The sequence below is a fragment of the Ictalurus punctatus genome, chromosome 25 (assembly GCF_001660625.3).
Source record: "Ictalurus punctatus breed USDA103 chromosome 25, Coco_2.0, whole genome shotgun sequence".
In the NCBI taxonomy this organism is placed as follows: domain Eukaryota; kingdom Metazoa; phylum Chordata; class Actinopteri; order Siluriformes; family Ictaluridae; genus Ictalurus; species Ictalurus punctatus.
The window spans coordinates 8413289-8525788 of record NC_030440.2 but is presented as its reverse complement, the minus strand read 5'-3'; the positions used below and the strand labels follow the sequence as shown (position 1 = coordinate 8525788).

At 39.2% G+C, this 112500-nt stretch overlaps 8 protein-coding genes across 14 annotated transcripts in view; 4 read left to right on the top strand and 4 right to left on the bottom strand.

Moving 5' to 3' along the window:
- The first annotated feature begins 5351 nt into the window (after window positions 1-5351).
- aqp4 (aquaporin 4) lies at window positions 5352-13908 on the top strand. 2 transcript variants are annotated; one of them, XM_017455409.3, is made up of 5 exons: window positions 5352-5518; window positions 7326-7752; window positions 9983-10147; window positions 11333-11413; window positions 12363-13908. In XM_017455409.3, exons 1-5 carry the CDS (start codon window positions 5472-5474, stop codon window positions 12633-12635), a joined length of 993 nt encoding a protein of 330 aa, XP_017310898.1. In that variant the 5' UTR covers window positions 5352-5471; the 3' UTR covers window positions 12636-13908. The 2 variants fall into 2 exon arrangements, with proteins under 2 accessions (XP_017310898.1, XP_017310899.1); XM_017455410.3 differs by lacking the exon at window positions 9983-10147.
- Window positions 13909-18197: 4289 nt separating this feature from the next.
- kctd1 (potassium channel tetramerization domain containing 1) lies at window positions 18198-37997 on the top strand. Of its 2 annotated transcripts, none has more exons than XM_053675897.1 (5): window positions 18198-18459; window positions 29563-29750; window positions 34848-34992; window positions 35737-36042; window positions 36837-37997. In XM_053675897.1, exons 1-5 carry the CDS (start codon window positions 18271-18273, stop codon window positions 36999-37001), a joined length of 993 nt encoding a protein of 330 aa, XP_053531872.1. In that variant the 5' UTR covers window positions 18198-18270; the 3' UTR covers window positions 37002-37997. The 2 variants fall into 2 exon arrangements, with proteins under 2 accessions (XP_053531872.1, XP_017310900.1); XM_017455411.3 differs by lacking the exon at window positions 18198-18459 and adding an exon at window positions 25893-27446.
- Window positions 37998-40088: 2091 nt separating this feature from the next.
- taf4b (TAF4B RNA polymerase II, TATA box binding protein (TBP)-associated factor) lies at window positions 40089-56438 on the top strand. Of its 2 annotated transcripts, XM_017456578.3 has the most exons (15): window positions 40089-40849; window positions 40951-41084; window positions 41199-41525; window positions 41612-41749; window positions 43637-43759; window positions 43843-43932; window positions 44010-44192; window positions 46499-46628; window positions 47190-47295; window positions 47960-48129; window positions 51845-51975; window positions 53360-53485; window positions 53596-53652; window positions 55109-55225; window positions 55897-56438. In XM_017456578.3, the coding sequence occupies exons 1-15, from the start codon at window positions 40225-40227 to the stop codon at window positions 56029-56031; spliced, it is 2592 nt and encodes an 863-aa protein (XP_017312067.1). In that variant the 5' UTR covers window positions 40089-40224; the 3' UTR covers window positions 56032-56438. The 2 variants fall into 2 exon arrangements, with proteins under 2 accessions (XP_017312067.1, XP_017312069.1); XM_017456580.3 differs by lacking the exons at window positions 53360-53485; window positions 53596-53652; window positions 55109-55225; window positions 55897-56438 and adding an exon at window positions 52295-53353.
- Window positions 56439-58254: 1816 nt separating this feature from the next.
- Window positions 58255-66474, bottom strand: psma8 (proteasome 20S subunit alpha 8). Its single transcript, XM_017456581.3, has 7 exons — window positions 66269-66474; window positions 62922-63048; window positions 62559-62683; window positions 61825-61947; window positions 60565-60684; window positions 60405-60467; window positions 58255-58768 (listed from the first exon to the last, which is right to left on the bottom strand). The coding sequence occupies exons 1-7, from the start codon at window positions 66368-66370 to the stop codon at window positions 58673-58675; spliced, it is 756 nt and encodes a 251-aa protein (XP_017312070.1). The 5' UTR covers window positions 66371-66474; the 3' UTR covers window positions 58255-58672.
- Window positions 66475-69200: 2726 nt separating this feature from the next.
- LOC108257524 (BEN domain-containing protein 5) lies at window positions 69201-77742 on the top strand. 2 transcript variants are annotated; one of them, XM_047151047.2, is made up of 7 exons: window positions 69201-69569; window positions 74045-74154; window positions 74371-74518; window positions 74847-74983; window positions 75706-75919; window positions 76211-76341; window positions 76678-77742. In XM_047151047.2, the coding sequence occupies exons 1-7, from the start codon at window positions 69530-69532 to the stop codon at window positions 76717-76719; spliced, it is 822 nt and encodes a 273-aa protein (XP_047007003.1). In that variant the 5' UTR covers window positions 69201-69529; the 3' UTR covers window positions 76720-77742. The 2 variants fall into 2 exon arrangements, with proteins under 2 accessions (XP_047007003.1, XP_017310872.1); XM_017455383.3 differs by having other exon boundaries at window positions 69202-69569; window positions 74371-74686.
- A 1779-nt stretch (window positions 77743-79521) lies between these two features.
- On the bottom strand, window positions 79522-85723 carry gpr132b (G protein-coupled receptor 132b). Its single transcript, XM_017455516.3, has 2 exons — window positions 85474-85723; window positions 79522-83385 (listed from the first exon to the last, which is right to left on the bottom strand). Exons 1-2 carry the CDS (start codon window positions 85502-85504, stop codon window positions 82334-82336), a joined length of 1083 nt encoding a protein of 360 aa, XP_017311005.1. The 5' UTR covers window positions 85505-85723; the 3' UTR covers window positions 79522-82333.
- Window positions 85724-89785: 4062 nt separating this feature from the next.
- Window positions 89786-101548, bottom strand: vipas39 (VPS33B interacting protein, apical-basolateral polarity regulator, spe-39 homolog). Of its 2 annotated transcripts, none has more exons than XM_017456131.3 (18): window positions 101419-101548; window positions 101072-101164; window positions 98778-98874; window positions 98549-98680; window positions 98408-98434; window positions 98198-98316; window positions 97298-97390; window positions 97150-97183; window positions 96948-97050; window positions 96755-96782; window positions 96525-96598; window positions 96356-96431; window positions 94985-95107; window positions 94833-94874; window positions 93591-93767; window positions 93102-93191; window positions 90660-90764; window positions 89786-90240 (listed from the first exon to the last, which is right to left on the bottom strand). In XM_017456131.3, the coding sequence occupies exons 2-18, from the start codon at window positions 101162-101164 to the stop codon at window positions 90220-90222; spliced, it is 1434 nt and encodes a 477-aa protein (XP_017311620.1). In that variant the 5' UTR covers window positions 101419-101548; the 3' UTR covers window positions 89786-90219. The 2 variants fall into 2 exon arrangements, with proteins under 2 accessions (XP_017311620.1, XP_017311621.1); XM_017456132.3 differs by having other exon boundaries at window positions 101072-101178; window positions 101419-101461.
- A 3926-nt stretch (window positions 101549-105474) lies between these two features.
- The window catches only part of cdc42bpb (CDC42 binding protein kinase beta (DMPK-like)), a 68449-nt gene continuing 61423 nt past the window's right edge, over window positions 105475-112500 (bottom strand). Inside the window, exons 30-38 of one of the 2 annotated variants that reach the window (XM_053675536.1) lie at window positions 112212-112500; window positions 112022-112119; window positions 111284-111368; window positions 110607-110727; window positions 110393-110510; window positions 109684-109875; window positions 108401-108509; window positions 108212-108282; window positions 105475-107293 (exon numbers count right to left, since the gene is read on the bottom strand). The exon at window positions 112212-112500 is cut by the window's right edge and continues 308 nt beyond it. In XM_053675536.1, coding sequence (XP_053531511.1) covers window positions 107165-107293; window positions 108212-108282; window positions 108401-108509; window positions 109684-109875; window positions 110393-110510; window positions 110607-110727; window positions 111284-111368; window positions 112022-112119; window positions 112212-112500 — 1212 coding nt within the window. In that variant the 3' untranslated portion in view covers window positions 105475-107164. The remainder of the gene's footprint in view (window positions 107294-108211; window positions 108283-108400; window positions 108510-109683; window positions 109876-110392; window positions 110511-110606; window positions 110728-111283; window positions 111369-112021; window positions 112120-112211) is intronic. The other variant, XM_017456133.3, reaches the window with a different exon arrangement.

Here is a 112500-nt window from a genome sequence, read left to right as displayed (position 1 = left end):
ACTGACTGATTGTTGGGAACGCATTCAAAAACTAGTTCAGTTCAAGATATATTCCACTTATTGACAAGAATGTAAACTCTACACCCAGTTACAGTTTGTCTTAATTCCTTATGAATGTACTATAAATGTGTTTCACCTTCCTGTGTCTTGTATACTGCTGTTATTATATTGTTTATCAAATGAAGCTGCATCTATGCAGGATTCAAGCTTCATAACCCGAACAACAATGGACTAATGATAATTTGTACAGGTGCATGAGTGTTTTAGGTGATAAGTACTGTAAGTATATAAACCTAAGCACATGAACAATATAAGACAATAAAAAATGAACATACAAATTCTAAGTGTATAAATAATATAACAACAAATGATGTAAAAATATTAACAATATAATAATATAATAAATTAACATATAACAATAAAAATAGTTTTTAAAAAATCTTTTTAAAAGATTTTTAAAAAGGTCTTTAGATCTTTGTGGAAGAAATAGAGGTACATGGCTACTCTGAATGGAGATGGGAGTGTGTTGGACCACTGAGGAGCCATGGCGCTGAAGCAGAGAGATCTTGCATTACGAGCATGTTTAGAACTCAGAAAAGGCCATGCCAAATGCCCTGAAGTTGAAGACCTTAGTGCAAGCGTGCAGATCTGTAGTTCTGAACCAGAGTGCATAGATAATGTGCTGCAGCATCCTTTGATGCCTGGAATACAAAGACATGTTATTTGAATTTGATTCATGTGCCAATGGAATGACCTCAGCAGAAAACTTTGGGAGGTTATGAGCCAGGTGAGCAGAAGCTTTCTGTAGAGGAGATATGGCATGAAAATATAGACTTGCAGAGAGAGAGAGAGAGAGAGAGAGAGAGAGAGAGAGAGAGAGAGAGAGAGAGAGAGAGAGGAAATTGTATGTGTAGAATCTTCAGAAAAAGTTATATGCTTCTCATGCCATGAAGACAAATCTGCAGTATATGGTTGTTGATATGATGGGAGACCATCGTCCATAATCAAACCAGGATTCTTAGACAGATGGACCGACAAATGACCGAAATTTCCAGCAGAAGGGAGTTCTTCACTGGCATATCAGTTCAGTTTTGTCAGTGTTGACTTTTACACAATGGCCAATGCAGTCTGTGAATGTCGGAACATACAGTAATAGTGAGGCAAATATACACCCACATTTCAGTATTTTATTCAGCTGCAAGTTTACTGCAAATTTCAAATGTCCATTTTACCAATGTGTTCAGCGTGTGGTTGAAACATCAGATTCCATCAGATGGAAGCGTGAGCTTCCATGTGCATAAAAGGTTTATTGCAGCTTATTGGAGATCAGGCCAAAAACAGTAAAACCGCAGTCTAATATCAAAACAGCGTAGCAAGAAAAAGGTTAAAACACAACCAGGCAGAACCAAAAAAGGCCAAATGGATACTCCAATGAATAAACCAATAAACACTGCAAGTGTTCAAACACATTCACAGGCAGTAGGGAAAAAGGCTCAGAATTTACTCAATGTGGGGATTGACAAGACTTCATAAAGACTTGTTAAACCAGGCAAGCTTCTGTTCACTAAAGTCAGGAAGTAACCTGGTAGTTGAGTCAGAGGTCATGCTTAAATTCTGCCAATTGCAACCTCTACTGTGAGGAGGGGTTATGTCCTGGGCTGGTGTGTGTGTGTGTGTGTGTGTGTGAATAAAAACATGCAAAAACATTGTTCTGTCCAGGCACTGGAGCAATTCATGTAGGAGTCTGGTGCAGAACTTGAGACTTGCAACGGTTTACTAAAAAATGTACATAGAAACATTGTGGACCAGCACAGTGTGTGTGCATACAGGAATACTTGTCAGATTCCTAACAGACTAAGCAGATATCTTTTTGCCCCAGGTCACTGAGGCAGTGCTTCTACAGCGCCGAGACATGAGGTCTGAGCTCAGTGTTGGATGCCAAGTTCAATTCCCAGAGGTGCCATACACTATCCATGGCCAGAGTCCATTATGTAGTGGCCAGAGTTTATGACTGTACTTTCACTAACTTGGAAAGACAGCATATGCCAGCCGGGCCAGGAGACTTCTCTATCACACAGATTGGGAAGTTAGTATTTTACTCCAAGCTGTGCTGGCAAGCTTCATGTGCTCTGGGATGGTGGTGCTGTCACATAGCAAAAGACTTCTTCTAACTAACATTCATTCAGAATTTTAAAAAGACAATTTGAGGCATAGACTTTTTATTATAACTGTAGGCAATGATTTGTGTTCTTTAGAGTGTCATTTTGTCTGCTACTGAGCATGTCAAACTATAGAAATATGATGCTTTCCAAATAATATCATCATTAGTATAGTGAATGTTTTAATCCATTTGAATTTATGTGGGCCAAACTGTTGTTCTTTCATCTTAAGGCTGCTCATTTTAAAGAAATACTGTTTCATTCATTCATTCATCTTCAATATTGGCTTTATCCAAGTCAGAGTGGATCTAGAGCAGAACTTATCTCAGGAACACAAAGGTAGGAATACATCGTGTATGGGAAGTCAGAGCATTTCAGGGCATCACACACAGATATGCATTCACATCAAGAATGGAATTAGAGAAAGAACGTGTGAAACACCACAAAGGCGAAAGGCAGTAACCAGAGCTTGAAAATTGTCATTCAAAATAATAGTTCAGTAATTTAATCTCTGTGGCATATCAGTGGGTTTTATTATTTTGTTCTGTTTTGGAAATTCTTTTACTCTTTGACCCACATATCAGAACACTGAAGACATTTCAGCCATGTTAACTGTGACCCAAGAGGACAAGACCTTTCATATAATGGTTACATAATGCTGTCATTATGCTGTTATCCAACTCATTATCCATACATAATGGATAATGAGTTGGAAGGGTGTTTCAAATCTTTTGTTTTGATAAAACAGAGACGTTAGGGGATAATGTGTGTCTCTTTTGCAAAGAGAAGGAAAAATGTGAGAACACTGTGAGGGAAGAAGTTCATTAGAACAAATATTCAGATTGCCTAAGCCTGCGTGAAGATACTGATTTGCTTGCATACACAAAGCGAGACTTGTTTGCAAGCCTCCTGGTAATGAGAACATAATACCATCAGGCCACAAACACATGCTGCTTAGTTAAACTTTTGGAGTGTCTGTGATTTATGGAACAAGTGCAAAAATTATTCAGCAAGCACTGAATGGGGCTGGCATGGAAATGTGTAGCCACCTGGAGTTATATACAAGATTTATCCTGGTTCACACATAAATGCAAAGATTTCACAGCTACATTATGTTATGAGCTACTGATTAGTTCTCAAGAGTATTTAAAAAACGTACCCTTCAGTGTCAAACCCTTGTCTAGCCAGACAGGAACTCTCAAATCTAGTTTATAAACTTTTATGTCTGTCTGTTATTTCCTTTTTTCCTTGTCTGCCTGAACATGTGTGTACATTTGAATATAAAACTTTTAGGAATCTGCTGAGGTGAATGTCAGGGTGGTTCACAGCTTGTTTCAAGAACCATTTCTAATTTCCTAAATGTGATGCTCCAGTTATTCATGGTAAGTTACCCTCTATCATTTCCTAACACTCATAAATCCTTGTCTTTTGTCTGGACAAATAGATCCTCCTTTCCTTCATTACTACGTTGTACATATTCTCGATTAGGTTGTGCTATGTAGCTAGTTTATACACCCCAGCACACTATGTATTTGAGGAATCTTTCATGTCTCATCTGTTCACTATGTAAACCCCAATGGACCAAACTGAGAAAAGAGTGATGCCAATATCTCAAAGTTGGTATGAGTATTACATAGAATTATTGGGGCTCATTTATCATTTATCTTTTATTAAAGTTGTGTAAATGTTTGTGTAAGCCAAACCAAATGTTGATCACCTGTAAAGTGTAAAGCACACTCCCGACACAGCTCATTTGCATGTAGTGACGCCCACAAAACTCCATAAAAGGTCAAGTTCACAGACAGGTGGGAGCACGAAATGAACAATCAGGGTAATGGTTGAAATACAGAAGTGGATGTTATTTTGACTCACTTCTACGCCAATTGTCACGTTACAAAGGTGGATTCGGAAGCAAGCGCAGATCTTCAAACATTTAATAAACAAACAAACAAACAAAATACAAAGACACAATAACACGAGGCAAAATACTGTGGCAAAAACTAAACATGGAAGCGAAGACAAAGCATAGATAGATGATACGTAAGACGAGGAAGCAGTGCAAACAGTGGCTATATATATATATATATATATATGAGTGCTCCTTAAACAAAAAACGTGATACAGGTGCAGATGGTCATGTGACAATGATGTAATATGGTGCAGTGGCTGCTGGGAAGTGAAATTCAGAGTTCCCTCCTTGATATATGACACCAATAAAAAGTTTTAATAATACATCATATTAATAAGTGAGTGCTAAATCTGTCAGATGAGGCATGTGTTTACAGCTAACAGTGAAGCCCATCCTCCATTTGTAGGTGCTTTTTCTTCTGTCATAATTGAATAATTAATTTTATTTGTTTTAATTTATGGGTTTGTGGTGGCTTGTGTTCTTTATTTTCTTTATTTCTTTCTTTATATTTCTTCATATTTTTCAATTAATGCTAATAATATAAAATGTTTTGCATTTATATTTATTGATTTTCACAAAATCTTCTCAATGGTATTCTTAGTCTATGACCGAGTGAGCTAGCATGAGGCTGTATAAGTCTATGTCACACTAAATGCTGTAAACATAATCAAATTAAGCAATTTAAAACCAACATTATATTACATATATGTTACATATTCTGATTTGGAGTCAGTCAAGTTTAGGTTTACATTAGTTAGTCTTCCAATGCATAAATTTACACACACTCAGGAGCATGAGAAGGATACAAATATTTTTTTCCCCCAATTTTTATGGGATTTTCATGAATACCACATTACTGAACACTAGTAGAAATTATAGTCAGGGTCTTGCTATGACAAAAATGCATGGAAAAACCATAATCAACTTATCACCCGCACCACCACTCCCCACGCCCCACCCCCCACTCCCCGCCTTTACCAGCCCCCTGGAGGTGTATTTCACTGGAAAGTTATAGAGAGGCTTTGGCACAATAATTAAGAATGACAGTAATTAAACATACCCTTTTATCTCCACGATTGTGTTCATAATACCAGTTCTATACGTTCAATAATACACATGAAGAAGCTGTAAAGTGGGCTCTGAGGCAAACCAAGCAGTGAGTCTATTGACGGTGAAAGTTTTCGTCGGTTCCTACATTCATGCTGAGGGAGATGTTGCTCTCCTGCGCGCGCACACACGCACACACACACACACACACACACAGAGAGACAGAGAGAGAGAGAGAGAGAGAGAGCGTGCACATCGGAAGCGCGCGTCATTGTAAGAGAGCGCATCAGTTGCACTCAGATTTTTATTATTTATATTTTTTATGTTCTCATGAACAGAATGCTGCTCACTAAGGGATGACAGAGGAATTTTCTGACCGAAACAAAATTTGCGGTCGTTTTCGGTAAGTCTGGTGTTTGCACTTTCCATCAACAGTAGCCTGTTTTTGTGTGTTTGCCATCCAGTACAGTGTGCACATGTTCTTTATAACTCCCCAGAAAACGTACTGTCCCTCAGTACCATGTCAGGGGTTACAATGATTGGTCAATCTTTTTTTTTATATAATAATAATAATAATAATAATAATAATAATAATAATAATAATACAAGGATATGAATTGCCTTTTTAATGCCATAACTAATAATGACATCAACTGTTGTCAAAGTTATTATTGTTAGTCATTACACTTGACTAATAACAATTACAATAAGTCACTACAATAAGACTAACTGACTATTTTAAAAACATTAAAAAACGATTATAATGTATGAGTAGCTGATAATTAGCACACAAAAACCCCCACAGTGTACCTTGCTTTGGTTGTGATGTATTTGCTTAATATGACTTTTAATATAATATTCTTGGGTTGTGATCATAACAGGGGCAGGGGCATTTCTTTTTACATTGGAAGGGGACCAAAAGTTTAAGGACAGCTGCATTATAATGATTTTGGAATTTCTCTGGACAGACAACAAGCATGCGCACTAGAGTTTCTTATCTTTAAACAGGTGTGGATAACAAAAAAAAAAGAGTTGAATTTATGACTCGGTTTTTGTGCGACGCCTAGCTACAGCTGACACCTAGATGAACACTTTACAGTTGGTTTTATGGCCAAGTCATTCCCTTCAAATGCTATTGAAAGAGAAACATGTATACCAATATGTAACTTTATAGACTGTCCCTTAATTTGCGCCTATCTGTGAATACCGAACGTCCAACGTCAAGCCAACTTTATGCCAGTCCTGTGGTTCATCTTCTTGTTTGCTTGTTTGCATAATCCCACCACTAGGGGGCCGACCGAGAGTAACATGTTATAAAAGTATCGGCAACCCATTGCTCTTCCTGTGAGACCCGGATTTGAAGACTTGAATTTTAAGACCCGAATTTTTAAGACCTGAATTTTTGCAGCCTATATTTGTGAGGTTGAAAAATAATGTGTTGAAATATTACCTGACGAATAATGAAGATGGTATTTTAACAACTGAATATTTTGGAACCATAATTTAGGAAGGTGAATATGTGTGCATTGAATTTTGAATGCTGGTATTTTGTTTTCAGTCAAAATATACAAACCCAATGAATTGCAGAGGAAACTAATTCAAGCATTGATATTGCTGTGCTGTTGTTTTTTTCAATTTGTGTCAAATTGCTGGGCAGAAAAAATCAAGTATTGTTACTGCGATATGTTTTTATTCAAATTATGTAATTCAATATGCCATTTTGCCTTGAGGACATTTGGCACTATTATACTTCCATAGGGTGCTGTAGCATGCTGTGGCATCAGGTGGTCAAATAAGATATTCCTGTGCCACCCATGGAGGTTCCAGCACTCTTCTGCCCCCTAGTGGATATAGCTTTTAATCCTTCGTGTACACGTACTACTACATGAACAATGATGCTCTTGTAGCAGCTGTGTGTGCACACATACGCAAGAATAGTTGCACCTTTTACACACTACTCAGATAGTTGTATGGGGCAACGTTGTTAGGAAATAGATCCATGTGTCAATTATGCATGATTGGCTTTATTTTATTAACTAATTCAACTACTATACATGTATTCTTTTTTATGCATTTTAAAACCATTTGCATAATAAATATACACAGACCCAACACAAAACCATTGGTTAATTGTGTATTATGTCCAATATCTAATGCTCATTTATATAAATAATCTTTTTATCCTTCTCTCCATGTCTCTCTCCTCTCAGGAGGCGTGTGCCCTCATGCCCCTGCAAGTGTGATCGAGTTATGGCTGCCTTTAAGGGTGTATGGACAAAGAGTTTTTGGCGAGCAGTGTCTGGAGAGTTTTTGGCCATGTTGATCTTTGTGCTGCTCAGTCTGGGGTCCACTATCAACTGGGCAGCAACCACAAAGGACAGGACTCACCCTCCTGACCTTGTTCTCATCTCTCTCTGTTTCGGTTTGTCCATAGCCACACTCGTCCAGTGCTTCAGCCAAATCAGCGGCGCCCACATCAACCCGGCAGTCACAGTGGCCATGGTGGTCACCCGAAAGCTGAGCCTGGCAAAGGGCATTTTCTATTTGGGAGCACAGTGTCTCGGGGCAATAGTGGGAGCAGCTATCCTGTATGGTGTGACTCCTCCTGCTGTGAGAGGGAACCTGGGGGTCACCTCGGTCAGTTAGATTACATGATTGTATATAGGAGAAGTGTGATATGAGGTGCTGAACTGGCAGATTTTACATTCCCACTTCTCTCAGTTTTATCTATTGGTTTGTATATCATCTTCTTTTGCAGATTGTGTTGAATTTAATGGTAAAAAATAACTAAACATGGAATGAAGGTCTAAGAACAGTTATTGGGGCAGTCAGTAAATCTTTATCTGAAGCATGTTTTTGTAAAATATATGGATTTAATTTTTCGTTAAAGGTATTCAGTAAATTAGGGTCTCTTTGTGGCTTCAGAAAACTAATTTCTTCACATTGTAATCAACATATCTCATTATAAACATTGTTTTTTAGTTGATTTTGCATGGACACCAGAAAACGCCTGGGGAAAACATAGGTACACAGTACACAGTACTGATTGTCTTATTTATAGACTTTTATAGTTAGAGAGAAAAGGTAGTAGGGATGTCATGAGAACCGATACTTCGGTACCAAGTCGGTACCAACATTCTTAAAACGTGACGGTACTTGTTTTTCTGCATGTCCGTTGGTACCGATTGTAACGAAAGTACCGGGTTGCGATTCTTCCGGACCTGATGGGGACAGCAAATACACGCAAGTGTTTTAGTCGGCCCACAAGTGGTGAAGAAGAATAAGAAGAAGGAGAACGCCTACAAGCACACGGGAAAAACTACAAAAGATTAGCTTAGCTTTAAGTTTAGCTCCACCCCGACTCGTAGAGAGGAAAAGAGAGGAAAGCTAGTATCGGTTTCCGGTGTCCAACCGATGCTATCGTTCATTTCAAACAAAGCGAGGAAACACCTGGAATTTGGCAAAGCACCTGAAAGACGGTCCTATATTATATTTGTTTGACGCAGCTGGCATTGTGGCCGTGAAACCAGCTAACATTATGCTCCATGTAATGTTAGCGATAGCCAGTTATTTGTTAACAACGCGAACGCATTGCGATGTTATAAACTACCTTCGAATGGGCCACCATGCATCACCATTCAGCCCGTGTCCTGTCAGCTAAATGTAGCCTCATGTCACTAATAATTATTCAAATGTTCATGCTTTTAATAAATCTGTTTGGTCTGCCATCATATCTGACTGCAACCCAGGTCTCATCACCCAACAGCAGCACCTGACCTCTTTAATGCTTTGTGGCTGAATGAGTACAAATCCCCACAGCCACACTCCAAAATCTAGTGGAAAGCCTTCCCAGAAGAGTGGATGCTGTTTTAGCAGTAAAGGGGGTCCAAATCTATATTAATGCGATTTAGAATAGGATGTTCAACAAGCATATATTTGTGTCATAGTCAGGTGTCCACATACAGTACTTTTGGACATGTAGTGTATAAATGGGAAGATGACAAGCATTTAGTATATTGCCAATATATTGATGCAAAAATAGTCATCCTAGTTGTAATTAATCCCATATCATTGGAAATTGCTGAATTTAAAAATATGGCTTCCATTCCATGTGTATTGTTATAAAATATATCTACTGTTGAATGTGAAGCAAGTGAATGGACAGGCCATGAAAAGCCATACTAATACTAATAACCACTAATGGGTACAGTGATTTAGTGGTTAGTACGTTTGCCTCACACCTACAGGGTTGGGGATTCGAATCCTGCGTCTGCTCTGTGTGCGTGTTCTCCAGTTTGCATGTTCTCCTCGTGCTTCGGGGGTTTCTTCCGGGTACTCCAGTTTCCTCCCCCAGTCTAAAGACATGTTATAGGCTGATTGGCATTTCTAAATTGTCCTTAGTGTGTGAATGTGTGTGTGATTGTGCTTTGCGATGAGTAGCACCCCATTGATGGTGTCCCCCGCCTTGTGCCCCGAGTTCCCTGAGATAGGCTCCAGGCTCCCAGTGACCCTGTGTAGGATAAGCAGTATGGAGAATGGATGGATGATGTAGACTTCTTTATCCTACTTTTAATTTGCTATTTTGAATTGTCTAATTAACAATATAATGAAAGTCTCAAACTGATGAGTTCCCGAACTCTACTTATGATCCCATTGTAAAATTACTTACAGTACATTAAACCTGAACGTATGAATTCAACAAAACATAACAGACAGAAACACTAACATCTCATGCAGGTCTGAGTCTAGTCTGTATAGACAAAGTGGAATACTTTATATTCAGTAGGGCTGAAAATCAAATGTGTTGTTCATTAAATATCTTTCTCAGCCCCTTCTTAGTTCCTAATTCCTGTACTGCCCCCTTTAGGTCAGCGCTCATATCTCTGCTGGTCATGCCCTGGTGGTTGAACTCTTCATCACCTTTGAGCTTGTTTTCACCATCTTTGCCACCTGCGACCCAAAGCGCACTGACCTGAAGGGCTCAGCAGCGCTGGCTATCGGCCTGTCAGTGTGCATCGGTCACCTTTTTGCTGTGAGTCGGTTTCTAACATAATTAACAGAGCAAAAGATCCAGAAAGAATTACAGTGAATTGTGTAATGAGTTATGCAATAAAGTACTTATAGACAGTACTGTAAAGAAGAGAACTTGATACATGTGTCTAATCACGTTGTTACGCATAGAGTCACATAAACTTTTATGTGAGTAAATGGTCGGAGTAAAGCATGCAAAGTTGCTTAGCTCATCAGCCTATTGGGCATTTTCAGTGTCTAAGTGTGGCAGGTGTTTTTCAGGTCTCAAAGCAGCCCTTTTCCATGGAGAATTGTAACCTAGCTCTGCTGCCAAGTGTTGATATCAGGTTTATGACAAAACATCCCAGAGGTATATGATGTGTGCTTACCACACCTAAGGGTGTTGCTAAGCATGAAGGGTGTCCTTGGTTTGCTCTTTATGTACAGGAATAGCAGTATTACATGGCCTATATTGTAGAAATTGACTTTTTCTTGTACTTTGTTGGTTATTAGACATTAAATCAATCACGTGGAATCTGTACCTGGAGCAGTTTCATTAGTTCAACATTTTAACTCACACACTGTTCAAAATCACAGACTTTATTTACACACACAACAGATACATTTGAGTACTCACTGTGATGGGCCCCATAGTTGCAATCAATACTACAAGCAAGTGTGATTCAAATTAATTTTGATGCAGCTTTAATGTGAATGAATGCTTGCAAGGGAACCCACAATTAAATTGGAATTATAAGAGCTTCAATAAAACATGCCACACATGGCTGTAATGTGGTAAATCCCTTTTTCACCAAAAACAAAACTCCTTAACCATCCTTCAACTGCTCTCCCACGTCCGGATATTTGGTTGTACATAGGAACAACATACAAAACACAGATTTTAAAAAGTATTATTTGTAACATTATTTTGTATTGTTTTCCCTATAGTCGAATTTGGGTACACTTCTTGCATCCATTACGGTTTAATATTTTGCACAAACATATTAATGACTAGTAGAGGCTGTAATTTAGAGTGACAGAAAAATTTATTAAAAGCACCTACACGGTCAGTGCACAGACATTCACACCTTTTAGTAACTCTTTTAAGTGCTTGAGTGTTATGTTCTGTTCTCGTCTCCTAACTCTGTCATGTGTGTCCGTGTGTGTGTGTGCTTGTGTGTGCGCGTGCATGTGTGTGTTCCAGCAGATCCCGTACACTGGTGCCAGTATGAATCCTGCTCGCTCATTCGGTCCTGCAGTCATCACGGGACACTGGGAAAACCACTGGGTGTGTCAAATATTTGCATATTAGTTGATATTAGCAGGTGACAAACATTTTAGGAGGTGATAAATGCAATGCTTACCAGTGTTAAGCATACATGTAAACATAAACAGTGCACACTCTGTGTGTGCCAGGAGGTTTTCCTGTATGATTATAGTAGGACTATAAGGTTGGACTGAGGTAGATTTATCATATAGACATTTTGAGGACACCCACTGTTACTTAAGGATCTGAGCCATATGTGTTTTTGTGTGTGTGTGTGTGTGTGTGTGTGTGTGTGTGTGTGTGTGTGTGTGTATGTGCTGAACTTCTGTCTGAGAGTGTTACACTAAGGAGAGGGGTAAAGCTGAACAGAAAGCTTCTATTTTGAGGCCAGCCATTTGACAGTGAAGGTCAGTGATAATGACCTTCCCCAGAAAAGAATGTGAAGAAATACAAAGCAATGCTTTAGAAGCTACTCTACCTTTTTTAGTCCAATATATTGAGTCCAATATTTTTTGGTTGGTACAATATTTTGGGTCCAGTATATATGGACAAATATTGAGTCCAGTATTTATGCTTTCCCTTTCCCTATGCTTTTATCACAGTAACCAAGATCTTTGTCTTTACATACATATACCACTGTAGGTTGTATATTTGCCTTTCAAGACAAAATGTTTGAGCATTATATTGCTCTACAGGGATCAGAGGCCATCTGTTTTTCAGGTTCACTGTGTACAGATAAACTAATGGCAGAGAGATGCCTGCCAGTTGAACCAAAAATTATTGTTTGTTCCAGTTAAGTTTTTAGATATTATAGCATTGTATATTTCAGTGTAAGGCAATGGCATGGAATGACGTTACTGACAATGTGTAATATATCCTAGAGTCAACCCTCACAAATGTCGTCATTATGTTCTTGAAAATCAAGCTATAAGTAAAAGAGAATCTCTCTCTCGCAATCTCCCTCTCACAGGTGTACTGGTTGGGTCCATTAATGGGAGGTGTCCTGGCAGCAGCCCTATACGAGTACCTGTTCTGTCCTGACCCTGACCTGAAGAGACGCTATGCCAGCATCATCTCTAGGACCTCCTTTCCCACTGCTCAGTACAAAGGCTTGGAGCCAGGCACTTTCTCCAGTGACCAAACTCAGTTGATGATCAAGCAGCCAGCATTCACAGTGTTCGATGTGGAGCGTGCTGAGAGGAAGGAGAGAGAGACAGCTGGCGAGGTGCTGTCCTCTGTATGACGATTAAGGTGCACTGAGGAAGAAGAGCTGAGCTCTAGACACTACACCACCAGCCAGATCAAAGAGACCGAACTGATATAGAGGTGTGTGTGTGTGTGTGTGTGTTTGTGCGTGTGTGTAGTGTGTGTAGTGTGTGTGTGTGTGTGTGTGTGTGTGTGTGTGTGCAAGGGCCCTGACACACCAAGCTGATGATGACTACCTCACATGTTCTGTAAAAGTCCCACTGACATACTGTAGTGTACAGCACATGTTCTGTTTCTGTACAAAAGCACAAAATTATCCACACCAGGACATAGTAATAATGTGTTTCTTTATCAAAAAAAATCAAAAACCTGAATCAGCCAGTAGCACAAGTCTATGTTCCTAGCACTGGCATGAGTGCCTATAGTGGCGAACTTTTATACAGTGCTCTGCTTTACTATATAGCCAAAAGTTCATGGACACGTGACCATCACACCCATGTGTGCTTGTTGAACATCCTGTTCCAGATTTAGTCTCCTTTTGCTGTTATAATAACCTCCTCTCTTCTGTGAAGACTTTCCACTAGATTGTGGATGTGGCTGTGGGGATTTGTGCTTATTCAGCCACAAGAGCTTTACTGATGTTAGGTGAGGAGGCCTGGTGTGCAGCTGCCATACACCCAACACAATAAACAGCCACTGATGTGCTCCTACTGAAGTGGCCTTGACAAAGTGCTTTAGATATTTAACTACATGTGAAAGTTTCATTTGTTTTTTGAGCGTGTTCAGTATGGTTTGGCTATAAGGTCATGGTTACAGTTATACTACTGTTAGTGAATTGACACGTACACCAAATTTTACTTCCTCAGTGCACAAAATAAGAAGAACCCCCAATGCCTTACTTTCTCTCTCTTGCACTTTCCTACACATTCATAGACTATCATTCATAGACTATCACACACTTTCTCTCTTTGGTACAGATTCGAAAGTTTAAATATGTTAGATGCACATGTTGTATATAGCTGTAGGTATAAACTATGTTCATTTGGTGTGGTAATGATTGATGACTGGTAACTAATTTAGTATTTATTAGTTACTAAATTAGTATCCACAATGAACTGTCAACTTAGTATATACAGTATACAGTTGGGGACAAATGTTTGTATCTCTATTTTGCAGCAAAAGAAAAGTTAAATATTTGGCATGACTCTAAGTCTACAGACCCAGTTTTTGCTTTTTTTAAGTAGCTAATTATTTCTTAATATACACTATTTGAAAAAAAATTGTTACTTGTGGAAATAAAGCGACATCTGTGAAACGTATCACACAAGATTTTCTCAATTTAATTTCTCCTTTTATATTTGTCTCATTCTATTTAATTTTTCCTCAAAGGGATATATTACAATTCTTTTTCGTGTCTTTTGTTATTACAACTGGGCCACTGTACAATTTACCATCATAATGCCATGTCCTTTGTTTAACATACTTTTTACATTTTTCTTTCTTTCGTTTTCTCCATAGGCTGTTGATTATAATTACAGGGTCCCTCACAAAACAATAAATTTGTTGGTCAATTAAATCTTGACTAAATAAACCTAGGCCTTCCAATTAGTTATAACTTCATCATATTGACATGAATTAGGAATATATTAGTGCAACCACAATGTGCCAGCAGTATGCTGCGATATTACTGGTTCGGTCCAGTAGAGGGCAGACATCACAAATTTATGTGCCAGTGTTGGGTCTGCGTTTACCAAACAGACAGTGAAAGCGGAATGAAAGTGAAATGCATCACTTGCACGTCTGTTTTTCCAGCATGCTGTTCATGCTGCACTATAACACTATAGCTTTACTTCATCCAGCAAGGTAAAGGGACCACAGTAAGTCCACCACGGACCGGAGTTTTGTATATCAGAATATTCTGATCTATGTAGTAACATATATAATCTATTGTATGGGAATGTGTCAATCATAATGACCACAGACATAAAAGAAACGTTACATGACTTCACTTGGTTCAGTGATTTACTGCAGAACAAGTTTTTAATCAAATACTAGCGTTGTTTGATGGTGATTGATGATGAAGATATCAGTAAACAAACTGTTGATTTTGATGATTATGAACATGATAATAGCCTCGAATGATCCAGATCCTTAATATGAGCTAGATGCTGAATTTACCAGGGAAGCCAAGAATGTACCACATTTGCCTCATAATATTACTTGATAATATTGTTTTCAGACAAGGGCACTCAGGTGTTCAGGGCTATAGCCCCGAAGATCTTTTCTTTAGCCCCGAATAATTCTCCACTTGGAGCGGTTTGTCACTACGTAACTGAACATCAGTGAAAGAAGACGGTGGTGTTGTAATTTTATATCTTCATTGAACCGAGGCATTGAATCAGACAGGCTTTACAGGACAATACATGGAAACACTCGTGTCTTATTCACTGACAGCTGTCAATTCTGCCAAACACTAGCTCACAGTCAGTGTGAGGAAAAATGGACATATGCAAGTTTTTTTGTCTTTTTTAAACATCAGTCCACTGGCTGCATGGTTCCTTTAGAACTAACTATGAAATGTTAATACTACTTTGGTAAAGCACCTACATACATCTCTGAATGCCTAATAAACTGTGTTCTGAAGATCATATAGTGCTAGTCTTCTCCACAGTCCACATATGAAACTTAAACAAAGTAGTGAAGCAGCTTTTTGTTTTTATTCATCAAAAATCTGAACACGTTACCATTAAATATTCGTCATGTTCCATCTAATACTCTTTTTTTTTTTTTTTTTTTAAGTAGGTACGATTTGTTCAAATATGGCAAGATTTTAAAGTCTTTAAAGGTTAAATGGATGGAGTTGAATAAGATTTGCATGATTTGTTTTACTCCTCAAGCCTGCCATAGATTCGCATGTACACCCATGTACACAAAGCTCGGCCGCAGAACTTAGAGTGAGTGGTTCAACTAGAGTTAGCACCTGGCTGCTCTTGGTGCTTGCTGATTGGTGACTGAGATGGGGCAGAGTGATGGGATGTTGGGGGGTGTCTATAAAATGACTGACAAGAGTAAACACATGTAAACACAATCTGGATTGGATGGTTTTTTCAGCCATATAATACACTTGTACTATTTCTTATCATTTTCTAAGTATTTATATATGGTAGGTTTACCTCATAAAAGGGCCAGTGAATATACACTCCTATATGGACAAAATATTAAGCTTTTAATGGTCAACAACAAATCAAGAGATTAGCAGGAATTAAGCAATAGATAAAGAATCTTAGTATGGTATAACTTTTCCCTTTGATTTCCCTTTAATTGTTTAAACCTAGTGGGTAAACTTGCAGACAGCTTTTTAATTTTAATTTTATTTTATTTCATTATTTTATTTTTTATCTTTATTTTGTATGCCCAGAAATGTGTTAGTTTGAATTCTACATCAACCATTTTTATCATTATAATGATTTTACCTTTGTGTACATGAAGACTATATAAGTGAATTTCCCTGCTTGTAGCTTTCCCACAAACAGTTGCAGCGAAAGTAAATGAGCAAAGGGTGAGACAGGAGGTCTCAGGAGTGCATTTGATTAATTCTTGCTAATTTTCTGACCAAAGATTTGTTATTAAGTCCAAGAAAAGCTTAATAGCTTGCCATTTTTTCTTTCCCAGGAATATGTTAGTTGTACCTAAAAGTGGCCACTGAGTGTAGTGTAAAAGTTATAACACATGCACACGTGCACAGACCTTTCTTATGGAAGCATCCATTACTTCTCCCTTTCTTGTAGTTCATGGTAGATACTACCTATATTATTGTCATTTAAACAAACCACATCTTTTATTATTATTATTATTGCTGCACTTTGTTTCTCTTTCTCATTTTAAATTCTCATTCTATTTATCTCGCTGTCTGACAGAAGCGGGAATGATTGAGGACATTAATCTCAGTCAGGTCCAATGCTACTTGCTGAATTTCTAAAAGTATCTTCAGTAACGATGCATGTCATTCTATGTGTGATGTATTAAGTGGTGTTTAAACAAGAGACTTATACCTTATGTTTACTTTGGCCTGTGTCACTTAAGATTCTTTGAAAAGTAGAAGAGTTAATTTGCACGAGTATATATGCACACAAAGAGTGTGTGTGTTTGTGTTTGACACCTTCTCAACTCACTCAAGGCATGCAGAGAATCAAACAATTTCATGCAGAGAGTGTGGGGACAAAATTAACTGAGCCGTGAGCCATAATAAAATTATCCAAATGTTATTACAGAGTTGCATCTCTCCTACTTTAATACACATTTCAGAACCCGAGGCCTTCCTAATGGCCCTCGCCCTTCTAAATAAATCATTAGCTAACATCTAAATTATTTAGGATGTGACTTTGACTCGTATTTATGGCAAGAATTATTGGAGAGGTGAAAGTGCTAAATGTTTGAGTTGGTAAACAACGGCGTTCTTTGTCCCTTCGTTGTTGAAAATACAAGCAACTGGGTATTACTGCAGCATCCACTCATTGGTTTTTGGTCTTTGTTTACACTCATATAATCTACATAATATATAATCTACTGTATCTAACTCATAAACAAAATAAATCTGCTTAATGTAAAGTTTTTAGTCATTGGCCTCAGTGGACTCTACCCTAGAACGTATGATGATTATTTGGATCAGGTTAAGTGAGCATTTAAATATAATTGGAGAAGTTTATAATGAATACACATACTAATACAGCCTTCTCCAAATTTTCCTCTTTTTGATTTATCTCTGTGAATATTTATTGGGCTGCTTGGTATTAAATACAAGCACAGTATGAGTTTGCATCAATATTCACATTTCCTGAGATTCATTTATTGTACCGAGAAGGTTTGGCTTCAGGCTCGGATTCCATCTGCTTTCGTATCAAACGAAAAATGTATTTATTTATTTATTTATTTATTTATTTATTTAGCGTTTGCTATTTATTTCGAATTGTAGTGATATGGTCTCTTGAAATACATACACAGTCACAGTCTTCTGCAGGCTGTCAGAAGTCTAGACAGCTTCCTTTGTGCATTAATAAGGAGAGCATTCTCAATAATTATATGTGAAAATTTATATTTCAAGCAGACTAACTGCAGAATTTTTTTTTCTCACAAATAAATTTAAAGTGGAGCAATTAAGGATTAAATTTTAATAAATCGCTGAGGGAAAGATTAAAAGGGGAAGGTTACCCCAGTGGCAGAGAGTAAGCTTAAACACACAAAGCCTGCAAGATCAGAATTAATTCATGTCAAATTGTAAAGCAATATGGGCTACATGCAGTAATTGTTCAGTGTGCACTTACGTGGTAAATGTATATGATAAGTATTTTTTTAAAAGTCTACAACTTTAAAGAGTTCCTTCGATTGTCCCTACCTATCAGAGAGGTTTCCATCACTTTAGGAAGTCAAGAACCTTTATCCAAAAAGCCCTTCAGGAACATTTTTATGCATTTCTGAGTGTATATGTACACAATTTGCATTTTGAAAACTATTGATTTCACACATGCGTGTGTGCGTGCGTGCGTGCATATGTGTGTGTGTGTGTGTGTACGTGCGTGTGTGTGTGTAATAGCTGATGCGATCTGCTTGGCTCCCTCTGCGCGCAGGAACAGCCTCGGGCAGCGCTCCATCACAACTCATCACAGCAAGCCGAGATGGAGGAAGGCGGCTGTTTCATAAAGGAAAAACACAATCAGAGCAATTACTTTACGTCTCTCTTTCAGGAAAAAGATCGTGCTCAGATAGTGTTTAGGATCCCGAGCGCAGAGATTTGCGAGGTCGTCAGTGGCTCCAAGAAAAGTGACGACAGGAAAACGCAAAACGCTGGACGTCTCATGTTTCAGGTGAAAGGCTGTGTGTGTGTGTGTGTGTGTGTGTGTGAGCGCTCGCGTTTCAGTATGCTACTTTTACGCATGTGCAAAAGAGCTGGCGCAAACTGGAGTTACACTTTATCCTGTCCCTCTTCGTGCACCGTAGTTTTACCTGTGTGGAATGACAGCGACGAAAACAAACCTGTATTAGTATAATAAGTACTACAAGTATATAAAGGGTGTCTTGGTGGTACAGTGGGTAGTTGCTGTCTCTATGGTCTTCGTTTCCACCCTGAGTTCGTGTTACTGCTTGTGTGGGGTTTCTCTGCACGTTCTCCCTGTGTCCAGTGTTTCCTCTGGGTTCTCCAGTTTCCTCCCACTTCCCAAAAACATGCCGGTAGTTAGACTTAGACTGGCTACACTAAATTGCCCCTTCGTGTGAATGTGGGTGTGTGCATGGTGCCGTTGTGTCTTATTCAGGGTGTATTCTGGGCATTGGCCCAATGTTCCCAGTACACTCTGTACAGGATTTCGCTGAGGTATTTTTTATTGTTTTGGCCAAAATGCTTGATTTTGCTGTGACTTTTTGAAAAATTAGTGATATGAGTTTTTTGTGGGTTTTTTTTTTTTTTACTACTTATCTTTCACAGTGATGTTTGTTGGTGAATGTTTGTCTATTCCACACTGCAATTTACATTTTATTATGCCATGATTTAACTTCTCAAACCCTTAATTTGGCAGAAGCTCTTATCCAGAGCGACTTACAGAAATGCTTTGAAATCTCTATCAAAAAATACATCCCGATACTGGTTCACTAGGTCACAGGCTAAGAATAACATCAATCTAAAAACTCTGTTAGGAGGTAATATAGTAAGAAAAGCTCTCAGACAAGACTTTTTTGAATTGCTAATTTAAGTACTTTAGGAAGAGGTAGGGGGCGCACGGTGGCTTAGTGTTTAGCACATTCGCCTCACACCGCCAGGGTCGGGGGTTCGATTCCCGTGGCCCTGTGTGTTCGGAGTTTGCATGTTCTCCCCGTGCTGCTGGGGTTTCCTTCGGGTACTCCGGTTTCCTCCCCCAGTCCAAAGACATGCATGGTAGGCTGATTGGCATGTCTAAAGTGTCTGTAGAGTATGAATGGATGTGTGAGTGTGTGTGTGATTGTGTTCTCTGCGATGGATTGACACCCTGTCCAGGGTGTAGCCCGCCTTGTGTGCCCGATGCTCCCTGGGATTGGCTCCAGGTTCCCTGTGACCCTGAAAAGGATAAGCGGTATAGAAGATGGATGGATGGATGGATGGATGGAAGAGGTAGGTCTCTAGACGTCGTTTGAAGACCGCCACTGACTCAGCTGTTCGGACATCTAGGGAAAGTTCATTCCACAGCTTAGGTGCCAGAACAGAGGAGAGTATTGAAGCATGCTTTCCTTGTACCCAGAGAGATGGTAGGACCAGTTGAGCAGTGCTAGAGGTTTGGAGGGAGCGTGGTGCATTGCAGGATGTGATATGTGTTTTGAGGTAAGTGGGTGCTGGTCCGTTCTTGGCTTTGTAAGCAAGCATCAGAATTTTAAATCTGATGTGGGCAGCTACAGGAAGCCAATGAAGGGAGCATAGCAATGGGGTGGTGTGGGAGAACTTAGGAAGGTTGAAAACCAGGCGTGCAGCTGCACTCTGGATCAGTTGCAGAAGTCGAATGGCGCTCAGAGGCAGACCTGCCTGGAGTGAGGTGCAGTAATCCAGTCTCGAAATGACAAGGGACTGAGTAATGCATATTCTTGTATGTGTGTGCTGATCCAAGGGTTAGGTATTGTATGCCATGTCTTTATGGAGCATCCAACCTGCCTGTCATCCCAGCTAGCCATAGTGTGCATCACAGCCCTGCTTTCCATCACTCATGCTATAACATGCTGTTTTCTGGCCTTCAAAGAGGATGTAGGCAGCTTTTTAAAATAGTCAAATTTTTGGTGTAATTTAAGTTTGACCATATTGTAAGAAACAGACATTTTTATCTAAAAAATCTTTTCAGTGTTCATAAATCACTTACTGTTTATTTTCATTACCACCTAACACCCATCCTATAATTACCAAAGGTTTTCAAAAATCTGTTTAGTGTATAATGTGGCATTGGTGATGGGAATGTGTTTGCTCATGTGATGTGTGGGTGTTTGAGACTGTAGCCTGTTGGTGATTCATTTATTTGATGTGCAATGAATAATTCTGCATGCTCATTACAGAAAATGGTGGCAGGTTGTACATTACCCAAGGAAACAAACGTCTGTAAAGATAAGTGTTTTGTTAGATAAGGTTTTGGTATAAGTGTTTTGGCTCAAATATGAGATGTGCTTTTTTTTGCATGTTGATGTTAATTTTACAGAAAACTAAAAATATGCACAAATATTACAACCTATTTAACTCTTTTAGTTCTCTGTCATCTCATAAAGGTGTTTTAAGGGGTAGGTATAAAGGTATAAAGTGCAAAATCATTCAGAATAACAGTCCACATTTCAATCGCAACAAAAGATGTTTAAAAAAGCACTCAGTTGCCAGTTTATTATATGCACCAACCTTGTAGTTAAATCCATGTGCCATGTCACAAGTGCAAGTTGTTGCTATTTAATAACTGACTGTAATTCATCTGTTGCTGATGAATTACAGACCCCCATCTACCCATTAATCAATGCAAAGGGTCCACCATAGGTACACCACTGACCAGGTGTTATTTGTGTTGTGTTGCACTGGTAAGGGGGTGTATCAAGTTCAGCCATGTTGCTGGAGGTTTTAAACACTTTGATGACACTGCTGGGCTGAGAGTAGTCCACCAATCAACAATATGCAGCCAACAGTGCTGTGCTCAGGAACTCAGAAACCGATGTTTGATGAAGGCTTAAGTGTTCATTAACACACACCATGTATAGAGAAAATGACTCTCTAACCGTTTGCCAACCAGGTAAGTGTGCTTAGTAAATTGGCCAGTGAGTCTGCTTAGTATACACAGTATCATGATTGATACACTCATACTATCATGTCATTGTGGTGTAGCGAGCTGGGAAAGAAACCCCTAACATTGTTTTGTCTCTTCTTTCTCTTCTGTGGTTAACATCATTACCTCAAGCCACTGTCATAGGTGTGTGGCATGGTTCTTAGTGGTATTGCCAATGAATTTCCTGGCAGTGTTGCAAGTTTTGTATTTAGCAGTGCTTTTGTTGAGTTTATCTACTTTGTTGAATTTGAAGTATTTCCAAATTTTATGCCTCCACTACTCTAATACTGATTAGATTTTGGAATTGATCCAAACAGGATCAAGATCACAGCAAGGTCAAATGTCAGAAATAGTGTTTCTTTAATAGCCTCCTTACTGTTTGTATAATATTTTAATGGCATTTCTGGCACAAACACTAGTAACAGGAAGGACTAGACTTGTTTGTGGTTGAAGCATTCCCGTCAACACCATCGGCATCGAGTTCTACTTGTTGATTTAAGATACTCACTCACTCACTCTCTCACTCTCTCTCTCTCTCTGGACCAATTCTCCAGTCTGAATCAGTTTTTTTTTTCATTACATCTGCTGTGCCGAGTACAGTACACCACTCAAAATAATAGCTCATCTGTGATGTTTTTATGTTGGCTTTTTTCCACTGATGGATGGAATAAAGAGGGGCTGGCAAAATGTGCATTTCCATCCAAAACATGGAACTCAGCCTATGTAGAAATTAGTAATTAGCTGATGAGCTGAATCAGGTGTTTGATATGCGAATTAAATACTAGACTTTGCAGTAATGTGGCCAAAACTGGAGCTTGACAACCTTAATAATATGTGCATACACACTCTCTGACTCTGTTCGTCAAATCCGGGTTTTTCCACCTACGCAACGTATTTCATGTCGATAGTCAGTAGTAGCATTCATACTACTGCCCTCAAGTATTGAAGATGTTAATGTGAGCTTGGAAACATTTCAAACACAAGTTACTAATCTCTTCTCTTCACACCACCACTCATGCATATAAATATGGATAAATAAGATGAAGTTTTCGAAAGTGGAAGAGTCTCATTGTGTATATCTACCTTCCTGATACCTAGTATATGATATAATACAAAAACTGTACTTAAAAAGCTATAATTAAACAAGTAATGATCCACTTTAATACACTTTAATTCATTACTGAACAATTCAGTTCAGCACTAGAACGTTTGATTCAGGCCAGATCCTATAAGATTAAGTTTTTAACCTTTTTCCATTTTTCAATTTAAACACGATCTAGGCTATGCAGCCATATCGGAGAATGTTGGATCAATTTTTCGATTTGAATAGTTGTTTTCTTTACACCTCTAATAACAGCTCACTCACATGGACATGTATAACAGACATGCTACACAATCTAAGCCTAATAGGAACCAGATTTTAAAAACATATTGTAATTTAGCAAAAAATTTATAATATGGTGAAGTTTTCTGTAAGGAGATTATTTAAAATTTAAGAAATCTTTGTAACTATCACTAAGTTTTCCTCCATTTGAGAGCCTTCAGGACAGAGACGTTTGTGCTTTTCAGATACTCAATGTAAATACGTATCAAACTGCATTTTTTTTTATCTCTGATTAACTACAAGAGGCTGGTGAGGTAACAACTGTTTATATATAACATATTTTTTGCTATAATGTAAGTGATAACAGAACCTAACTTGTCCCATGTATATTCCACAACATTAAATGTTATTAGAAACATTTCAGTATGATGTTTCATTCTTTAATAAATTTAACATTGTGCTTATTGGCACATTGCTGTGGAGCAAGAGACATAAACACATCAGGATGTACTGTTATTGGAAAGTAATCAACTTTGCCATGGTAATGCATCACACCTCCCCCTTGTTGTAATTTTTCCCCTCATGTTTGATTTGGATTTCGCAGATTTTTTATGTGATTGTTGTGGCCAACAATGTAGTTTTTTTTTTTTTTTTTTTGCAGAAAACGAGTTGAATTGCACTAAATTGTTTTGCATGGTCTTCCGCAGTGATGTGTGTTGGTAAATGAGACCTTTTTAGCTGTACTCATGTTCGACACATGAATCAAAGAGGGCTTTGGCTGAATGCATGTAGTAATAACATCACATGATGCGTCTTGGCCCAAATCTGTGGAAAATCTGTGGTAATTCTGAAAAAAAAATTAAGCTCCTTGGAATATTGTGGAGTTTGCTTTATTTTGTGTTCATTTCTGCGATCGCAAAATTGTAAAATCCTGGAGGGACTGATTCTTCACTAAACAGGTTGAATCATCTACAACGGATTGACCTAATAGGGTAAAGCTGGACATCCTGTTGTTTCCATATCAACTACATTACCTTTCTCACTTTCTCATGTAGATTCTGCACATTTAAGTTTTACTTTTTTATGTATTCCCCAGTCTCTTTGTACACTGAAGTGTTATCACTTTGCGACAGCCCAGGGCTTTGGCAGTGGTTTCAGTTCTATCGCACCATGGAGTTCCTTTCCGCAGAGCTCCATGCCGAGCCTCAGAGGGAAAAGTCATTTATGGCACTGCATATGCTCTGATTTTTTTCTTAAATTCCTTCTTCTGAACTTCTCTATCATCAAAGATTACTCTGGGACACATTACCTACCTGCACACACACACAAAAAAAAATCCTCCAATCCAGCACATAGCCATGAAATGAGTCTGATGTGCCTTTTGAAGAGCAGGCATGTTATTTCCCTCATGCCCACAGGCCAGCCTGCCATGCAAATGATTATGAAATTAAAATTAAAACTATAAATATATTCTGCCTCTCTCTCTCTCTTATCACCATCTGCACAAAGTGCATACAAATCAAGCCCAGATCAGGGCCCCAGCTCAGGACTCTACTTTAAAGCTGGGATAATTGCTAATTGGGTATCTAGGTGTGAAATGGGTTCTTCTAAGGGGAATTTAAAATGTGAAGGAGACGAGAAACATTTTTACCCTCTCACTTTTTTCTTTTACCTTTAAGAGATGTCATTGCTGGTTCTGGTGACATGCCTGCAAGTTGTAACAGCAGAACGAGACAAAAGAATAGAGACTTCTCATTTTAACTCGAAAGCTCACAAGATGTCTCGGCAACAAAGAGCCAAAAGAGGATGGTCTTCTGCTACATGAAAATGCATTTCACTAAATGCATACAGCTGAAGTTTAGGAGTCGTACTCAAGAGCCTGCCAAGTGCTCTTTGGTGGTCATAGGATTTAAAACTCACAACCTTCTAGTCACTTTCACTTTAACTGCAATCACTGCACTTATTTCCACCACCCTGAGAATGAGCACAGTGCCACACTACCTTCCACTGATCTTTAGACTTTCATAAAGGTATCATTTTATATGTACATAATATTTAAAAAGTTGAATGTGTTGTTCATGTTTTATATATTTGGTAAAGCAGATGGACAATGGATCTTTATTTCTACTGCCTCTGATGAAACTTTCCAACAATAAAAAAATCATTCAAACAAAGTGATATTCAAATCAGAATCGTGACATGCTCTTTGAACTGATTTAAAACATTTCACACATTTCTTTAAGATAAGTTGTCAACAGATTTAGTGCATCATAATACAAACTTAATCATATCTTTAAGATTTAAGGAAAGGACTTTTGATTTATACATGAATAGCAGGGTTGTACATTTACAAACCAGCGAAGCAGAAAATTCTTGCACTCAGTGAATATCTATCCAACCATTTTCATTACCATTTATCCTAAACGGGGTCACAGGGAGCCGGGAGTCTATCCCAGGGGACTCAGAGCATGAGGTAGGGGACACCCTAGATGGGGTGCCAACCTATTGCAGGGCACAACTGCACACTCATTCACACACTACAGACAATTTGGAAATGGCACTGAACCTAAAATGCATGTCTTTGGACTGGGGGAGGAAACTGGAGTACCCGGAGGAAACCCACAAAGCACAGGAAGAACATGGAAACTCCGTGCACAGAAGGTGGGGGGTGGGAATTGATCTCCCAACCCTGGAGGTGCGAGGCAAATGTGCTAACCACTAAGCTACCATGCCCAAGGGGGCAGTGAATATGTTGATTGGTAAAATATCTTATTTTGTATACTCACCTTGTAATGTTATTAAAAGTAAACACAGAAATGTATTAGACTATATAATTATATGAAAATTACGCAGACCCCAGTCACACACTTGGAGAAGCATGAGATAAATGCACAGTGCTTCAGTAATTTACAAGTGTATGTGTGTGAGATTTAAGACATAGTCACATTCTTTCATGTCTTTTAAAGTAGTCCTATATACTGTAGCATTTAGTTTCCCCTCCACCTAATTCTAGCATTGTGTATCCAAGTGTGTGAGACGGAGTAGGGGTAAGTTTTAATTTTGGTGATGCGCCCTCCCTTTTCTCTGCACCTTTAAGAGCGCCTGCGTGCCTGAGCTCATAGCTGAAGGTCATTAAAAAGCAGGGGGGCGGGGCGGGGGGAGCTCTCAGCTCTCAGCTCTGCGGTCCAATATAGCGCATGCGCACTGCCCCAGGACTCATACACTCTCAGACCGCAATATGGCGAGAATGCCTGGCAGCGGGCACAACTGCCGTGGTGACGAACGAGACTTCGAGGACGGAGAAGGAGAGATTCAGGAGATCCAGATCACGGTGAACGAGGGTGAGGAGTGTGAGGATGAAGAAGCCGAGTTGGAGCCCAAGAACTGCGAGAGCGAGGAAGCGGTCCTTATGCGGAATATAGACCAGCAGCGCGGGGGACACGAGCTGCACATGCTTCTGGACCCCGATGCTGATGAGGGAGAGACGACTCATCTGTCCGTGTCGGAGCGCTCGCGTCTGAGCGAGAACACGCGCTTGGCCACGCGTTACGCGGTGCGGATCTTCCGCGAGTATTTGAGCGAGACGGCACAGAGTACGAACTTCGAAAGCATGGACAAACACGGACTCTGCAGAGTCCTGCGCGCGTTTTACTCGGAGGCGCGCTCCAAGAGCGGCCAGTTGTACAGCAAGTCGTCGCTGATCAGCATACGCAGTTCGCTCAACCGTTATCTAAACGAGCCGCCCTTCTGCCGCACGCTCGACCTGACCAAGGACCCGGAGCTGCGCAGTGCCAACCTGGCGCTTGCTGCTGTCATCCGCCGCCTGGAGGAACAGGGCGCCGGACCCGTGGTTCAGAAGCAGGCGATCACGCGCGCCGACCTGCGCAGGCTATACGCGTCTGCCGCGTTCAGCGCGCGCACCCCATTCGGACTACTCAACAAAGTGTGGTTCGAGACGTGTATGTACTTCTGTACGAGGGGCCGAGAGAACCAGCGCGAGCTCGAAGAGGACTCTTTCGGGCTCGCCACGGACGAGGACGGGAGGAGGTTCGTCTACTTCAAAGCGCTCGGGCCGTACCACAAGTCCCGCTCTTCATCCTGGAGCAGGAAAAGATCAGACACGGATGAGGAAAACCTCCCGCGCATGTACGAAACCGGCACGGAGTTTTGCCCTTATGCAAGCTTTGTGAAGTACCTGTCAAAGCGCAACCCCGCGTGCAGGGCTTTTTTCCAGCGCCCGCGCGATCACTGCAGCGAAAACGACACGACGTGGTACGAGAATAAAGCCGTGGGTAAAAACCTGCTGGGCACGAGGATGCAGATGCTCTCTCGCGCAGCTAAGCTCTCCAAAACCTACACCAACCACTGCATCGGCGCCGTCTCCATAGCAACGCTCAACAGCGTCGCCGGCATCGGCTCGAAATTGGCGCCGCTACATGTTGCACCGGAAATGGTCAACGGAAGCCAGCGGCTGCGTCGCGACACCGAGGACTCACCGGACCTCGAGACGCGTAAAATGTGCAAACGTCAACGAACGGACATTTATTCCGCGTACGCGACGTTACCGGAGTCTTCCCCGAAAAGGCTTTGCGTTCGTCCTGGTGTAGAAGGCGCAAACCCTCCGGTACCGATCAAAGTTAGCGCGGATTCCGCGGTCCCCGTCGCCCCGCCTGCGCTTGAGCACAAAGGGGAACCTGCACTCGTGCTGTCTGCGCAGGTAATAACAACTTCAGGTGTAATTCAGAACAAATATTCACAACGAGATGAAATCGTTGTAAACTGGTGCACCCTACGGCGTTCACACGTCGCGACTCGGTTGCTGTCACAATGCAGACTTGTGTTTTAGGCCAGTTCCCGTGTTCTATTATCAGGAAACAGTTAGAGTACCTGCTGGTCACGTGGTCACTTAGGGACGCCCGATTCCAGTCCTAAAGGACACATGTGAGCCCATTTACCTGCTCTGATTCAACTCAGCAGCTAAGAGCAGGTTTAGTAAGTATGTCTGATCTGGAAAATCACCAGACTGTGGACAATGAATCACGAGTTGGGAAACCCTAATAGTCAGTTTAGTCTGTTTTTGCCATTACTGTTCCATTATGACAGAAGCACTGCTCCTGTAACTAGCTGAAAAAAAGGTGGCATCTCTCGTTCATTCTCATGTTCATAAGTATCTCTATGCAACATTTTCATGCTCCATCATTGTGTAAATATGCAATTAATGTATTCCTTTCAAAAATCTACTAAACACTTAAATAAATAAATGAAATGTTTTGCTGTCTCATCTTTGACTCATCTGTGTTCATATGAAATATTTGTCTGCTGGAGTATGACAAATATTTCTAGTCTTCATGTAGGGCTTCATTTAGGCATTTGTAGCTCAAACTGTGTTGCTCACACTTCAGTCCTAAACTATGCTTGTTACAATCCTGACTGTGATGTCAATGGGGTCGTGTCTTACCTACACATCATACAGTTACCGTAGCTAAAGGCTGGATATGATTGGTTAAGATGTAAGGTCTAATAACTCCTACATTCAGCATAACAAAACAATAGGAAATTCTGAAAAGTGGTTCTCAACGTTTTTAGGAAAAGTGTGATGTATGAATTGTTCCAGCCCCTGTACTGATACAGTGGTTTCAGGAATGAAAGAGCTCCTTCTCTCCAACTGTTATGCATCATACACACACAAAACGACATTATTAACCAGACCAGCATGTACCTTACAGTTATTGGGTTGTTGTTTTTTTTACACAAAATGTATCAAACCCAAGTCCATACATTTCTATTTGCTTTAATCATAATCATTACCATAGACAGTTTTTTGAGGTTCCTCCTAGTAAAACATTCACCCTTTTACTGAGGCACAGGTTCAAGCCCTAGCTGTACCATGTCATAGCTTTGACCAGACCAGAGTTCCCTAAAGAGTGTTCATCAGCGCTGTGTAATGTGGGGGGATTATGGTGCGATATGGTGACACAGTAGAGGACGTGGGAGAGAGACGTCACTTCCCCAGCCGAGTGGAAGAGATTAAATGTATTAGAAACCAGAAAAGAGAGATCATACCTGTGTACATCCATAAATAAATAGCAGAACATGAGATTAAATGGGAGCACATATTCGGACTAGGTGCTGCTTTAGCACAAAATCTGCATCATTATAGAACGTGAATGCTTGTTTTCAGCTCAGATAGAGAGAGAGAGAGAACTGTTTTCTAGATGGTTTATCCTCCAAGATTTCCACTGAGACAGTTTCTAAATAACATTGCTGTTTTTGGTTTTTATTCCCATTTTGAAGAGTCCTGCTGATGGCTTTTGCATTGTGCATAGATAAATGCTGACAACTGAGTTCAATACCGTTTGTACAGCACAAACAGAAATTGTCTCAGACAAAGCTGGAGCATATGCTAATGACAGTAGTTGTAGCAGTGTCACAATAATTAAATTACCTCTTTTATTAGCTAAAATGTATTAACCCTTGCTAAACTAGTAGTGGTATCACCAATCAGTATAATATGTGGTTTGTGTACATGTTTTAAAAAAAACATTTTTCAGTCCAGTTGTTTATCAGTAGTGTGACCTACATTCAGCACTGTCCTCATGTCGCATGATTGCATGAGCTATTAGTTGTACTAGACATCCAGTGCATTCCCACAGGAACACATTGGCTGCCCCTGGGGCCTGTCTGTCCAACCGTTTCACCCTCGGATTGTCTTTTCTCTCTCACACATACAAATTTCCATCCAACTACATACCCATACTAACACATTTCAAATATATTATATTTATACACGCTTTCTCACTCATACCTTGCTCTTGTATATGTCTGTGCCTCAGGAACATCGCAGCAGCGTGGCCATGTTGACTCGGCCTCGTTTGGCACAGTCGCCATCCTCCCCAGTGGGTACAGCTGGCATCCCCACACCGGCCCAGCTAACCAAGGCCAACGCACCAGTGCACATCGATGTGGGAGGACAGATGTACACCAGTAGTCTCGCTACGCTCACTAAATACCCAGAATCTCGGTAAAACACACACACTCCTTTAAAACCAGGGCCCTTATTTATCAACATTGTGTTGAAAAGGTTCTAAATCATTTCTGAGGCATATAATTGTACTAAAAACAAAGTATTGTATGCACAATAAAATTGGGATTCATCAGTGTGCATACACATATCATACGCACATGTGTACATAATAAAGTTGAAGAGATAGCAACACATGTCTCCATTCATGGCCTAATTCATGGAGTAAAAACTGGGATTTCGTGCTTGGGCCATACCACTAGTTGTGATTTACACAACTGAATTGATTTTCTGGTGGAAATTTAACTTCAACAAGAACACAGTCAAGCCTTTGTCACTGGGAAAGCCAGTGACTGCTTTCCTGTTTCACATGTGCCTGTTATGCATCAGTATAGAGGGAGCAGCAGCTCATGAGCAAAGGTTTTGGTCCAGCAAGACAACATTAATAATGACATAGCCTCAACCAAATTTAATACAAGAGGTTATCAGAATTGACTTATGCAGTAGGCTACTGTCTAGTGAATTATTGATTAACCCTGTAATAAGCAGCTGAGAGTTGACAACATACAGTCATCCAGCATACAGTCTCACGGCTCATTTAGAGTGTTTCAGACATATCTCTGTTCAGTTGTATTTGATACAGCAAGTGTGTTTGCCATCGTCATTGTCACAGTCTATGAGGTGCTCACAGAAGAGCTAATATCATTAATCAGGCTTGCCAGGTTTCAGCAAAATGGATATGTACTTTGGAGACAAAAACACTTACACTTTGACTTTATTTGCAAAAAAAAAAAAAGATTTAATTTGAATTATTTTCTATAACACAGCTATATACACAGTTTTTTGTGCTTTTTTGCAGAAAACTACTTGAATTGGTGAAATTGCAATTGAACGAAATTGTTTTGCACGTTGTTTGTTGGTAAATGAGACCTTATAGCTGTACTCATGTTTGACACACATGAACCGAAGAGGGTTTTGGCTGAATGCGTTTTTGGCTGAGGGTTTTAGACGTAATTCTGAGTAAAATCTGCAGTAATTTAGAAAAATTGCAAGATCCTCTGAATATTGCGGAGTTTGTTTGTTTGCGTTAATTTCTGCAATCACAGAATCCTGGAGGGACTGATATATACACTATATGGCTAGGAATGTGAGCAAATAAACGAAACAAATCAATGAAACCTGTTGGTAACTCAAAATAGGTCATACGTATTTCAACGGAATTTAAAATGAATGGGGTGATTGAGAACTTTATCTGTATTAACATTTGTTGAATGGTTGTTATTGGTATACTGTTCCTATGGATGAGAAACCACTGCCTATTAGAAAAAAGAGAGATTATGGTTTGCAGCAATGCATTGTTCAATTGTTGGTATGAGTGTTTACACAAAAAATTTGGTATTCATGAAAATCCTGTAAATTAAAAAAAACGTTTATATCCTAGTCCTGCTCTTGACTGTGTGTAAACTTATGCATAAGAGTCCTAACTAATGTAAAACTCAACTGTAAAACCCGATCAGTAAAACTCGACTGGCTTTGAATCTTATAACTTGTGATGAGTTACTCCTTTTTTAGATACACTGTCAAGTTCAAATCATTTATTCGTTTAAATATGAGTATTAAATATTTTTAGGCCCGTCGTTTCATATACACCTCTCCTTCAAAGTCTGTCTGTTCTGTTTATATGATATAAAACCTGGGTTCAAGATGAAGCAGCATATCCAAGTCCAGTGATGGGTACAATAACACACAACCTGTCATTTTCAACACAAAATCTCACACACCCCCCCTAATAAACAAACATTTTCTGTCTTTATTTTCACATGTTAACAATACAAACTTGTCAATATCTGTATTTAAACAAGACAACAGAGAACAAAAGTACAGACCATGAAACAGAACAGAACAGAAAGTGTGTGGAGAGAGGGAGTGATTGTTAGTCTTCGGCCATTATCTTCCGCTAAAAAAGTGTATGGTTATTGAGAGACACATTCAGACCACTGCAGTGTATTGTGAAACTTGCGACCTTATTATACATGATATAAACTAATTATTAAAACTACATATTAATTAACATTCAACAGTAACGGAGGAACGCCATCGAATGTAGCAAAGTAAACGTACATTTCTGTGATTCAAAATAACTTGAGTAAAAGTACAAGTTTGTCCAGTTAAACCTACACTTAAAAGTTAAAAAATCCACGTTACTACCCACCCCCGGCTGAGGCGGTGCAAATGGCAGAATTGGTATTACTGAAAGAGTTAGCAGATGATGCCCCTAGGAGGCAATGGATATTTAGAGACGGTTCTGCTTTTTTTTTTCAGAGGATGAAATCTGCCTTATAAGTCTTTTAAGTTTGCTTATAAGTCTATAATTTTGCCATGGCATCTGGTCAATTTTAAAAAGCTGTTTCATGTTTTAGCATCTGCTGGTACCAGAAAAACTTTGTCAATTAGCAGTAATACTTTTTTGGGGGGGTTCCATTTTCTTCTGACCTCACTTATATTGCGCATGGACAACACTGAATTTACCTCCATAATTTCTCTACATATTTTGGTCTCTTCAGGTGCTGTGACTCCACTGGATACGCTACTAAATAATGTTTTTTTAATTTATTGTAGACATGAGTCAAAAGTACTCTACCTTCTGCCTCAGAAGTACTCAAGTTCTGCCTTCTGCCTATTTTGGCCATTTTGAGCTTTCCACTTTGTGAACTTGAACTTTTTATGGAGCTTTGTGAGTGTCACCAAATGTAAATCAGCTGTGGTGTGCATGCAGCCCGGTAATTTACGGGTGATTGCCATTTATCAACATACACACATGAATAGGAAGAAAATCAGCTTTTGATTTGAGATATAGGAGGAGCCTTAATCAGCATCAGCCCTGTACTTTTTAACCAATGCACATGAGAACAACTGATTGCAACAAAGTAAAGTAGAGAAACAGGAAAAATTAGGCACTCTATGACATGAGATGCCATTTCCTGTTTCTTCAATAGTCATACTGAATCTGTTTTTTTTTTTCCTCATGTCTTTCCTTATGTGTGCCTTTTGTGTTGCGTTTCTATGATGTATGTCATACTGTCTAGGTTTGTCATCTGCATTTCTTGTACTTCTAAATATATCTGCCTTTGCGTGTGCGCGTGTGTATGTCTGTGTGTGTGTGTTTGTTTGTGTGTCTTGTCTATGCTTATTATCTTGCTGACCAGTACATTTCTGCAATGCCAGGGAGTGTTAAAGTCTCCTGGCTGCTGACTGAGTCAAGCATCAAAGAAAAGAGCCTGCAGCACTGGGTATCCAGCCAGCTTGACATCTTCTCTCTCACAGACCCTCAAACAAGCTCATACATACTGACACAAACTTATACAGCCTTCCAGTGTCTCTCACATTCACACAGTCTCATACAGCATCACACAGTCTTACATAGTCTTATAAACACAGTCTCTTAACACCATCTCACATATTCATACAGTCTCACACAGACTCTATGTCACACAGATTCACACAGTACATAGTACAGTTCATAGTAGGACATAGTGCTACACAGTCTCACACAGCATGACATCATCTTACCCAGTATCATACAGACTCACATAATCTTACACACAGTCTCTTAATACATACAGACTCCCAGTCTCTTATAGTCTCATAGAGTATTATACAGACTCACACCATTTCATTCAGTCTCTCACAGTCTCATACAGTCTGACACAGTATTATACAGTCTCACACAGTCTCATACAGTCTCACACAGTCTCAAATAGTCTCACACAGTATTATACAGTCTCATACAGTAGTACACAGTCTCACACAGTCTCAGATAGTCTCACACAGTATTATACAGTCTCACACAGTATTATACAGTGTCATACAGTATTATACGGTCTCACACACTCTGAAATAGTTTCACACAGTATTACACAGTCTCAAATAGTCTCCCACAGTATTATACAAACTCACACATTGTCAAAGAGTCTCATTGTCTCATACAGACACACAGTCTCTCACACTTTCTCATACAGAGTTTGATACAGTTACATAAACTCATGAAGTGTTATACAGTGTCATACAGACTTTACATATTCTCACATACACTCATGATACATTCTTAGAGAGGAACACACAACAGACTTACACAGTCTCACACAGTGTCAAACATATAGGCAGTTTTGCATTGTTATACAGCAATGTCCTGGCATCACAATTTCACTAGAATTCCTGTGCCCTAGGGAATTTATTGGTATATATGATATATAGTATAGGAATAAATATTGGACGTGTCAACATTTTTTTCAGTAAATATATTTCCAATGAGGCTATTCACATGCAATTTTCACCAGACATCAGTATTAACTCAAGAAATCCAGAAATATAAAGAATTCACAACACTAAATTCCATAAATTAAGTTATGTGTAATAAAGTGGAATGACACAGGAAACAATTATTGGACATGCTAAAAAAAAAAGCAGTTCTCCAAGGCAAGGTAAGGCAAGGAACCAGCTGAAATCCTCATGTGAATAGCCTCATTGGAAATATAATTACTGAAAACAATGGTGACGCGTCCAATACTTATTTCCCCTACTGTACCTTCCTATTTTTCACGTATCTTGGCCCTGGCTGTAAACATATGCTCCATGTCCATATGGGACAGTAGGTGTTTTCTAAAACATGTATTCTATGGTGATAAGTGACACGTGCAGTTGTGGTTTATTTCGCTCATGGCTACAACATATACAGCTTTGTCAACAGCATCCAGGTATACAGAGGAACTGTGACATCTGCCTAAGCAGCCTAGCCCCCAGCCATTCTGCTCTGCTACTCATGACTGATAATCATGTTGATGTGTTTGTGTGCGCATACGCTCGGGTGCTTGCAGGGGAAGGTGCACTATCAGGCGCCTCTGTTGCATCTATGGAGCATGAGGCGCATTGTAAGGCTGGCCTGCTGGGCACATATGGATATGCACAGGGGAACCAGTGCACACACATATGCTGGTGTCCACTATAAAATGTGGTTTTTAATATGTTCACATGTACAAAGCCACAGATTCCATCTACCCTACTCCCTCCTCTTTATTTCTCTCTCTTTCTTATTTATAGGATTGGCCGTTTGTTTGATGGCACAGAGCCCATAGTGCTAGACAGTCTAAAGCAGCATTATTTCATCGACCGTGATGGTCATATGTTCCGCTACATCCTCAACTTTCTCAGGACTTCCAAGCTACTCATCCCAGATGACTTTAAGGTGTGTTTGATTCTGCCTCTATTCCTGTATTTGGGTTAATTTCTAATAAGGACAATCATTCTTAGGTCCATAGTTAAATGTATCTGCTGTTTATTTTAGGACAGATATTGTTTATATTGTTATACAGTTTATCCAACCAATTCATTGATATTCTGATTTAATATTTAATGGATTGTAATTCAGCATACTTAAATGTTAGTGGTGTAACCAAACACGAATACATTATTCAGAATGAACACATAATGTTTGAAATAGATATAAATACAGATACAAATAGGAGGTATATTTGTTTTATTTAGAAGGCTTGAAAGAATATAGTGCATAGGGTATCTAGCTGAACTAGAGGTGTGCACTTTGACTGGGATCCTGTGACAAAACAGTTGGAGGTTTTTACTTGAATGTGGGTGAGCAGTCAGATATGAATCTTGTGGGTCAAGTTCATTAGAAAATGTCAGGCAGTTACAAATAAAAAAATAATGTTATTGAAATAACAGTCCCACACACCTCCCTAGTTCACAAAAAAAATAAAAGGAAAAGGGTCATTTAGGCCACGTCTACTTCAGGTTTAAATCCAAATAGAGATACAAATATTTGGAGCACTAAACATTACACCTCTATGTACTGTATGGACATAAACATTCCCAATACACAGTAAACAGGTGAGTCTGCTGTATAGTTAAACTTTTACCCGTAGTAATTAAAAGTATCAATCTGAATTATTTTTCGATGTGTGTGTTTGAGCAGGACTACTGTCTGCTGTATGAGGAAGCACAATATTTCCAGCTGCAGCCACTACAGGCAGAGCTTGAACGCTGGCGTTCGGAGCGAGACTCAGGGTGTGTGTCACGGGCATGCGAATGTGTGGTGGTGCGTGTGGCTCCCGAGCTGGGCGAAAGGATCACATTGAGTGGAGATAAGGCTCTCATCGAGGACATTTTCCCTGAGATCGGAGATGTCATGTGTAATACAGTCAACGCAGGATGGAACCATGACTCCACTCATATCATCCGGTTCCCACTAAATGGATACTGCCATCTCAATTCTGTACAAGTAGGTTGCACAACATATTTTACATGTAATATGCACTCATTACAGGGTGCTTTATGATATTGTATAGGCAGTAACATTGACTAAGCCTGCAATGACAATTAAGGTGTTCAAAATTTCACCACCCATATAACGTCATGGGGTGCAATAACACATCCAATTTTTCAGTAAAAGACAATAAAATTATATTAACCAACAAAAGACATGTGCTTTACAAACATACAGTGTATACAGTTACACTTCCTACCTAACTGCACAGTTTACATGTAATTTATTTGTTTAAATACATGTTTCCCCTGGTTTCACCATTTGACTCATTGTTTGTGCCACCTGACTTTTCAGACTCTTAGTGCCACTTGACTTTTCATTTAAATCTTTTGCTTGAAACCGTGCTTACACTTAAATGTTTCAAATAAACATGTTATTATAATAATAACAACACATTTGAATGTTTTTGGGGTCTTACCACAATACATTGTAAACTGAACCTGACCATTTTTTCAGTACCTATGAAAGGGCTACAACCTTGTCACTGCATCATTAAGGTCACTTGACATCTTCTTGATGATGTAATCATGCAAAAAAAAAAAAAAAAAAAAAAAGACTTTTGTTGTCAGAAATGACATGCGTTTTACAATAAGTTGAATAATTTAAAAGTTACTGAGAAATTTAAAAAATGTACTGATAGATTTTCTGTCTGCTTAATAAACTGTTAACCAGAAGAGTAATATGGTGTGTGTGTGTGTGTGTGTGTGTGTGTGTGTGTGTGTGTGTGTGTGTGTGTGTGTGTGTCTGAGGTTCTTGAGCGGCTCCAGCAGAAGGGATTTGAGATTGTTGCTTCATGTGGAGGTGGTGTGGACTCATCTCAGTTCAGCGAGTATGTTCTACGGAGAGAGATCAAGCACGTTCGAAGCGGGGTCCTGACTACAGTCATTCAAATTAAACAGGAACCACTGGACTAGTGGAAAATTATCTTTTTTTTTTAAAGGACAGGTTACAGCCTTTCAAGTATATATGGTCATATGAAAAAATAAATACACCCCGTGGAAATTGTTGGCTTTTTTGACATATCTGGACAAGCAAACATTTGAGCCTCTTTGAAACAGTATCTATTATTGAAGTTGATATACTTGAACAAAACCACAATGAAAAGTAGCTTTTTCAATAATTTATTCAACAGAAATGTCAATAGATGTGATAATCTTCTGTGGAAAAAGTAACTACACCCGTGGCCTCAGAAGCTAGTATTGCCCCCTTTAGCATTTTGCATAATTGTCCACCAGGCTTGCTCGAATTTTTGACCACTCTTCCATCCAATATTCTTTCAGTTGCAAGATGTTTGAGGGTTTTCACAATATTTCAATGGGATTCAAATCTGGGCTTTGACGAGGCCATTCCATAACCCTCCATTTCTTCTTTTTTAGCCATTCCTTGGTGGATTTGCTCATGTGCTTAGGAACATTATCCTGTTGAAAGGTCCACTTTCAGTTCAACTTCAACTTTCAGACAGATGGCCTCACATTATCTTCAAGCACTCTTTGGTATGATTCAGAGTGTATCAACTTTATAAATATGCACTGTTTCAAAGAGGATAAAATGTTTGCTAGTCCAAATATGTCAATAAAAGCCAACAACGTCCATGGGGTGTACTTATTTTTTCACATGACTGTACAACGGGTATATACAATAATCAACTTTTCAGTGTTAAAACGCAAAAAAAATCAAATAGATCTGCCACATAAGATTATACCAAGGCAAAGGTTTGTTTTAAAACTTTTTTACTTGGTTTACCGGATTCATGTCCACCAGTATCATCAAAAGAAGTCAAATCAAAAGCAACTCTTATCCAGGTCTCTGTACTGTTACTATTCCCAGACAGTTATCTTAACAGTTTTATCAGATTATGTTATTACCAGACATCATTGCACACATACAAAAGCACAAAATAAAGGAATATGCAAATATTTTTTTATGGTTGTAAAGAGTGTTTATTATGGCTTAGTGGTTAGTACATTTGCTTGCACCTCCGGGGATGGGGGTTCGAATCCGGCATCTGCCCTGTGTGTGGAGCTTACATGTTCTCCTTGTGCTTCGGGGGTTTCCTCTGGGCATTCTGGTTTCCTCCCCCTGTCCAGAGACATGTGCTGTAGGCTGATTGGCATTCCCAAATTGTCTAGAATATGTGTGTGATTGTGCCCTGCAATGAGTTGGCAATCCATCCAGGGTGTCCCCCACCTTGTGCCCTGAGTTCCCTGGGATAGGTTCCAGGCTCCCCTGTGACCCTGTGTAGGAAAAGCGGTATGGAAAAATGGACAGATGGATGGATGGATGGATATCCTTCCTTTTTCCTTTGACCTCTCTTATCAACAAGACGTTTGCACCCATAGAACTATCACTCACTCAGTGTTTTTGTTTGTCGCACCATTCTGTTCAAACTCTAAAGACAGTTGTGTGTGAAAATCCCCAATTTATGATCACTAATTTATGAAGAACTCAAACTAGCCCATCTGGCACCAACAACCATGCCACGGTTAAAATAACAGAGATCAGACTTTTTCCTCATTCTAATGTTTGATGTGAACATTAACTGAAGTGCTTGACCTGCATCTGCATGATTCTATGCAGTGTGCTGCTGCTAAATGATTGGCTGATTGGATAACTACTTAAGTGAGCAGGTGCACATGTGTTCCGATTAAAGTGGCCTGTGAGTGTATATTATGACCATTGTATTTAGTGCACATAGAACCTATGGTCAAGATATTGTAACGTATTGTTTTATTATGACTCTCTAACTTACACGCTGCTAACAGCCCTAAGCAGCCGTGTAATAATAATATTTATTTTCCGTTTTCTTGTGCTCTCGACTTAATTTTCTTGTGATCTCGACATAACAAATAGTCGTTTTCTTGTGATCTTGAAATAACCAAAAGCTGTTTTCTGAAGATGTAATTTTACCCCAAGAAAATCTGCCTCTTTGTGAATGGGCCTGGTGTTACATGCACGTTGGCATCTTCACCATCATAAATGTAATAATTCCCCACTGTAGAGATGGACTTTATCTTGCATTAAGAGAGAGGGATGTCCCCCTTCTCAAGTGTGGGACTCTAATGTGGATGTCGTCAGTCCTGCAGGGATGATATATTTTTGTAGGCCACCCCGGAAGTTAGCATTACCCTGGTTCCCTCCACAAAAAACCAATAGGATTTATCCATGGGCTTTTGTATTATTGCAGAAAATAAACAATGTGACGTACAAAAGTTTATGATTCTTACATGTTCCGTTCATTGAGAGAGGATTCATACGATTTTGAAGCCTATACACTCGCCAGAAGTAAAAAGTTAATGTTAGGCTATAAACAAACTACACCACGGTCGCATGACTTCAACGTCACCACCATTGCGCTTCCGACAACTCTTTCAATCTTTATTTTAAAAAACAATATAATTGGAAAATATTATAAATTGATAAATCTACAAGTTGGAAAGTTTGATATGTAAGCGTGCGAGTATAAACACAGCGAGGCTGTAGTAAAAGAGTTTTCCTGTTCGGCGTGATGACGTTTAATTTCCTCCAACAACCTCTCTAGTAACATTTAGCCAGCAACAATCTTTTTTAAGACACGTAAAAGCCTTAAAAAAAAAAAAAAAGTGTGACCTTACTGATGTAATTTATGTCGTAGTATAAAACGCGAACATATCTTGAGCTTGTGTTAACCACAGACCATATTTCAGGCATTTAACCAAAAAACCCTTTCAAAAACCCCATTGACTTCGGGACGATGTCCAGTGCACAGCAAAACTAAGTCGAGCTCACGAGAAAACAACAACAACAACAAAAAAACTTAATAAAGAAAATTAAATTGTGACCACGAGAAAATAACTTTTGTTAAGTCGAAATCACGAGAAAGCATCAGGGGTAAAAATAATAATAATAATAATAATAATAATAATAATAATAATAATAATATGTGGCCGCTTAGGACTTCCGTATGTAGTTATAGTTTTGATGCTAAATATCAGCTGATTGTTGAAAAGGGTTCAGGATTCAGAGCTCAGCTAATTGAAGAGGCGGGATTTGTTTAAATTCCGCACTGAGGACGACAATGGCCGGGAATCAGTTCACACTGATATGAACGAGGCGTTATATTGACACGGCACGACGCTGCTTGTGTTCTACATTTCTGTCATGTCTGAAAGCGAAAGCGCAAACGACTTTAGTAAAATAGATGATTCGGCAGAAAAAGCGCGCGAATCTCCAGAAACAGGAGCCACTCCACCAGCACCGTGCACTCAGGTATCAGATATACACAATGCACCTGAAGCCACCAGCGCGTCCCACACTTCAGCCAAAGAGTCAGTACCTCCAGAGGAAAGTAATATTCAGGCATCACAGCCATCTGAGGCACTCAAAAAGGATCCTACTAAAGCTGAAGCTCTTTCCTCCAACATGCTCCCCAACCCTGCTACACCTGTGACCTCCACTGTAACATCTGCCTCCATGGCTCCACCATCAAAAGTCATAGTGAGCTCTGCTGCGTCTGTCAGATCTTCCACGCCACTGGTGGTGGGGGCGAGAGTGGTGTCAGCGGCTATTACAGCAGCTGCGGCTAGTGGACAGATCTCAGCTTCACATCCTGGAGGACTCACTGTGATATCTAACCAGGTCAGACCTCCAGCAGTGACCCAAGCTCCACTCCGAGCAGCGATCATGACTTTGCCGCGGTCATCGACTTTGCCGCAGAATGCAACTGTGCCACGGAGCCCTCAGACTACATCTCTCCATCTACCTGCCAACTTCCAGATCCCACAAGGTTTGTGATGAGGTTGCAGGTAGTGTTGCCTTAAGGGTGTCTCTAATGTGTCTTTTGGCAAGTGCTTCATCTTGCCTTTGTTTGTTTGCTTGTTTGTCTAGGTATGGTTTTAATACGCAGTGACAGTGGGCAGTTAATGTTGGTTTCCCAGCAGGCTTTGGCTCAAGCACAGGCTCAGGGCTTAGTGCAAAAATCATCCAATGTCACTACAACTGTAAGACCACAAGCCTCCCAGGTATCTTTTGTCTCTTATATTTTTATTTTTGTTAATTATGTATTAGAGTAGCATGAGGTGTACAAAACAGTGTGTATTATGTCATACAATAAAACAAAGTAATCTTATTCACAGCCAACAGCCACGTCTATCATCAGAGTCTCTCTCCCATCTTCATCTGCAACGGTCGCCACCTTAGTAAAACCTGCCTCCTCGTCAGGAAAGGCTGTTCTGATGCCCAGCTCCACCATGAGCACTGCCATAATCAACGCCACCACTACAGGAAGCACTATTATTAAACCCCCCTCAGTGTTGGGGACAGGCCTAAAGCCAAGCTCCATTACAGGGCCCACTGTCATTAAAGCTACCTCTGCTCAGAAACCTCCGATAAGCACCGCAGCAGGGACCATAAGCCAAAGGACCATCGCTGGCACCAATGTTGCTTCTACATCTGTAGTGAAGGTAGGTGTCGGTCTGCAGTTAGTATGCAGACTCTGAAATGTTGGGTATTTAAATACTAACCAATGTTTTTTTTTTTATTTATTCAGTCTGTTGGCAAGACATCACTTTCTTCAACAGTTACTCAAAACATCCACCCAGTTGGCAGTGGCCCCCGAAATATCTCCCCGAATATTCCCTTCAAAGCCAGCAGCAGCAAAGTGTCCACCCCGGTCACGGTCACAGCCGTGAGTCATTTCTCCATCGTTATTATTAGAGATGCACCGATACTAAATTTCTCAGCCGATACCGATAACCGATTATTCAGAGTGATCTCGGCCGATACTGATAGTTCTGCTTTTTATACCTTCTTTTAGATTAATAATGATTAATTCCACAATTCTGAAAGAAATGCAAAAAACTCTATTCTCTCCATTTTAACAAGTTGTTTCACAGTAACTGGTCTCATAAACAGAAAACACAATGCTCTAATTAACATTAACACATTAACTAAATTCTGAAGATTAACGTAAGATTTCTTAACTTATTGAATGTTATTAATTCATATTAACAGAATTAATTGATTGAATTATAAAAACCTGTTAGGCTCACATTCACTCATCACAAACAAAAGCATTTCTACTTCATCTCTGAACTGGTAATATAATATAAACAACTTTATATATTAACATTAACTGGATATGAAAAATACTACTCTACAAATATATTTTTCTGTGCAATATACACTTTTATCAACTCATCTTCACATCTTCATTTAAATCTTTCAACAGTGTACTGGCCCTTTTAATAAAAAATGTTTTAGACTTGAAGCTGAAACTCCTTCACTGCTGCAGCGTCCGGTATAAAAATCTTATCAGTACAGAGATTAAAGTTTACAGACTGCTGTTTTGTCATCATTCCACACAAGAGACCTCTTCTTTACACACAGCATGAAATTGATGTGTTTTCCTGCCCTCGTTTGATTGACAGGATATAATTAGCCCTGATCATCGGATGTTTTTAAACTATCGGCCGATGGCCGAGAGCGTGAAAATAGCCTTTATTGGCCGATACATCTCTAGTTATGTTATGTTAGCTTTCACATCTAATAATGTGAATAAATTTTTTTAATGTATGCTGTTAGGAACTAGGTTTCTCACAAATCGAAGTTAAAAATAGACATATAACATAACACATATGATGGGTTCAGCTATATTATTGGTAAAAAAATAAAATAAAAATTGTTTTATATGATAATGTACGGAGCCCCTAAGGGGACATGGTGGTGGGAAAAAAATTCGGATGGGAGGAAATATATTTTTTTAAGCTTTTGCCTTCCCTCGCAAAATCTGTTATGAGTTCGGTCAAACACTTCCTGTTTATTTTCTCGCTGGTAGTGGTTCAGACAGCTCCGTAGGTTCACAATGGAGCAGTTCATAGAGGTTTTTTTGAACTTGGACTCAAATATAAAGAAATGCGGTCTGTGTTTAGTTCTTGGTACAGTTATGACATAAGTGAAAGACACCTGAAAAGGATATTATGCGAAAGAGCATTGTTTTGATGAAAAAATTACTCAAGTGATGCTGTGAAGATACAAGCATGAACCACCGCGTGGAAGTCTCTCGTGAGAACACAGGTTTCGCGAGAAAGCACAACAGGTAGGCTATCTTTGCGAGAGAAGGCAAAACTTTCTCTGGGGAATACAAAAGTTTTGCTAGAGAGCGCAAAAGCTTTGAATTTTTTTTTTTCCTCCCATCCCAAATTTTTTCCACCACCATGTCCCTTTAGGGGCTCCATAATGTAATATAATTGTTTGGAAAAACCCTACTTTTTAAGGACAAAAATATGTCATACTTACTTTAAGACTTAAAGATGTGATAAGTAAAGCACTTATTTAGCATTCGAAATATAGTGCTTGAAATGTTTTTGAAAATCCAGGAATTTAATGCATGACCGCTGAAAATTTTTTAAATAAAAATAATGATCTTTCATATAAGTGTATGTTTGTAATGTTGATTAATTGCATTAATTATAGTATACTTGGTAAACAAAAAAGGGATTTCATTGTAATCTGTCTTAATTTGTTCAAAAGTTTCATTCCTTTGTGAAATCAATGTGGTTCGTGTTCTTAACAGGAGAAGTTGGAGAATGTAAAGAAATGTAAAAACTTTCTGATCACGCTAATGAAGCTGGCATCGAGTGGGACCCGCTCACCTGACATGGCACAGAATGTTCGAGCTCTGGTCAAAGACCTGCTGGTGTGAAGACACATTCTTTTGTAGTTCTACTCCTTCTGTATTAGTATGCACCAGGTCTAAGGTGTTCTGGTTTTTCTTGTCAGGATGGACGACTGGAAGCTGAGGAGTTCACTGAAAAACTTTACATGGAGCTGAAATCATCCCCACAACCGTACCTGGTGCCCTTTCTTAAAGTAAGATCTTTGTGAGTTTGATCTCTAAGAATAGGGAGAATAGAGAATTTAGTCTGAGGGTTTCTTGTCTTTTTCAGAGAAGCCTTCCTGCTGTGCGTCAGCTCACCCCAAACTCACAACTGTTCATCCAACAGTGTGAGCAGCCCAAAGCCTCCTCTTCATCCATAATCAGCAGCAGCACCCAGAAACATAGCCTTTCTTCTTCCACTACCATTTCTCAGCCTGTCCGAGGCAGTGTACCAGCCAGACCCCCTCAAATGGTAAACTCATTTTGGCAGAGAATGTTCAGATATATAACAGAGTTTCAATCTTTACTCTCAATGTTTCTCACCCTTACTTCAGTGGATAACCTCTCCTGAATACTATAGATTTGTAACTTCTAAGAACTTCTGCTTAAATCAGAAAGACACTCTTATTCCAAGACCCCTTTTTTAATAGCATAATCATACTGAGCATCTTCTCACACAGTACTGTTTGCCTTTAGTCTTCTACAACTGCATACTGTAATGATTTACACTCACTGAGCACTTTTATTAGGAACACCTAAACATTCATACAATTATCTAATCGGCCATCTGGTAGTAGTGTAATGCATAAAATCATGCACATATGGGACAGCAGCTTCGAGTAATGTTCACATCAACCATCCGAATGGGGGGAAAATGTGATCTCAGTGACCTTGACCGTGGCATAATTGTTGGTGTCAGACGGGCTAGTTTGAGTATTTCTATAACTGCTGATCTCCTGGGTTTTTCACACAACAGTCTCTAGAGTTTACTCAGAATTGTGAAATAAAGAAAAAACAGTGAGCGGCAGTTCTACAAATGGAAACGCCTTGTTGACACTGACATTTATGGTATTTGGTAGACACCCTTATCCAGAGCAACATCTGAACAGTTGAGGTTTAAGGGCCTTGCTCAAGGGCCCAACGGTGACAGCTTAGTGGTGCTGGGGTTTGATCTCATGACCTTATGATCAGTAGTCCAATGACTTAACCACTGATATACCAATGCCCATTGCTGATGAGAAAGATCAACGGAGAATGGCCAGGCTGGTTTGAGCTGACAGAAAGGCTACAGTAACTCAGATAACCACTTTGTACAATTGTGGTGAGCAGAAAAGCATCTTACAATGCACAACACGTTGAGCCTTGAGGCAGATGGGCCACAACAGCAGAAAACCACATTGGGTTCCGGCAAAGACCCATGTAGAAAAGCGTAGCCTGGTCTGATGAATCTCGATTTCTGCTGAGGTCACAGATGGTAGGGTCAGAATTTGGCACCTACAGCATGAATCCATGGCCCCAACCTGCCTTGTGTTAACAGTCCAGGCTGGTGGAGGTGGTGTAATGCAGTGGGAAATGTTTTCTTGGCACACTTTGGGCCCGTTAATAAAAATCAATCATTGCTTGAATGCCACAGCCTATTTGAGTATTGTTGTTGACCATGTGCATCAATTCATGGTCAATATGTACCCATCTTCTAATGGCTACTTCCAGCATGATGATGCACAATGAAGTAAAATTTCTCTCAAACTGTTTAAATGAACATGACAATGAGTTCAGTGTTCTTCAGTGGCCTTGCCAGTCACCGGATCTGAATCCAGTAGAACACATCTGGGATGTGGTAGAATGGGAGATTCACAGCATGAAAGTGCACCTGAAAAATCTGCAGAACTGAGTGATGCAATCATATCAACATGGACCAGAATCTCAAAGGAATGTTTCCAACATCTTGTGGAATCCATGCCATGGATAATTGAGGCTGTTTTGAGGGAGGCAAAGGGAGGCTGTACCCAGTATTAGTATAGTGTTCCTAATAAAGTGTTCACTGAGTGTATAATCCCACTATCCAGTATCACCCAGATGGATGGGTTTTGTTTTGAGTCTGGTTCCTCTGTGTTTTCTTCCTTATGTGTTTTTGGGGAGTTTTTTTCATTGTGGATCTAAATCCAGATTTCGGTTAAGCTGCTTTATGACAAAATATAAATATATGCTTTGGACAGTAAACATATGAACTGTTACCAACTATTTTCATTTTCATCTCCTGTGAACTAATATACTGTATATTTTTCTTCTGTCCAAGTTTTGAAAAGTTATATTTGAAATAGTGAAAGTGAGCCCCTTTGTTGAATTGTGACTCATTTTTATGATATTTTGTCCAATTTATCTTCATTCTCTGGTTTAGTTCCTGCCACCCACACTTCAGTGTAATTCACTTAAAGCCACCAGTATCCCATCATCTCCTGTTATCGCATGCTTGATGCAGTCATTTTCAAATGTCATTCGTCATCTTTTAATCTAATTTTGGGGATTGTATTGTTTATTGCATTTGTTTGTATTGAAGAATATCTCCGGGAATGTTGCCCCTCATTTTTCTTACACCAAAGATACACATGCACACAATTTTTATTTGAGTGTTTGAAAGCTGGCGTTTACATATAGCATTTCCCTCTTGGTTTCCTGCATTGTCGATGAGATGTGTATTTTTTGCTATTGTTTTCAGTTGTCTACTTCTGCCTGTAGGTACTAGCTATGCATTTGAGTTGAAGTTTTATATTTGACCAGGTGATCCAGCAAACCAAAGGAGTGATTGTGGAGCAGCGTGTGACAGCCTCACCTCGTGTTGTGTTGCCAGTGCAGAACCACACACAGCCCAAGCAGCCAGTCATTCAGACCAACACACAGGCAGCAGCTGGTAACGGTTCTCCTCCTCCTTATTCTCCTTAACGAAATGTGCCATGTTCAGTTCTTTCCCTTACAAAAAAAAAAAGGGACAAAGTCTGGAAAAGTATGGAAATTAAATACACTCACTGCCTGATCTGGAAATATACATACATAATTTATTTAAAGTGTGGATGTTTTGTTTGCTAAGTAATATAGAAAATAGTACTGCACTGTCTACTCTAAATGCATTGTCTATTGGTGTGTTATAGCTATCTCTAAATTGTCCTTAGTGTGTGAATGGGTGTCTGTGATTGTGCCCTGTGATGGGTTGGCACCCCATCCAGGCTGTCCTTCTGCCTCTTGCCCCGAGTCCCCTTGATAGGCTACAGGCTCCTTACGACCCTATGTGTATAATAAGCAGTACAGAATATGGGTGGATTGGTGTATATATAACTTATTTACTTTAAAGCATCATAGTAAAATTATGGTAATCATAAAGTAATATAACCATAGTGAATTTTTTTAATGACTATTTGCTGTATTAATTATTTTGACCTTTCTAGTGCAGTGTTTTTTGTTTTTGTTTTTAAAGGAGGTTTTAAGAGGCAATATTCTCTCCAGGCATCTAAAACCCCCTCTGGATCAACTCAAGCAGCACAAACACAAAATTTCAAGGACAGCACCTCAGGCTCATTCCGGTAATGACTTAATATTCTCTGCTCCATTGTGGATTTTGTGTTTGGATTTGAGGGGAAAAAAATTACCTGTCTGTGGCTGTTTATAAATGCAGTGCACTTAGGCTTGGTTACTTTACAGTCAGTAATTGTATACATGTAACCAATATGGTACTGTACACAATTTTTTCCAATAGCCTCTTAGCCATTCAGCAGTGAAAAGGGATCAAAATAGGACCATTGCCGACCAGATATTATTTGGGTGGTGGATCACTAGTACAAATGTATCGGGTCACTCAACCAGAAATTCAGCCACCAGTGATGCTGTGTTCAGAAACTGGACACAGTAACACAGAAACTGTTTCTTCAAGGTGGACCAACAAGGAAGGTGTCCGTAATAAAGTGGCAACACGACACATTCTGTCATGCCTCTGCCCCCATCAAGGTAACTGCTTTGCTGAGAATGATCCAAAGCTCAAATAACGCCTGGTTAGTGATGGGCTTATGGTCTCCCCTTTCCTTTGCCCGACAGGGTAGAGGAGGATAACAGGCTAGTAAGTAATTTTATACTTACAAGGTGAACCTATAAACCTATTCGTGATTAAAATTACCAATACGTATAGAAACAGAAATGTATTTATTCAATCTCTCATTTGGGCATGTATGTCCATGTGCTTTTGTGAATTAGTGATGATGATGACATAAATGATGTGGCGTCCATGGCGGGTGTTAATGTGAACGAGGAGAACGCTCGCATTTTGGCGTCCAGTTCAGAGCTGGTGGGAACAGTGGTGCGCTCATGCAGGGACGAGCCCTTCCTCCAGATCACAGCACTGCAACAGAGAGTGCTTCAAATTGGTAACGGTGTCTTCACACCTACTCAGTCAGAGAAATGCCTTGTATCTTTAATATCCATAAGGTATCCTCGTTTCTCATCTTTGTCTGTCTCTCTCTCTATCTGTCTCTGTCGTTTGCTCTCACGCTTTGACTCCTGACCTTTTCTCACATCTTGAGCCCTGGTAGTGAGAGTCAGAAGGGAGAGGCTCTCTCTTTGATCAGCAGTATCACTGACAAGGCTGTTCCACTTAATCAGTATGCTAACGCCTATGGAGTGGTGCAAAATTACCAGATTGGCAGGAATCCCCTCCATCGTGCTGATCAAAATAACAAGGGAGAGAAAGTGAGAGAACAAAAGGAGGTAGGGGAAGGAGGAGTTAGCCTGGAGGAGGAGATGGAACAAGGGAATGTGGAAATAAAATAGATGGGCTTGGCCTTGCAGGAATTTAATCTGCATCAGCAGAAAAGGCAGAATGAGAGATTTTGCAGATGTCCGTCTGTTCACCAAGCATTACAAAAGGCGAAAGCAGCAATTAATACCTGACCCCTAGAGATATTTTGAGTTACAGTCATGTAAACAAGTAAGTACACCCCATAGAAATTGTTGGCTTTTTTGACATATTTGGACAAGCAAAGATCAGTCACATGGAAAAAGTAAGTACACCCCTATATTTATCACACCATCAAATCCATAAAACTAGGATCAGGTGTTGAAGATTGGGTGCCAGTGATTAGAACCTGCTTAGGGAGTGCAGGTGGAACCTGTCTAATTTATACCCCTCTCATATCTAGTGTCTGGTGTTCCCTTTGTTATTGAGGTGTGTGGTGTCATCATGCCAAGATCTAAAGAGTTCTATAAGGCCTTCAGAAAAAAATGTTGTGGATGCCTATGAGTCTGGCAAGGGATTTAAAAAGCTCTCCAAATTATCTGAAATGCATCATTCCACTGTAAGGAAAATAATATACTGGTGGCACAGTTTTTCAAACGACTGCCACTTTGTCCCGGACTGGCCGTCCCAGCAAATTTCCAGCAAAATCCCAGCAGACAGTCTGATGCAAAAGGTAATCTCCAAGAGCCCCAAAATTTCATCACAGGATCTGTTAAGAAGTCTTGCAGCTGTTGGTGTCAAAGTGCATGTTTCTGCAATCAGAAAGAGATTGCACAAATTTGATCTGCATGGGTGGCGTGCCTCCCTAGACTATAGTTTGACAATGAGCATATAAGCCAGGGGGCGGGAACCTTTTTACACCAAAGAGCTATTTTTCATTTTTGGTTGATTCATTTTTTTTTTTAAAGAGCCATTGCAAAAGTGAATATTTTATTATTATAAGAAACATGTTTTTTCAGTAACTTTTTGATAACAATAACTTTTTAAGTCCATAGACAACTCAAAAAACAAATATGCACCAAACAATAGGTAATGTTGCAGTATGGAATTAATTGTGCAGGGCTTTCACTTTGAGGTTAAGTTTCCACCTGAGTAGCATAAAATATCTCTCTGTCTCTCTGTCTCTCTGTCCGTCACATTGTAAGAGAAAAAAAAATCTGCCGAAGTTATATCTGTGCTCTTTCCCTCTCATTCTCACGATTTTCTCCTTGTTCGGGAAATCCACAAACAGTTCAGTTGCCATTCTCAACATGCATGATGTAACATATCCTCCATCCATTAGTTAAAGGTTTTCCTTGTCTTACAATCTCCAATGAACAGCATTCAGGCTTCCAGTTGCGACTGTCCACGCTTGCAGCTGTAGCTGTCCTGCTTGCAGTTTATGTTGGAGCTCCGCACCTTCCTTTGGCTTTCGCCCACCGGGTACTTTGCTGCAGCTGCACAATCTCTAACAGTTAACTTTGTAATTTTTTTTTTTTTTGAGGGAAAGCGTTCTGTGCAAATAAGACACAGCAGCACACCAGAGCTTTCAATAAAAGCATGTTTCAGTCTAGTCACTTTAAAATTTTCGATGCTTCTCTGAATTCTTTCTTTTCGCCATCTCCATAAACTAGCTAGGTAGCTGCTTGAATCTGAGCGTGAGAGGTTGCCATAGAAACATAAGTGGTTTGCCGTTGTTTGCTGGCGTGACACATGCACACAGTACTGCATACACGCACTGGCTGGAACAACTTGAAATATTATTGTAAACAGAATTTTAATTAATTTTGGTAGGCTGTACAACAAAGGAATTGTAATTGACTTTGCATTTTCCCCAGGAATTTGACCTCAGCGATATGTTGGTGAAGGGTGAGACACCTGGCGAGCCACATGATTTTTGTCAAAGAGCCACATGTAGTTCATGAGCCGTAGGTTCCAGACCACTGATCTAGGCAAAGACCAGGCCTTTTGGAATAATGTGCTCTGGACAGATGACTCAAAGATTGCTGTTACTGTGGCCACACAGCTGACATGCTTGGTCTTGACCAAAGACAGCTTTTCAGGAGAAGCACCTCATACCAACTGTGAAGCATGGTAGTGGAAATGTTATGGTTTGGGGTTGCTTCACTGCCCCAGGGACTGTACAGCTTGCATTCATTGATTCAACTATGAATTCAGCATCGTATCAAAGAGTGCTTAAAGACAATGTGAGGCCATCTGTCTGAAAGTTGAAGTTGAACCGAAAGTGGACCTTTCAACAGGATAATGATCCTAAGCACACTAGCAAATACACCAAGGAATGGCTCAAAAAGAAGAAATGGAGGGTTATAGATTGACCTAGTCAAAGCCCAGATTTGAATCACATTGAAATGTTGTGGGGTATTTGAAATGGGCAGTACATGCAAGAAAACCCTCAAACATCTTGCAACTGAAAGAATATTGCATTGAAGTGTTGTGAAAAATTCCAGCAAGCCTGGGGAACAATAATACATAAAAACCTGCTAAAGGGGGCAATGATAGCTTTTGAGGCCAAGGGTGTACTTACATTTTCCACAGAAGAAAATCGCATTTTTTTGATATTTCTGTTGAATAAATAATTGAAAGTTATTTTTCCTTGTGGTTTTGTTCAAGTATATCAACTTCATTAATAGACACTACTTCAAAGAGGATCAGATGTTTGCTTGTCCAAATACATCAAAAAAGCCAACAATTTCCATGGGGTGTACTTATTTTTTCTACATGTATGCAGTCAGTGATTTTTGCATGAAATTAGCTGAAGCTAGTTGTTTTTAAACCTAAAATGCAAACAAATACAACCTGTCTTTCAGTCCTTCCTCCAAATCAACACACACACACACACACACACACACACACACACACACACACAGAGAGAGAGAGAGAGAGAGAGACTAGGATAATCCGCTTATGACGCTACAAAAGCAGGAGCTTTGAACTGACAAATTAGATGACCGAGAAGTAGAGACTTTATTAGCTAGATATTTTTAGGCAGCAACAGCAATGCATATTACAAAAACCGTCTAAGCACATACATACTGTATATTCATTGGTTGAAAGAACATCAATGCTACTTTTAATATCTAAATTAGATGTATATTACAATACAGCTAAACCTAGCTTAATTGTTTGTGCATTTGGATAAATAAAATGTGCAAAGTGTTCTTTGGCATTGTTTTGAGGTCGTTGTTCTTACTGCTGAGAACACAGTTAAGCAATGTTCTCACAACTGCCTTTTAGAAAGACATGGTAATTGGCAGTGATTTAAAATAAATCAATCCCAGTTAAAGTCAAAAGTGACACCTAGTGATGGCTAGGTCCGTGTCTATGCCTGTGCATGTGTCTGCGCATAGGTAATTCTCTGGGTGTTGCAGAGGTGAATCCAGATGTGCTTGGGTTACTTTCTCATGCCACACAGGAAAGACTTCGTGATCTGCTGGAAAAACTCACTGTTATAGCACATCATCATAACATCTCTTACAGGGTATGTGCAATCTCTCTCTCACACACATACACACAGATGAACCAAAACACCTTGCATGGATCATACTGGCAACCTGAATACATGCATTAGTAACTAGTATAACTCAATACACTATGTAATACACTATTCCAATAGGTCAGCTCCTATAAATACACATACAGTGCCTTTTCTAACTTTCCCACATTTTGTAGTTTCATCCTGGAACTTAAATGGACTTAATTTAGTTCATACAATATGTCTAACTTAGTGCAGTATTTATATTACCCGAGTCTCTTGCTGAGTTTTATAGTTTTTTTTTTTGTTTTTTTTTTCCCCTAAGGCTACCCTCTGTTAGGGTCCACCCATCTCGCTCTCAACCCTGACCAGTTTCCCAGTCCCTGCTTATGAAAAGCATCCCTACACTGTGATGCTACCACCACCATGCATCACTGTGGGGATGGTGTTCTCAGGGTGATTAGGAGTGATGGGTTTCTATAGTGCACTATATTGCTTCTATAGTGCACCATAGTGCACAAAGAACTTCTAACATAGTGCTTTGTGCCAAAAAATCAGACCAGAGAACCTTTCCCACGTTTTCTCCAGCATGCTTTTCGGCAAACTCCATATGGGATTTTGTCGTTAATAACGTCTTTCTTTGCACGTTGTGGAGTGTCTGGGCTTTCCTATCTGAGCTGTGGCTCTCTACAATTGCTTCAGAGTTACTCTTGGCCTCTTGGTTATTCTCTGACTATCGTCCTCCTTACTCTTCTAAGCAGAGTCACAGTTGCTCTGCCAGATGTGGGGTGTTCTTTTTTTGTTTTTTATTTTTTTTAAACAAACCCTGAATTAAACTTTCCCAGAACTTTGTTGTTTGGAGTTGTTTTGATAGGTCATTGGTCTTCATGATGCTGTTTGTTTAGGTATGTTCACTAACAAACTCTGGGGCCTTCCAGGAACATGTGGATTTGTATTGAGATCACATGGCACTTTAATTACACACTGGTAGATTCCATTCAACTCCATTTAATATGACTTCTGATCTCAACTGGTTGTACCAGAACAAATTTTTGGGTTTCACAGCAGTGAGGGTTAATGCTTATGCAATCAAAACTTCTACATTTAATTTATTTTTTAACAATTATAAATAATTTTGCAATGTAAATCCCCCCCCCCAATAATAAGGACTATTTTATGCAGATTTATAAGAAAATCCCAGTTAAGTATATTTCAGTTCTAGGTTGTAACATTACAGAAATGGAGAAAAGTTCAAGGGGTTGAATACTTGTGCAAGGCACCATAGAAGTAATGCAAAACAAAGATATGAAGAGTCTGTGGATTTGAGTCAAAAACTGAATGAATAGGTACTGAATGCTGTTAAAGCTTAAATGCACGTTTCCGGAGTTAGGATGACTGGCGGAACATTCAGACCAGTGACACGCGCTCACAGCTGAAGTTCCTGGAGCAGCTGGAGAAAGTGGAGAAACAAAGGAGAGAAGAGGAGGAGAGGGAAACCCTGTTGCGCTTCGCTAAGGTAAATGTGTGTGTGTGTGTGTGTGTGTGTGTGTGTGTGTGTGTACACATGAAGGGTCACTGAAAGTAAGCAGTCTTGCCATTTTGTGTCTTGTTTTATTTTCCCTTCAGAGTCGCTCAAGCATTGAGGACCCCGAGCAGCTTAGGCTCAAACAGAGAGCGAAAGAGGTGTGTGTGTATGTGTGTCTGTCTGTGTGTGTGTGCGCACGCGCACACATGCTCCTCTTATGTTGTGTTTCAGTTGTCAGAGTTCCTTAGGACACAAACCAGAAACAGTAGTCTAGACTAGTGGGGGGTTTTCTGATTGGAAGCTAATTTTAATTTGAGTTTAATTGGAGCAGAAAATGAAGCCTGGGGCTGTACGTGGAGCAAAATGAAGGCTCCTTAGACCTGGGTGTGGGGATTAAGAAATTGTTAGACAACCTGAAATAAAACTAAACTTTTTTTTTTTTAAACCTTGCTAGTTTACATTCCAACTAATATTGTTCAAGTTCAAGTGGTTTTATTGTCACTTCAAGCATATACAGCTGGTACAGTACACAGTGAAACAAAACAGCGTTCCTCCAGGACCATGGTGCTACATAAAACAACACACTAACCACATGAGACGACACTGAACTAAATAAGATCTACACATTCTCCACAAAGTGCACATGCAGACGTGTGCTAACAAGAAAGGACAGTACAGTACAGTACAGTACTACTAAAACAGGACAATATACACTGTATGATTTGTCAGCATTAATCCTTTAAAAAAAAATTTTTTGGTAATCTTTCAAAAATGCAAGGACATTGTCATAGGGTATTGTCTACTTTTATAAAAAAAAAAACTGACTGTTACTCATAATAACAAGCAGCTGATTGGACATTTCAAATATATTTTCCTTCTTTCTGAGGTACATGTTAAATAACATTTTTGTAACCAAAAAAAATAAAAAAGTGAAAAAACACCGACACAGTGGCTTTGTGATTTTTGCAGTTTTTTAAATTCTAGCATTCACTGAGCAAACCTATATAACTATAGCCTAATTTAAAGTGCTGTTTAAAATCAAATTAATGATTAAATTGCTGGCCTCTTAAATCTGCTAGAAAAAGACTTTTTTTGGAGGGGGGGATAAAAACTTTGGCAGACAGTACACTACTAATGCCAGTAGAGAAGTGATTCCTGCCAGAGACATTAATCAGATTCAGGACGTCTGTGTGACTGTTCAATCTGTCTGCACTATTTTTAGCTCCACTTGTATGTCCTTGCACTTGGATAAGAAAGGTAACCAAATTCAGCACAGTACCTACATACAGCACAGCAAAGGATTATAGATATTTTGCTGAGCCTATAATTGGCATAATTGACCCTGGTCTCTTAAAGATGGCATTATTATACACTATATGGTCTAAAGAAGGGGTGTCCAATCTTATCCACAAAGGCCCGGTGTGGGTGCAGGTTTTCATTCCAACCTAGCAGGAGCTCAATCCTGACTCTATTATAAATTGCTTTGGATTAGAACATTGGCCAAATGTGAGTTGGGGGGGGCAAAATGTACCATAATATCTGTGAAGCTGCCAATAGAACATGGTCACATGAACACATGGCCTTTATTATAACAAGTTCACCTGTTTTGCTCAGATGCAGCAGCTGGAGCTAGCTCAGATGGAGCACAGAGACGCTAACCTGGCAGCACTGGCGGCTCTCGGGCCTCGTAAGAGAAAACCTCTGGAGTCTTCGGGCTCTGGGACTAACAAGGTATTGACCTCTACATAAGCACCTCTCTGTGTCCGTGAGAGAATGTGACTGTGTAAGTGATAACCAGGATTGGTATGTTTGTATTCTATGTGGTTTTGCTGAGGGAAGGATTTGTAGTCTTGTAAACACACTTGTGCAGCCGCACACGTGTTGGCCTGCAGTCGAGCTGATATTCATTTTCATTTGGTCTGAGTTTCTCTGTGTTATGTTTCATGGGGGTTTGGAGTGTCTTTCTAGTACAAGGTAAAATCCACAAAGATCCACTTAGGCAGATGGGTATGATGAAGGGAAGTGTTTTGCATTGCAGATAGTGCCTATGAAAACCAAATAGCCTTATCTTCTCTATCTAGGCAGTTTTTTGTGTTTCATGTATTTGTCATGGAATATGCATCTTGTATGCATCTGCTACTTGCATGGTATAAGAGAATCTGATGTACTGAGTGAACATAACCGAGATTTGTGAGAGAGAAAAGGCAAAGGATGCTATACCTCCTTTCAAGCACATGTACTGCAGCAACCAACACTTTATATTATTAAAATGTTTGATTATTAATGAAAGGATGTCATGATGAACACTCTTTTCCAAAAAGATTATAACTGTAGTAAAATCTGCATTTATTTGGTGGAGTTTGAAATCCAGTAGGAAGTTCACGTTCTCTGTTTCCACTCAGGTTCTGGGTTTACGTGCACAGAGAACTGCTCAAAGGGTTCCAACACGTGTGACTTTCAGAGATCTGATCTTCTGCATGGAACAGGACCGTGCACTTCGACGCTCCCTTACACTCTACCATGCTTTCTTACGGTAGAAATTCTTCCATTTAGTTCCAAAATAACTTTTTACATGGCTTATATAGAGGACTAATTATTACGTTTTACTTTAAAGACCATGTCATTTCTTTGTTTCCTTCTATTTAGATCATATTAGTGTTCAGTTGTTTTCAAAATCCTTATTTTGACCCTTGCAAATATTGATTGAAATATTTTGGATCCTGATATTATTAAAACACTTCAGCATTGCACTTTGTGTTGTGTTTGTGTGGAGAATGATGGCGGGGATTGGCTTTGTTTGAGGAAAATGTACTAATTTATTAAAGCAACTTCATTAGTTTCCCAAAATAATATTGTGGCTTCCTGCTTATACAACTGTACTGATATTTTAATTAAATACTTTAACAACATTTTTTAATTATAATGCAATTTAGTAAATAAATGAGGAGTCAGTGATGGAGTTTTGGAACAAGCTTGAGGGCATCCCCTACAGCACCAAGCCTGTGCAGAACAGGATACTGCCTCAGGAGCTGGGATCAACCAATCAGAGTAGGGCACTGCCGCAGGCAATCGGACTGACAAATCAGGGTATGATACAGCCTCAGGGGTTAGGGACAACCAATCAGAAAGGGATGTCACTTCAGACCCTAGAGCTGACCAACAGGAACTACACATAGCCATTGGGCCAAGAGAAGAGCAACCAGAACATCATCACCGGAGGAAAACACCCGAGAGGAAAAATCACCTCACAACTCCCAGCCAAACAACAGTGTCTAAAACTTAGTGAACAGTATTTAATGACGGTTTGTTCATTCATGAATACAATTTTATTCAGATTCCTCTTTGATACTGAGGATAAGCCCAGGAACTCATTTAAACTACACCAGGATAGTACTACCTAATGCTGATATAAATAGAAAAATGGAAAAGAAACAAGCTTATATTATTACAATGAGAGGAGAACAGTTTGATAGAAGCACCATGTCTGACCTTGGCTGCAGGATCTTAAAGCTTTCTTGAGACCCAGAAGTCTGGTTATTCTATTACCTCTTAATAAGCAGATCTGTCACACTGGGAGCTATGTACAGTATGCCTGGAGTATTTCCAGTGTCATCTCCAGTATGTGTGTGTCTCAGTGAGATATACAAAAACATGCACACACAGCTGAGCCCATGCCCTGCAGTAACCCACACACACATTCCCAACCACTAATGACCACTCGTTTTAATTACTCAGCCTGCATGTTGGACGTCTTCATCCCTTAATCGTACAGGATGTATTCAATACATGTCTTTTTTTGTTTGTCACAGTTTATTGCTTGAAAGATCACTATAACAACTCTTAATGTCATCTTGTTGCTATGTGTGAAATGTTGAAAGAGCCAGTGTCACTATCAGAGCTGTAGGCCCACAATTTGTATAATTGAGAAAGAAAACCAAGAGAAAATTGCCCATCAGCTTCAGCATCCACTTAAAGGTACATTCAAGATACATTCACACATACAGCAGCTCGCAGTGGCAAATTTTCAGTGAGAGCTGTGGACGTCTGGCAATATGAGTGACCTCGACCGTTGGTGACTAAATGTGGGACGTGTCCAGCGGCGCAACAAAGTTGAAGTTTAACTTTATGTAAATTTGGAGCAACTTGGTGCAGCAACTACCAATGGGAGTGAAGACCATAAAGCGCACATGATCCGCAGATCCTGACAGTCCGGCGCTTGCGCTTTGGCAAATAGCACACACTGCTTCTCCTTTAGCTTACAGGATATGATGCATATACAGTATAACCTGGTGAATTTTATATACACACACACTCCCTCCAGAATGTTTCATTTTAGAGGCAAGAAAACTGGTTTCTGTCAAAAGTGCAATGTTATTTGCATGACATACTAATAAATGTTACTATGGCAACTAGTAGTAGAAGTTGACTTGGCACTTAAGTTATTTAATTATTGATTAAATCTTCAGACCGTCTCGAGAGGTCTTTGTCGTCTGTGTCTCGGTTTCCTACGCAAGATCAAAGGCAGGAGGAAGGAGAATGCTCTAGGTTTCCAGCCCACTCATGAGACATTAAATGTGGGATGACAAAGGCAGTTTCTCTCCTATTAATATTAATGTGTTCATGAATACTAAGACAGCAACTGTTAACATTATCTGATGCACGTTCCAGTAACAAGCAAGACGAGTGGTGCATGTGTGGTGTAGGTCGTGCTTTTACATGATATATGATGAAGATAATTCAAATATCATCCACTCAGAGAATACAAACCACAATACTTTATTTGGGCGAGTTAGTTTGAGCACATCCGTGCAAAATCTTCACTGTGATATGAAGCCAACAGCACAGTATCTAATTAGACATGAACAGAAATGAAATAACAGGGAAATGCTTTTATAAATGGCCATCACTGTATATGGAACTGGACTTCATCTATACAAGAAGCCTCTCGTTATAGACATTTTAAAAAGGCAGGTCAAACAAAAGTTCTGTATTGAAAGAGGATTTATTATTAATGTAATACTCCCAGTGAGGTTTTGAGGAATATTGATGGTGCATGTAACCAACAGTGGATGAGAAATGAAGCCAACATCAGGCAAACTGTGGACCAAGTGCTTGTGCCAATATAAAAAGAGGGAAAAAATAACGGCGTATTGAAGTTAGCTCGAGTGTGTCTATGACCTATGAAGACTTCTTCTGCTTCTTCTTCTCAGCTTCCTCCTCTTTCTCCTTTTCAATTTCGGCAACCAGTGTCTCGATCTCTTTGGACTCTAGGATCTGTTGAATATGGAGAGCAGAACAATGTTCAATAAGAATACATCACAAAAGTGAATAACCTGCCTGCAAGTGACAACTCTACAACAACTGCCAACTACCCAGGAGTAGTCACTTGTGTCAGTTTACAGGTGTGTTCCTTAGTGATGTTTTTACATAAAGAGGTGTGCAGGGGATACATTAACAAAGTTTATTCAAACCCTGCTGCTACAGCTACACCTCAGGCATGTGTTTGTTGAAGCAGTGCATGTAAAAAGCTCCACTGTGCTGCCCAGTTCCATGCTTTGCTTGCCTGAAAACTCTAACAAGGCTAAAAAGTAGTAGCTAACATTATGTAATCATGTGTAGTGTGCTGTAGACTGAAGACATTTGGGTTTGAGATCAAAAGATGAATATGAGAAGAGAGTTTAGAATTTCAGCTTTTATTTCCTGGTATTTATATGTAAATGTGTTAAACACCATAGAGCATAGCGCAGTTTGTATCAGAACACCAAATTTGTAGGCAAGCAAAAATATTGGAACATGTGACATAGGTGTTTCTTGTTACCCAGGTGTGTCCTGTTAGAATGATTGCTTAAACAATAAATAGCTCTGAACATCTACTCTTGGTTTCACCTGTGAAGGCTGCATTTGTTGTTAAAAAGGATTAGCCAACATGAAGATCAGAGAGCTGTCTATGGGAGAAAAGCAAGCCATTTTGATGCCGAGTAAAGAGGGAAAATCAATCAGAGGCATTGCACAAACATTAGGCATTGAGAACACAACAATTTGGAAAGTGCTGAAAAAGAAAGAAACCACTGGTGTACTGAGCAACAGACACCGAACGGGTCGGCCAAGGAAAACAACAGCAGCTGCTGACAGAAACATTGTGAGAGCTGTAAAGAAAAACCTAAAAACAAGAGTCAGTGACATCACCAACAACTCCACAGGGCAAAGGAGAAGGTAGAAATGGGAGACCCCCTGTCTAAACTCTCATCTCATCTCCATCTTTTGATCTCAAACCCTTGGTGTATAGCACACACAAATGAATTGACCTTGCCGTTCCGAGTTTTTGAGGGGACTGTATGTGTGACAAATAAAAGCCATGTTGTTCTCAAGAAAAAAAAAATCTGCCAATGTTTCAGCTATGAGTCGTGCTGTCCTCGTGTCACACACAAATGAAATTCGAGTCTGTCTTTATTTTCTCTCCCCAAAGTAATAAAAAAAAAATTAACCACAGCAAAAATACTAAAGTGTTCCAAATTTGGATTGCAATGATTTTAACACAGGGATTCAGAAAGAGATATAACTAAAGAGATCCAGAAAGAAAAATACTGCAATCTAAAATCTATTGTATTATCTACTTGTATTAAAAAGTGGAGGTTTAGATTAGCATTAAATTTAACGCACATGCTTGCTTCCAGATTTGCACACGATTAGTTGACCAACATCCAGATTTTAGTTTTTTTAGATGAACATACATTTGTTAGGATTATAATAGTTTCCGTATACCTTTTGCCAAATCAGTTAAAGGTAAATCTGAACGTGTGTAAATTTAACCAACAAGTGACGAAAGCCATGTTTAATATCCAGTAAAGCATTTAAATAAGCAGTGCAAACAACCATCACCATCAGAAGCAAGGAATGAAGAGCATATTACCTTGAGAGGCTGGTTTCTCCTGATCACAGCCAGCTCAATATTCTTTCCACCAGACTGGACAACCTAAATAGTATCATTCAAATTGCAATAAACACAATGAACAAATTTGATAATGTCTGGGGGAAAAAATATGTGCTTGTGTTTAGCATCTGTTTATTACCTCCAGTAAGGCTTTAATAGCCAGTTTGATGGCGTCATTGTCACTAGCGATGGCTTCTTCAGTGTAGTTCTTCTCGAGAAACTCCCGCACAGTTTTGGCACTGCGTCCAATCGCATTTGCCTAGCAACATGGTGAAGGAATTGAATGATATTTAATAACTATTGCCAAGATATAACCGTAATCAAACACCTGTGTAAATGGTAGCGTGGCTGGCTCAAGCATTGTGGACAAATGACATGAGATTTGAATCGGGCCCTCTCCACTAGCATGACATTTTTCAGATGCGGTTAAAATCGTGGCTGAAGAAACTACAGCATTTGTCTGTTTTGCAGAACATTTTAGCAGCTTGATTAATGCAATGATCTCAGATGCAGTAGGATGTTTGCTGGAGTAATAGCAATAGTTTCTAATTATTTTAAATAATTCATCATACAAAAACAATACAAACTCTTTGCAGATACAACAAGATCAAATGTGTGCATGCCACTTGATAAAAATGAAATGGTGTATCATTCAACTTCTGTTTTTGTTCCAAAAATGCTCTGATTTCATCTCATCCGATGACAGAAGTCCTTTGCAGGAGCTAGGTGCTAACGTTTGTGGTTAGATGAACAGGCACACCATCCTATATGTTTGTTGACATAGAGGTGGCTTCTTTTTTGAAACAGTGACTTCTTGATTTATGAAGGTCAACACACTTGTGTTTGTGTATTCTCTTCCCCATGTTAATGAATAACTTAAGGAATTTGGCTTCTGTGTCAATTCATATTTATACCCCAGTACAACAGGACGTCAAAGATGACCGCTTAAGAGTTCCTAAACATTAGGAAAAATAAAATAAAATAGTAATAGGAAAGTGTTCAGTTAGATTTTTTGTCATACATTCGCTAGGGATGCCAATAATTGTGGTATGTACTTTTGTTTAAAATATTTGTGATAAGGGTTTATTTTCTTAGAATAAATTCATTTCAATTAAAACGTTAGATTGAGATCGTATATTCGGTGTAAATGCCGCAGTGTATAATATATCTGCTAGGGCGAGTGAAATGAAAACCTTAAGACTGAGACACGAATTAGAATTGAATCTATTTTTTTCTAGAGGAATCCAAACTCTTGTTAAGCGCTAGGACACTTGCATTACATCAACTGAAGATTACGTAGCGAAATGATACGTGGTGCGACACCTATCACTTATCATTTATTTAGCAGCGCGTCACTTATTAGGTGGAGCCAGCTCTGATGGTAGTCTGACACTCTTACCTTCCACGCATGGTACGTTCCCGAAGGGTCTGTCTGATACAGACGTGGAGTCCCGTCATAGTCAAAACCCACAATTAGGGCGGAGATGCCAAATGGCCGCCTTCCATTGCTCTGGGTGTAACGCTAGTGAAAAATAAAGAGACTGTGTTAATATGACAGTTAAATGAAAAGCTCCAAGTGGAAACAGTTTGGATTTTGTCATATAAGCAAATCACTTCCTGATATTGATGTAATATTTATGTTACATTTGGCGGACACCCTTATCCAGAGCGACTTACATTTATCTCATTTATACAACTGAGCAGTTAAGGGTTAAGGGCCTTGCTCAAGGGCACAGCAGTGCTGGGATTTGAACTCATGACCTTCTGATCAGAAGTTCACTCAGTGGTTCAAATTATCACTACCACTCACTGATTGAAATTTAAATTTCGCATAAATTTTAGACCTAATTAACAGGATTATATTCAAATACTAAAAATAAGTGAAACTCAAACGTATTTTGTAAAGGTGCTTGACATATTACACAGACAATAACATACTGCATGTGTGCAAAAATGAGGCAGAGCAAGAGCACATATACTGGTGTGTTTGTGTTGCTTGTCCAGAATGCGCGTTTTTTTTTTTTTTTTAACTTCTCTAAATCATTTATTAAATGGAACTTTTTGCCCTGCTGTGGGCCACCTAACTCCCTCTCATTCGACTCGTCAGTTAGTTCAGTATCCAAGAACCAGTACCTGTTTAAGCGTAGCAATATAACGCGTGATGTATTCTACAGTAACAGGGTCCTCTACTGTAAGTCTGTGACTCTGGCACTCCACTCTTGCTCTGTTAATGACAATCCTTGCATCAGCCGTGAGACCTGTAAAGGAACAAATCATGCACGTCTGGTTTTCAGATATTACATTCCCCTTCAAGCTCAACTCGTTGAAAAAAGATAAAATGTTCAGCTCCTTTAGACCCGAGTAATAATTGAAATATATCATGTAATAATATAACCTACAACAAACATGAGATCAGATCACACACATTGACACGTGCAAACGCAGTGCTGGGAAACAAGCAGGCTGGGGGAAAAATAAAAAAAGAAGTATGCTTACCTGCAAATGCCATACACACGTGCTCATCGAGGGCACAGATCTTCCTAACCGTTCTCTCCTCTTGCAGCTTGGCTACAGACTTTTTTTCTACACCCAGAACAACGATGTCTTTGCCCCGGATTCCAACCTGTACGAAGAAACCAAATAAAGGAGACCTTCAAGACAAACTGCAGGTTTGAGAAGAAAATAATATGGAAACAGCTCGCAGTCATGCCTGGGTTTCGTATACAACGCTGTACAGCGTACATACTCTCGCATCTCACGGTGCTGAAACTCTGGTTACAATCAACATCAATATGTGCTGCAAGTTAGACCTGCCAATAAAACCCATTCAGAAACATAACTCCAAATCGCAAATTGTATCCCCCAGTTTCAAGACCTACAAATATGAAGGATAAAGAAAAGCTGACAGAGCACGAAGACACAAGACATGGAAGATTAAAGACATGTACATTCTTCGCATCCAAGCTCATGTGAGTTCTTAAATCACCTTCTTACATTTATATACATTATATGGCCAAAGGGCATGTAGACACCTAACCATCACAATAATATGTGCTTGTTGAACGTCCCATTTCCAGATTCAGTCCAGTTTGCTGTTATAATAAGCCTCCACTCTTCTGGGAAGGCTTTCCACTAGATTTTGGAGCATGGCTGTGGGGACTTGTGTTCATTCAGCTACAAGAGCATTATTGAGGCCAGGCACTGTCAGGTGAGGAGGAGGTCTGGTGTGCAAATGGTGTTCCAGCTCATCCTAAAGGTGTTCAGTGGGGTTGAGGTCAGGGCTCTGTACAGGAGACTCAAGTTCTTCCACTCCAACCTTCTCAAACCTGTCTTCATGGAGCTGGCTTTGTGCACAGGGACATCTTAATTCCACTGAAATTATAATGCTACAGCATACAAAGACTTTCTATACAATTCTGTGCTTCCAACTTTGTGGCAACAGTTTGGAGAAGAACCGCATATTTACAGACACATTTATATAGCGCTTTTCTAGACACTCAAAAGAACTTTACATAGTATGGTGGGGGATCTCCTCAACCACCACTAGTGTGTAGCATCCACCTGGATGATGCAACGAGACGGCAGCTATAGTGTGCCAGAACACACCAGCTATTAGTGGAGAGGAAAGGAGAGTAATATAGCCAATTCAAAGATGGGGATTATTAGGGCCAGTGGGGGAATTTCGCCAGGACACCGGGGTTATACCCCTACTTTTTTACGATAAGTGTTCTGTGATTTTTTACTGACCACAGAATGTCAGGACCTCGGTTTAACGTCTTGCCCAAAAGACTGTGCTGTTTTTACAGTATAGTCTCCCCGTCACTATACTGGGGTATTAGGATCCACACAGACCACAGGGTGAGAGCGCCCCCTGCTGGCCTCACTAATAACACTTCCAGCAGAAACCTTAGTTTTCCCCCAGGAGGTCTCCCATCCAGGTGCTGGTCAGGCTCAACCCTGCTTAGCGTCAGTGGGAAACCAGGCGAGAACTGCAGGGAGATATGGCCCTGGTATTAGTGTTAATATCACTGCTATTCATTTTCACTCGTCGATCAGTACCTCAAACGAGTAGTGAACTAGTTGTCTTTTCTGTAGGAAAACAATACACACAAAGTGATATCAAAGTGAATCATACAGCATTATGACAAAAGATAAAAAATCTTTATGTAGTCTTACATAATGTGCAGTTGACTTGCTTCATCTCACCTAAAAGTATTACATTTACACTGCTTTTCCCCCACATGCATTTCTTTACCATCACAGCCTGACCTGTGAGTGCGTTAGTCTAATCCAGGGGTTCTCAAATCTGTCCTGGAGGACTCCCAGCACTGCACATTTTGTATGTCCCCCTTATCGGACACACCCAATCCAGGTCTTGCAGTCTGTATTAATAAGCTGATGAGTTCAATCAGGTGCTGGGGGTCCTCCAGGACAGGTCCGAGAAGCACTGCTCTAATCGACTAGTCTATGCAACCCCTCATACACAAAGAAAAACTTTATTCAGTATAATAAATCTTAAAAACACTGCATACAACTTTACTAAGTCCTGCTCTTTCCTAACTTCATCCTACTGTACTTTCAGAACCTAGGTTACTGGTGTAATTAGAATAGATAATATTTAATTGCCTTCACAGACTCGCAAAAATGCTGATATGGCTCAATGAGAAACTGGTTTTGACACATCTGTACTAGAGACACTTTCCACTGATGTTCTCCCTCTTTGATTGAGAAGTGTACCTGAGTAAAGTGCAGCTATGCTATAGGGACTGAGTACTTGATAAAATGCACACCAAGTGTAAAAGTAAGGCATAAAACACAATAGATTGTGTCTTCTAGGAAAATAACTGATTACAGGGTGGTGTGAAGTTGATTATTTTCCTCTTCGGCCATTTGTCAACTCTAGACTTTTTCCTACATTAATTAAGGACAACAAATTGTAGATTTTATTCATTTATAGCTACGTTTAATGTCGTGGAGACTACTACAGTTCTACTACTGTGTAACATCTGTACAATACAAGGCCATGGGAATGAGCTGCAGCTGGAACTAAAGTTTGCCATGCTGAAGAAAGAAAACACACAATATAAACCATCACAGAAATTCTAATGGTTTCCACTACAGATACCATTACAAACCAGCTGTTAACCATTAAAACCATTAGAAAATGGATTCGATTACATAGTAGGGTCTATAAAGGACATAGCTATCCAGTTAATGGCATGAACTAGACATAACACCACCAGTAGAAGGCAATAAATTACCAATAGAGACCCAGAGGGACCATTACAGTTTCCATTAAAACCAATACAATTCCCATTATAAATTCTATGAGGGATTCTGTTGTATTTTTCAGCAGGTGAGCTGCAGTGTTCATAAACAGCAAAGGAGCAGGGTTAGTGTTATGTCGCCCTCTACAGGCGCGCTGTATATTACACAAAACTATTTATTGTTTTATAACGAAAATACATTATTAATATTAATAACTACAAAAGTAACATTATTACACTATAAAAGTGTTTGTGGAATTATATTATCTATTATAAAGTCTATAAATACGATAATCTATTCGGACTGTAACTTGGAGCTTGGCCTGTGACTTGGGACGCGAGAACATGCAAGTCACGATTAGCCGACTTCTCATTCAATGGCGCTAACGTTAGCCAAGTTAGCTCTGTCGCTAACTACTCATTATCATTACTTTGAAAATGTTACCACTTCTATATTTACTAGACAGCGGTGCAACAGAAGTGCTTCTGTGTACCTACAAAAGCGCAGTTATATTCAGGATATCTAAAGAGGTTAACCTCTAAGCTAAATACAGCTCGCGCGCATCAAACACTTACAGCCGTAGAGCCCTTCTTCACCGCTTCTTGAGCATATTCCACTTGAAAAAGGTGACCATCAGGAGAGAAAACAGTTATAGCTCGATCATATCTAGCTGCCATTTTTTTTGTGTAAACTAGATCAGAAACAGATATAAACGTTAGCTAAAACAGCACACACCAGCTTCCAGAACCAGCGTTTAGGATACAAGAATTTCAACACGCATGCGCGCCACAGCTAAAGCGTTGCATTCTGGGACTCCGAGTGTTGACGCGTCTACGGCGCCGCCATATTAGTGGAGGCGACTTCTCTGGTTAGATTAGCCACAGTGTATCAAAAGCAAGTTTCTGTAGAGTACATAATTGTACATAAAGTGAAGCAGACCTGTATTAAAGGAGCTCATTCCCACCGGTTAATTAGTTGTGATTGCAGTGTACATTTTTCATTCTGGGATCCTGTGACTACATTGTATTTTGTATTTGATATGGTACTGTGTGGTCCTGTAAATGACTACTGAAGAACAGGAGTTTTATAGTTCCATGTTGTTGATGTGTGTGTGTTCCCACCCCATCACAGGCCCTGAAACAGCCCTTGAGTAAAGCCATAATTCAAGTTATTTGAGCTTGTGAAGAAGCTCAAAGGCTCAGCACATGTTCCTATAACAAGTTTTGCTATAAAACTCTTACACAGTAGAAATATTACCCAACTGGGAAAAAAAGTTTGCATGTTCTCCCCATGCTGCAGGTGTTTCCTCCGGGTACTCCGGTTTCCTCCCCCAATCCAAAGACATGCATGGTAGGCTGTTTGGCATGTCCAAATTGTCTGCAGTGTATGAATGTGTGTGTAAATATATATGTGATTGTGCCCTGCGATGGATTGGCACCCCATCCAGGGTGTACCCCAACTTGTGTCCCATGCTCCCTGGAATAGGCTCCAAGGATAAGTGGTATAGAAAATGGATGGATGGATAATGGAAACTGTAATGATCCCTGTGGGTCTCTACTGGTAATTTGTTGCCTTCTATTGGTGGCATGTTATCTAGTGGATACCCTTAAGTATCAATAATGGTAATGGTTTTAATGGTTAGCTGAAGGCTTGTAATTATATTTGTAGTGGAAACCATTCGAATTTCTGTGATGGTTTCTATTGTTGTTGTTTTTTTGCAGCAGGGTAGGAATACGTGTCACAGTTACAAGAAGTTTGGACATCCATCCTTTTTTTTAAGTGTAATATATTTTATATTTTTTAGAAGTAAAGTGATGTCATTTCATGCCCTTTAACTTCAGTTGCTTGTAGTGAGTTTTAGATTTTTAAAAATCTGAATTCATTTGAATTTGCACACAATTATTATAATACTATATTATACTGCAAAGCTCTGGTTAGAACTGCTCAAACCATCTTAGAAGCAGTCTTCCCATCACTGTAGAACATTTACCATACCTGGGTCACCAGGAGAGCCCACAATATCATCATGAATAGAACCCACCCCTAACACAGCCTGTTTACACTCTGTGATGCTGCTAGTCTGTTTACTAGACTGTGATGCTGCTAGTGAGAATGCTCTCGATGGTAACCTTGTAAATCTTTTGTCACTAATAAGTTTTTCCATCATGGCTTTAAAGGTAGAAGCTACAGGAGTGTAAAATCCCGAACCACATGGCGAAGAAACAGTTTTTTAATCAGTAGCACATGCAAATGCCTCTGTTTAATTCTATGCACACACAAACACACACCTACCCACACACACACGCACACACACACACAGAAAACCATACTGCTGCATCCAGTATTCCGCAGCAAGTTGTACATTTGAACATTATTTTGCACAGTGCATTTTCCAACTGTTGCCTCTTTGCATATAACATCTTTACCACTGGTCTACTGCACTGTATGCATACAATTCAATGCCCAATGTCTCTTTATCTATACATGTTTACTACCAGTGTTTTTCTAATCTCGTAATTTTATCTATCTTTTTTAATTCTTTTATCTGGTTTATTTCAATTTCCTACTTGTATTATATGTATATTATACTTGTAATGTATAACATGAGCAGAAGGAAACAGATTAAGAATTTCATTGTATAGTGCCTAAACCTGCCTAAAACTGCTCCAGCATGACAAAACCCCTGTGCACAAAGACTGGGTTGATATGGAAGAACTCGAGTGTCCTGCACAGATCCCTGACTCCAACCCCACTGAACACCTTTGGGATGACTTATAAAGCTGACTACGCACCAGGCTTCCTCGCCTGACACCAGTGCCTGACCTCACTAATGCTCTTGTGGCTGAATGATCAGATCTCCAGAGCCACGCTCCAAAATCGAGTGGAAAGCCTTACCAGAAGTACGGTGCTTATTATAATAGCAAAAGGGGCCTGAATCTGGAATAGGATGTTCAAAAAGTGCATGAGATTGTCAAGTGTCCACATACTTTTGGCAATATAATGTTGTTTTTTGTATAGTGAATTTAAAATATAATAATAATAATAATAATAATAATAATAATAATAATAATAATAATAATCTTGTTAAATAAGTACATCAAATAGATTTGTATTCATGGAATGCTCTATGAACTGCCTTGTGCCAGAAAAAGAGAGGACATTGTGGTTTGTATGAACCATTAAGATTGTGATGGTAAATGGTTAATGGAAAACATTAGACCAATTCCCATGTGTGTCTTTTTATTCAGCAGGCACAGGATGAAGAATGGAGGCAGATACCCCTTAGAATATTATGAAATTAAAAAATATGTATTAAAAATAATAATAATAATTAAAAGCCTAGATGTTTCTTAAAGGCTTTTCATATCTTAAATGTTCTTATAAAGCATATACATATACACTCTGTTCACCTTGCGAAACGTCGTTGTTTTAGTAAGCCCTTTTTTTTTTTTTCATCTGAAGAGCTGTTAGCTGCTTTAGCCTACCGTACCATTAGGATTAAACGCGACCGTCCATTAGGAACCATCGGGAACCATTAAACACCATTAGTGTACCATTACAAACCATCAGTGTTACATTACAGGCCACTGAAACCACAGCGATTTTAGTCCGGACCCGCTGTAAAGACCTGAAACTGTGTGAGCAGGGTGGTGGTATTGAATTAGGTGTATGTTAGGGTGGTGTTTTGTTGTTTTGAGAAAGCAGCAGTTAGACGCACGACTGGGATACAAAGAGCAGCGACTTGCTCTGCTGCAGCTGCACGCGCTGCTTTTCTTCTACTACACTATTTAAGGTTGCGTTATCAAACGGAAGGTCTGGTTTTATTACACTTTAAGATGTCGCGTCGAAAGCAGACAAAGCCGAGTCCTCTGGAAGGTAAGCTCTAGGCTACAAACGAATGCTCTTACGCTTTAAGTTAAACACCGAAGCCGAATGGAGACTGATATAACGGGAAATACTCCTGTTGTCTTGTAATACTGACCAACTTCCGCCCGTTACTGAGTCTGACCAGTACTGAGAGTCTGACCATTGTGTGTGCATGTTAGAAATCATTTACGTTTGGATGTTCAGGGTAAAAAAAAAAAGTTTTAGTTCTGTATCTTACATAGAATAGGCAAAGCAAACTGAATGCTAGTGGTTGGTGGATTTAAGTGTAAACTAAAAAACAAAAACAAAGCTAAGCAGTTCTCATGACTTTTACTTAGGACACAGGTGATTACATTACAAGTCTGTCTGATGTGCATTAAATCATTATATGCAAATAAAAAATGTGCTTAAGATGTTTTGAACCTGGGTTGTGGGTTCGAATCCCGCCTCCGCCCTGTACACTCAGAGTTTGTATGTTCTCCCAGTGCTTCGAGGGTTTCCTCCCCCAGTCCAAAGACATGCATTGTACGTTTGTAGATTGGCATTTTCAAAATGTCTGTAGTATGTGTGTGTGTGTGTGTGTGTGTGTGTGTGTGTGTGTGTGTGTGATTGCACCATGTGATGAGTTGGCACCCCATCCAGACTGTCCCCCGTCTTGTGCCCCAAGTTCCCTGGCTCCAGTCATCCCCACAACCCTGTGTAGGACAAGCAGCACAGAAAATGGATGGATGGATCTTGCATAGGATAGGCAAAGCAAACTGAATGCTAGTGGTTGGTGGATTTAAGCGTAAGCTTAAGTTGTCATGACTTTTACTTAGGAGACAGGTTATTCGTCTACAAGTCTGTGATGTACATTACATCATTATATACAGAATAAAAATCCGCTTAAGTTGTTTTGAACCAGGGTTAGGGGTTCGAATCCCGGCTCCGCCCTGTGTGTGCAGAGTTTGTATGTCCTTCCCGTGCTTTGCAGGTTTCCTCCGGGTATTCTGGTCTCCTCCCCGAGTCCAAAGACATGTGTTGTAGATTTGTAGATTGGCATTTCCAAATTGTCTATAGTGTGACCAGGTAAGCGGTGCAGAAAATGGACTGATGGATTTTATACAAATGAACATTCTATAAATGAAAACTATAGCATGCATAATTGTTAGGCTAATTGAATAATTGTCTCTAATAAATAGTACATTCTTCTTCAGTAATCATTTCATCGTGGACAGGGTTGCGGTGAATATCCCAGGAATACTGGGCGTGAGGAAGGAATACTCCCTGGTTGAGACACATCTCAGGGCACCATTCACACACTCATTCTCACCTAGGGGTAATCTGTAATACCCGATCCAGCTGGCTTGTTTTTAGGAGGTTGGACGAGAACCTAGAGAATATCCATTTGGATACAGGGAGAACATGCACAGACAACAAATGGGTTCTCGGTTTTCCACCAACCTCCCAGTCGAGCTCAGGATCAAACCTGGGAGCAGGGATCTGTAAGGCAGCAACAGTACTCACATGCAAGAAGCTACTCTTATTGCATGACATGTTTGGTTTGTACTTCCTATGCATGCATGCATTTTAAGTTTATTGTCATGTGCACAAGCACACTGTACAAAATGCAGTGAAATTGTTGCTTACGTGTTCTTGCACTTCAACATCACAAAAATAGATGCAAACATACTTTATCTACATAATTGCACAGTGACGACAAGTGCACAGTAGCTCATTTGCAGAGTTCCAATTTGTACTTGGTGTTGTACAGCAGCTGATTGAACGGTTTTACAGAATTCAGCTGAGTGCACAGTGACCAAAATAATACATGATGCTGGAAGTGCTATAAATGTGATATTCAAGCATAAATAGTACATTCCAAATGAAACTTATGTAAAATGGTCTCTGTGTAGCACAGGTCTATTTGCACCATACATATTTATGTTAAAACTTTTGTGTTATTTTCCAACATGCTGAATTTGAAGGTTATGCTTGTGGTTATACTTGTAGGTCCATGATCAAGAGACTAACCCCGACTCTATATGCTAGTTATTACAACCAGGATTGGCATTACATGTCAGTGCAATGTCAGTGTTGCATTTCCCTAATATATTGATTCTATATATTGAATATCTGATTGCTGTTCTAATGTCATTATAATAACACATCAAATGGACCATGCAAGGAAGGAAAGCCTCTAATGGTCTCCATTTCCATTAAGGTTTTCCGATCATGATGCCTGCTAATGGTTCTTACTGACATCCTTTAGATTGTTGCCATTAGGATATCGTTCCACTGTTTTCTAGCATGGCTGATTTGGTGGTTTCACCCTTTGTTGTTTTCCATTAGTCTAGTTTCCATTAGAGAATTGGTTTCCCATCAGGATATAGAATAACAGCTTGTTCTTTCTCTCATACTGTATATACTATATGCCCAGTCATAACTCGTGATCTGTTCTGTGAGGTGGCTAAATTTTCCATAATTTTAGTAGATATTTAAGAAATTTTTTAACTTTTGGTCTGTTATCATTTGTACAGTGTTTGCAAGTGCTCTTCCTTGTTTTGATGATGTGATAGGGCTTGGACATCACAGACATTTTGACAGCTGATATTTGATTAAAACTTAAATGTTTAAAGTTCTGTCTTAGCTAGCAAGGATTTTGACATTAGGCAGACTGACTGTTTTTACACCTGTGTTCGTTAACCTGACTATTTACCCAAGACGATATTTGCAGGAAAACAACCTAGAGAATTAGAAAGTAAAATAAAAACACAAATATTTCGACATTACTTTGGTGAATGATGTGGAAATGGTGGAATGAATATTTATGGCTTCTTAAAGTTGACCCAAAAGCATTTTTGGCTGTTTACAAGAATTCAGCCACAGCAACATACTGTGTATAGTAAGTGTGTATACATACAGTGCCCTCCTCTAACATTGGCACCCTTGGTGAATATGAGCAAAGATGGCTGTGAAAAATTGTCTTTATTGTTTAACCTTTTGATATTTTGTTTAAAAAAAATCACAAAAATACTCTGCTCTAATGGATATCAAACAATTGCAAACGCAACACAGGTTTATATAAAAAAAAGATGGGCAACAATTATTTGCACCCCTATGAATTAATTGAAGTATGAAGTATATTCCCATTGATTATTAAAAATTTTTTTAGTACACCTGGGTGACTAGGAACAGGAAATTGTTCAACCATGACTTCCTGTTTCACAGGGGTATAAATATGAGGTAACACACAGGCCAAATTCCCTTAGTCATTCATAACAATGGGTAAGACCAAGGAATATATCTGTGATGTGCGGCAAAAGGTTATTGAGCTTCACAAAATGGTAAGTGGCTATAAGAAAATTGCACAAGCATTGACAATGCCCATTTCCACCATCAGGGCAATAAATGGAAATGTTATGAATCAGCCTGGAATTGGACGTGTGTCTATATTGTCTCAACGCACTGTGAAGAGGATGGTTTGACTGGCCAAAAATTCTCCAAGGATCACAGCTGGAGAATTGCATAAGTTAGTTGTGTCTTGGGGTCAGAAAATCTCCAAAACTACAATCCGAAGTCACCTACATCACCACAAGTTGTTTGGAAGAGTTTCAAGAAAAAAGCCTCTACTCTCATCCAAAAACAAACTCAAGAGTCTTCAGTTTGCCAGACACTACTGGAACTTCAAATGGGATTGGGTTCGATGAACATATGAAACCAAAATAGAGGTTGTTTTGGCGCATACAGAGCAATAGCCATATGGAAAAGTACCTCATGCCCATGGTTAAATATGGGGGTGGCTCTTTAATGTTTTGGGGATGTTTTTCTGCCGGAGGATCTGGTCATTTTTTAGGATCCATGGCATCATGGAAACCCAACTGCCTCTGCCAGAAAGCTTACAATGGGCCGTGGTTGGATCTTCCAGTAGGACAATGATCTAAAGCATACATCAAAATCAACACAAAAATGTTTTACTGACCACAAAATCAAGGTCCTGCCATGGCCATCCCAGTCCCCTGACTTGAAAACCATGGAAAACCTGTGTGGTGAACTAAGAGGAGAGTCCACCAGTGTGGACCTTGAAATTTGAAGGATCTGAAGGGATTCTGTATGGAGGAATGGTCTCAGATCCCTTGCCATGTATTCTCTAACCTCTTCAGGCATTATAGAAGAAGACTCAGAGCTGCTATCTTGGTAAAGGGAGGTAGCACAAAGGACTGACTAAAGGGGTGCCAATAATTGTTGCACACCTATATTTAACAAATCTATATTTTTTGAAAAACCGGTGTTTTATTTGCAATTGTTTGATATCCACGAGAGCAAAGTATTTTTGTGAATTTTTAACAAAAGCTTAAAAGGTTAAACAATAAAGATAATTTTTCACAGCCTTCTTTGCTCATATTTACAGAGGGTGCCAATATTTTTACTGGAAGTTACTATAGATGTGTGTAAACAAGGCTTTTTTTTCTAAACCATCCCCCTTGGATTTGTTTGTATTTAAGATCATGATATGGACCTTGAAATCTCAAGGATTCCTGCTCCCTACATGGAAAGTGAGGAGGAAGAAAGATTACTGCAGGATGATTGCGAGTATCACAGTGAAACCTCAGAGGTAAAACTTTTGGACGATCATAATTGTGATAATTTATTATGCATGTGTTATGCATCTTAAATTAACACGCATTTTGTATTTATTAGCAGATTGGTGAAAATTTCTAACACCACCTGTGAATTTGATCCATGAAATCTAACAGAGTTGCTGAATATGAAATGTAGAGGAAATGTTCCATCAAAGCACATGTTTATTGTTCTCTTGCAATGTTGACAGAGAGAAAAGAAGAGTGCGGTGGAATCACAGAAAATCTCTCTGCTGGAGCTCATGAAGAAACAGATCACTGTCAAGAGACAGAGGGATTTCTTGGACAGTGATGAGGAGTCTGTTGTTTCTTATAAACTTTACCAGGAACTTCAAGATAGTTACGTAATGCTGAAAAAACGTCTCAGAGAGAAGGATGTGATCATTGCAGAGAAGGACACTGCAATTAGGAAACTGAGTGAAAAGTGCAGAAGGATGTCGGTGGAGCTGGACAAAATCAGACAATTAAATATTTGCCTTCAAGAACAACTTTTTTTAAAAGACGATGGTTTGAAAGACTTTTTTGTTTCATTTTGATCACTTGTCAGTCTGTTGTTGCAATATATATATATTTATAGTTATCAATCACTCTAATCTTTTACCTAATCACTGTTAGATTTAATAATAGTCCAAAAATATTCATGTAATATATTTCAATATTGTCACAGGAATGCAGACACAGCACACAATGTACACAGAAAACACAGAATGTTCGTATGAGCCCTATGAAGATGTATTGGATCCTAAAGTGACGGAGTTTGAAGAACCCCCACCTGAGGATCTCGTAGAGAAGGACTTCGGGAGGGTAAGATGTAAACCCAAATATGTTTTTTATCTACCATCATTTATATACGTGTGGCAGTCTAGGAAAACCCACCAGATGTCACTGTGATTGAACTCTGACAAACAGCCTTACAAGCTGATCTGGTTAGAAGTGGTACCTGATGTGGTCTTCTGTTATTGTAGCCCATCCTCCTCAAGGATCTACGTGTTGTGCATTCTGAGATGCTTTTCTGTTCGCCACAATTGTAAAGAGTAGTTATTTGATTACTGTACCCTTCCTGTCAGCTCGAACCAATCTGTCATTAACAACGCATTTCCACCAACAAAACCTCTGCTCACTGGATGTTTTGTGTTTTTGATATTATTCTTTCTAAAATCTAAAAAAAAAAACAACAACAGATCAGCAGTTTCTGAAATACCTCACCACAACCAAAGTCATTGAGATTGAGATGACATTTTTCCCCATTCTGATGTTTGATTTGAACATTATCTGAAGCTTTTGACCTGCATCTGCTTGATGCTGATGATGGCTGATTGGATAATTGCATGAATGAGCTGGTGTTCCTATTAAAGTGGTTGTTAGATTTATTTAGCAATATTTCACCATGTGACAGGGTTTTCCCAAGCCACCACACATATTTTACATGCCTGAAATACGTCTCTTGAATACCTGTACTTTACTGTACTGTACTGAATAACTTCATTACTTTTTAACTCTAGTTTCTCTAATATCCGTTGTTAAAGGTGGATCTAGGACATGGTGTCCTTTTGGACAATCAAAAGTGGAAAGCCATCCAAAGAATGGATTCTCATTCTAAGTTTTGTAAGTCGTTGGCTGTAGCCATTTGGGGCCTTGAGACGCTAAAGGAGAGGAGTGTGACCGGCTCCAAGTCTAATGCCATCAAAGGTTCTGTGGCGAAGCCTCCATTATCACCAGAGAAAGTTGGTGTCATTAGAGGTAATTACATGCTAACAAGTATTATTATAAAGTAATAGTTTTCTTTGGATTTATACAGTTCTTTATTTAGTGTATCTTTTTATATAAAGGGATTTTCAGGTACAAGTTGGAGCATGCTGTCTTTGTGAATGTGAATAAATCTTTAAAACCACCAGTTATTTGCACTACTCAGAATGACTGAGCCACTCAATTATCACATGTTTACTTCTTTTTACCTTTGTAAATCATATGGCTTTAGTGTTTCATCTGCCGAGGATGAATTTAACATTTGCATTCATTTTCTTGACAAAGAGTGCCTGAAGGATCGACTACAGCAGCGTGGCTATCAGAAGGAGGAAGTTGATGGGCAGCTGCGTTTGGTTCGACGTTTTCTTTCGGAGAAAATTTGCGACATCAAAAGGAAAGTCAGTATAAATTTAGAGGTGAGATTTGTTTCGTGCTATATTCGTTCCTTTTAGGAATGTGCTGATCGAACGATACCTGAGACTGAGCCAGTGCTGACGTCCTCAAAGTAACTGAGCCAATTCTCATCCACCTTTTGTTGATGGTGACCTGCTTTGTGTCAAATTGTGTCCTCTGTTCACATGCAGCAGACATGTGTACATCATAAAATGCGTCCAATGCATTAGGTTTAAAATTTTGATCCATTACAGATCCAGAGTGTCACTCCAGTTTTCAGTTTCAAAATTAGTGCCTACCTAGTTTCTCAAATTCTTTAATGAAGAAAGGCCTGTTGTTCACCTGCTTTATTGTTACAGGGTACCAGCCCCTCCACTAGTTCTCAAGTTTCTCAGACCTGAAGATTTGCCATTCATTTTGCTACTGGGTGCCACAGGATCTACAGCTACAAAGGACTGTGAATGACTGTGAAGTGGAAGCAACTTTCCTCCATTAGTTAAACAAAGTGCATTTTTAGGTTCAACCCAATTATAGAACAGTTATGCATACTACAGTGTTATCAGATGTGATGGTTACTGTGGTATAAGAGAAATAAACCATTTTGTAACATGCCATTATTGGAAAATAATCAACTTTGGGGTGGTTACACGGTACAGTTGTTGATTATTTTCCTATAAAACATGCCCTGTGGTGTTTTATTCCTTACTTGTAGTTTTATTGCTATTTATATGTAAAACCAATTTTGTCTATGTAGTGCTTTATGTACTTTTGATTTTATGTTTTTCGGGGATTTTGTTGGTCGCCCAAACATTACCAACATGTAATCCAGAATAGTAGATTTCACCAAACATTTCAGCAAAGATGATTGAAAGAGATTATTGATTATTATGTGTAGTTGGTGATCAATTAACAGGTCAGAAGCTCATGAATTCAGCACAGCCGTTAATGTTCATAATCTGCAAAGATGAATTTACCAAACATAAAGGCACAACATTCAAAGGAGAAACTGAGATTACTGTTGTTATTTCATTTTGTTCCATAAAAAAGTGCCCCTCTGTATCTCATTCTCTAATCACAATCAATAAGCACCTGCAGTGTTTCAGTGATGAAATGCTGTGCACTATATTACGGTAGCTGTATACCGCATGTAAAGACAGTAAGTCAGTAAACCATCTCTTTTTTCATGGAAAACTCTCAGTATGCCTTTGTTTGGACAATCTCCCAAGACAGCTGGCAGGTCCAGGGGCATAAATAAGACCCTTTGATTTCCCTATTCCATTTTCTAAACTCTATTTTTGCAAATTTCAGGATTCTTTGTGTGGATATAGGAATTCAGTTGCATTTAGTGTAAGTTTGCTTATAATGTGTAACATTTCTTATCCAAAACTAATGGAGACAAATAAAAACAAAATATATAAACAAAACTCTGAATGTATGTACCATTCTGAATGGTGGGACGAAAAGTAGATAAGCATAGACTTTCAGTGTACCTGCTGGACTACTGAAAAAAATAGCGTAACATTCCCTAGAATGCTCAGTGTAATAGCAGAGTTTAGCTTATCTATTAGTGAGGAGTTGACCTGTCCATCTTCTCTACACATGTAATATCTACACAAGTTTTTAGCTGATGGTACTTCTATGTAACTCTATACAAAGCACATCATCATTTTTTGTTTTTGCCAATTTACTTTTAATTTTTTTTGCTGCCAGGAATGGGCAACTAATAAGCATTAATTTTGTGTATTTGTAGCATATTCCCTTTGAAAGCACTTTTTAAATGGTTTATTTTCTAAAGTCACTTATTCACCAAACCATGAGCCAAAACAATAGCTTTTTAGGTGTGGTATATCTCATATCTCATTTAATATCTTAACCTTAGGAAGATTAAGGTATGCACTAACATAGAATATAGTAATATTGCCATTTAAATAAATGGGATTGTTTAGCAAAACATGGATTCCATAAAAAACAAACTTGCTTCCAGTAGAGAAAGTAATTTGTTATATGTCTCCTGTCACAGTTCCTGTAGGTGATTATTGTGTCCAGTAGATGGCACTATAGCCATTTGCTTTACATTTACATCTACATTTAGCTTGCAGGTTGCCAACCGTGGTTCTGGAGTACTCCTTGTCCTGCACGTTTCTAACACACTTAACACATAACTTTACACACAACACACTTCACAACACAGTTAAGGCTATTAATTAACTGATTAATTAACTCAGGTGTGTTGGAGCAGGAAAACACTAATGCACGCAGGACAGGGAGGTTCTCCAGGACCAGGGCAGACAATCTTATTTAGCAGAGAGACTTATTAATACTGAGGCTGGTTTATATTTCTGAATCGTAAGCCTCAAAGACGAGGTTTATAGATAATTGTAGTGTGCAGATGGACTTAAGCAGTGATCTCCAAGCACAACCACCAACCTCTTCCTTGATATCTTCCTTCCTGCAGGTTTCATCTAAAACTAAAATCTAACACACTTGTTTTAGTTGATCAAGAACTTCTTAAGGCAATGATTAGATGGTCAGATGGGCACAATTATAGTTGGAGCTAAAGTCTTCAGGAAGGTAGGTGTCCAGGAACAGGGTTGATGACACTGGAGTAAGGTGTACATGCAAACAATTGAAAATGCAGGAAGAGAAAGTAGGGTGAATTCAGACATTTTGGAACAGTTTTTGAGTTTCTAACTTGTCAAAGCTTTCTTGCCATTAATAAAACACAATCCCTCAACATGTGATCCAAATCCTCAAGTTGTTTACATGTGACTTTTTAAATGAATTAAAATTCGAAGGGGAGGAAATGACTGTCATATTCTAAAGAAGCATGGCTTAAGCTTTTGTTAATACTAACTGAAAACCATTTGGGACACATATTTCATTGTTTTGTTCTGTTTTCTTTTCATCCTCAAATAAATGTTTAAAATGTTATTTAGTTCTAGCACAATTATTCATGGCATCAACAAATCAAATTTCAATAACAGGACTCGAAAAGTCTTCTTTATATCCATTATCACCATATTGTAATATTATATGAAGAGAGTAGACTGAGTAAAATTGAGTATATATTAAGATGCTGGCCTGAGAAACATTCTATCATTCATTTCTTGCAGCAAAAACAACAATAACAGGGTTTAAAAGATCATCATTTTCTAAATTTATGGCCAAAAAAAAAAAAAATAAAAAAAAAATAACAGTAAAACTAAAAGATAAGTAACCATTTTATTCCATTGTATTCATTGCAGTAGCAGTACAACAGGATTTTAAAAATATATACAAAAAATAGATACAACTGAGCTGAATGGTAAGGGTCTTGCTCAAAGAGCCAGACAGTTTGGCAATGTTGGGCTTTAAACACACAACCTTCTGGTCTGTAACTCAAAGCCTTAACCACTGCGCCACCACAACTAGCTTATACTGATTCAACTACCTCTACCACTGTATTACTACACTATTAGGGAGAATTTTCACCTCAGCCAAAATAACAGATATCCCACTACGCATTGTAAAATGCATTGCTTTAATTCCCTAATAGTTTACAGTACAATCCTGGGACACAATAAAACAGCATTTTGCTGCAGCAATTTAGTGTAGCTTGAGAAGAATTCTGAATGGTGAGATGAAAAGAAGGGAACCACAGATTTCAGTGTACCTAATAACTACTAGACTACAAAATAACCTTTCCTTGAGTGCATAACACAATAGGCAGGCTCAATGAGGAGTTGATCTGTCTCGCTTCTTTACACATTAAACTATTAAAAACTGCTAGTTTTGAGACACTGTTAGCATACATTGAATTTATAGCATATTCCCAACGAATGCAACTTTTTCAACTTTATTTACGTTCGAAAGACAACTATTCACACAGCTGTGAGCCCAAACAGTGGATTTGTAAATGTGTTTATTTTTTTATGTATAATATTTTTAACAACCTATTATCAAATATCTCATTATTTAAACCTTGTTTATGGCAATATATCTGTGATAAGATTAGAGCATATGCTGTTCACAGTGAAACACTTCTGGCATTTTGTCACCACGTGCCACAGTTTCAAAAGCTACAGTGTGGGAACTTCTGCTGCAGTCACTGTTTCGTGCATTATCAGTGTCATGGTGTTTTTCCTGACTACCCACACAGTCAGGTGAATCATAACATCACTGGCACGGTTTCAAAAATCTTCTTCAAGATGTTTGTGAAGTTTGACGCTTTTCAAGAAGGCTTCCACTGTTCTGGTGTATTTTCTACTGTCTACTAATTTATTTTATCCTGAGGTGCCATGAAGCCAGAGAGTGAGGGTCAGACGATGGAGTAGACACAGCAGATAAAGGAAAACTGCACATTCTCAAATACTTAGTGTGTATGAATAATATGTATGAATCTAAAATCAGATGCCTTATCAGATTTATCACAAACAGCTTGTTTGGAGATCGCTTTTTGGCCTCTTTTAGGAACAAAATGGTGTCATTATGACTATACATTTAAAGAAAATAACAATTCTGTTAAAATCCATGATATCATTATCAGTCAATATCATAAACATTTTGTATAGTATGCCAGTGGTGCCGCATATATAGGGGCAGGTAGGACAGAGTTCCGCTATATACAGTGCTGTATGTCTTCTGTTTTGGTGTATATCTCATACTAAATAGTTTTAGAGCTTCAAAAGAAATACAACCTGAAACCAAGGCAACCTGAGTAAACACACAATACAGTTTTTATTTATTGATTGATTTTACTGAAGCAAAAAAAGTTATCCAACACCTATCACCCATGTGAAAAACTAATTGCCCCCTTAAACTTAAAATCTGGTTGTGCCACCTTTAGCAGCAGTCAAACGCTTCTGATAACTGGAATCAGTCTTTCACGTACTTCTAGGACTAGGACTTACTCCTATCCTTTGGATCATTGTCTTGCTGCATAATCCAGTTGCGCTTGAGTTTCAACTTACAGACTGAAGACCGGACATTCTCCTTTAGGATTTTCTGGTAGAGAGCAGAATTCATGTTTCCCTCAATTATTGCAAGTTGCCCAGGCCCTGAAGCAGCAAAGCATCCCCACACCATCACACTTCCACCACCATGCTTGACCGAAGGTATGATGTTCTTTTTGTGGAATTATGTGTTTGGTTTATGCCAGATGTAACGGGACCCCTGTCTTCCAAACCATTCCACTTTTGACTCATCAATCCACAGAACATTCTCCCAAAAGGTTTCAGGATTATCAAAGTGTGTTTTGGCAAAATTCAGACGAGTTTTAATGTTCTTCAGGGTTAGCAGTGGTTTTCACCTCTCCACTCTTCCATGGATGCCATTTTTGCCCAGTGTCTTTCTGATAGTGGAGTCATGAACCTTTATTGATGTAGGTCCTTTGATGTTGTCCTTGACTCTTTTGTGTTTCATAGATTTGGGAATTAGTAACCAGGGGGGCAAATACATTTTCACACAGTTCAAGTTGGTGGTGGATAACTTTTTTGCTTCAATAAATAACATCATCATTTAAAAACTGTATTTTGTGTTTACTCAGGTTGCCTTTGTTTTATCTTAGATTTTGTTTTAATTTCTGAAACAATTTAGGATGAGATATACACTTTTTCACAACACTGTACATTCACTGACCACTTTATTAGGAACACCTGCACATTCATGCAATTAATACAATCTGCCAGTCATATGGCAGTAGTGCAATGCATACAATCCTGCAGCTACAGGACAAGAGCTTCAGTTAATGCTCATGTCATACATGAGAATGGAGAAAAATCTCTTTGTCTCATCTCAGTGACTTTGCCTGCTATTACTGAAAATGGTGATACCATAAAAGTCTATTTCAGTAGACCTTCAAGTGGTCATTGTGCATAAGAAGAGACAGAAGGTGATCAATCGTGTAAAATATGTAAGGTCATGTGCACTGTACTCCCCCACATAAACTTGGTACATCTTTTACTCTATATCTTTTTAGCTTTCCTGAAAACTCAAAATATGTCCTGTTTAAAAGCCACTGTTTCAGATAATCAGTCCTCAGTCCATTCTGGTCCCTTGGCATTGTGTATTAAGAGTTTTTGTGCTTGTGTCCGGGCTGGTATCTACACAGCATTGGCAGAATCTACTCCTGAGGCTTGTCACACGGCACTGGAACTCCTTTTTGATGTTATCGCTGGACAGCATGTACAGGACAGGATTTGTGGCACTGCTGATTGTGGACAGCCCCAGCGAGATGATGTAGGGTGTGTAGACGTGCAGCTCAAAGGTGCATTCATCCTGGAGTGATGGGAAGTGGAAAGTAATGGCACGTAACAGCAGCAGCATGTGGTATGGGCCAAAGCAGAGCAGGAAGAGCAGCACCACAACCACAGCCAATCGACGCACCTTCTGCTTCTGGTGCACAGTAATACTCACACTTGCACGCACGTTGTCCAAAATGCTGTGGTTGGTGTAGATTAGCACAGCTAGCGGAGCAAGAAAGCCCACAATGAAGCGAGCATAGTTGAACCCTGTCACAGTGGCTGTGTTTTGATCCGGCTCGAAGCAGCGGTACTCTCCTTTGGCATCCTGGCTCACGGGCATGCTGAAAACAGGGGCATGACCAAGGCCCACCACACCCCAAATAATAAGAGTCACAAAAGCAGCAAGTTTCTGGTGACGGAGTCCACGTGACTCCAAAGCATAGGCCACGGCTACATAGCGATCTATGGAGATACAGCAGAGCAGGAAGATGCTGATGTACATGTTGGTGAAGAAGATATACCCCGTGACTTGGCATGCCAGAGAACTCCAGGGCCAGTGGTGGCTCCTGCTCACGTAAATGGCCCACCAAGGCAGCGTCAACAGGTAGGTGAAATCACTTAGCGATAGGCTCAGCAGGTAGATGGCCAGAACATTGTTGTGCAGTACCTTTCGGATTGTCAGATAGATGGTGGCCATGTTGGCCGGCAGCCCTAAAATCAGCACGGCAATGTAGAGCACCAGGAGTGGAATGCGACCCTCATCATAAGGCACCATACAGCTTGCACTTATATTCCCATTTATCACAGTCACTGTGGGTTGAGTCATGGCAGTCCTTTGCATAGTCTCTATAGTCATGAAGGAGCGGAGGGAATGAGGAGCAGAAGATTACAAACATGTCAGTATTTTTATTTGTGAGCGTATTTGGTAAAAGCATTTCAGAGAAAGAGCTAGTTCAACCATATTAAAGAACAAATACGGCAACAGAGCAAAAATGTGAACAAAGCATAAAGACAATAAGGATGAGAAAGGAAACAGATGGCACACTTAACAGAGTGGCTTCAAACAAATGAGTGACAGGTGCAGTGATGGACATGAGGAAACCTGCTGTTAGTAGTGTCTGATTCGATGATGTTGTCAAGTTTGTTGATATGAACTGTTTCGCATTTCAGCTCAGACATAAACTGGAGAGACACTGGGTAGTCCTGATCATGCTCTTGAATGAGTTCCTCGTCAAGAATGTGTGTGTTTGTAGATTAATTGAGTAAAATAGAAAGAAGAATAAACTGTGCACTTGAGTCATAAAGAATTGTGTTATTTGGAAATGTAGCTTGCAACCTGCCCTGATTAGCAAACACCCACACTCAATGAACTATAAATGTAAATGCAACAAAAAAAGAAAAAAAAAGATTCCATTACACTCTTAAAAATGACCACAATCTTGCTTATGGTGCATGTAACCATTGTTACCACAAGCTGAAAAATTCCCCCCAAAGATCTTTCCACTTAATGGAAACTTAATGAGGTTTCACCTGGTGGAACACCTGCCTTCTACCCAACAGAATAATTAAAGACTCCTCAAGCAAAAGGTTCATTAGGAAACAAAAACAACAACAACAACAACAACAACAACAAAAACAACAGTTCCTTCTGTGACATCCCCCCCCCAAAAAAAACAAAATCCTCATAGAATTTGCAGTGGTTTAAATGGTTATAATAGGAATTATATTGGTTTTAATGGAAACTGTAATAGTCCCTGATTGTTTTTAGCATGCCTTCTATTGGTGGCATGTTATGTCTAGTGAATATCATCAAGGACCAATATTGGTAATGGTAATGGTTTAAATGGTTAGCTGATGTTTTATAATGGTATTTGTAGTGGAAACCATTAGAATTTCTGTGATGGTTCCTGGTTAGTTCCAGTTATCATCTACAGCATCTAAAAACACGCCATCTCCTCCTGTGGTGGAACGCCTGCCATCTACGCAGTGTTCTCAGGACAGATCCTTTGTGACCAGGATAAAGTGGATACTGAAGATGAATAATCAATTTGGCAACAACCAAACGGTTAAAGACTCCTCAATCAAAAGGTTCATTAGGAAACAACAACAACAACAAAACACTTTCTTCTGTGGCTTTCATAGAATTTGCAATGATTTTAGTGATTATATTGGCAATTGTATTGGTCTTAATGGAAACTGTAATGGTCCCCGTGGGTCTCTACTGGTAATTTGTTGCCTTTTACTGGTGGCATGTTTTGTCTAGTGGATACCATTAAGGACTGATAATGGTAATGGTTTTAATGGTTAGCTGATGGTTTGTAATGGTATTTGTAGTAGAAACCTGTCTTGAAGAGTGTAGGAACCTTTGAGGCTTCTGATTTACATTAGGGTTCTCTTAGGAACCATTCACGCATCATGTGAAGGCAAAAAGGGTTCCAGTGAGATTATCTGAATGACATTTGAAATATTTTGCTGCAACCTTTTTGTTCAGGAGTTAGAGAGTTAAAGACTTTCATGCAGCACTCAGGTAGAGAAAAAAAACCCAGAAGAAATTGCGTTTTATGTCTAACTTTATATGCAATCTTATTCTTGAGTAGTTATAAGAGACACATGGTCACTTTGGGATTAGAGGAAGACCTTCAGAAAATCAACCAGCTTATTTTATGTTGTTGTCTCAAGTCTGACGGTGTGTAGCCTACTTGTGTTGTTTTTACGCCTGATTAAAGGAAACACAGCAAGATGAATCTTTTTGAAGTAGGAAAGTACATATTATACCACGCATTGTTTAACATAAACATGGCAAGTTGATGCCAAGGTTCAGACAATATGCTATTACCAATATCTCACACAGGAAAAAGAAGAAGAAGAAGAAGAAGGAAAAGAAGAAGAAGAAGAAGAAGAGGGAATAAAATGGTTTAAACAAATTAAACTTACCATTGAATGAAGACAAAACCGCAGCTCCCATACCTCAGCAGTATTTATAGACAAAATTAGGATATGTAAACTGTTTATAAACCCCATATGTGCACTGTGTGTGAGCAGTGTGGTGTCATTGCAGTCTGATCTGAGCTCTGAGGATTCAACGCTGCCTACTCTATTCAGGGGGAAGTAGCTAATGTACACTCCAAAAAAAAATCACTAGATGACATCATAGACTCATTTGCATATTAGTTAAATCAACATGATTATTTGCATATCACAGCGTGCTACATGAACAATAAAGCTTTTGTTAAGACTGAATGGGGTTGAGATATATCAGAATAGAAGTCTAAGTAAGGAATAATTTAACAATACTAAACATTTTTTTCATTTGCATCATGCTTTTAACTGTTTAAAATTATAATTAATATCCATGCTAAAAAAATCACATAAATTCTAATGCTTTCCACTACAAATGGTTAGCTCATTAACCATGAGCTAACCATTAAAACCATTACTGGTCCTTAATGGTATCCACTAGACATAACATGCCTCCAATTTAAGGCAACAAACTACTAGTAGAGACCCACAGGAACCATTACAGGTTATATTAAAACCAATACAATTCCCATTATAACCATTACAAATTCTATGAGGGTTTCTATTGTTTTTTTTTGTTTTGTTTTTTTTACAGCTGGGATTGTGGAACATTCATGAGACAAGTTAGTTCCTGTTATCACAACACGGGGGTGTGGAGAGATCGGAAGGGGGTGCAAATTGTTTTCAAGAAGCAAAAAAAACACAGACAAGGTATCATTTGGGTACTCAGTGTATTTTATTCAAATAGAACGTGCATAAATGAAAAACCCCGCGTTCCCTCTACCTCTGTATTTTCTTTTTGCTGGGGAGAGGCAGAGTTTTTAACCTGACTTTTATCTAGCTGTCAGTGAAGATCAGTGTTACCAATTTAGCGACATTTCAGACCCCTTTAGCGACTTTTTTTTTCACAAAAAAAGCGACTAACGACAAATCAAGCGACTTTTTGGACAAACCTTAGCAACTTTCCAAATGTTAGCAATACTGTCCTGCAAGCGTGAGGTCTTACTTTCCCGCTGCACTCACACCTCTCTCTCTGAGTCTGCTCTGTTCAGTGAGAGGCTGAGAGCTGGAGCAGCACATCCCGGTGATCTCACGGCCTATCCCAGGGAGCATCGGGCACAAGGCGGGGTATACCCTGGACAGGGTGCCAGTCCATCGCAGGGCACAATCACACACACATTCATACACTACGGACACTTTAGACACGCCTATTGTTAATATATTGTTTATATTATATTTTATATTATGTTTTTTCAGATAGCATTTAAGAATTCCTTTGACAAACGAAGAACGTATTGAAATCATTCTCATGGCTGGATCCAGAAGCTGTCATAAGGTTGCAATAAACTTTAACAAACAAATAAACATGGCAAGAACATCACACACGACACTGTTGTCAAACTTATTAAGAAATTCAAAAAGACTGGAAGTGTTGCGGAACGACCAAGAAGTGCATGTCCACAAACATCCACTGACAAAAGCACAACCGACGTGGTGCTGGCAAACATATTCCCCTATGTATGGAGACTTTTGAACACCCTTTAGTATAATTTGTATTAAGAACGCAGAACACAGACAAAAATAAGCAGTGGTTGTAAGCAGGTGGGAAATAGACATGAAGCAAAAGGTTCTGGAAGGGAAGGGAAATGCACTTTTTTAAATTGTAAATACAATAGCCAAGACCTGGCTTACAGCTCCAGGGCCTGGGGTTAGATCCTGAGCTTGGGTTACTGTCTGTGTGGAGTTTTGCATGTTCTCCCCATGATCACACATGGGTTCTCCAGTTTCCTCTCACTGTCCATAAACTTGCAGGTAGGCGAGCGCCCATAAGTGTGAATACAGAATTTATTTTGCAATCTGATTTTTAAGTATGTTTATTAAAATTGTGGCATGCATACTTAAAATGCAACTATGCACACTTACAAAATAAGTATGCATACTTAAAAAAAATAACACCTTCTATTATATATACTGACATATAAGGAATAGTACAAATCTAAAGCTTGATGAATGACTGCAGTGGTGAGTTGGCATAATGGGTAGTGTTAATACTTCATGTTCCAAGGCTTGCAGATTCAATGCTGAATTGTGGTCACTTCTGTAGTGTTTCACTGTTCCTTCTGGTATGCATACTTATTTTTTAAGTATGCATATAAACTTTGTCTATACTTAATTTGTGTACAACTTTTAAAAAGCATACATATTTAGCATATTTATTGTTTAGTATTTGTACATATCGTTACTGATTTGTATTTTCATATTTCTTTGCTTAAAGACTTCTATGTATCAGTAAATTAGGTCAACATTGCTTAGGTAATTAATCCATACGGTAAGCTAGTTAAACTTTAGCTGGCTCCAGCTGCAGTGGTGAGTTGGCATAATGGGTAGTGCTATGAGTTCATTTGCCAAGTGTTGTTGGTTCAATGCTGAACTGTGGTCGCTTTTGCAGAGTTTCATGGTTCCTCCTGGGTGTGTGTGGGTTTCCTACAGTTTCCTCTCATCTCTTGAAAACATGCCACTTAATGGTTTAGCTAAAAGTCTGACTTGTGAGATTAACGTGGCTCTGACCAGGACAAACATGTAGATGATTGAATGAATTGTTGAAGTATGTATATTTAAATTTTGGCATGCATACTTAAAATGTTAGTATGCATACTAGAATTTTAAGTATGCATACTTATTTTTTAAGTATAAATATAAACTTTGTGTCTATACTGAATTTGGGTACAACTTTTTTTTTTTTTTTTAAAGCATACTTTTGTTTAGTATTTGTACATATTTTTACTGATTTTTACTTTCATATCTCTTTGCTTAAAGACTTCTATGTATTAGTAAATTAGGTAAACGTTGCTTATTAAATTAATCCATATAGTAAGCTAGTTAAACTTTAGCTGGCTCTGACCAGGATGAATAAATTGGATGAATTAAGTGCTTCAGCACGATTCAGATGCTCAAACTGACATATACCTTGATGAACTTTCTACAATGAAAAAAACCCCCACTCATTTAAAAAAAAACAGCTAGTTGAGCTGAGGCCGGAACCTCATTCTTTGGTTTAATAAACCTGCATTTTACTGCTGCACTATCCTAACACACATACAAAATCTTCTTAACTACTATAGATATTGTGCCTGTACTACGAAACTCAATTACACTAACTTTATATTTTACATAATCTTGTAATTAGAAACATATTTTTATGTGAACCATTCCACCACACATTCCATTTTTATTGTACTGTATTCAGCTACAGTATGCTGTTCCATGCGCCACCTGGTGGTTATTGTGTGAAGCACAACAAATTAAATTAAATTCTTAGAGCGAAAAAAACACGCATTCTTAAAGGCCACGTGTGTGTGTGTGTGTGTGTGTGTGTGTGTGTGTGTGTGTGTGTGTGTGTGTGTGTGTGTGTGTGTGTGTGTGTGTGTGTGTGTGTGTGTGTGAGAGAGAGAGAATGTGAATGCGTGCATGGTGCTCTGCAATGAATTAGCATCCTGTTCATGGTGAATTCTCCCACCTTGCAGCCAGTGTTACCGGGATTGGCTCTGGACCCACCATAACCCCGACCAGAATAAGGTGATTACTCAAGATGAATATATAATAGCCAGGACAAGAGTGTAAAGCAAAGATCAAAGTATTGTCCAGGTGGGAAACTGGTGATCGTGAGTGGTCACTAGGACATTTGTGATCAGTGATCAGTTGTTGGGAACATGGGCTTGTACAAGTACAACTCAGTCAGGCTTTACACAGTGGTGAGGAGTGAAAGAACCTGCTTTCTCAACTTATATAACCAGTAGCCGGAGAGCTGTATGGAGTCCAGGACAGTGGTTAATGTCTGCTCAAAAAGTCACTACACTCTTTTCTGAAATAAGGTTGCTAAAGGATTCAAAAAGTCACCAAATCTAATAATAAAGTCATTAAGTTGACAACACTTTGACCCATTGGCACTCATGTGGTCTCACAGGCACATCCTCCCAAACACCACCAATTCCCGATAAGAATAACTTGATAAGTAATAATAAAACATTTGTCCACTTTCACCGTTGTTTCATCGATGAAGCTTCTTACTTTTTTTTTTTTTAACCTGGCTCTTACATACATAACCCGAAAAAAAAAAAAAAAAAAATTCCTGTATGGCATTGTTTTAAAGAATCTTTTAGTTTTACCCTGAGAGTTACCCTGAAATAAAAAGCAATGTAAAATGTGTGCTTTATTAAATATCAAACAATTGACCATTTTAAAAGGTTTTTATTAAACACTTTAATTTTCACTCTTTTTTTAATATAAAACATAAGTTCATCAGGACAACTGACTTATGGACAAAAGGTAGGGTAGATTAGGAATGTTTGGTATTTGTACATTTCAGATTTTGTTGGCAAAAGGGCACATGGCACCTCTACATACATAAGGAACCAGGAAAATAAATTTTAAAACGGAAATGGTAAATTACAAGGACAAAGCAAATGAAACGTGTCGTAGTTGCCATGGCCGGGTTGTTGGGCTTCACCGCGCCGTGGCTGAAAGCTCAGGCTACTCTCTGACTTGTCGGTGAAGTCACATCAGCCTTTCCTATGAAGCTCCTCTGAAGCACTGGCTGTCAGCTGAAGCTTTGATCATGACCATATCAAAATGTCTGTATAAAACATCTCTTCTATCCAAATGTCAGTTCTTCCATCGGATTTGCTGTTAGGGAGGAAAGATGGCTTAATATTAGAAGAATGAATTTATAAGCACGAAATCACACCCAGTGAACACAAATATAAAATGGTTATTACTATATTTCTTTTTTTTTTTTCTTTTAAATACTGAGGTCCCGAAGCAACTACTTCTGTAATTCTTTTCTAAGTATGTTAATATTTTCTTTAAATGTTTTATTCTTCTTACATCACATCAACTTGCCACTGACCATTTTTAATTTATTAAAGAATGACACATAATACTTTTTTATCCATTTATAGTTGCATTGAATGTTATAATGGCAATAAACAGTTGTTCCCACACTAGCTTCGTTTTCCCCCCTCTCTGTAAGAAGGTAAGAAGACAAAAAAAAAAATGCAGGTTATCATATTCCTGAAACTCACTCTCATGCTGTTTCCTCTTACCATGTTATTAAGGAGCTCCTCGATGTTCCTGTACTCATGTGAACCTCGCTCCATTTTACCCTGGTACACAATCAGCTGCTGACGGTCTTTCAGGTCTTTGTATGTCTGATGGAGAATAAACAAACAAAGATAAATAACTAAATAAATGAATGAATGAATGAATGAATAAATAAATAAATAAATAGTCAATAATATTTCATCGGGGCAGACAAATACATAGGAACTTCGGGGTAAAGCTGTAACATGGGAAAGTCGTCATGTTTTGTGGTTTCTCTGTAATGACAAGGTGCAAAGAGAGGCTGATGAGGAAACTATAGTTTATAGCTGCTATAATGTAAGTGATAACAGGAGCTACAGCAGTGCTTGAAAGTTTGTGAATTTGCTATATTTCTGCATAAATATGACCTAAAACATACGATTTTCACATAAGTCCTAAAAGTAGATAACGAGAACCCAAAATATCATATCTGTGAGTAGCAAAAGTATGTGAACCTTTCAGTTCACACCAGCTTTCAGTATCTGGTGTGAACCCCATCAGTCCTACACATCAGCTTTGAGGAATTTTAACCCATTCCTCAGTACAGAACAGCTTCAACTCTGGGATGTTGGTGGGTTTCCTCAAATGAACTGCTTGCTTCAGGTCTTTCCACAACACGTCTATTGGGATTAAGCTTTGACTTGGCCATTCCAAAACATTTACTTTATTCTTCTTTAACCATTCTTTGGTAAAACGACTCGTGTGTTTAGGGTCATTGCCTTGCTGCATGACCCACTTTCTCTTGAGATTCAGTCCACCGACAGATGTCCTGACATTTTCCTTTAGAAATCGCTGGTATACTTCAGAATTCATTGTTCTATAAATGATGGCAAGTTGTCCTGGCCCAGATGCAACAAAACAGGCCCAAACCATGCTACTACCAGCACCATGTTTCACGGATGAGAGAAGGTTCTTATGCTGGAATGCAGTGTTTTCCTTTCTCCAAACATAATGCTTCTCATTTAAACCAAAAATTCTATTTTACTCTCATCTATCCACAAAACACTTCTTGGTTGTCCACATGATCTTTAGCAAACTGCAGAGGGGCAGCAATGTTCTTTTTAGAGAGCAGTAGCTTTTTCCGTGCCACCCTGCCATGAACACCATTGTTGTTCAGTCTTCTCCTGATGGTGGACTCATGAACATTAGTCAATGCGAAAGAAGCTTTTAGTTGCTTAGATGTTACCCTGGGTTCCTTTATGACCTCACAGAGTAGTACATGTTCTGCTCTTGGAGTGATCTTTCTTGGTTAATCACTCCTGGGGAGGGTAACAATGGTCTTGAATTTCCTCCATTTGTACACAATTTATCTGACTGTGGATTGGTAGAGTCCAGATACTTTAGAGATGGTTTTGTAACCTTTTCCAGCCTGATGAGCTTCAACAACTCTTTTTCTGAGGTCCTCAGAAATCTCCTTTGTTCATGCCATGATATACTTCTACAAACATGTGTTGTGAAAATCAGACTCCGTCAGATCCCTGTTCTTTAAATAAAACAGGGCGCTCACTCACACCTGATTGTCATACCATCGATTGAAATCACCTCACTCTAATTTCACCTTCAAATTAAAGTGTTAATCCTAAAGATTCACATACAAAAGTATATGTTTCAATCATATATTTGTGACAGGTTACAGCCATTTTATAAGAAGATAATACTTCTGTATACATATATTCATAAGTTTAAAGAGCTTATTTATTTCAATTACACACATTTTTCCCCACTGCCCTGAAAAAAAAAAAAATTTCTAATTAAAATATGTATTTATATATTTCGTTAGTGTTGCGTCTGAACAACCAATACAATTCAAGATATTCAACGTGGTCATGCTATGTTTCAAGTTACGTCCTTCCATGTTGTCTTCGTGTTTAAATGTATCTAGATTTTTTTGCCTATTCAACTATACATATACATGTTACACTGTTGGATTGGTTCCCAGACTTTAGCATATTATTTCAGGTAAGTTATTTAATGAACTTTTTTCTGGGTATTAAACAAAATTTATTATTTATAAAAAACATAAAATAAAAAAACAAATCTTAATTTAATGGAAATGTAACTGATGGAGAAAAAAAATCAAGCCGACAAGTAGTTCAAGTTCTGTCATGCACCCAAGTGGACCAGCAGTTTCTTTCAAGTGGCCTGCATCTGAGGACATCAGCTTGGTACCTTGGTAGTTCAGTGTGGCTTACAAATACATTTACATAAAAGTAAACACTTATCAGTCTTAGCCATTAACTCTAACTAAACAGATCAAAAGTATGACACATTCTTTAAAGAATGAGAAATTGTTAGGAGGTGTCCAAACTGCTGTGGTATAAAATTAAATATTGGGCTCCATAATAAATTTATAATTTGTTCACCTCTGAATAATGCAATATACACTTCAAAAGGGTTGCACTCACGTTGATGACAACGTCATGGCATTTATACTTCTGCGCCAAACTGAGCTTCAGTTCTTGGTCATCAATCAGGGTCACATAATCTTGCAAGACCTAATAAAGCGAGAAGGCGGTTACACATACAGAGAGACAACGATGCGACACGTACAGAGACAACGATGCGACACCTTGAGACAACGATGTTACACATACTAAGACACTGATGCACTGAAGGCTACATGTTGAGAGTGCAATCAAGCACAGAAAAATAAACATGATCACCAAAATACCCAAAACATTGTATTCAAATTGGCTCATAACTTAGCTAGATACACAAACCCCAACAGTTCAAATGTTCATAATATTTGATAACATGTCTCTGATTATAGGTGAGTAGTCTGGTGTAATATACGTGTTGGTAAACCACAGCTGTTAAGCAAAAACAGACTAGTAAACAGACTTTGCTAACCAGCACCCCCTGCTGAGAGAGGCTTGTCACTTGAAGAGATGTACCTGAACAGGAGCGTTGTTCTTTTGCAGGATATCCACCACTCGGTGAAAGCCAATGGGGGATCTCTTCTTGGTGTATCCCAGCCAGTTCTTGGTGTTGAATAAACTGTCCACATCAAACCAGTTTTTCAATTTTGCCCGAGCTCCGAGTGCTGTAAGGACGTACTGCTTTTCTGAAATCTAACGAAAGAAAATATTCTGTGGACAATAATTCCCATCATAACATCAACACACGTAGTTCTTGATATATTATATCCATCCATTTAGGACGGACACAAATATTTAATTTTCATTTTTGTACATTAGGTACACCAGCCATGCACCTGTAATCTTTGGCCACTTTATTAGGCTCACTTACATATAAATGTACTTTGCAGATAAACAACTACTGATTGTAGCTTATGCACAGACGATCAGCCCAGCACTATATCAGAGGTTATTAACTGGTAGTAATGGTCTGAATGAAGACCTAGCAAAGAATTTCTGGGAACTAACCAAGCACTTAAAAAAATACTGTAGTGTATCTGATTGATATATGAAGTAAAATAAACTGGCTGTACACTCTAATTTAGTGGGGTTTTTAAAATAAAAAAAATACAAATATAAAAAAAAAAACCTTAAAAATATGAGCCATCACATCTTCTGTAGCAGATCCTCAGTTTTGGCTTGCACCAATCACGTGCATGTATGTATGTATGTATTTATTTATTTATTTAGGCAGTTCATCATGAAAGGGAAACCTTTTCACATAGATTTTGAAATTAATTTATGGCCTGTTGAAGAAGAAAATTGTCGAGGAAAAACCAAACAATTAAAAACAAGTGGACAGGAAAGTGTGTGTTTATTCTCCGATTCAAGATCAGAACAGTCGTCTCATGTGGTCAGAGTAAGAAGTTTAAGCTGATTTCTCTTATTCATGGCTATGAACTTATCACTAATGGTTAACAGCATTAAAAGGGAACTGCTGTCATTATTCAATCATGTTAGCTGCTAATCTGGACCTTTTTTTATGTAGCTAGACAAATTTTACTTTAATATCCCTGCTCTACTTCATCAATCAACAAAAACAAACTACCAAAGGACCACTAGTGACCATTGGGTTGTTGGTCCACTGTTAGTACAGCAGTGACAGTAACATAACAGTATGGCAGTGCAAGTGCAAAAAAACAAAAACAACTGATTTCAATTGTGAAACCTTTACTGCAGCAATGTGATCTAGCTTGAGAAATATGGAGTGGGACTTACTCTGAAAGTTTTTCTGATGTTAGCTGGACTGCTGAATGTACCCTGCATATAAAAACAAACACCAAAACTTCTCAAATGTGCATATAAATATCTACAATAAGTTTGTCATAATGCTAGAAATGCTGTAATATGAATACCATAAATATGCTTACCTCAGACTCTCCATAGTGGTAGAAGCAGGAGTAGTACAGAGTGGTGATAATGGGCATGTTCAAGATGGAAGCTTTTCTGGGGAACTTCTTAAAAATCTCTGCCTCACCCTTCTTGTCATTAGCCTAGAAAAAGCACACAGAATGTAGTCTCATAAATAAAATATTAATGGGATTATACACTCACTGAGCACTTTATTGGGAACACTACACTAATACTAGGTACGGCCTCCGGTTTCTCTCAAAACAGCCTCAATTCTTCATGACATGGTTTACACAAGATGTTGGAAACATTCCTTTGAGATTCTGGTCCATGTTGATGTGATTGCATCACTCAGTTCTGCAGATTTTTCAGGTGCACTTTCATGCTGTGAATGAAAGGTGTTCTACTGGATTCAGATCTGGTGACTGGGAACGCCACTGAAGAACACTGAACTCATGGTCATTTAACCAGTTTGAGATTACTTTGCTTTGTGATATGGTGCATTAATATGCTGGAAGTAGCCATTACAAGATGGTAAATTGAGGCTATGAAGGGATGCACCTGGTCAGCAACAATACTCAAATAGGCTGTGGTAGACATTCCCCACATCATCAGACCACCTCCACCAGCCTGGATTGTTAACACAAGGCAGGTTGGGTCCATGGATTCATGCTGTTGGCACTAAATTCTGATCCTACCATCTGAGATCTCAGCAGAAATCGAGATTCATCAGAACAGGCAAAATTTTTCCAGTCTTCAACTGTCCGGATTTGGAGAGTCTGTGCCCACTGCAGCCTCAGCTTTCTGTTCTTGGCTGACAGAAGAGGAACCCAATGTGGTCTTCTGCTGTTGTAGCCCATCCACCTCACAGTTTAGCTGTTGTGCATTCTGAGATGCTTTTCTACTCACCACAGTTGAACAGAGTGGTTATCTGAGTTACTGTAACCTTTCTGTCAGCTCCAACAAGTCTGGCCATTCTCCGTCGACCTCTCGTATCAGCAAGGCATTTCCGTCTGCAGGACTGCGGCACACTGGATGTTTTTTCTTCATTGCACCATTCTGAGTAATCTCTAGAGACTGTTGTGTGTGAAAATCCCAGGAGATCAGCAGGTAAAGAAACATTCAAACCAGCCCATCTGGCACAGACAATCATGCTATGGCCAAAACTTAGCTCACATTTTCCCCCATTCTGATAGTTAATGTGAACGTTACCCGAAGCTGCTGGCCCGTATCTGCATGATTTTGTTCATTGCACTGCTACCATACGATTGGTTGATTAGATAATTGCATGAATGTGTAGGTATTGGGGTGTTCCTAAGAAAGTGTTCAATGAGTGTATCTAGCTATGCAAAATTCGTGAAACCAACAGGTTTCCCGTGTGTTAAGGTCACCTCTATGATGATCTGTCTTTCCAGGAGTGTGTAGTGGTCTTGCACATGAGTGGCATCGTCTTGAGAAAAAGGAAGACTAATAACAAACAAGATAAAGAGAGACAGTCAGCACCTCACATCAGCGTTACAAAAGATGAGTTATACTGCATATTTGTTGTACTATATATACCCAAGAGATTTTTTGAGGAAGTCTCTCCTTTCAACTTCGTCTTTAATATTCATATGCTCCTTGTACTGCATCAACTATGAGTATTAAAAAAACCCAAAATAAAACACGCGGTTCAGTGCTGCATATCATACAATTTGTCATTACATTTTTGGAAAAAAGAAACAATTAAGGAAGTTAAAATGTGAAAACTGATTTGAAATAAGTCGATGGTAAAATCAGATGGCACCTACCGCCATATCCTCTGTTCTGCCAAGTGCCCTATTACAAAGTCATTTGATAAGAGTTGATTACAGTGTAAAAAACGCAGTTATACAAATACAGCTTCATACACACATACAGGCAAAAAGCCATTAACTAGTCTTACATCAACAACCTAGCTACTAATCAGTAAGAGTTGAAATAAGTTAAAAAATGTCCACTTACTTCATTAACTCCACCAAAGGCTTCTGCTCTCCCATTTCTTTCAGATAATGAACATAATGCCGCAAAGCTATTTCCCTTAACATTAACTCTCGGAAGAGGATTTCTGAAAACATACCATATCAAAAAAGAATGAAAAATGAAAAGCATTAACCATTACAAAAAAAATAAATAAATAAAAATAAAATCAATAATACCTGCCTACCTTTATCTAATGATTTCTTTAAATATATTAAGACCTACAAGAGGAGAAAGCAATTCATATCAATGACCAGGCACTAGGTCCCACAGCATGTATGATCATTATCAGGCTGAATCAAAAGTGTGGATGAAAAGCAGGATGAGATGCTCACAGCAGTGATGACGTTGCCATCATGAGCACTGACTGCTTCATCCAGCAGCAGCAATTTGTCCTGTAATGAGCGAAACCTTTCCAGGGAATATGCCTGCACAAATATACAGCATCATCATCATCAGCATCAATTTCACTTCGGCTCTTTATAACTATGGCCAGCTCTCACAGGGAACTTACCCTGTATATGACGAAAATAAAAACATGTGCTCCGTCTCAATTCGCCTACTTATACTATGCACTAAAAATATGCACTCTTTTGATGAAAACAAAGTACATACTTTTGAGTGTGTATTAAAAGAGTATTCAAGTATTGGGACATACTAACATGTCGTGTAAAGGATGAGATCGCTGTTACCTAGTTACACTGTCACGCTAAACAAACTTCTCTTTGCATTTCAGCTTTTTTTTAATGTGACAATAAAAAACTCTGGTTAGTGCTTAACATTTCAATTCTCACACTTAAATACTAAAGGTTGCATTCAGTGAAGCAAACCATGAGAAAACGCCACCTCCCTCGCACAAGGAGTTGTGGGTGATACCTTACACAAAAAGCTTTGCCAAAGAATGTGTTACTATTTGTTAAACAATTGTGAATCCATTTATTATTAGCCTTAGATTATGTGGAGCGTCCACCATACAACTCCCTTTTGAACTAACTGTTACTAAAGAAACTATGACAAATTGGAATGAGTGCAGACCTATATAAGATACTGTACCTGTGATTTGAATTACTGCTGGCACTACTGTCAGAGCTGCTGTTCTAGAAAATTAAATCAACTTCTTCTGACCAATCAGATCCAAGAATTCAACAGTGCTTTGGGAAATGGTGGGGGTGGTTTAGGGGGATGATACTCGCACTGGGGGAGGACAGGGGAGTTCATTGAACATTACCCCTTACCTTTCCTTTCCGCATCCTCCTTATGGTCTCTTCAGGGCTCCGATCACTCACATAGTCCTGACACTCGGACTTGGGTCTGCGCAATACTGGCGCGTATACTCTAGCAGACGTGTCAAAAGCTAAAAAGCAGAAACGGACCTCAGCATGCTGTGCGCAACACCTCTATATTACAATACTCAGTCTTAATGATGCTTGTGTGTTTGAACTTACATTCAGAAAATGAAGGCTTGCTCTTTGCTGATGAGAAAGAAACAGAATTAAAAAAATGATAAATAGGGTAAAAAAAATAGAGAGCATTTAAACACACACACACACACACATAGGAAATGCAACATATGATCTGATACTCACCTCTGAACAAAGAACTTAAGGAGTATACAGAGCCTTGTTTGGGTAACGAGGGGGCCGTGTTGATTTTTGGAAAGCTCTGCTCTCCACCTGTGCGGATACTGGAGGCCGTCTCATTGACAGACCAGGAGATACCTGACGTTCAACAGCAAACAAAAGTCCAAAGTAAAGACCAAAGTCAAAGGTATTCTGTGGAAAGAGCTGGAAGTTATGGGTGTGAGTTTTATCTTACTTCCAATAGGCTCGCCACTCCAGCTGACCTTCTCAACGTCATCATCGTCGTCGTCGTCGACCAGGATGCTGTTCACTGCACGCTTGGATTCTTTCAGCTAAACAAATAAAATCAGTCAACACATGGAAAATTAATATATTTCAAAAGTAAAGAAATAATTTAGATGTATAAATAAATACACAATATCCAAAGCACAAATTCGGAAATTCATGAACAGCTTTTTTGCTGCATGACGTTGTAATTTTAGTAAGTGTTGGGGGGGCGTGTTAGTATTGATCATGTTACATTTGTGAATATAATGCTTTGCAAGAAAAAGAATTAAATTACAAATAAAATGTTCATTGTCCTCTTTAATAATTAGCAACTCCAGAGATCAGGCTGATTGTGTACTGATCCCCAAACAAAGCCAGTGGGTACAGAAAGTATTCAGTTCAGTTTTGCACACTTTACTGTGTTATTCATTTTATTTGCAGATTTTTGGGCATTAATCTGCTCACAATACGCCATAATGACAAAGCAAAAGCATGTTTTAGAGTTGTTTTTTATGCATTAAAAATCAAAACTAAAATAGCTCCTTTAGATGAGTTTTCAGACCTTTGGCTAGGGCACACCGAACTGAGCACAGGTGCATCCTGTTTGCTTTGAAAAGGACTCTGAGAGCATGAGGAAAAATATTGAGCTTTTTGGGCTGAACTTCAAGCACTACATCTGGTGAACACCAGGTCCTGTTTATAAACTGGCTAATACACAATATGGCCAAAAGTTTGTGGACAGCTAACCATCACACCCAGGTGTGTTCTCTCCTCAAAGCTGTTTCCACAAAATTGGAAACACACAATTGTATAGGATGTCTTTGTTTGCTGTAGCATTACAATTTCCCTTCAATGGAACTAAGAGGCCCAAACTAAGAGTTGTAACATGACGATGTCCCTGCGCACAAAGCAAGCTATTTGGAGACATGGTTTGAGAAGGTTGGAGTGGAAGAACTCGAGGGTCCTGCACATATCCCTGACATCAACCCCATTAAACACCTTTATGATGAACTGGAACACCAACTCTACCCCAGACCTCCTCACTCTACATCAGTCCCGACCTCACTACTGTTCTTATAGCTGAATGAAAGCCTTCAAAGAAGAGTGGAGGTTATTCAGTCTGTACAGTATTTTATTGTGATTGTTGTAGCCAAAAATGCTTGATTTTGCTGTGGCTTTTTAACAAATTTGCGATGCAACTTGCTAAGCTTCTTCTGGATTTTTTTGCACAATGATGTCTGTTGGCAAATGAGACCTTTTAAGTGTACTGATGTTCAATGTACATGAATTGAAGTTGGCTTTTGACGCATCTTGGCCCAAATCTGCTGAAAAGCTAACGTCATTTTGACAAACTTTTTTTGTGTGCTTGATTTTGCATTCATTTCTGTGATAGCAAAATCCTGGAGGGACCGATTACTGTAAGAGCAAAGGGGGAATAAATCTGGAATAGTACATATGGGTGTGATGGTCAGGTTTCCTGAAGCATGGTGGTGGCAGCATCATGCTATGGGGTTGCTTTTCATTGGCAGGGATGGGGAGACTGGTCAGAATTGAGGGAAGGATGAATAAAACCAAAAAATAGCAAGGTCCTTGCTCCAGACTGCCCAAAGCACACAAAACATGAAACCAAGACAATAATAGAGTGGCTTTGGGCCAAGTCTCTGAATGTCCTTGAGAGGCCCAGCTAAAGCCCAGATATGAAACTCATAGAACATTTGTGAAGAGACTTGAAGATGGCAGATCACATCCAGTTCAGCAAATGTGATTGAGAGAAAATCTTCCAGGAAGAGCAAAACAACCCAAATCCAAGTGTACACCACTTACCCAAAAGACTCAAAGCTGTAATAGTTCATGTAAACAGTGTTTTTCTCTTTGTCATTAGAGTCGAAAAGGTACACTGATTATATTTATTATTATTATTATTATTATTATTATTATTATAATAATACAACACAATAAAGCCTGCAAAAATTAAAAGGCGTACCGTACCCACTGTAGGTTTGCCCAAATATTGGATTGTAACTGCAGTGCCAAAGCCAACAATAAGCCATGGATAAGCTTTTATGAAGCTCATATAACATCCTTGACTCTGTTTATCAACAGATACACAGTACGGTGTGTCCAAACGTGAGGAACAGAGAGATGGTCGTTGTTTTCTGGAATAAAGCAAACATCTTTTGCTAGCATTCGACAGAAAACTCATGTCCACACCCCTGAACTCTGGAGAATGGGGGTGAGATGTCCCTCATTCATTCAGCTCACCTTGGTAAATTCATCGTCATCGTCCTCAAAGGTGAAAGCTTTGAATTTGGAGCTGTTCCAGTATTCATCGTCTTCCGGTTTAGCTCGGCTCATCTACAAGCACAAAACTGTAACCAGTTATTATAATAAACACCACTCACAGTTCCTTACCTACATGGACAACGCTATAACAGGGGGAGGGCTGCCTGCTTCCGGCTGTCATGTCTTTTTCAAATTGAGCTTTTAGCTGAAGATAGTACTAACAAATCCGCACCTCAACCCTTTCAGCAGGTAACATTACAACAAAAACATCTCTTACTGCCTCACTACATGACAATGATACAAACACTACATCCGAGCTGCCTTACCTTGGAGATAACGATGCGAAATCAGAGACATAAACGTCAGTTTTCTTGACTTCCGGGTAGCATTACGTCAGAAGTTTGTCAAAATAAAAGTCCGCCTAAGAATGTATATAATAAACGTTTCCTGACCAAACCAGCACACGTATATGTGCTTATTTAACATTCCTGATTTATTCCCCTCTTTGATGTTATAATAACCTGCACTCTTCTGGGAAGGCTTTCCACTAGATTTTGGAGTGTGGCTGTGAGAGTTTGTTAATTCAGCCACAGGAGCATTAGACACTGGTGTAGGGTGAGGAGGTCTGGGGTGCAGTCAGTGCTCCAGTTCATCCTAAAGGTGTTCAGTGGGGTTGAGGTCAGGGATCTGTGCAGGACACTCGAGTTCTTCCACCTCAATCTTGGCAAAATATGTCTTCATGGAGCTCTCTTTGTGCACAGGGGCATTGTCATGCTGGAACTCATAGTCTGGACCTTTTAGCTCCAGTGAAGGGAAATTGTAAAGGTACATCCTTGCTGAAACAAAACAATGGAAACCATCACAGAAAGTCTAATGGTTTCCACTACAAACACCATTACAAACCATCAGCCAATCATTTAAACCACTGGTCCTTACTGGTAACTACTAGACATAACATGCCACCAAAAGAAGGTAACAAATTACCAGTCGCGACCAACAGGGACCATTACAGTTTCCATTAAAGCCAGTACAATTATCATTATAACCACTAAAACATTACACATTCTGAATGTTTTTGTTGTTATTTTCAGCAGGTAACATAGAAAGACATTGTATACAATTGTGTACTTCTCAATGTGTGGCAATAGTTTGTGGAAGAACTTCATATGAACTTTTCAACATACTTTTGGCCATACAGTGTACCACGGGAGTAGGAATTACACCATTTTTAGCTCGATGCTTTCGGGTTACAACATGGTGGAAAAACCATGGATGCCTCCATGTTCACCTTTTGTTAGCAACAAGCTATAACCTTAACTCAATTGAGCATACTTTACATTTACTGAAGACAAAACTGGAGGCAGAAAGACCCACAAACAAGCAGTAACTGTAGTAAAATCCTGGCAAAGCATCTCAAGGGAGGAAATTCAGCATTTGGTGATGTCCATGGGCTCCAGATTTCAGGCAGCCATTGACTGCAAAGGATTTGCCAAGTATTAAAAATATTCCTAATATTTATGATTGTTGGTTTGTCCAATTACTTTTGAGCCTATGAAAATGGAGGGACTTCGTAAATAAATGGCTGCAATTCCTAAATCGTTAATGCGATTTTTTTTTTTGTTAAACTCCATGAATTAAATCTGAAAGTCTAGACTTCAATCCCATCCTGATTGCTTCATTTTAGATTCATTGTTGTGGTGTACAGAGGCAAAAATCACAGACCTGACTGTACATTTTCCTCAAAACAGCAAACGGTATAGACAGTGTCAGATTTAACAAGCTAATGTCTGTATGTTTATTGATCTAATGCACACACACTTATACACTCTAGTAGAACACATTTAAAGGCGAGAAGTGCTACGTTGTTTACTGTTGATGATTTGAGCAGCCATGTTGATTTGACATCACTTGCTGAACTCCCAGTTCAGAAGACCATCCCTAAGTAGGAACAGATTTTTCCTTCCGAATAAGGTGAAGCTCAATGATGTAACTGCCTTGTTTCTAACCCTGTGATACAAATTCACATGAAGTAAATAACATTGTGAAACCATTAACACTTTTTGGGAAATTCCATATACACAAATCCAGAGTCACATCAGCTAATCAGGCTATTTGGTATTTATTTGAATTTCACGATTCTTTAAAAAGAAGATCCCAAAATAAAATAGAAAAAGTTAAGAGTACATCTCTTCTACCCAGGAAAATTAAGCAAATTTATGATATGAATGTATTATTATTATTACTACTACTCCTATTATAACTATGTTTTGTTTTTGCTTTTTACATGATAATAAAGACCCCCTGTGCTTATTACATACTTATTTTCAGCAAATGTAATGTTTGACATACAAGAACAATAGTAAATCAAAACGCTCCTGCATAGCAATTCCAAACTGAGGGGGCAATTTGTTTGTTTATTCCTAGCAGCAGTATTCAGTGTTAGCCCTATTGGGAGTTGGGATCGAGAAGAGTTGGGAATCTCCTAAGTAACGAATAAAACACTACAGGGTGTGCTATTCTAGAGGAATCATTAATGGGATAGTGTGATGCCCTGGAGATGATTATTCTACAATAACAGCATGTCCTGTGGTGTTTTCCCTCTTGTGTAGCACAGCAAATTACTAATTATTTACATTTTTGTAATTAAATTATAGAACGTCACATTTTATTTGTTTAGCTGCGTCTCACTGTTTTGGAAACAAGTTAGTTCCTGCTATCCTGTTACAACAGTTTCTCCTCTCGGGTGAAGTTAATTAAAAAAAAACAAAACGGAAAATGCAGAGAAACCACAACGCATACCACCACAAAAGCACAGCAAAATGCTAACACTACAGAAATGTCTCCTTGCAGAACACTTGACCTTCTCAAAAGATTACCCATGTTTTTAACACGTTTATGTGGAGAGTCCTCCATACAGGTGCCTGTTATTACTATAGAAATCATAATGTATTAAAAGAAGAGCACTAATATCACCTGTGATTTGAATAAAAACCAGAACGGTTGCTGTCAAAGCTGCTGTTATAGAAAATTAAAATCAACACCTTGTGACCAATCAGAATCAAGCATTCGACAGTGCTGTGGTATAAACAGAACTATTCTCGATTCAGAATCCACAAATGTAAAATTCGGAAATGTATTCTGAACGAGCTTAGTATGAGATGAAAGAGGCTCATAACTGAAATTATTTGGCAAAAAACTCATATTCCCACCTTAATATGCAGAAAAATCTCACACAGGTAATACTTTAATCTAGCCAAAGTGTAAAGTCCCCTCCGAAAGTATCGGAACAGCAGGGCCCATTCTATTGTTTTCGCAATACATGGAAGACATTTGAGTTTGAGATCTAAAGATGAATATGAGATCACAGATCAGAATCAGCTTTCATATTTTCTGATATTTACAACTAGACGCATTACCTAACTTAGAACATGGTACCTTTTTGTTTGAACCCACCCATTTTTTTCAAGTGATCAAAAATACTTGAACACCTGATTGATATTTGAACCGGTAGGTTCAGAAGTCTACAGAAACAATCTGTCGTCCAATTTACAGAGAAATGCATCCAGTCTAATCGGGAGGAACTTCATCATGCAGCAACACAATGCGCTAAAAACACACTACCAACACAACTAAGGACTTCATCAGGTGGAAAAAGTGCAAGGTTTATGACTGGCCAAGTCAATCACCAGAACTTAACCCAAGTGAGCAGCTTTTCACCTTCTGAAGAGGAGACTGAAGGGAGAAACCCCCCCCGAAACAAACAACAACCGGAAGAATCTGTGGTACAAGCCTGGAAAAGAATCACAAAAGAAGAATGCACCAGTTTGGGTCACCAGCATGATGCCATTATTGCAAGCAAGGGATATGCATCCAAATATTAAGTGTTATTTACTTTAAGACTACCTATTCCAATATAATACTTTTGCACACCTATAAATTGCATGCTCTGCCACCAAAAATGTCATGTTCTAAGTTGTTTAAAACATCTAGATGTAAATATCAGGAAATGAAAGCTGAAATTCTGATCTGTCGTCTCATTCATCTTCTGATCGCAAACCCAAATGTCTTCAATGCATCACGAAAACAAAGAGAATGGGCCCTGTTGTTCCAATACTTTCAGAGGGGACTGAATATCCTGAACTTAAAAGGGGCCTATAAAAGGGACCCTGAGCTGCTTAAAGTGTTTTTAATTCCGAGCACGAATCTCTTTCCTTCCTAATCAGACTACAGAATAGATTGTGTTTCAGATAATAGTCAAAAAGTCTTCGCACAACCCTCAGACAAAACATGGACCGTTGTATAGAAACGACGACGTCAAGAGATTTGAATTGAGCACAAAACCCTGTAATAGTTGCTTCTTACACACTAGTTTGACAACAAAAGTGTCACAGGTACTCTTTTATTGTTTGTTCAGATTTATGAGACTAACAATTCAATAATTACAAAGATTTTATGTTGTGATTTTTTTTCCTTCTGAAGCAAAAGCAGTAGTGTTTTGAGGATAAAGTCCTGTTTTTAGAAGTCAGGTGGAGGGGTGGGGGAAGGAGGAACAGAGATCACCACCAACACACACACACAAAAAAATCTTGGACTCTAAAACATATTCGTGTGCAAGTTTTATACAGTGTTTTTATGGGAAGGACACAAAATAAAACAATTAACCGGACTTTAAAAAAAAAAAAAAAAGACTGAAATGCTTTAGTTGACAATGTGTTGGGGAACTGAAGGCACACTACTGGGGGAAGAGAGAAAAAAGAAAAAAAAAAAAAAGAAAAAAAAAAAAAAAAAAAGGATACACCAGTCATGTCTGGAGCTCGTGTCAGTCCTCGTCCAATTCCCAAACCCACATAATCACTTCGAGAGGCTCGCACACAATGGTTTGTAGATGGTCCATAATGCAACAGCGTAAAAACTGGGGACTGAGCATGGCTATGATGAGAAACTTATCACATATTTATTTCTTTATAAAGCACACAAAAGCAGCAGCAGCAGTTTCAGAACAACTATTAAAATCCTATGAATAATGTGGTCCTTTAGCTGTGTGCCATTTCTTTTGTTAAAACACTTATCTATATGTAAAGTCTTGTTTCTGTTCACTTTATTTTTTCTTTTTTTTTTTTTTTTTATTGTTTATGAGCAGTGTTCCACCAGCTAAATCTTTTCGTGTCAAACATCTAGGTTAAAACATGAATATTACAAAAGCTGGCTGAAAATGCAGAGTTGAACACCCCCCCCCCCCCCCCCCCCCAAAAAAAAAAAAAAAACGAAAAAAAACAAAACAAAACAAAACAAACAAAAAAAACCCATCATAAAAGTGCCCACAGGTTTGGCGTAAAATCCCCGCAGTCTGATAACTAATCAGACGAGATACAGAGAGAGGTGTCAGTGATCAAAAAAACAGCAAAAAGGCATTTTGTTTTTGTTTGTTTTTTTGTTACTGGGCCAAATGAAATAAAGGATGTCTCATCCGTGGTCTCCAGAGTCATAAAGAGTTTCTTCCGATCACCATCACGTGATGAGTGAACACGTCCACTGAAATTTTATACACTTTAAAAATTGCAAAAGCAGTCTTTTTAAGAAATTCTCATCATCAGAGCATGATTTTTTTTTTAATGTGAGCCTCTGATTTTCTGTGAGTTTAATTTGATCTTAAAAAACAAAACAAAAAAAAACCCTCACATGAGCATGACATGAAACTGAGAATTAAAAAAATTATAATAAGCATTATTACACCCTGCTAGCTATACTGCTTCAAACGCTCCAACAGGGGGAGTATTTGACACACTTCCTCTGACCAGACACAGCAGGAGCTCAGGTTTTCATCGAGATGCCGTGACTTTCTGACTGTGACGCAGTTTCCCAGCTCTGTTCAGGGGATATGTTCTCGCACAGCATCCAGCAGGAATGAGCATTTTTGTTGTCCATCACGTTAGGGAGAGTAATGGACTGAAGATGATGACACTTTTGAGTCTTGGCACTTTGTAGCAAGTTCTAACTGAGCGGAAGGGAATGGTAGGAACAGTATGATAAAGTGAAGAGGTGTTTGTGTGGATTGTGAGCTGTGTTTCGCTCTCAGCCATCCAGGGTGTGTTCCAAGCCATCCAGAGTAAGCTGACTGCGGTGGGGTGAGTTGGGGCTCGGAGGGCTGCTCGGGTTCGAGCTGTTGGATGGGGTGGAGTGTTTGGTGGAGTCCGAGTCAGGCTGCAGAGACAGAAAAAGTGTGACAAAGACTTAAGATACAACTCATGCTGCAAATGACACAAGTATACACTATGCACTCTAGCGTCCAGTGTATACATTTTAGAAAGGTAGTATCGTCTCAAATGGAACACTAACGTTTTTTTTTACTGACCGGTAGTATAAGCCGTTTCCCACTCCGATGGTAAATGACGTAGCTTTAGCACAATACCCAGAGTCAATGAAAATTTGACTGTTTATGTCCTTTTATGCCCAACATGACCTTTCAGTATGAACACACTACTCACACCATTTATATAAATTACATTATATTGTTACTCTTTGGTACCTATCTTTTGCACTACCTGTTATATCAGACACTTCCACACTAAAACTGTGTATTGGTCGGCGCTATTGTCTACTACTGTGCCTACTGTCTTGTTTTAGTAGTACTGTACTGTCCACATACACTTTATGTAGAAATGTGTAGGTTTATTTAGTTCTATGTCGTCTCATGTGGTTAGTGTGTAGCACCATGGACATGGAGGAACGTTGTTTCGTTTCATTGTGTACTCTACCAGCTGTATATGGTTGAAGTGACAATAAAGCCACCTGAACTTGTACTACAAAAAAAATTGTGTAGAATTGTGCAGAAGTATGCGATTTGGCGCACACCTAGAGTGACTATGCATTTTATAAAATTAAAAAAAAAAAAGCTCCTGTTTTGTAATAGTGGTCAGTGATTAGGCAGCACAGTCTGAGGATCTGCGGTTCTGCAGAACTGGGCTGATTATTACTGCCCAGAAAACTCTGTGGTCTGACATCGCCTGACGCTAACACATGATCAAACCTCCTAAAAGTTGCAATGAATCATCTAGTGTCCAACCTTACTGAAAAGGAAGTCATTTGATACATTCACAGGGCAGATTTTCAACACTTTACCTCTCTTTCAAAGTCCTGATCAGGATCCGAGATATTGCGAGATGACCCCGCTCCTATGAATTCACCACCCCCTTAGAAAATAAACACACATGTTGACATTCGGTATTACAAAGCAGTCTCGGAAATCCGAAGCAATATATTTTTTTCGTGTCTGGTTGTGGGGACAGGGACAGGGCGGGGACTACTAACCTGAGGCAGTGCGTGTGATGTGGGTCTTACTCCTCGTTTGCCTTGAAATACTAGAAAGAGGACGTGGTTTGTCCTTGGTCAAGTCATCCTGAGAAGAAGGCATCACGCTCTGTAGTAGTGAGCACAGCGAGTCAGTCAACCACAAAAATAAAACAAAACAAACAAAAAACCCCAGCAACAACGACAACAAAAAAAACCACTATGCATTTAGACTATAACTTGCTTCTAAATATTTTCACTTCAGAAATACACACAGTGGGCCTCATTTATCAAGTGGTGTATGAACAAATTTTTTCGGAAATTGTTTGTCGTGGCATTTACACAAGAAATTCACAACATTCACGGGAATCCTCTTAATTAGGGGGGGGGGGGGGGGGGGGGGAACCTGAGTTCCTGAGTTTTTACTTTGAGGCTCACTAATGTAAACCTCGACCGATAGGCTTCCAACTGTACAAGCGGCTTCGAGTTACCGCAATTTTATACGCAGTTTACGTAGTCAACCTTATATTGTTTATTTATTTCAGCTGCATGCCCAAATTTAATGAAAATTTTGTGAAACTCATTTCATCTGAATGAGGTGAAAGAAAGCATTGTAAAAACAATATTCCATAAATTTCCATAAATAGACTAAATAAGTCCAGCAATTCAAATGAGCACAAAAGAAATAGCACCCTATTTAAAAAATAAATAAATAAATAAATAAATAAATAAAAAATCGAGGGTGACTGTGGTAGCTGAAGCACTGCAATGGTTGAGCTGCATTAGAGTAAAATTTGTTGTATGCTGTGCTTACGAAACAACATTTAGTCAATTTAGCACTCTGTGAGCTTGCCTTTTAAGGAGTTTTGTGGGCGTCACTAAATGTAAATCAGCTGTACCTCGAGAGTGCTTGGTGTTTGGTTTGGTCCACAAAAAAACTTGACAAACAATTTTACTAAAAGATTGATAAATGACACCCAATGTATAATATATGTGCCTTAAAAATGATCTCTAGCCAGGCTCTCTTTATATCTCTCTGCCTGGTAGTTCATTTAGATCATGACCTGCTTACAAACGAAAAGCAAAACAGCTCATCCATGTAAGTAAACAAGCGCAAACATCTGCAGTCAAGCAACCTCTCTGGACGAACCACGGCATTCAGGCATAAAGCAACAAACAGGGGAGAAGGACAGGAATAAGGACCTGCCCTTATGATATGAGGATAGCAGGAGAGAGAGAGGAAAGTAAAGTACGGGGTAGGGTGAGCACAGATGGGGAGAGGGAGCGCAGGGTTGCCAGCCTACCCTTCCGAGGGAGGAGGTGGAAGGTGAGGAGGAAGAGGAGGAGAGCTGAGGCAGGCTCTGCTGGGAGGAAACCTCTTTCTGCAGATAGAGCCCAGCAGAGGCAGGACTCATGTGATAGACGTGCTCAAAGTTGGTTGGAGGGGAGATCAGGGCGTGGTGTCGAGAGGAAGAGGGGGAGGGAGTCTCGCTCGACTGCTTCCACCCCAACCACAGAGCGGGAGGGGAGAGAAAAAGAGGAGGAGTGAATTTGAGAGGAGGAGGAAAAACGGGGAGGATGGAAGAGAGAGGACGCTAATACTAAACAGGAAAATAGAAAACAGCGTGAGCGGCAAAGAGGCTGGACATCAGAAAGGAAAGGATTCGGCGTTCAGAGTGCTGTTGTAAAATAACAGGAAAAAGGAGGTTAGGGTGATATGAAATCTCTGGAAATGCACAATGCTACCCTCAATACAGATACAGTCACACATAGCTTGGATATTATATACATCTCATTTCAAACAGTGAAAAGTATAATGGCGTGGGTTTTACGTGGTATGGTGCTGAGATTTAAGGGGCTAACTATTATTTACGAATTGTCAGTAAAATGATTTAACAGTTACAAAATCATAGAAGGCTGAAGATCATTTTTTGTTAGCTATAAGTGCTGGGTTGTTTCGTCTCCAACATTAGGAGGCCCCTTGTGTCTTAGCTTTGAGCATAAGGCCATTACCAGAGGCAGGTCCATGAGAACTTGCATCCCGTCTCCTGGACCCATATGGGCTACGTGGTTGAAATTCGTCGGGTTGGAGATCAGCTTGGACCTCATTTCTGGGTCCCTCAGCATCTCCCTGTCAGACGATGACACAGCAGATAATTACAGAAAGGCTCTAATGGATAAGTTGATGAAATGGTCAGCACGTCACCGGAAGGCCAGGGCCGCTCACCTCCTCTGCTGTAGCCGCTCTTCTTCAGGAACCTTGAAGAGGAACTTTCTCTTGCTGCGTGTCCTCACCATCAGTTTCTTAATATTATCTGAGGTCTCCGGTATAGTCAGGTCACGCCCTTCTGTAGCAACAGATGAGCAAAAGATGAAAGCATGGCCAGAGAAAGAGAACAGTCTGACACAAGTGAGATACAAGATAAGCGTTCATCGTGAAAAGCTTGCTTTTCCTTATGACCTATACATGAAATCAGCTCAGAGTGGCAGTGTGTGAAGCAGTCATGGGCCTCGCTGCCCAGCAGCCTGGAGGTGGTGCAATGAATGAGGTCATTTCAGTTTACCGAACAAAAGTACCATTATCAGCAGGGTAATCTGCCAGGACTGAGAAGAAATGAATTGGGGGGGGAGAAAACCTGGCACAGAGAGTAAGACCCAGCAAACATTCCTAGCAGAGAAAGGAAATGCGAGACTGACACTGACTGAACTGTACTTGAACTTTAGATTTTGAGCCAAAAATTCTAACCTCTCTAACTTCTAACCTAGTGTGTGCCTGAAGTGTTGACAGCTAATGTACTGTACATACCTGCTGAAATATCAGAGAGCACATCACTTACAGACTTTTTTTTCTGTGTGTAGATTTGGAGTAATGAATCAACAGTGAGAGCAGGTTAATGGACGTACCTGTAGCATTGTTGCTGAAGTAGATGAGGCGGGGCTGCTCTGAGCCCAGTAAGTTCAGACTGCCCTCCACATTCAGGGGTCTGATCTGACAAGCCACAGTGAACAGGAGACACATCAGAACTAAATACTTAAGTTACTGAATGCAAAATCATTCCATTAATAAACACACACGCGGTCAAAAGGTTGGAGACACTCGACTGAAATGTTTCTTATGATCTTAAAAACCTTTGATCTGAAGGTGCATGATTAAATATTCGAAATCGGTGTTGTAGACAAAAATATAATCGTGCCGACATGTTCATTTCTTTCATTAGAAAACTAGCATTTTATTTACAAAATAATATTTTTTTTAAATGGATGACTTGGAGCGAAATATTCTGAAAAGCAGCCGATAAGCATCCAGCATAGGTGGGAACTCCTTTAATACTGTTTAAAAAGCATCTCAGGGTGAGAATGCCAAGAATACATTTCTGGAAACTCTCAGCAAAAAGGGGGTCTACTTTGAAGATGCTAAAATACAAAATTATTTTGCTGTCTTTTTTTTTAATCACAACATAATTACCATAGTTCCATTTGTGTTACTTTTGATGACTATTACTATTCTAAAATGTGGACAAATAATAAAAATAAAGAATGAGTGTGTCTAAACTTTTGACCAGTAGAGAGAGAGAGAGAGAGAGAGAGAGTGTGTGCGTAGATATATATAGTATTATTTACTGATTTATTCCACATGCGTACCTTCCTTAATGAAATGGTTTGGACCCACTCTGTGGTGTGGACATCAAATACATCAACCCCGTAATCGCTGTACACAGTCAGGTAAGTGGAGTTTGAGCCTGAAAATACACAGACGATTTAGTCAATGATAATTGTCTGAAAAAAGCTTAAAAGAGAAAGGAGAAAAAAAAGTCAAAACAGGCATACGTACTACATGCGAGTGGTGTAGCAGGCCACATGAGCTCCTGGGTGCGTGAACGGCGGCCTTGGCCGTCCACATATACGCCAAGCTGGCTGAAGCAAAGCAGCAGCTCATTGGCACCCACCTCCATTGCATGAAGAGCATCCAGTGGTTGCTGAGCAAGGAAGGCAAGCGAAGGATCAGCGGGGCTCACTAAGCTCACAGGAGCCACCTCAGACTGCAGTGCCAGCAGAGCAAAGCCTGATGGGTACCCTACGCACACTCGCCCACGCACCATGCCCAGCCACTGCACCACGCC

Excerpts from the sequence above, each read along its gene's own strand:
- aqp4 (XM_017455409.3), top strand. The coding sequence starts at position 5,472 with ATGACAGAGGAATTTTCTGACCGAAACAAAATTTGCGGTCGTTTTCG. Across the intron at positions 7,753-9,982 it reads GGAACCTGGGGGTCACCTCG|GTCAGCGCTCATATCTCTGC; the intron begins GTCAGTTAGATT and ends TGCCCCCTTTAG. Across the intron at positions 11,414-12,362 it reads GACACTGGGAAAACCACTGG|GTGTACTGGTTGGGTCCATT; the intron begins GTGTGTCAAATA and ends TCCCTCTCACAG.
- kctd1 (XM_017455411.3), top strand. The coding sequence starts at position 25,968 with ATGGCGAGAATGCCTGGCAGCGGGCACAACTGCCGTGGTGACGAACGA. Across the intron at positions 27,447-29,562 it reads CACTCGTGCTGTCTGCGCAG|GAACATCGCAGCAGCGTGGC; the intron begins GTAATAACAACT and ends TCTGTGCCTCAG. Across the intron at positions 36,043-36,836 it reads GCCATCTCAATTCTGTACAA|GTTCTTGAGCGGCTCCAGCA; the intron begins GTAGGTTGCACA and ends TGTGTGTCTGAG.
- taf4b (XM_017456578.3), top strand. The coding sequence starts at position 40,225 with ATGTCTGAAAGCGAAAGCGCAAACGACTTTAGTAAAATAGATGATTCG. Across the intron at positions 43,933-44,009 it reads ACCTGGTGCCCTTTCTTAAA|AGAAGCCTTCCTGCTGTGCG; the intron begins GTAAGATCTTTG and ends TGTCTTTTTCAG. Across the intron at positions 46,629-47,189 it reads CAACACACAGGCAGCAGCTG|GAGGTTTTAAGAGGCAATAT; the intron begins GTAACGGTTCTC and ends TTGTTTTTAAAG.
- psma8 (XM_017456581.3), bottom strand. The coding sequence starts at position 66,370 with ATGGCAGCTAGATATGATCGAGCTATAACTGTTTTCTCTCCTGATGGT. Across the intron at positions 63,049-66,268 it reads TGAAGAAGGGCTCTACGGCT|GTTGGAATCCGGGGCAAAGA; the intron begins GTAAGTGTTTGA and ends TTCTTCGTACAG. Across the intron at positions 60,468-60,564 it reads CTATTAAAGCCTTACTGGAG|GTTGTCCAGTCTGGTGGAAA; the intron begins GTAATAAACAGA and ends GATACTATTTAG.
- LOC108257524 (XM_017455383.3), top strand. The coding sequence starts at position 69,530 with ATGTCGCGTCGAAAGCAGACAAAGCCGAGTCCTCTGGAAG. Across the intron at positions 74,687-74,846 it reads ACTTTTTTTAAAAGACGATG|GAATGCAGACACAGCACACA; the intron begins GTTTGAAAGACT and ends ATATTGTCACAG. Across the intron at positions 76,342-76,677 it reads AAGTCAGTATAAATTTAGAG|GGTACCAGCCCCTCCACTAG; the intron begins GTGAGATTTGTT and ends TTATTGTTACAG.
- gpr132b (XM_017455516.3), bottom strand. The coding sequence starts at position 85,504 with ATGGGAGCTGCGGTTTTGTCTTCATTCAATG. Across the intron at positions 83,386-85,473 it reads GGTTTTGTCTTCATTCAATG|AGACTATGCAAAGGACTGCC; the intron begins GTAAGTTTAATT and ends TCATGACTATAG.
- vipas39 (XM_017456131.3), bottom strand. The coding sequence starts at position 101,164 with ATGAGCCGAGCTAAACCGGAAGACGATGAATACTGGAACAGCTCCAAA. Across the intron at positions 96,432-96,524 it reads TTCCTCAAAAAATCTCTTGG|TCTTCCTTTTTCTCAAGACG; the intron begins GTATATATAGTA and ends GTTTGTTATTAG. Across the intron at positions 90,241-90,659 it reads AGGAGCTCCTTAATAACATG|CAAATCCGATGGAAGAACTG; the intron begins GTAAGAGGAAAC and ends CCTCCCTAACAG.